Source organism: Pithys albifrons, chromosome 9, assembly GCF_047495875.1.
Source record: "Pithys albifrons albifrons isolate INPA30051 chromosome 9, PitAlb_v1, whole genome shotgun sequence".
NCBI classification, from domain to species: Eukaryota; Metazoa; Chordata; class Aves; order Passeriformes; family Thamnophilidae; genus Pithys; species Pithys albifrons.
Genome location: NC_092466.1, coordinates 30,011,490 through 30,155,668, shown reverse-complemented (window position 1 = coordinate 30,155,668; position 144,179 = coordinate 30,011,490). Strand labels below are relative to the sequence as shown.

General features: G+C 39.6%; 1 protein-coding gene across 8 annotated transcripts; it reads left to right on the top strand.

The window, feature by feature from the left end:
* The first annotated feature begins 50,374 nt into the window (after positions 1-50,374).
* CCSER2 (coiled-coil serine rich protein 2) lies at positions 50,375-117,013 on the top strand. 8 transcript variants are annotated; one of them, XM_071563150.1, is made up of 13 exons: positions 50,375-50,485; positions 51,112-51,296; positions 62,953-64,429; positions 65,326-65,525; positions 81,314-81,404; positions 84,388-84,550; positions 85,157-85,352; positions 91,777-91,860; positions 93,891-93,977; positions 95,149-95,247; positions 103,301-103,385; positions 107,872-107,911; positions 111,795-111,957. In XM_071563150.1, exons 3-13 carry the CDS (start codon positions 62,992-62,994, stop codon positions 111,856-111,858), a joined length of 2,547 nt encoding a protein of 848 aa, XP_071419251.1. In that variant the 5' UTR covers positions 50,375-50,485; positions 51,112-51,296; positions 62,953-62,991; the 3' UTR covers positions 111,859-111,957. The 8 variants fall into 8 exon arrangements, with proteins under 8 accessions (XP_071419251.1, XP_071419249.1, XP_071419252.1 ...); XM_071563148.1 differs by having other exon boundaries at positions 65,323-65,525; XM_071563151.1 differs by lacking the exon at positions 107,872-107,911 and having other exon boundaries at positions 111,795-111,978.
* Positions 117,014-144,179: the final 27,166 nt, after the last annotated feature.

The window sequence follows — 144,179 nt, the reverse complement described above, 5'->3', positions numbered from 1 at the left end:
AATCATCAATATATATCGGCGTTTAAATACACAAATGCAAAATGTTTGAACTCTACATGCTTTTAAGGTCCTCTGACAGATGTCTTCTATCTGATTAAAATCTGGTTAGGCTTTTGCTGCTGATGCTGTTTTATTTCATAAAAAGAGAAAAAGCCTTTCTCCTCGATGTCTTCCCCAGGCTTTTGCTTCCATGGGCAACTGGGAATGAAAGCTGAGGTGGCATATTAGATGTTAGCTGCTCAAAACAGGGGAAGACAAGTCACATCTGGTTCTTTTTTGGTCACATTTCCTTTGAGCCCTGTCTCTTACTCTTCCATTTACCTATTTGCTCTATGTGTTCCTATCCAAATTAATTTCATTTCATACCTATCACTGGAAGATCTTACACTGATTTGTTTGTGCTTTGGGCAGGCCCTGGGGCTGGCTCGTGGGAATACCTGGCCTCCTGACCATGGTTTCCTGCCATGCTATTTGTGAAGACATGTCCCCATGGAGAAATTTAGTGCAGTACTGGGTGTTCCAGTTTTCTCCCTATTCCTAATTTTGTCTCTGCTGTTAACACAGTTTATCATTTTGGGCAGGTGTGTCTTTGTTCTGCCCTTTCCATTCAGTGGGAAATATAATAATTTTACCTTCCTTCTAAACTCCATGTGAGGAAGATTAAAGAAAGCTGAGAAATATTTGCAAACCCTGACGCAAAAACCACAAACTGTTGTAGGTGTCAGAAATTAAAACAACTAAATGATCATCTGGAAATAATAGCAATAGTTTCACAGGTAATTTAGAATGACAATTAAGTTGTAGTAGCATGGTTGAGACTGCTACTAATATTTCTATATTAAAATGTAAATTTCTGAACCATAGGTAGAGAGGTTACACTGTGGTTTGACACCTTGTTCTGCCCTTGACATTTTTGCCATCAAACCTATCCTGATAAAACAATTGATGACTCCCTGTGTGGTGACATTACCTCTATTTCTGTCCTTTGATAATGGACAGCATGTGAGAGGTGGTGTATCAACTTCTTCATTGTATTGTAATGTATACAGTTCCTTCACCCCAGATCAGGTCTCTGCCTTTGACCTTGAGAGCTCTGAGGCAGCGTTTCCCTGCTGCTTTTGGCAGGAGGTGATACAGTCAGACTTGGCTTTAACACTCTGCATCACCCCCATGGGATGTGAAGACAGACAAGCAGCAATGAGGGTTTGACAGATGGATGGACAAGCCCCAGATGTAAGTGGCCTGAACCAAGCAGTTTCCCTGGAGCAGAGGGCCCAAGCTTTGGTGGCTCTGGGTGGTCTGCAGGGTGAGTCCAGTAATAGGACTCCTCCCTGTTTTCTGGAGAGACTGCTTTTGTATTTAACACACATTTAGAGAACTGTAGCAGTAAATAAAGACTGTGATCACATCACTGTGCCAGCTTGAATGACTTTTTTTTGCTCTGTGACATGTGCTTTTTCTCAGTGACATCCTTGCCCCTCTCCCAAGCCCATGGACAGGGCTGTTCCTGGCCCTGCAGTATGAACTCTTCTAGTGGGATTATTTGCACCTGGATCATTGTTTTAGCTTCCAGCACAGCTTTACAAGCATCTTCTGTGTGTAGGAGGGGGACACACAGTGTATTGATAGGACTGTGGGAGATGGGGGCAATGTCAGGTATGGACTTACCTGAAGTCAGAATTTCACCAGACATAGAGGTGACTCCTCATGAGGGGAAGCTCCTGTGAGACAGAGTGATGGCCGGAGGGAAACCCTTTTTATGTGGGGAATCTCTTTGAACTCAAGCAGATTTTTAAACTAAAATAGAAGAGCATGTAGGCTTTTTGGCAGTACTGCTGTGACCAATTTGTTGCTTTCCCCTGTAGCCCATCATTCAAAAGGTTTAAGCCTAGATTCTTGCCTCACCTGCTGTGTCTTTATTTTTTAGGAAGAAGATTTCCTCCTTGCAGGGCTTCTGCTATCTGAAGGACAAAATACCAGTCAGCATGACTCTTGTGCTTCTCTCTCACAGGTAAGAGAAAAGAGAGAACTTTTATTAATGGAAATTTAATATGAATTATGTGATAATGCAGCTTGATAAATGGGTGTATTTATAATGCTTTGAAGGATTATAAATCCCTGGCCATGCTAGGGATGATAGGTGCAAGAATAAATTTAGTAGAATGAAATAATAATACTTCCAGTTTAAACAGGGATCTCAGCCCTATCCAGTTGTCCCTAAGAAAATTCATAGTATGCAACATCTAATTCTGTTAAGGAGTTTGAGGAGGAATTTCTCACACCTGTATCTCCAACCCCAGAGCCTTTGCTCTTTTCTCCACTGAGGGAAAAAGTTCCACTCTTTAGACAGGAATGAGAACTTGCACACTTAGTGATGCCACTTGTTTCACAGAATGGACAGAAATGAGAGCTCAGGTTTCCTGTCTCCCTCATGAATTAGTCTCAAGATTCAAATATGTGATTATGCAGCTCCTCCTACACTGAGGTCAACTGTTCACTGTTTGCAGACCGTGACCCTCTTGTCCTTTCTGCATTGCTAAACGGAGCAGGGTGTGGTGAGGATTTAGCTGGGACCCAGAGCTGTGAAGGAGCTGTTCTGTGGGGAGGCACAAGTGGGAAAAGCTGAGTCACTGACCTGCCTTCCAGAAGAGAGAAGATCAAGTAGGAGGCAAGACTGTTTTCTTGAGACTGCCATTTACAAATAGATAGATGTGTTCTGAAATGAATGACAGTCAATTAATGAGCTCCTGCCTGTGGTTTGCCTCAGGATGTTTATCAGTGTTATCTGAGATGGATTGGTGGACAGATTTGTACAGCACAGCTTGATGCTGAGTCCATTAGGTTTTCATCATTTATTCTCTCTATTGATTCACTGCTGCTGCTCAGAAGTGAGATGGTGGCCACTCTCCCAAATATACATATAGTTTCTCAATTTACTGATCTCCACTGAAGTCCTAAATTTCTTTGCTATGTTTCCAAACACATGGTCAGCTCTTAGATTTTCTTTTCTGACATCAGATAAGGAACCTGATCACAAGTAATATCCCTATTTTGGACATGCCTGAGGGCAGGTCATACCTTAAATTCAGGCCTTAGGTTCCCAACCCTTCATTCTTTCTTTATTCACTTCCTTCTCACTGCACAGGAGAGGAATAGTTGAGTGTTTTCTAGAGTTCACAGAGCTCCCAGTGAGGAGGTGAAAGGCATTAATTTAGCTCAGGACAACCTAATGAGCCAGTTTTGCTAATAGGGGGAGATGCAGATGGATGAGTACTTGTCCTCAGTAATAATAGCTGACAAAAGCAGCTGTTTTGTTGGTTTTTTTAACACCATTACATTTATGTTTTGATAGTACTATGAAGAACTATGACAAAATAATCTCTCTAAAAGAATGCAAGTTGATAAAAAGATAAATCCACAGGTTCAAGCATTGATTTGCAAGGTGAATTACAGTATCATTAAAAAATCAATATACTGTAGAAACTGCCACAGACCAGTAGTTTAACATCACTCTGAACAGTTAACAGCATTTCTTAAGCATCCACTCTATTCAAACAGCAGACAAAATTCCTCTGTGTCAGGGGTTAAATTACAGGGCATCTCACTTTCCTGATCTCTGGAAATGGAATATGGAGCTTTTCAACTCTAGGTAACTTTAGGATCTATCTATACAATTGAGAGTTATGACTGTTCTCTGTGAAAAGGTTTAAGTCCTGTTCTCTGGGTGAGAGATCTCTCTCTCTGTTCTTCTCCAGATGCACCTCTCCCTACAATCAGGCTTTGGTACTTTTGGTAATGATAGCATACAAATGCCTTGCCATCAGTCAGACTGCGCAGAACCTGCTGCCACACAGGGAAAGAGGGCACGAGGAGGTTATTGCAGACTGGGTGGAAATCTTTCTTACCTTGAGAGATCTGAAAAGATCACCTTGTATGAAGATTTTAAATAGTTTTGAAAGCAGTTTTTAAATAGTGAGGCTATGCAGTCTCATTGCATTGAGTGACTAAAAGCTAAGCAAGCACACTTCTTACACTCTGTGTGGTGCTGAAACCACTCTACAGAAAGGTTTTCTCTTGACAGCATGGGAGAAGAATAGTCACTGTCTTATTGCATCTGATGCCATTGTATTTGTCATGTCCTTCTTTGTGGTGTTTGCTCTGGGGGTGGACACAGGATATCTATCTGCAGAGCTGCCAATCAATCACTTTCATCAATATTCACTTAATTTTTAGAGTAGGGGACGATCACACTGTGCCAGGAGATAAGGGCAAGTCAGTGAGTTAGACAGCTTGTTGTGTTTTGCTGTTATCTCTCTATCAGTGCTGTTCTGAGACCCACACACAAAGCCTCTGGGGTGTTCACTCTTCTTTCTGCTGGATACCAAGCTGACAGTTTTGTAGAGAAACTAATCCTTCCCAGTCCCACTTAATAGGCCTTAACGTTCCTGATCACTCTCAACTGGTGTTCACCCACAGCCCCTGCCCACGGACCAGGGGCTCTATTTAGTCTGTGCTGCAGAAATGCTGATCTCTGGCTCGGTCATGGTTGTGCCTGGCTGGGGATGGTGCTGCTCCAGGACTGTGGGCTGGTTTGGTCAAGGACTTTCTTCACCACCACGAAGTTGTGTAATGTGAGCTGCTACCTCCAGTTTGCTTTGCCCAGGTACTGCGGGGTGGGGCACTGCCTGGTAAGGCATCTGTCCTGCTAGCCCTGTTTCTCTGCCTGTCTCCCTCCTGTCCCTTAGGGAATGCTGGCCCCTGCTGTGTCCTGGTCATAGCTGAACAGCAAGCTGGGGCAATTCTTAGTGCTGGGAGTCAAGTTTTTACAAAAGAGAGGGCTGGAAAGAAATGTTTCTCTAATAGTAAAATGTAAATATGTGGGTGAAGTTAAACATTTGGATGACTCCCTGCTGCTCCCAAGCTGTTCCAAGCTGAGGATGCATGTAGCTATTGAAGCAACCTGGCTTCTATCACCCAAGCAACTGCTCTGTGATCTTTTAACTCAAGTAAAAGTACCTCATGCAATGGTGGAAGAGGTGCTTGTGTTTCAAGAGGTGTAGGTTGTGGGAGTTGAGATCCTCATGCCACATTTTCATGCTAAAGCTGGCATGTGTCATTTGGATTTCTGCATTTCACACGGTGGATTTTGTGCTGCCTGCAAGACCTGTCAGGCACAACCAGGTCTGCAAATTAAGTGTCTTCTGTGTTTACAGTCAACCAGACACTGCCTAGGAGCACTGCACACACCTTTGGAGAGCGGTTGACATGGAGCCTGGAAAGATGAAGCTCTGTAAGGTATTCAGTGTACCCACATGTCTCAGCAGTTTTGGTTCACTTTTGGTCGGACTTCTGATAGGTCAAGAAGTAGACTGTGCTCCTGAGAATTCAGAGTTTCTCATTGCTGCTTGCTATCTGGCAGACTGCTGGGTCCCAGTCTGACATTGAAGGAAAAATAAAGGAATTTTACAATTCTTAAAATGAGGCAAGAAAACAAAAATATGTTGATCAACTATCACAACTACAACTGTGCTGGCTCCCTTTCAGCTCAGACACGGGAAAGGTGTCTGTGTTATTGTGTGGAAGTAGCTGGAGACACCTATCTTGAATCTGTCTTTACTACTAATTCCTGAAAGTGTTTCTGTTCACAGAGCATCCCTGCATATGCCTTGTGAGCCAGCCCAGCAGGTGTGTGAATGCAGCTTGTTTCCCCTGCCACCAAAACTTGGCACACACACAGAGCGGGCAGTGAGAACTGATCTGGAGTCTGCCTCTTGCCCTTTGTGTGTTAGAGTTTCCTGTCAGGGGAAATAAATAACAGGCAGAAGAGATGCAGACAGGGGCAATGACCTTGGCAGGCTGTTTTCCCAATAGGCCTGGAGGCAGCCTTTTGGTCTTAGACACTCACCATTTCCAGTGAGATCAACAGTGAAAACTAACAGTAAGGAGTTCCACCAGCAGATGCAAAGTAGCAGTAAAATTTGATATTCAACTTGCCAGATTACATGAGCTGAAAGTAATTTTGCAGCAACTGTGCACAAACTCAGCAGGCAGTGGTCCTGGAGGTGAAATTGAATTACTTGATAAATGCTCAGCAAGTCTCTATCTGCCTTTTATTTTTAGAGAATCTTACTCCTAAATTGCCTTCCTCTGTTGGCTGTAGGTTTCTTATTTTGGATGTGTGCTTTGTAATTGGGAGTAAAGGGCCAGAGTCCTGGCCCTTAACTGAAGGCAGATGCCCCTTTAGGTTGTTGCCATTGAAATTTTTTCAAGTGGAATAGTGTTCCTGCATGGAGCTATTCAGTATTGTTTGGAAGGGAGGTAACACTGCCACATGTCAGCTGTGAGTGCACTAACACCTCTGAATAGAGACCTGACTATAAAGTTAATTTTTCCTTTCTTTTACTTTTATGCTTGTTCAGACTGGTTCAGGATTTCTTCTATAAGCTTTTAGTTGTTCTTTGGAGAAAAATGTTTTGAACACGTAAATGTCAGTCACACATACCTACAGTTCAATTGCCATGGATATAGATTATTTTGCCTTCATCCTTCATGAGACCTAGTGTCATGTGGCCCATTTCAATCATCCCAAGCAATCAAATTCAATTAATCAGTAAAATATTGTATAATTATTCATTGTGGTTTATAATTAATGATAAATGTTTGAAAGAAGCTCCCATGAAGCCTGTGGTGAGGAATGTTGCAGAGGAAGAGCAGTTCAGGGTGGATGTGCTGGGTGGAGAGCACAGCCTTGCCAAAGCCCCACTGTGTGGAGGTGGGAGCAAGCCCCTGGAATCAGAAATGTTTTATTTACTGTGCCATGCTGTGCATCACACTTGGGATTTTGCTGGGTTTTTTTCAGTTTTGTTTGGTTTTTTTGTTTGTTTGGTTTTTTAGAAGCAAGTCTTCTTAGCTAAAGGTGAGCAGAGAGGCTGCCAGAGCAATGCAGTCTGTATAGTTCTATCCACAACACTTGGTTCAGTTTCTGGTTTGGTGCTTTTGGTATGTCCTGTCTATCTGATAGCCTTCCATTTACTCCACTGGCCACTGGTTTTTCTAGACTCAGCCTGTTGAAAAGTGAAGGAGATTAAAAGGGAAGACTTGTAATTTTGTCCCTTCAGAGCCTGGCAGCCACCTGGCTCACCCCTCTTTAGAGCTGAAATGGTGCCCTTAGCTCTGAGCACTAACTTCCTTTCCCCACTGACAGCATTATGCCCATTTGTTAAAATCTTGGGGCCAAGAGGTACCAGAGGGCCTAGATGGGTACCTGCTCTCTGCCAACCCCCAGCCCTTTCGCAGTCAGCCAGGGCTGGTGCCAGGTGGTTTAACAGCAGCACAGTGTGGATACAGGGAAATGGGCTGGGCTTGCTTTTACTGCTGAGCTTGAATGGGCAGGGATTACTGGCGGGCACTTGGGAAGGGGCAGGGACAGATCTATTTTGCTGGGTCAGTCTTGTGTTCCTCTTCCTGTAGGATGGATGGACAGCAAAGCACTTCAAAGTGCCTCCCTGGGTGGCAGTGCAGCTGCCTCGGGGAATGGGATACCCAAATACTGCCCAACAGGCCACAGAAATGAGTATTGGTATGTCTAAGTCTCACTTCTGTGAAGCTTCCATTTAACTCCAGTTGGACATTGAGGACTGAGACGTTGAAGGCACAGATACTGAGCAGGGTCAGCAGTCACAGGAAAACAGCAAAGAGCTTTTTGAGATATTCCACTGGTAGCATCCTGTTGCTCTACCAAGCACAAAGCTTTCCTAAGCTCTGCTGTCCCAATTTTTTCAATTCACTTTGTCAGCTTGGTTTCAGGCAGAGTAGAGAGAGAACAGATTGGGCCTTTTTGAATTCCTCAAACTTTGTAGTTGGAGATTCACTGAGGAAATGCATACCTGAGCCACTGGCATTGCCCATTACCTACAACTCCTCCCTCCCTTTGCTGGTAGCTCATCCACACAGAGTGATTGCCCTGGGGCCCTCTTCCTCCCTGTTTGGGGTTCATGGCAGCCCAATGGCAGTTCCCACTCCCTACTTTGAGCAGACCTCCATGGTGGTTTCAGCTCCAGCAATACATTTATGAATAAAAAAGCCAAAGTGCAAGTTAGAGATGGGTTTCATTCTCCAGCATATGCTGCAACTAATTTGCTGAACTTCTCTCTCATTTGGGTGAGGAAGGAATCTGCCCTGAGCAATGCTGTGTCCCCAAATCCATGTGGTAGCTGGCAGTGCATTCCACCTGCCTGCCCTGGGCTCCTTGCTCTGTGCTCACAAGTGAGTTGGAGAGAAACATGGTGTGTTTGTAGCCAATCTGTGAGCTTGGAGGGATGTGCTGTGTCTGATGATCCCTTATGAATTATTTGCCTGGCACTAATAGGAGCATAACAGGCATGAATGAATAAATGTGCCCTCTCCAGTAAAAATTTGGTTCCTTAATGGAGATGCTAAGGCAGTCATCCATCCTTTTCAATGTTTAAAATAAAAACTGCCTGCTTGCTAGCTGTGATTTATTGTTTTCACTTGGGTCCTGCAAATGGAGTGGATTCAGAAGGTTAAGCCCAGATGAGCTCATGCTGTTCAGCTGGATGATATTAGGAGTTAATCCTTTTGCGTGGTTCCATATTTTGTAATACCTCTCAAGCCTGATGATTGCAGCTGTATTTTAAAAGCTTTTTTTTAAGATAATCTGGTGGAAACATCAAGTTGGTAGAAATAAAAAATATTGTCTTTTTTCCTTAGAAAAGACACAGTGTTTGTTTCCATGTTTAAACTTTTCTTTGAACTGGCTTGCAAAACTAATTTAAGATTAACTACAACCTTCCAGTGATGACTTGTAAAGTTCAAATCTATGATAGAAATGCAACTGGTAGTGTTTCCCACAAATGCTGCAAGTAATTAAAGGTCTCCTTTACAATTTTAATAACCTGCTTGTTTCTTGGCTTCTCAATAACTCTTTTGTTCCCTGTGGTTTTTCTTTGTTTTGTGTTGCTGGTACTTGAAATGGCTGGTTTCTGGGATCCCATGAACTGCTAGGTGTTTTAAATAGCTCATCAACCAGGTAATTTTATAGCCTTCTGGATATGAGATAATTACATAAATGTTTAACAAATCTCCCCTGTAGACTGAAACTCGAAGTGTGTGCTTGTTTGACCCAGGGGTCCCAGCAGGGTTTATTTGTTTGATTCCTGTGCTAACAGAATGTTTTGGGGATTTGCTGCTTATGTGAAATCCTCATACCAGGTCTCTGAGCCATCTACCAAACAGCTGATCCACTCATCCAGGTTAACCTTCTTGTTTCCATCTGTGTCCCAGGGCTCAGAGGATGGAAAGTGGATTGCAAATAACAGACTTGCTCTCTTTGAAGAATTGTGAGAACACTGCAATGCCCCAAGTGTTTGCAACATGCCTCTGAGCTAAATATCAATTAAAGTAAGCTTACTTTTGAAAGAAAGCCAGGTTATTGCTAACACTGGCTTTCTTTTGAATTCTCATGAGTTCTATTTACAGCTTCTGTGCGAAGAGGAAGAAAAAGAAGTTCATATGTTTGCAAAGAAACATGATCTGAGGAAATCCTAATAACTTGAAAATCACAAAGCAGAGTAAAGGGTTTAGTAAGGTAAGCGCGTCTGAGTTTAAAAACAAAAGCCTCTAGAATGGCTGTGGTTTCGAAAGCTGGCCTTGGTGTGGTCTAGGGCCAAGGAGACCTAGTAAGGAGCTCTTTCTAATAGTATTTAGTATATCAGCTGTTACTCTAAGCTCCTTGTGGACATATGCTCTATGTGAAGAAATGAACTCTTCAGTCACAAGGCAAGGGGGCTATTTGCAAGATCTCTATGATCCGCAAGTCAATCAAACAATTCTAAGGGCCTGACTTTCAATTTAGAAATCGTTAGGTTTGCCAGTGCCAAAAATGAAACAAAAAGTACCAGAAATGGTGTTTGTAAGGGGAGTAAGTGATGGAGGAGAAACAGATTGGAGGAGGAAAAATCACACTATTCTTCTGACATTCATGCTTTTCAACTGGCATCTTTTTCACATGCTTCCTCAATTCTTTTTCCAGTCCTTCCTCTGCTCTCCTTCTCTGCTTCTCACTTGCTTAGCTTCAAATACACATTGCTAGAAAACATTTTTCCTACTTTTTATCAGCAGAAATGTTTAGAAGAGATTAGAGTTTAAGGCACTCCTGTTCTAGGCTGGAATTTATGTTACTAAAATAGATTAACAGAATGGAAATTTGGCCAAGATATAATATTGGCTTTTCTGCTATTAGAGAATAGTTGGTACTAAAGTTTATGAATCTGATTCAACTGGGCCAGGTGGGAGGTAATGAGACTTTTGACTTACTGTTTGGTTGGAATAGTTCTCAAGGTTTAATCTTTCAGTTTGTGCTCTCTTGTATAGGCTAAAAAGCTTCCTAATTGAGGCTGAACTAAGACTTGAAAAATATTTTAGTTCTCTGCTGTTGCTCTGAATGACCTTTGGCAAATCTGATCTTGGTGTGTCTGTTCAAGAGAAACAGTTCACCTGTTCCAGGAGGGGAAGAGGTAAGTCATCAATGCTTTCAGTGCCTGGGACTCTCAGAGGAATGAGAAGCACACCAAGGCCTACAGAGACCACTGGACTTCTAGGGGGTAGACTGGAAACCCTGTCCTTTTTACTCCATAATATGAATGGTTTGTGAATTGGTTTAAATCAGCGTGGCCGAAGTCTGCTTAGTTTTCATATGAGCTGAGCCTTTACAGACTAAGCTCTGTCAGGTGCTTGTCACTGATATTATGTGTGGTAGTACCAGCCAGGATGTTTTAGCAGGCTCTTTTGTGGAGTAGCTGCAGTCAGCACCCTACCATGCAGCTCACCAGCTTGTCCTTCGTGTCTCCTACCATAGCTTTGCCCCAGTGCTATGGTGAAAATTGCTCAGCGAGGGTAGCATCCACTCCATAACCTGTGAAGTTGCAATGCTGTGCTGGCAGGATGAGCAGCCAGAACCTAGTCCCCCAGCACTGTGCACCTAGCTGGTGGTCCTGTAGAAGCCTCTAGGAAGTATGAAATGTGTAGCTGAAAGGTCCCTGCTGTTGTACTTTCAGTCAAAGTCAGAGCTCCAGGAGGTACTGCTGCCTGCTGAGCACTCAGCACATCAGCTCTTTACATCAGGCTTCAAACACGCTCAGAAGGATGGAGGAGCTCTACAGAGATGTGGGAGGTGCCTTCTCATCCCTTGGGCTTCAGGTAATGCACCTGGAAATGAAATGCATCACATTTAAGAGGAGAGAAACACATCTGGAAAAGGAAGCAGAACTTTCTGCCTCCCTGATTTTTAGAAATGTGTTTGTTATTAAACAGGAGGAGATTTTCACTGAAAGATTTAGTGCAAAAGTGCCTCAGAAAACTGTGCCAGGGGAAGGTGTAGGTAATGAAGTTTTTTCAGCTCATGCTGGCTACATATGTAGACTTTGTTCTGCTCTGAGATGTGGATTCTCCTCTGAAATACTCCCAAAAGGGAATAAAGAAATAAACTTGGACAATAAAACACTTTTGTAGTACTGAGAGTTCAGGTATAGGCCATGTATTTTTGAAAAGTTCATAAAACAAGAGTGATACAAAGCTTCAGAGCTGTAAGTCTGACTTCAACCACCATGGATTTTGGTTGCAGGAGCAGCTGATTGTTCCTGGGGGGCATCAGGCAGAGCATCACCAGCTGGGCAAGGGAGTGGATTGTCCCGCTCTGCTCTGCACTGGGGTGGCCTCACCTGCAATATTGTGTGCAGTTTTGGGCACTGCAATATAAGAAAGATATTAAGCCATTAGAGAGTGTCCAAAGGAGGGGCAACGAGGATGGTGAAGGGCCTAGAGGGGGAGTTGTGTGAGGAGTGGCTGCAGCCACTTGGGCTGTTTAGCCTGGAGAAGAAGAGATTGAGAGACCTCATTGCAGGGGAAAGAGAGGGGGCAGGCACTGACCTCTGCTCTGTGATGACCAATGACAGGACCTGAGGGAATGGCCTGAAATTGAGTCAGAAGGAGGTTTAGGTTGGATTTTAGAAAGAGGTTCTTCATCCACAGAGTGGTTGGGCACCAGAACAGGCTTCCCTAGAGTTCAAGAAGTGTTTGGACAATGTTCTCAGGTACATGCTGGACTCTTGGGGTAGTTTTGTGCAGTACCAGGAGTTGGATTTGGTTCCTTGAAGGTCTCTTCCAGCTCATGATATTCCATGATCTATGACCTTAATTGAATAATGGTTTCCTCAAAGAGAATTATGCTCCTCTAATTTGCTGAACTTCAAGCACACCATCAAAACAGTGGATAAAGGCATACTTTGCTTGTGATCCCAAAAATCCCCTATTGCCAAACCCACTCTTAAGAGTTTATTAAAATGCTAAGCTATTATGGATTAAAGCAATGTCCTAGTTTACATGCAAGTTTAAAGACAAGATGATAAAAAGCTTTTCAGTTAAATTTCACCACAAAGATGCATTACCTATGGCATAGCTCAAGATTTTGTGAAGACCCAGGTTAAATTACACAATATGCAAGGAACAGAATGTTTTGAGGCTGAGATGGAAATGATAGGAACTTCAAGGAACTTTCAGATTTCAGTGCTTTCCAATGGCAAATTAAATACAGAATTAATAAATGCTAAGTCAAGCCAATGGAAAGAAGGAATTAATTTAAACCATGCAAGAGCGCTGAAGAGTTGTCAATGGATTAACAAGTGGCTTGGGGAAAAAGGCTGGAATGTTGCTGTGTATTGCTCAGCAAACTGAGTGACAGGCCAAAAAAGACAAGTGACCAGCATATATGGGACAGAAAACAAGACTGGGTGTGTGGCAGGTCATGGGAGAGCTCCTACCTGATGCCATGTTTGGTCCTCACCAACCTGGTAGGTGCATTAGGAAATGGAGATGACTTGCATGTTTATCACTGAGTACACAGTGCTTTTTGGTATTGCAATTTCCCCAGCATGCTTGAATTGTATGTCACATCCTGGCCTGGGGCAGGCTTGGGAATGCACACATACACTTGAGAACCATGCTTGACTGTCATTATGTGATGTGAGTGTCCAACAGCTTAGCTGCTTTTTGTATGTCTGCACAGCCTTTTCCTGAAACAGGAAAGTGAATGCAAGAAGGGAGGTCTGCCTTTACCTTCCCCAGCTCATGCCAGAGATGGTAATTTCAAGGGGCAAGAAGACACTTCTGCAGGATCAGCTGCCAGGCCCAGCAGTGAGGTTGCTCTGGAGCCCTGGATCAGGAGCTGAGCCTGATAAATGTGTTGCTTTGCTTGATCAGTGACTCTCATGAGTCAAGCCAGTCATCCTTGCAGTCTAAAGGGAGAGGTAAAGTCTAGGATAGAGGACAATTGCTCGGAGTTGCCTTAGATTGTATTTTTGTGATACATTAAAGCCTGCTGGATTAGGGGTAATGACTGGGTCTGCTCATAGTCAGCTAGGGATGGTGGTGACTGTTCCTGTCACCCGATGGCAAGACCTGGAGCAGGTGTACCGTGTTGAAGCACCTTGTGTGCCAGCCAGCTGTGTCCTGAACCTGACTGTAGCCAAAGAACAGCCCACTCTCCAGGGGAGGCAGAGCAGTGGCCTCCAGGAGAGCAGCCTGGGCTGGGAATCACTGTGCAAGGCAGGGCACTGCCCTAAGGAAAGTGCTTCACTGGTGCCAAGGAGAGCCTGCGGGAGTGGGGAGGTGCTCCCTGCCTGCTCACTGAGCAGCTGTGGCTCCTGCCAAAGTAGGTGCAGTTCATGGCAAGAAATCTTCATAGATAATAGCTACTGAAAAATGTCTCACTTTAAGGTTTCACTGTAGAAAGGGAGAAGGGAAGATGAGGTTATATGTGATTCACATACATTTCTTCTTGAGTAGGAGGAGGGAGCAGAGAAATGCCTCAAGCTTTCACCATTCCTTCCAGGTGACTAAGCAGCAATTTTATTTTTAACAAAAGCTAATGCTAGGAAAGTGAACAGAGCCAATAGTACATCTGTGAGTGCCTGTGTCACTTCCTGCATTGTGAAAATCTGCTTAGGCTGTGGGAGATGCATTGCTTTGTGTTGTATTGATTTTTCTCCTTCGGGTTGAGTGTGCCTGTGAGCTTTCTCCCCTGTGACAGATTAGGTCATTGCTGCTGAAGGTTACTGATGGTTTTTCAGCATCTTTTTCCTTACTGGAGGTTGGGATTTTGGCTTCCCTGTCTGTGCTTGTTTTGGCCAGCAGAGGGTACTAAATGAAAGGTTAATGTAGGAAAAAGTTTTTTTCAGCTGTCAGTCTGGGCTTAAAGTTGAGGATAAAAGCTGTTCTTCTGGTAACAAAAAGGCCTGTAACAGATGAAATCCAATTAGAAATGCTGATATCCTCAAATTGCCTTTCAATACAAATTTGCTTTTGTTTATGACTAAAATATTGCAATTTAAATCTTGCCAGTTATGCAAATGACAGCTGGTTTTATTCAATATTCAGTTAGCAGTGTATATCATTGATGGCAACTTTTGTAGAAATTAATAAGTGCTAATAATTAGTCTTTTTGTAAAAACAAATCCACAAAAACAGTCATGAAGTGATTTCATTCTTTCTTCAAAGTAATTTTTTAATGTATATTTAAAGGTAGCACTTGAAAGCATCGATCTAAAGTGTTTATGCTATAAGATTAACATGGAGTTTTCACTCACTATTTTTATCCTCTTGCCACTTCACTTCATCTTATGTCACAGCTGGTGTAATCAGTCTTTCATTGCCAGATATTGTCTGTCGTGCATTGGGAGTGGCACCTGACTCCCTTACTCTACCTCTTTCCAGGCAAGCTGTTTGCCAAGCTTGGACGCAGATCACGCTCTGCCTTTTCCAGCTGATTGCTGCCTTTTCCTGCAAGCTCTAAGCATGGCCTCACTGTGCTAGTCCCTGTTTCAACAGGTCCCTGGCTGGGAGGAGAAGCAGAATAATGCTGCTGAGCTTGTGGGGCTGCAGAGGCTCTCCCCACTCCTGTTACATGGAGGGTATCTCACATTTGGGTCACTTCCTGGAGCAGGCTGTGACCTGTGCCAGCTTCTTCTAGCAGAGAACTCTCCCCTCGTCTGCTGTCCCAGACCTGGTATGATATTTATGCAGTTTGTTACAGAGATTATGCACCGTCCCTGATGGCAAACTTGTGTGGGTCCAGAGGTGTTGACAGAGTCCCTGTTGGCTGTCCCTGAGAAAAACCTGTGCCACTGGAGCTGTGTTCCCTCTGCATGCCCTTGCTGTGCATGCCCAAGGCAGCAGCCATCCTGGGTGGCTTCTAGAACATAGAATCATAGAATGCATTGGGTTGGAAAAGACCTCTGAGATCATCAAGTCCAACCCTTGGTCCAGCTCCAGTCCCTTTACCAGATCATGGCACTCAGTGCCATGTCCAATCAGTTTAAAAACCTCCAGGGATGGGGAATTCACCACCTCTCTGGGCTGGCCATACCAATGGCTGATTACTCTTTCTGGAAAGAATTTTTTTTCTGCTCTCCAACTTCAATTTCCCCTGGCAGAGCTTGAGCCCATGCCCCCTTGTCCTATTGCTGAGTGCCTGGGAGAAGAGACCAACCCCCACCTGGCTAGAACTTCCCTTCAGGTAGTTCTAGACAGTGCTGAGGTCACCTCTGAGCCTCCTCTTCTCCAGGCTAAACACCCCCAGCTCCCTCAGCCTCTCCCCACAACACCTGTGCTCCAGTCCCTTCACCAGCCTTGTTGCTCTTCTCAAAATCTCCAACCTTGTGACACCGAGGACTGAGCACAGGGATGCAGACAACAAATATCCCCATTTTGGCTCATTCAGTAATATCCCCATGGATTTTTGGTTTTTTCCCCTCTCTGCGAAGCAAAGGTTAATATGTAAATATTTCAGTGCAAAGTTGTCACTTGCATTCATATTTTTAAGAAAATACGTCATTGCCATTTTGTTAACTTCTCCAGTCTAAACTTGTGTTCCCACCTTAGAGCAACTGTATGTGGAAGAGTGAAACACAACTGTTGCCAGGAAAAAATAGGACTTTCGAAATATATTGTTGGAAAAACAGGTTAGGAAGAAATAACAGTGGCATTTTTCAGCTTGAATTCTAATATATTCTATATGTTACATCTGGGAAATACTTTTTCATTGAGCATTAGAATGGTATTTTGTGGGTATATTTCTTATACAAATGCATTTATTCTTTTGTCTCCCGTCTTTGTATGTCTAATGCTAATATGAATAGCAAAACTGACAACCAAGCATTTATCAGAAAATGCAAGTTGAGGTTGAAATCAACTGGGATTTTGATGCAGAATTGAGGTTCAAAGCCCAGATGGACCCTGTCACTTGTTATATGACTGGGGATACCACCTCCTTTTTGCATGTTATTTGTCAAAGAAATCCTGTCTATAGCATATGGAGCATGTTAAATCATGGATGTGTGTAGGCAACCACAGAAATGTAGCAGAGTGGGGTGGAACAACCACAAGCATTGCAGGCATTTGCTGAGCCTCAGTACTCTGTGCCTTTCACCCTTTAAGCTGCAACCAAATGTGGAAAGCTACAACCCTTAAGGAATTGGTTTCAAAAAGTGATGAGGATGTGAAAGAGGTGTTATGATGGAAGCTGGAACTCAGCCTTGACAATGTGAAACATGCATCTGGTAATATAAAATGGGAAAGAATGTTCTTCAGAAACCTCCCCATAATCTCCACCTGCTTCTCCAATTTCTGCCTGCTCTGCCCTTTACCGCTGCGATGTGGCTGCTGGCTGTCCTTGCTGGCTGAAGACCCTTTCCTCCCAGCCTGGCCATGGGGCTCTGTTTTTTCCCCTAGTAATTCTCCTCATACTGCTAAAAGTCTTTTGGCCTCTTGGCCTCTGCAGACCTCAAGCACACCCTCTTCATCCTTGTGAGCCAGCCAGTTGCCTTCCACATCCCTCCCTATGCTCACTGTCCCCAAATGTGTGCTTTGCTATCTGTGATGCTGTCACTGTCTATCCCTTTGTCTGCCCTTCTGCAAAGCATCCTAGAAGGTTTTTCTCCAATGTTATGAGAGACTGCTGGCAAGATCCCAGGAGTTTTCATCCTGTTTCCTTCCACTACAACTTGGCTGCAGGAAGTCTTGCCTGTAAAGCCACAGGTAACCACTGTCTTTATGCCCACACTTCAGCACTCTTCTCCTCCTGTGATCCCTTCCCAGTCCTCCTGGCACCATCTCAGTGTCCACTTTTGGACAGCTTTTGAGCTTTTTCTTTCTGACTGCTGCAGGCACCATGTCCTGCTGTGACAGGTGATATCCATTGTGTAGATATCATCTAGATCCCTGTTCATGTCCTTATGCCCAAAATGGGTCTTTGTTTCACAAGCTGACCTTGAATGAAAACAGTGAAGTCTACAGGTCTTCCTTTCCATACACAGTAAAACTCCCACTCAGCTTGTAACCCTTTCACATCTCTTACTGCAGTGTGTTCCTCTCTATCCTTCAAAAACCTTCCTGTATCCTCAAGTCTGTTTTGAATTTCCCATCTTTCACCCGCTCTGTTCCAGCCCATGGGTTATTATTGATCTCTTCTTTGACTGCTTTCACAGTCTAGTACCTCTGATGCCTGGGCAGTGAGATGTCAAAATTTGCTTCTGACTGGCTCAAAACTTTCACCAGCCCTTTGGCTACAAAGATCTTATGTCTGATTTCAGGAAAAAAAATTTCTTGAATTCCTCTGGGCTTTCCATAACAAATATTCGCAAAATATCTATTAAAAAAAAACTCCATGTGAATTTCCATCTTGGTCTCTTCCAAACTGTCCTCTGTCTCAACTACAAATGAAGAGGCTTAAGAGTTAGACAGTGCTGATGGTGTGCTGAGTTCATTTTCTGTTCCAATAACCAGTGCTGTTTTATTGGGTTTGCACTCCTGTGCTTCCCTCTGCCGTTTATATCTTGTTTTGTACCAGATGTAGGCCTCTGGTAGAGAGAGATGCTTCATGTTTTCTCTCTATATTGTACCTCCTTCTATCTGACAGAAAACACAAGAGTACTGCACAAAATGTACCCCACTACTGTTTATAACTGAGCATCTAAACAAAAACTAGATAAGTTTACCATATAAATCTCCACCTCCATAACTGTCTTTGTTTGATTGCAGCTTAATGTCCCCAGTGTGAGTTGGGAAGATTATCTACACTGCCTGGGATAGAACAAACCTCCTCTGTTTGAAGGGTGAGTTAAAAACGTTTAAAGTAAAAATGGAGCGCTGGCTTTAGGAAACAGCACCTTGGTGCTACATTCTGGCTCTGAGAACAGAGATGTTCAGCTGGTGTATAAACCCATTTGCAGAGCTGGGGCCCTGAGTCCCTGAGTGATACTTAGGTATCACTTAATGGTACTGCTGTATTATATACTAAGCTGTGACATACTCCTTACTGACATTACCTTCTTGTACTGTTTTCCAGATTATGTCTTGCATTTCCTAGATTTATTTGCCTCTTTGAGTGGTTTCTGTAGAGATCTCAGTACAACTCAAATCTTTAAGTGCCTATGAGGAGCTTCAATAACTTCTAAACCTGTTTTTTTCTCAGTTATTTGCACTAAGTGTTCACCACTGCTCTTAAATGCTCAGCATGCTAAGCATGTCAGATGGATTCTTCTAATTCCTAGATTTTTCAAAGCCTTGCATAGCACTTAAGCCTCACAATTTTCTCTAAGATCAGTAAGAGTTTTATGTCTACAATTCCATGTAGTGCCCTGAAAGAAAAACTGTAGCTATTCTTAACCACTTCAACAATATTTTTTCTACCTTTGATTCTTGGGAGCAGATGTGGGTTAATTCAACCATAAACTAAGCTTGCAGTAGGTGATTATGAATATTATTTATTCAGGATTAATAAGGCTAGTGAAAAGGACTCCTTTCTGTACTGTGACAGAAGTTGCTTGTGTAGCTGTGCCTTCAGGACACAGCAACATAAAGCCAGGCATACAGTCTGCCATAAATCTTAACAGCTGTGCCATTTATTCTCATGTGCAGTGTAAAACAGCTACATACAGAATAAAGATCCATTGTAAAGCACTCTAAGGGCCATGGTGTGTGCCTCGTGGGTCAGCAAAGTTCAGCTCCCAACACTGGGGCCTTTCATGTGCCAGGAGCACAGGAGGCAGTGACATTGTATAGTGCCACATAATCACAGACAGCCCCGTAACTGATACTGCTGCTCCAGTCTTGTTTTTTCAGTTTGGGATAGACTTTACAGCCAGTCTGGTGTCTGAGGAGGAGGAGCTGAAGCATGAAGCAGCCCTGTCCTGCTCCCATTAGAATCAATCAAAGCGGTGGCAAAGACAACTGTGGGTGAGTTTTGCCTCAGTCGTGATTGCAAATCCTCATGTGAAAAAAGGAAATGGAGCTGCTTGGTGTGGCGAGATCCACAAAGCATCTATTCCATGCACTGCAGAACATTTCTCAGCCTCTTAAAGGGCTTTACAGTGGTGATTAGTGATTATAAGTGCAGTGTATCGAGGCAGAGCGCTTGCTCTAAGCAGGTGCTCACGCCTGCAGGAGTGCCAGGTCTGAAGGAGAGACTTCACCCATTAAGACTTGTTGGAGAGTACAAACCCATTTAGCCAGCTGTCAAGGCCTCTGGTTACTTTCAATTCCCATCTGGGCAGGATTTGAAACAGTGACATAAGGGTAAAAAGCTTGCTATCCTGTTACAAATCTCCTGAAACTCCTGTTTCACCAGCTCTCCTTACTGGTTGAGCTCTCTCTGTAACAGTACCTTCACATCCTGGCTGGATGGGGAGGGCTCACAGCTCTGCCCTTATAATTCAGGCAGCTTTATGATTAAATTACAGTTCCAGACAATCAGTAGTGTTTCTAAAAATGCCTGACTGTCTTGAACATCCAGGCAGGGATTAGCCTAGAGGCATCTTTTAGTCTTAATTGGATAATTGCCCAGTGCTGTAAAGGCAGCTAAGAATGTGTCCCCACCTCATTTTTCATATTATTTGCATGTATTTGGGTAACATAATTAGTAAAATGTTCTAAGTAGCTGTTGATGCTAATTACAAGGCTACATCTGGAAATACTTGTAACATCTATTTCTGCTATGATTTTTCAATTTGAAAAACATTATCAGATTTTAAAGCAATAAATTTCAGTGCAGAGAAGAGAATGCATGCACAGCCCCTTGGGATTTTTCTATTAAAAGAAGCTTTCATAGATCGTTCCTCAACTTTTGATTGCAAGGCATTATTAAATACTCTGAAATAGTGTTAATTCAGCAGATAGCAGAAAGCAAGCTCCCCTTCCCCATATTTTAATTTTTCTCATGTAGAATTCCTCATCTTAGAAGTATTTTTGTATAATTAGGATACCCTTATTCCTGTGTTGAAGCTGTAGTGTCACGTGCACTGCAGACTCTGTCCTCTTAAAGTAGTACTTAAGATCCCAGTTCATATATGCAATAAAATCCCATCGCAGTGCATGCTGTTAAACAGCTCCCTTCATTAAGAAGAAATTGCAATTACTCCCTGATAGTTGCTTCTACATTTTACTTCCTTTCTGTACATCTCACTAGGAGACTCAGACAATTCAGACAAATTTGGGTGTCCAATAAACTGTCTGAGTTCCACTTACAAAAACTGAAAAGTAATTTCTGAGAGACATGGGAGATGACTGTGTAAATGATATTTAGAAAATGTTTTCCTTATGTCTGAAAAGATCTTATTTAACATAAATTAAAGGACAGTTCTGGGCACTACCTCTTTTGCAGATGAAATATTTTGCTTATTTCTTTTTAACGAGCTAGTGTTAGAAGTAATGTTTTGCTTTTTTATTTTGTTGGTGTTTTTTAATCTTTTTTCTCTTTTTTTCTTATATCATCAATGTCAATACTGAGATAAGTGGGTCAGATTCCCTTATTTGAGACCTCAGCAGAGACTCTCAGCATGAACAAAAGAGGAAGCTATAGAAGTTCTGGTGGTTCAGTGTCCGGTCTATGTGGTTGGGGGCTTTTCAATTAGGAAACAATTGCTTTCCCCTGAAGGAACAGTACAGGATTTTTACAGGGGTTAACCCCCCACAGGTCTGTATTTAGCTGAAAGATAAGAGTCAGCAGCTTCTATTTATGCCATGCAGCTGCTGAAATGAGCACATTGCTGGCTGGAGGCATCACCACAGCTGTTTTAAGTAGCTTATTGAATCTGAAGCCTTGCTGTTTGCTATTGCACTTTTATTTCTTTGCAAAACATGGACAAAACCCCCATGTTTGTTCTCACAGAATAAATACCTGTCCCACTCTCTTTCTTCAGGAAAAAAATTTGATTGCTTCTGAAAAGCAATGCAAGAAGTTAAATAATAAACAGTAGACTTCTCCCAGTTTTCCAGAGCCTGGTCAAGGCACCCACCATGTATACAGGGAGAGGTCAAGCCTTATTCTCTGCCTTCAGGGTAGAGAGACTGTACTCAGACACTGTGACTTTATACAGCTCCTCACACCACAGTGTGCTTCCCCAGCATCACCCAGGACTCCTCCCAGATGAGCCCTGGGCTCCAAGGGTGCTCAGTAAGAGACAGCACCAAGAGCAGATGGATGAGAAGGTGCTGTAGCTGAGGTCTGATTCCAGCAGCCAGCACTGCCCACTAGGAATGCACCCCTTTTCCCCTCAGGGAGAGCTAACTCCATATATTAGCGTAAGATTGTTGACTTTTTTCTTTTTTTTTTGATGGCTCCCTCTTATTGATGTAATAGTGGGTGGAAGACTTGGGAAGAGCAGGGAAAATCCCTGAGCTGCATCTCAGGCACTGAGCAGTTCTGAGCCCAGCTTTGGACTGGTGGGGTGGGAGATACAAGAGGGAGGGGTAGAGCTCAGCACACTGAACTGCTGCTGTTGTTCACTGCCTTGGTGGATACACAGAGTGGAGCAGATGCTGAGACAGCCAAGCTGGTCCCAATTTGTACTAACTGGGCCAAATCTGGATTAAGACCAGGTTTGTAAACACAACTGCAAAGCACGAAGGTTTTACAGGGCAGCCTCTTTTCCTGGCTCCTTTCCCTATGTGGAGCCCCAAGAATTGGGATCTCTCATGCTGGTTTTCTACAGTCTTTGATATATGTGAATAAAATGCTGCAGTGCTGGTCAGTGCCTCATAGTCATGTTAGAAAAAGGGAACAAGAGATTACAATTCTCTATAAAAATCAAAAGAATAATTAAATCTTGTGCTGCTGAGGCAATCTATAAGTAAAAATGTAGACACTTACCTGGACTTTACTTTTGTTTTAAAATGTGTAATCATTAAGTACAGCATATTGGTTTGTTAAATGATGTTATTATAGATATCTATGTACAATGTGAATTCAAATCAAAACAACTTACTACTAAGGAAACAGAAAAAAAGTAGTTCCTGTATGAGCTTGGGAAAAAAGCTAGCTTTTATTTTAATTTTAGATATGGACCTGAAAACATCATAACACTTAAACTGAATAGAATATATAATGAGTAATTGCATTCACACTGTAACTATCTAAAATTGCAGAATCATTTAAATATCTTTCTAGAGAAGAGCACTCCATTCCTTTGTGGAAATAGGGTTTTGACAATAGCAATATTTTAATGAAAGCCTTTACTGAGAATTGAAATTAATTACTGAACTGCATAAAAGGACTTAAATGATGGAATTATTACAGTAGAAAATTTGTAATGTTAATTTAAATCTAAATTGACTAGGGTAAAAAACTCCCCAAACTTCAGTTGCTGCTTCAATGGGAATCTCCCATTGCCTTCAGGAGGTATGGGTAGGGCTTGTGATGGTAGCAGAGCAGTAAGGAATGACTGAAAAAACACAAGCAATGATGGAGTATATCACTGTGTAGGTCTCAGTGAGCAGGTTTCCTGAAAGTCATGTGGGAATGGGCTCCACATGTACTGCACAGCGCAAGTTTCCTGGCCCAAGGGGTACATGAGGCAGCTGTGTTTGCCTCTCCACTGAGCCCCAAAAAGAATTGGTGTTAATCACCAAGGTGGAAAGAAGGTTGACTGGAAGTCTGTACACCAGCAGGTAGAGCTCCTATAAATCACAGGCTTTAACAGTGTCAGGATAGTGTTGGATTAGCCAGGGACCTGACAAGTGCTAAGCTGTACTGGGGCCACCTTGGCCTGACCCCAGGGCTTCCCCAGCCCCTGTGGGGCAAAACTATCACACATCTGCAGCAAGTGCCACATGCCCATAGAGTAAATTCTCTAGGAAATGTAGCCCAGGTTGCTTCCCCGCTGCTGCAGGTGCAGTCTCTGTCTCAGGACATGCACATAAGAGTGCCTTTGTGCTCTAATGTGATCTGAGTGTCAAGGATTTATCCATCCCAACATCCCCTTGTACACAAAACCCACCACAGTGCCAGGTTATTGATGCAGCTTATCTGATATTGAGGAAAATTCTGTCCTCGAGGTGCTTGTGATCAGACTAGAAAGGAGTGACTCATCCAGAAACCTCTGAAACCTGCACATTCCACCAGTACCTCAGCAGATACACCAGAAAGCCAACAGGAGAAGAGTATTTCTTCAACAGCTCTGCATGGCAGTAGTCTCATGGTTGTAAGGCAGTCCATAAAAATGTCCTACACATGTTCCAGCTGCTTGAGATCCAGATGGTCATTTAAGACTGCTCTGAAGACTCCCTGTGTGCAGGGGGAAAGGGCTTGAATGCAGTGGGAAGCATTAATCTCACTTCTGTAGGTACTGCCGTGAGAAAGCTTATGAGCTGGTAAGAAACAGGGCTGGGATAGGTAAATGCACATACCAATAGGAGCATGTGGCACTTTGACATAAAACTTTTTTTAATCACCTAATTATGCTGTTCATTTACTATTTCTGGGCCAGAACCTACATCATCTACCTCAGGCTATTATACAGCTTGAGACACTTATAAAAGGAACAAAATGGCTATTCTGAATAGAAAAACCTCCTAAACTATAATTACAGCATCGCTGTTGAGATTTGGCAATTTAGCTACAAATGTCACTGCAGTAACTCCAGAGCAGATGCACAGCATGCTCTGTTCAATGTGCTAACTGCTGAAACTTGTTTTTTCCTTTTCTCTTTGAATTTTTTCTACCCTTTTGTTTAAGCTGGATTTGGGGTTTGGGTATTCTCAAGCAACTGCCATGAACTGCCATACATCTAGGCAGGATTAACCCTGGAATGTATTCACTGTGCTGTGGACAGCCAGGCTTCAACAGTGCTATGGAGAAATAGGTTTGTAGCCTGGGTTGAAGTAGCACTAATGCTCTGTGCTCCTCCAGAGCTGCACAGTGCCCTTGGGAAGTGACCTTTGGGAGGCTGAGTATCTTCACAGGATAATGGGATATTCAATACACACGAAGCTCTTGAGGTTACTGGGCAGCAACCTGCACTCCTTGCACTTTCTTTATATGGAAACTTCAGCATCCTCTCTGTATTATTCCTGAACGTGGTATCTCAGAAAGGAAAGGCCCCTATAGCAAATGAAGAAAGAAATATGTATAAGGCTTTGAAGTGGCCAGGGTTAGGCTTCTAGCACAAGAATCCTGTTTCTGTGCTGGCTTGGAAGCTGCCGGACTAATAACAAATGACTAAGACAAAAAAAATACCCTTTTGGGGCAGGCCAAGTCCCTGGAGGGATGGCTGTGTCCTTGCCTTTTCACAGGCTGCCTTATGAGCACTCTTATTTGAGACCACAATGATTTTAAGATGCCACAGGATAAAGGCTTTGCAGAAATGACTGTTATTGCTGTTCTGATTGTTCTTATTACTGTGATATTTATGATGCTGGTAAGAGCCCAAAGCCCAAGAGATTAACCCATTGATCCAAGTTTAGGTAGCTTCTCGAATTTTCAAGCTATTTACAAATAACAGGGAAAAGTCAGAGAGAAAAGGAGAAATTGGATCAGGCAGTGGTTGTGCTGAATGTATTCCCACCTGCAGCTGGGAGAGCTGTCAAAGGCTGAAGTGGGGGGCAGGGAAGCCTTTGATTAATTTTACATCTAGGTCCTATAGCTCTTGTCCCTTGTATTAAACAAGGAAAATTATGTAGCGTTTGCAAGTTAAACTTCTATATCTCTTATGTGGCAAACTTGTTTATTGATGCAGAATTTGCTGGATGCCCTTACACAGGTCCATTTCAGTCTTAGGAGCACATTAAAATCAATTTTAGATACCTATCTGCAGTGCTCAGATACCAGGAAAATTCCTCTTGGATCCCTTGGGATCTAGCTCCCTCATTCTGCAGAGTCATCCTGTGATGCATCTTTCTGCTGTATCACTGCAGACAAATCAATTCCCTGCCCTGTTCAGTTAACCTATCAGGCTCTTATACCAGTGCTTCCCTGGCACATGGAGAAGCTTTCCCTGCTCTTTGGACAGCCCAAAAGGAGCGCTCTGCTGAGAGGATGTTCCAATGGTGAACAATGCACAGGCAGCACAGCAGAGCTGGTTGCAGGGACACAGCATGTAGAATCAGTCTTTGCACACATGTGAAAAATTGTTGTCCCATGAAAGTTAAAAGACCATCCCTTCAAAAATGAGACCAAATGAGGTTGGCTGCTGCATCACCTATGCTGACAATCTCTACTGATTGCTGCCAGTTGACTGATGTGCACTAGGGGTACTCCAATAAGGAGTGCTGTTGTTTTAAATGTTGTAAATGCCAGTGTGAGAGAGAGAAACAGGTCTTTACACCAGGATAAGAGAGATCAGGTGCTGGCCCAACATTTCTTCAGGAATGATAACTGTAGATTTTCTACTGCTTGTCATCTTCTCACCTACACCTCCCTGACTCTGAGGGTGGGAGAGAAGGTTTGAACTTAGACTTTCTGCTCACTACAGGTGTGTTTACATGCAATAAAGAATTTTACCCATTGAGAATTTGACTTTGTAGACTTAAACTCTGTTTTCACATGCATAAGCAAATTACTACTGTAAATAATACTTTAGAATAATAATAATTCCATAAACATTCATTGCTGTGGCCTAGAAAGAAAAGGCTAAGCTCTGTTTGCACTTTAATATGCAACTATGGTAATTGAAAAGTGTGAAAATAAAGAGTCTTACTGGAATTGACATTGTGGGAAACATCAGGAATGTTCCTGAAGCTGATGGGAGGTAAAAGCTTTTGCAGTATAAGTGCACCCCTGGGTTTGCTTGAAAAATGTTTGTCCATGCTTATACTGGAAGTAATAGCTAACACTTTGCAGCTCTGTAGCATGCTAATAGTGCTTCCTTTGCAAGGTGGTTATACATCAAACTCTCTGGCAATTAGCGGGACAAGAATTGAAACAGGTTTCCTTAGTTTGCAGGAGAGTTTTCCTGATCTACATCTTTGGGTTTACAAGGGATTTCATAACGTGTTCGTAGGTCTATTCCACTACGTTTTGTTTTCACAGGCTTCTTTGAAAATTGTAGCTTGGTGGCTTTAGGTAAAACATTAGAGTAACTCCTGTTATTGCCATTCTAAGACCATGAGGACAGACCCTGAAAGCTATTTCTGTTCTGCTTGGCAGCTTGAAACAATATATCATGCAAATCCCAGCCTGCAGACTGCATTGAAATTGGCCTGTTTTGTCACTGGTGCCAGAATACTTGCTGAAAGCCACATGAAGCTTTTCCTCAAGAGTGACTGAGTTGGATTTACTCCATCCTATATGGCATTGCTGTCAAGTATCCCATTGACTGAAAAGTGTTTAGTGATTACAAGCTTCAAGTTAGTAAAGGAATGCAAGGAATTTAATTTAGTATTGACTTATCTGCCAAGGTAAAGCAGAAATTTAGCATGACCATAGATGCATTGCTGTTGATAAACAAGGGACCATAATATGTGTAATAAGAGCAGTTACGGTGAAATAACTCAATATTTTTCAAAACTAAAATATGGAGGAGAAACCACACCTTGCTGCAAAGCACTTATGCTAATTCTTGTTGATGAAAAGTTATTAATGATTTCAGATACTTTGCTTAATCTTAGGTAAAGATAAACATTGGAAGAAACTCTAAGCATTCTACAAAATTACTCTACTTAATTTTGTTTTCTAATGTTATTTCTGTTACTGTAGCTATTGATACAAACCCATATTGGGTTTGTGTGTCATGGTTTTGGTTGGGAGGGGTGTTACAGGGCTGACTTCTGTAAGAAGTTACGGGAAGCTTCTCCCATGTCCAATGGAGCCAATGGAGCCCTTTGTTCTTCATGCTCCAGAAGGAAATATCTAGACCTGGAAATTAAATACGAGTTTCTTGCTAAAATCTAGCAGTACAAATTTGATCAGAAAATGTCTCACATGCTGAGGCAAAATTTCTTTAGCCATTCCTTTGGGAAACAATAGGAGGGATTTGTCTAGGGTGAATTTTGCTGAACTTGGAAAACTAGAAGCATCTCTTCTCACTCTTGAGCTGCACATAAAGTAAGCACAACTGCATTTCAGCCAAAAGAATGTAACAATTTAATTAAACCTCCCTGTCAGCCACTGGTATAATTACAGGCCAATTCAGAGCAGCCAATCTTGAGAGTTCAGATCTTTCTGCCTGAATAACTAGGCTGTGTGTGTCACACAACACCCTCATGAGGAAAGAGAGTATTACCATAAAGGTCTTGTGGGGCTGATCAAAGCAGACTTTTTCTGCCACTGCTGATATGCACAAGTAAGCAACTTCCATGCAGCTCTGCTGCTCCATTATTCAGACACCTGGGTTCTGCTGTGAGTTAATGGATAAGGATTAGTATTTGCCAGGCTAAATTTTCCCAGTTTATCAATCACTTTCCCAGTTCAGGTTGACTCCTTGCTCCACTATGGCTGCTGTAGAGTTTAACAGTAAAGTATTACTTAGAGGCAAAAATGTAAAAGCATCATTTTGAAGGGTTTCTTTGCCATCCTTCTGGCAGGCGAGTGCATGGCTTAGGTTGAGGAAACCTGTTGCCAAGAGCTCCCCCATTGCTGGCTGCTGATAACATGCCAGTTCAAAATAATGGGGATGAGCAGACCAGTCTGACCTTCCATGTGAGTGCAGCCTCCTGCACTGTAGTCAAGTACCAAATACTCAAGTATTAAATACAATTGTTTCTGGCAATTTTTAATTAATTTGCTTAGTTCCTGAGCTTTTTCCCCCATATGTCTTAACCAAAGTAACAACAGGTTGAGCATAAAAGCAAGAAGGAAGGCAGGAAGGGGAAAAATGTAAGGCATTACAGTATATTGAATATGCACAGTTGGGGGTAGGGGGTGGAGAGAAATATAGCAAATCTACTCTCCCTCAAAAGAGTAGACCTGTGAAAACTGTTTTTAAATCAGATGCAATGTTAGTAATCTAACTGCTGTTGTCCTCTTTATCCTGCAAAATGCTCCTGTCTATGGTAGAATGAGCTGGAATAGGTAGTTAAATCCTCTTTAAATAAGCAGCAGTTTCTAAATTGTTATTGAGCTTAACACATGGCACGTGGACCTTCCATGGCTCTCCTGCCTGGAAGGCATCTTTGGTAGGATAAAATGAACTATTGCACCAGTGTTCCAGGACATTGGCTGCTCTGTGAGGTCTCCAAACATCACTTTGGAGTAGTTGCCAGGATCACATCTGTTACCTGTTGAGGTGATGCTCAAATGCTTCTGATCTAAACCAGGTGTCAAAGTCAGCAGAATCTAATCTGTAATGTATGAACTCTGACTGGAGCTTAAAATTTGGTGTTTAAATGGACTGCATCTGTCTGGTGCCCTTTACCTTTCTCCTTCACAAAAGACCATCAATTCTCACCTGAAGAACTGTGCCTGTGCTTTTGGATTTTGTGTTTAGCTTTGTAGGCTGTCAAAGGTTCTCATGGGAATGACCTTACAAACCCTTCAGTAATAAAATTCTGCAGAAAATCACAGCAAAACCCAGAATAACTGCTCCATTTACATTCCAGCACAAGGAGCAGCACTTGTGACTCCTGGCTTGTGTGCTGTGGTGAATTCTTTTGATTCTGAGCAGTGAAATTGCCGAGTACACGTACAGCAAGGCAGATGGGATTGATTCATTAGAGTTCAGTAGGTTATCATTACTGTAAGAGTGGTAATGGCATATATTCTAATTAGAAAAAAGACTCAGTGGTTAAGGTAAATGAAAGGCTAGAGCTGATTTGACCCCAATCAGTACAAATGAGGATGCAGTGCTCCATCATGCCGACAGCACCAATAGCATCAGGGTTCAAAAGCCATCTGTTCCTTCCAGCCTTTCAGAGAAATGTGCTCAAGGGTGTTTCTAGGACTGTGGGGTTTCAAACTTCAGTCTGTTCACAGAAATAGGAGTGAGCTGGGCTGCTGGAAGCCAACCACTTTAATTCTCACTTAGGTCATTGTAATGTTTGGGGAAATTTTAGCATGCTGGCAGAATGGGTGTCAAGGTGATGCCAACCTGCTGCCCATGTCTGGCCTGGGAGCTGCAGATTGTATGTTGCAATACGAACTCCATCTTCTGGGCAGTGTGACTTTAGGGACATCCGTGGGTTTGCAAATCATGGTGCAAAGAGCTAACAAGTAATCAGCTTCCTGAGTGCTGTTTATACATATTCTAAGATCCTTATATAGCTCAAATGAAACTAAAATTGAACTTATCTTGTTGAAAGAATCATTACTACTAAAACACATCCAAGCATGTTTCCCAGTACTGTGATGGAATTCAGGCTGTTATCTAGCAATTGCTACCTATAAGCTTCTTTTTTTTTATATTAAAACCAGTCAAATATAGGGAATTACCTTAGTAGGACACAGAGATTTGCATAACTGCAAATGTGGGCCAGGAAGCTCAGAATTGCCATAAATGTGTTAGCTGGAAACTTCAGCTAAGCATTATTTCATATTCACTTGTAAGTAATAGAACTAACAGTTCTTTCAGATGAATGCAACAGTTTTCATTTCTCAAACTAACGATTGGTTTGGGTGGTCTTAGTCTTGAAAATGTATTAACATATTAGCTTCCCCTTTGGTCTCATATTTCTGGTCATTTTTGAAAGTCAAAGGACTAAAATATGGTGTTTAAGACATTTAAAAGGAGATGATGAGACTTTGAAGCATAATTTCAAGAGAATGGAAAAGGGAATGGAGGCTTTTCACATCAACTACAGCAAATACAGAAAGGGTGAAGGAATGTCTTAACAGCTGGATAAATAATAGAATGGGTTCCCAACAAATCTGAAAAAAACAGGGGTTTCAAAGTTGTGCTCCTCCCCATATTCAGCCCCTTCACAGCTTTCAGGGGGCAGTGCACTCTGGTTCTAATGATCTCTTAGCAAACACGAGAGTAGCCTGGTGATTTTTGTGCCGGGCTGTGGGAGGACATGAAATCAGGGACATGATGAAGAACTGTCAACAGGTATTCACAGCTGGAGTCCTGAAAATATGAAAGCAAGGATTAAAATGTGTTACAGTCTCACAGAAGCTTTTGCAAATCAAACTTGGAATGTATAACTTTTATGAAAATGTGCAACTGGCAGTCAAGGTCTTCATGATAATCACAGTTAAGGAAGACTTTGTCAAACAGTCCAAATGTGGAAGAGAATTTCTTGGGTAATGTATCATATGTATTAGCAGAATATTAATTATCACTAATAGAATATTACTAATTAGACCTTATATGTTAGTAAAAGAATATCATAATAGAGAATAAGAATAAATATTTAATAATAAGAATATCATATTTAATTCTTTAAAACATGACAAGAGGCTCCCCAGGGCAGTGGTCACAGCACCAAGACAGAGCTCAAGGAGCATCTGGATGATCCTCTCAGGCACAGGGTGGGACTCTCGGGGTCAGGAATTGGGGTTGATGATCTTTTCAGGTCCCTTCTCCTTCAGCAGATTCTGTAACTTTGTAATTCTTGCTCTTTTATAGCTCAGGAAACCTAACAGAAATAGAAACAAGTAAAAATACAACTAATACTTCATTAAAGCAGCAACAAGGTCCAAAATATAAACTGAGCAATATTTGCTTATTCTGTGCAAGAGAAACCTCTCGCTGGTACAGTATTTGTGTGGTTTTGATTCCAAAAATAGGGAAATAACCTTGGAGTAAGGTTTCCATATTAAAGCAGCTTTCTTCAGTTGATAAACATTGGCAAAGAGTTTTATGACAAACGCAGCTTTAAAATGTAATAATACACAGCAATGCATAACATAGGCAAGTTCAAAGTACATTGTAAAAACAGTTTAGGAAGACAGAGAATTCTCTTCTTCTCCCCCCCCCCCCCCTTTATTATTTTCTTCCTATTAATTCTACACTCCTTATCAATTTATTCCTAAAAGAATTAGCTAAAGTGGAGTTCAGATTCCCTCCCCCACTTAGTGCAGTTCTTTAAATTCATGGATTGCTGATGTTTAACTTTTTTTGGTAGAGAGTTCTCTCTTCCTCAGTCAATTATTTTTCACATCCTTGGACCCTGCCCTGCCTAGGCAGCTGTACAGGAACTCTTAAGCATCCACAAATGGTGCTAAAGTGGAACCTGGATACCTTCCAGTGAGGAAAAAAAAATTAAATTGAACTAGTTCTGTTTACCACAGCTGTATCCAAGGTCAAAATGCTCAAGGGAAGGGATGTTTCAGTCACAGCCACAGTTTATAAAGTATTAGAGTTAAATAGTACAATCGTATGCTTGGTAACTGTTTAAATTCTGCTGGCTTACAGTGATGTGGAGGACTGAAAGTTTGGTGGGGCAGTGGCAGATTTCCCCTTGGCTTCTTTACCTCACTTCTGACTTCACTTCTGTTGTGTGCTCTAATGAAATAAAATTACAAAGTCACTGCCTGCTATGGTAGTTTATGTTTTAGATCATATTTTACTTTTTATTCATTGACAGCTTCATAATACTAATAAACAGGGCCTTGAACACTGGGGAATTAATGTATCAACCACACCACCTCTGTGAAATGGGACAAGATATCTGTATTTCCAATAGACATTCTAATGTTGAACACTTCCATTTCTGGGTGAGCAGCTTGGCCACCTTGGTCTAAGGGCTTCCTGGGTGCAAACCACTCCCATGTTCCTGTCACTTCCATTGTTTCTATGGGGATTCCAGGCACTTGTGGAAGATGTATCTGCTGTCTAAAGTTGATCATCCAGAAATGTAGAATGTTTTTGAAGGTTTGACTTTGCGGCTTACTCAAGTTCATATGACAATTTTATGGCAGAAAGAGGATGCAAAATTCTGGACCCCAACTCTGGCTTTAGTTCGGATGCACCACAAATTTTAATGTAGAAAAAGGGGTTTTGTTCAGAGTGAGGAGAAATGTAACTAAATAGGAGCATTCTGCATGCTGCTGGGCCGCAACTTGTTAATGGAGTATTATGTTGACACAACACTGTTTATCTAGGATAGAAATCACCATATCACATAACTGGAGGTGTGACCTGCACTGCAGGGAGTTTCGTTCTGAATACTTCTGCTCTGAGATGAAGAATCAGAGCTTTAGCCTTACTTTTATTATTTCTTGAACTTGGGGCTTGACAAGAGTCTGTCAACCTTTCTGTTCTCTTGGGAGCATTAAAGTCACACATGAAAGGGAACCACAGATTAATTACTGTTTTCTGCAAGCTCTCTTTAATGGCTACTGTAAAGTGTAGAAGCACTGATTTACAAAGTTTCAGGATTGTGTTTCATAGACCCTTTTGTTGTGGTTGCTTTTTGATCATGAACTCCACCTTGGTATTCCACCAGTGGATTTGAACACATTGGGAGTAACTTTATTGGCAGTTAAACATGTGCTTATGCAATTTCCATGCATTCAAAATGGAAGGGAGGGCAGGATCAAGGCAGGGAGAAAAATTCTGTTGCTTTAGAAAGCAAGAGTGATTTAGCACCTTGCTGGATGAACAGAACAACAAAAAAGCTCAGTTTCAGAGGTTTTCTGATCAGATGAAAAGATTGTGGTACAGATGTTTACAAATAGAATTGAATAGTAGAAACTGTGTGGAAGAAGAATTCACTTAAAGGGACTACCTGTTAAATTACAACTAATTAATTAAATAGGTCTTCAACAGCAGATGTCACTGAAGCCTTGAGATTTAAGAGAGGATTTCAGAAGGCAGAGGAACTGAAATAAATGAGCTTTGGTTTTACTTCAACCTTGAACATACTTAGCATGTACATGACTTTCATTACTCTAAGATTCTCATCTCTAGAAGATGCAACAAATTGGCATTTTTTATTGCACTCATTACTGCTATATTCAACCCCAGCTTCATTAATTTATGCCTGTGTTTAATTTTTTCTCGTTAAAATTGCCTTTCACTTGTAAAGCTCAACTTTATCAGCAATAATGGGTGTAGGAGGCATTCAGATAAAGATTATTCATATTATCATTCAGTCTTCAGCCCCTGATAAGACTTAGCATGATCCATGGAGCCCTCAGAAAGGAATATGCTGTTGTAGCATTTTTGATGCAGCCAGTGAACTACCAGCAGTGGTGTTTACATCTGTTCAGAGATCCTGGTGACAAACGATGCTTAAGATGCCTCCTGCCCTGACAGAGACTGAGATCAGTGTAGAAACTGTGTTGTTTGCAGGCCCTGGGGCAAACGGGCTGTCTGGCTGAGCTGTGAGCCCGTCTGGATGCCCCTCTGTCCCGGTGTGGGCCAGCTGGAGGCTGTGGCTCCGCAGGCTCAGACGCCTCTGTTTGCAGCCTCCCGACTGTGTCTCGGAGCTTGGCTGTCCCAGTGACCTCAATCACAGCAGACCCAGATCTTCCCTTGCCGAGACAGGGCTGAGGGAAAGGGTGTTGGCAGAGAACCCAGAGAAGGAGTGTCCTGAATAAAGATAGGGGAGATTAGTCTGCGTGTTGTATGAGCTGCGCAGTTGTCCCACTTTTTCAGGTCTTCTTAATAATGCTGCTTAAAATGGAAGGAAGCTTAATATCTGTACTTGCAGCAGCCCTGTTTGGTACAGCCAAAGACAAGGAAGTTGTGCCTAAGCAGTCAGACTGATTTTTCTGTGCCACATTTTAACCTTAGATTCAGCTTGTTTCATCATCCTGTATTAATGCAATGCAAATGTACTTCAATTTTCTAATGAGAAATTGACCCAGCCTACCTGACTGCTCTGAAACAAAGTGAGTGGACAGTCACAATCAATTAGGGCAGTGTGGATAAGCCCAAAAAATCCATATGGATGCAGTTACAAAGCATCTCTATCTGGTTATGTATCTTAGAGGCTTACATTTTTAAACAGCTTTTGATCAGGGTGTCAGACACTGGGTTAACCGAGCTGAAACTTGCATGGAGGAAGCTTAGGAGAATGAATCTACTACACTTCATTTTGTGTCCTGTTGAGATGATTTGCATAAGAGAAATTAGATAACGGTGCAAATGTCACATGCTTTCCTGTTAAAATATATAATTTCAAAAACTTTTTTTTTCTGTTTTCATCTGCTTTTTGTTAAGCTGCTGAAAAAAAATCAGTTTCCCCAGCTCTTCTGTATAGCTTCCTCTTCTAAAATGTCTGAAAGCATCAATATTCATAACAGTAATTCATTCCTGATGTGGAAAGATAATCTGGAGCAAGGTCAGACAAATGCCTTGCATTAAAATCCTAACCTTAGAGCGTAAGAATTGCAATGAGATAGTCTGAACTTCCAGGTAAATATGCTGGATTTAGGCAGGATGAAGAGGAAAGAAAAAGACCAACAGAGCCACACAGATCCCATTCTCCCATGTGAGCACAGTGGGATGTGGGACAAGACTTACCATGTCCTGGGACATGTTTGCCATCATATGGTTGAGCAGATCTCCCCTTCTCTCTCCCTTTTCTCACTTCCTCATGTGGCAGGTTGGCTCTGGCTTTGCAGATAATCATAGACACAGTGCTTTCTTGCCCAATGTAACACAGGGAAGGCTGAGCTATGCTCAGCTAACATGGATGAATAATGAATACTGTGCTGGGGATGTTCAAGCTCAATCCCTACGCACTCTGTAAATCATTGAAAGAGTCAGTAATGCTCCTGCTTTATTGTAAAGATTCACCAAATGGCACTCTTGATGATTCACCTTAGAAATTTCAGGGCTGCTCTGCTTTGCAAGAGAAACTCTTTCTGCATCAAGCTGACAAGATTTCCTGGCACACACATAGGCATACCTTTTGTTTTGGATTGCAAATAATGAAATCTGTAGTTACAATTACTTGCTGGTGAACAGTCACAGGTTGAGAAGACTTTCAATTCTTAGCTGTGCTCTCCAGGGACCACTGGGAATACTCCTAGACAGACTCCACATAAACAAACAAGCAAAGAAATATGTTATTTGTCCTGTATTATTATCATAGGTCCTATAAGACATTGTTGAAGAGTCTCACCCTCTCAATTTTAGCTATTTAATTGCTTCAGCTCTAAATTGCTCTGATGGAAAGAGTACTCTTAGGCATGGAAGAAAATGGGATGGCATACTGATCCTGACAAACTATTTAAATGTGTCTGTGGAGTAAAGTACAACTTATGTAAAGAAATCAGAGCCAAAGAAGAGGCAATAGGTCATTCTGACAGTAGAATTACTAAGGGGAATAAACACACATCACAGGTTATACCATAGTCATTATATAGGACAGAAATAAAAAAAATCTTAATTCTGTTAAGAGTACATGATGATAAGTAAGTAAAGACTGGAGCCCAATTTATGTACCCAGAGGAGGGGATGCACATTCATATATTGGAGTTCCCTGAATAATGGATGCTCAGCCATTTAACCAGAGAATTTCTCCAAAACATTTTCATATGCCATGCATATTAACTTGTGGTAACTGTGGCAGCCACCGAGGAAGGAGCATCCAAATATAATCTTTTCCTTTGCTGTTATTACTCTGCATCTGTTTTAGGCAAAAGGCAATTTCAACAAATTGTTGATGTTTTTCAAATAAACAAAATAAACAATAAACAAAACGGAGTAGTAAATGAAACACACTTTAAAATATGTAGTTATAACTGAGAAAGTACATTTCAGAGCTGATCTGAGGGCTGTTATGTCCAGCTGCGACAGCTGTGCTATAAAGAAGGATTGTACCAAATTGCCAGTTGCCAAGCAGAGGAGCCATGATGGCCAGGAGAGCAACAGGGACTTTTATGTTTGTTTGGAGACTCGCCTCATTTCCCGGCACTGCAGAACACTTCTCCAAAGCAAGGATGTTTTGCCTGTCCTAAATTTAATCTGGTGGAAAAAAATCTTTTAGATTATAGCTATGTCCTTTACTGACCCTCAGCTCTTACCAGTAGGTCTTGGTGCCAATATCTTAATTTTTCATTTTATGCTGCTTGCTTTAACAATGTGTTCTTTGGCAGACAGCCATGTCTACAGCACTCTGCTATTAAAATGTCTGCTCTATGCTGCAGCTGTCCATTTACTTTATGAACTGATCAGGCAGTTGAACGTAATTTAAGAGAATAGGCATAAGTCATAGTTGAAGGCACAAAGTATCAGCTGGTTTGCTGTATGCAGGTCTGCCCTTTAGAGATTTTTGAGCCTAACTTGTCATACTACATGTTTATTTTTTAATTAGCGCATAATGTGAAAAGAAGGACTTGACATGCTGCACATAGTGGGTGAGTAAAACCAATTCTGCCCTTGTGGAAATACTCTTGGTACCAGCAGCACTCAGGAGTGACACAATTGTCAGAGTGAACATCGAGCATAATGCTTTCCCTACTTAAAAGTTATTACAGGTCTAGAGGGCAAAGTAATTTGCATTTGTAATGGCACTAACTTTAACATTTAAATAAAGGTGGTCAACTCTTAGGAGACATTCACATACTAGAACTAAACTGCAAGCTGCATTTCTAAGTGAAAGACATTTCATGAGATGTCCTGTTTGCCTCTAACAATGGTTGGTGAGAGATGGTGGGGAGGGGGCTCAGCAGAGGAAGGGAAACAAAACCAGCTACTGATACAACCCCAGCGCCTGGGTTGACATCATGTCTGGTAAACAAGGAATGAATGGGACCAGAAATTAATGGCACATAATTGATGTGCTGGCAGTTAGAACTAACTGGCAGGCAGGGCAATGGGGGCATGACTCTGCTCCTCATGTTTTTTGAAGTGATTAAAAAGTGTGGGAACTTACTGGCGAAAGGCTGGGAGGATGGAAGGAATTTTACTGTCATCTCTGCCATCTTTACTATGCCTGGGATTTGGAGAAGCACACCTGCTTTCCCCACACCCTCCTCAAAATTGCATAATTACTGGGCCTGATCCAGGGATATATATTGATTAGATAAGCCAGAGATAAGGAATATTGAGATTGTGGTCTCATCTCCACCAGCAAACAGAACCCGGGAAGACATTTTTTTTCTTCTCTGCCTTATTTTTCTTTTCTCATCTCTTGCTTTAAAAAACTGAGCATTAGCAAGACATGAGTTACTCGTGAGTCTCAGTATTTCCATAAGCTGCTGGCCTGAAAAGCAGCTAAAAGCAATGCCTGAAATGGCTCAGCAATGGTATATATTTGCCAAGTCTCTGAGTAGCCTGGGACTGAGTGCTTAAATTCATTCCTCTAAGAACAGGCTGCCAAAGTTATCATATTTAAAAATATATATTATATTTATTTTTATAGCTATAAATAGTTGTAAAATGGAGGGAGGAAAATGAATCATGAAAATAAACATTAAGATATGGATCTAGTTTTTATTCCTAAAGTTAAGTACAAACAAGAAAGCATCACAACATGTAATAATGATGATTTTTGTCCTCTCAGTAAGAAAAGAAACATCTTTGTAGACAGAAGGTCTCCAGAATATTCCTTTCTTCTTATTCTTTCTCTTGGTTTATTTGTAAGCTAAACAATACAGAATTTACTATGCTATTTAAAATACAGCCTCCTGCTACTGAATGCATTTTGAAATGGAAATGTATTCTGACTTGTATATATTATTTTACAGAACCAAGTGTTGCAGAGCAAATATAAAAACCATTCTCACTAATTTGGTTTTATTCCTTCTGTTTACTATCCACATGGATGAACTTTTACTGCTAGCTCCATTCCCCCTTGGCAGTGACCAAAGACCATCTAATTCAGAGCTTTAAACATATTATTAGCTTTTAAATGAGTAAATTTCTTATGAAATTACATGCTCTACAAAGACAGAGGTAATGGATAATAGGATCTTTATCTCAAAGGAGCCATGAAGGGAACATAGTGAGATTTAATTCACAGTCACCAACTGGGTCACATCTCAGTGCAGGCAATGTATTATTTCTGACAGACAATATGGTCTGAGGGCTATTAAAAGAGCAACACAGTAAGTTTTAGTCCCAGCCCAGTCTTCTGAGATCAAACTGCCAGCGAAAACTGGTATTCTCAGTGCTTATCAGCATTTCAGTCTTGTGACATGTTCCTTTTTTCTCTAGGCTTGAATGCTATGTTAGTATTTTGGCAAAAAGGCCATAGACTAATTAGACATGGATCCTGAGGTGTCTTTTCCTCCGAGGAGGATTTCTTAGCTTAGAAGACAGATATGTTGGTAGTGCAATATATATTCCCTAAAGCTGTTTCAAAGTCATGTAGAAATACAGGATTATGATTTGCAGGTTCCTTAATCTGGTATCTTTATCATCATAGCGTTCTGAATTTGTAAGAAGTCCAAAGCATCCTCTGTTGAATTATTAATAATGCAAAGATCTGAAGAGATCCATCAATATATCTGTGGGTTGGTTTTCTTCCAAATTAACTTTTATTGCAAGAGTTAACAGTTGTCATCAGCTGTGGACCCCTTTAGCAAGACTTGGTGAATGCAAGCTGGAATTAACATACAACATCTTGGTGAAGAAAACAGGCAGCTGAGTGATTTTTATAATCCCTAACAGTAGTGAGAGATTAGGTGTATTTTCTTTTTAAATAAAGACTTTTTGAGGATGCTGGAGTGATTGTGCCTTCCAATATACCCTTAACTAAAATTCTAACGTTTAAAATTTATTTATGAGGGTATATTATTTTAAGCAATAATTCTGTACTTTCGTTGTCCCTAAGCCAAAAGCTTTTGAGGAAATGTTTGCATATCCATCATGCCCTACAGAAAATTTGTGTTTAGAAATGAGTTCCTTGAAATTATATTTGAAAATCAAATATTTGAAATAAAGCTGATGCTGAATGTATAATTGTATGTGGAGGAGCAGGACAGAACTAGAAGTGTCACAGGACTGCAGATCCTTTTTTGAGCTTTTTTATGAAGGCAGTAACCTTGGTTACTGATGTACTAACATTGCCAGGTAAGCATTTCTGCTTCTAAAACTACAATGGACTTCCAGGATTCATGAAATAGCATTTTTTCATCCAGTGACAAAAGGAGATTCATATAAATGCTGATTTAGGAAGCAGATCTAAGGACCATCATGTTTTTATTCGACACATACATTTTATTTCACTCAATGATTATGCAAAACGTATATTTAGCTAAGTACTTAAAATTGGCCTCAGGTGTAACATTTTACAGATGGTGCTTGTGTCTCCCCAGTGATGCCCTTGTTTCTCTCTCTCACCAGGGCAATTTCACATCAGGAATTAAAAGCATCATGAAGTGAGTGAGAAGTAGGGGCTTCCACCCATCCAGGGAAAAATGACAGGCCTATTTTTTTTAACTTATCTCTTCAATATTTCATGAGACCTGATCTTCTCTTACTAAGATCTTCTCTTGCTAATCTTACTTCTGATTTGGAAAACTGGTTTTTGTCTCATTTAGTAATTTTCTGATTCCCCTTCCTCCTATTCTCTTATTCCCCTGTGTTTTCTCCCATCTTTGGACCACTCTGGGTTATCTGCATCTAGAGAGATAATGCTTAATATGCTTTTCTGCTGCTGCTTCTATGCTTTCCACACACAAAAGCCTTTCACTGGGACTGTTAGAGCAGCACAGCTCCAGGGATAACTAATGCTCATTTCTCTTAGCTAGAGCCTGTAATACTGCTCATGATTTAAATGCATCAGCAGCACATGTTACTATTTTCTTAGTATTGAAATACTTTAAATGCAAACTGTCACATTACCTCTGCCAGAATGAAGGGTGCAGTTATTTAATTGGGTGATTATACTTGCAAAGAATTCTGTCTTAAAGAAAATTAACATTAATTTTTTTTTGTTGCATCTAATTTCTCTCTTGTGAACTATTTTGGAATCAGTAAGAGAATTTCAGCAGCTGAATCTTCATATCAATGAAGGTTGTCATCTTGGCAGATTTTCAGAGGCTTAATAAGGTATCTCTCTTATAATAAAAATGGCTCCAAACCCCTTTTCCCTCTGGACACCGGAGTCCATCTTGAGCTAGTTATGATTAGAAGTCCTAGCTCTAAAAGGAGAACTCTTTCTTGTGCTCATCAGAAAGCACTTCAGGGAAAATTATGTTCCCTGCAGAGGTGTGTGCCACGGTGTTTCACTCACACAGCAGCAGTCATGAGTCTCAGTAGGAATTAAATACTCTAAACATAAAACAATACATGTCACTGCATGCATTGGAAAGGCCTTAGTTCAGATAGTACCATTCTCACTTTGGTAAGTTATTTATTCAAAACATTCCCCTTTCACCAAGATCCTTCTTTCCCCACACATACTGTACTCAAACCCAGAAGCTTATATTACTGATTTAATAGCAGTTAATATATTACTGAGACATTATATTACTGATTTAATTCTCTAAAATATTTGTCCTCACTTTTTCTTGCAACTTAGAATCATGTTGTCAGATTACCATGCTGTTCTTGGAAAAAGGATGGCCATGAATTATAAAAATGTAGCATAAAAAGAAAAATAAATTAACAGACATCTAAAACATGTTTGCAATCAAATAAACAATTTAAAATTATATTAAACGGAAGAAAACCTGGCATTCCCTAAGAGTTTGTCCACTGCGCACTTATCTGTGCATTCTGTGTAGGCTTATAAGTTTCTGTGTCCTTATCTAATAATACTTTAATTATGATTATGTCCATCATTGCAATTTGAGTTAGTTCTGCAATTCAACTGCATTCTCTGCTTCCTTGTGTTGGCCTATTTTGCACCACTGGGACTTTCAGAATCTCAAATTGAACCATCAATGTTTAGGTAAATATCCACAAATATTTCTTCTGTTTACTCACACTTATTACTGTTAAAACTTTCTTACAGTCAGTGTATCAGATTCTATTACCTTTCCCTACACCGCTTTTTTGTGGGTCAGTTCCATAAGGGCACTGCATTTTTCAGTCCTAAACATACAGGTCTGACATGGATGAGTGGTGGATTCCAGCTCTGTCTCTACCACCAGCTTGATCCTGCCAGCTTTTTGTACTTCACTTGATTTAAAAGTGATTAGAGGCAGCCTTAACTCTAAAAACCTCTCTGGAAGATTTTTGAGCAGCCATGGGAATCTGGAGAGCTCCCACCTAACTGGAAGCTGGCGAAGGTTGTCCTGATTTTCAAGTCTCAATTGAGCCAGTCAGTCTCACTTAAGTGCTTGGTAAAATTATGGAGAAGATTATTCTGGGAGGTATTGAAAAACACCTGAAAGACAACTCAGTCACTGGTGATGGCCAGCCTGGTTTCATGAGAGAAAATCCTTGCTTTCAAACCTAATTTCCTTTTATGACAAGGTAAAGCTGATCAGGGGAAGCCAGTTGATGTAATCTTTCTGGGTTCCACTAAAGCTTTTGGTATTGTCTCTCACAGGACCCTTCTGGGAAAATTGTCCAGCTGGATAAACACATCATGTGGTGCGTGAGCAACTGACTCATGGGTCAAGCACAGAAGGTAATAGTGAATGGGGTGACATCAGACTGGTGACCTGTCACTAGTTGGGTTCTGCAGGGCTCCATCGTGGGCTCTGTGCTCTACATCTTCATAAATGACTTGGATGCAGGACTGGAAGGGACAGTGAGTGAGTTCCCAGACAACACAGAATAGGAAGGAGCTGTTGACTCTCTCAAAGGCAGGGAGGCCCTGCAAAGAGACCTTGATAAATTAGAGGGCCGGGCAATCACCAACCATATGGAGTTCAACAAAGGAATGTGCTGGATTCTGCACCTGGGACAGGGCAACCCTAGATGTACAGACAGGCTGGGAATGAGATGCTGGAAAGCAGCGGCAGGATAGTGAGACTGAAAGAGCAGCAGTTTTTCTCATGATTTTGCATGTAACTTTTTGTCTGCCAGCATTTTCTATTTCCCAATGTAGATTGAAAACACATTTTTAGCCACTAAAATGCCAGAGTCATGCTGTTTAGAATTTGTCCTTGAGCCTTTTGACACCCATGGAAAGCATTGTTATTTATTGCACACATTTCTGAAATAGTTCTGTCTCTCTCCAACTTGCTGCTATCTACAGATACCAATTACTAACTCAGAGGAAAACACCTTCCACACCTCCTAGTTTAAAAGCACAGCAGAACTCTTACTAGACAAAGCAGTGATTGAATCTCTGGTGCCAGTATTTCAGGAAACTGTCAGAATCTCTTGGGACAATGTCTTCAGAAGTCCATATATCAGAGGCAGGCCCTGGCTTGTAATAATTAAACTTCTATTTAGTCTTTGTGAGAATCCAGCTTTCTTACTTGACAGGAAAGCAAGTACTTAGAACTATTGAAACTGAATTATGTTTGACCTTTAAAGTAGTTTCCAGAAAGGTTCAGTGTTAAGGGAGGACTCTTGAGACAGACTGATGACTTGTCCCCCAGCCTGTGCTAAGCTGGGCTACCCAACCCCACGAGGAGGAGCGTGGTAAATTTTACCTGCAACAGCCCGTGATTGCTGTTTTGCAATCAACTAATTGCCCACTACTACTCTCCAGATGATTACCAATACCTAGAATAATTTTGTTTATATGTGTGTATATACATACATACATATATACATATATATGTATATCAAGGTATATGTAGAAGTTGCATTTTATAGAAATATGTTTTTTGCATACGCATACATAGTGTGCGTACAAACACTGCTAACCTGAGTAACTACAGATAATAAAATAGGAGTGATGGAGTAAGTGAAAAAGAGGAAAAAATCCTTATAAAACATTTTTTTGAGTTAGTATGTTGTGATTCTTCCAAGCTATTATGATTTTGGGCATATAATGTTACTGTCCTTGATGTTCCTGTGGAGCTCAGAAACAGTGTTACTCAGTTAATTATTTCTTGGTCACATACATAATTTTGGGTAAGGCCAGCTCATTTCTCACTGCACATGTTGCTGCCATGTGCCCAGAGGAAAAGTGTCTTTTAATCTGCATCTTTGAGTTCTTTGTTTTTCACTGACATTTAATACTGCAAATGTAATGGAATTTCAGCTTTCATTTTTTTATCTTCTGATGCTTTGACATGTTCAGACAAGAAAGATTAGGGTCAAATACATACATGGAATAAAATCATTTTTAATGTCCTGACTGGTGTTTTGAAACCGCTGTTTGCTGTTGGAACAGTCTGCTTGTATTTTTCTTTAAGTCCTTAAGTTAATTGAAACTGATTAGTTGCATATTAAAAAAATAGCATGATTGAAGGAGTATTCACAAAAACAATATCACTTTGAGTCAATTCCTTTCTGCAGTCTGCTTCGCCTATGAAACAAGACTTGGAAAATATATTATTCCTCTTAAAATATATTCACGTTTCATCTGAGCAAGTGGTGAGTATTCCCTGTGCCAGCTTCTGGGAACTGGAATCCTGCAGAAGGTACAACTGCTCCATAAGCTAACTGCTCAGCCAAGGACTGTCCTGTGGTGCAGAGGCAGCAGGGACTCCTGAGTGGGCTGAGAGATGAGCCAAGCTCAGGGAGGTGGAATGTGGTCTGCATCTATTAGGCAAGAGAATGAGCTGTGACTGTGCCTCTCCAGGAGGATTTGTAGCCTCATCATTTCAGGTTGCTGTGGCCAAAATCCCTGTGAAGTACAGCTACAGTGCGGGATCTGTTTCCTTACCTGTGGCCTTTGTTACCTGCACAAAAAAGTAGGTATTTAAGTTGATCAGAGGACAATTTTAATTATTAATGACTCCTGTCTGCAGTTTCTTAAACTGAAAGAGGGCAGGTTTAGGTCAGATATAAGAAAGAATTTCTTTACTGTGACAATAATGAGGCATTGGAACAGGCTGCCCAGAGAATGTTCCGTCCCTGGAAGTGTTCAAGGCCAGGCTGGATGGGGCTTCGAGTAACATGGTCTAGTGGAAGGGGTCTCTTCCCATGGCAGGAGGTTGGAATGAGTTGATCTTTAAGGTCCCTTACAACCCAAATCATTCTGTGATACCACTCTATGTTTCTCATATAGTCTCTCGCCATATTACAGAATATCTGCCATTGGTAAAAACAGTATCTAAGGAAATAAAACTATAGCTCATGAAGGCAACTCCTTAAATCTCTAAAGCAAAATAACAAATGTTACAATGAAACAGATGAGGAAATAATGCAGGAATTTTATTTCAAGAGTTCTGAGAGAACATGGTATGATCAAATTATTAGAACTGGTGGAATGACTGGGTGTTGTAGCAGAGGGTAACACTGAGTTTGCCAACAATCCCACTGGTGTCTCAGCTGTCTGTCAGTCCAAGGCACAGCCTCATCAGTGAGGGCTATAAAGAACAACTTCACTCTGTACATCCCATTTAACTGTGTGCTAACAGCATGTGGGATTCTTCGGCCGCGACACCTTCCAGGTGTCTTCAGCTTTCTAAATATTTTTTGAACAAGACTCAAAAGACTGATGTTTAGTTCTTCACTTCTAACTGTGAGTGATGCAGACAATCTTCCCTGTGGATAAATGTTAACATGAATGCTGTACGTTCAGCAGTCAAATGAAAAAAAACACATAAAGGTGATGCTCTAAGTGTATGCATTCTTTTCCTTGAGGCTTTTTTCCCTTCTACATTTTATTTCTAAATATGTATAGCTCTATTGCTGCATTATCCACTGTGCTGTGTGCAGATTATAAGTAGGTTATGACTTCTGCAAATCTCAGGATTAAAAACGGTAATGATATTGTAAAATGGAGGACACTGGCTATACAAACAAAAAAGATTTCATTTCCTCTTCATTAAACATTTTAAGGATTGTAGTATTTAAATTGTTATTAAATAATGAAATTAGCAAAACCACAAATTACCCACATCAGTCAGGTTAGGATTAGCATTGATTTAAAATTAGATCCTTTATAACAATGTTTACCTAAAGATAAACCATACAATCCCAAATATATTTTCATGTTTTTTACTGAATTCTGCTGGGATTTTTTAATTCATCAACTTTTCTCATTTTGTTAAATTTGGAGGGCATTATTAGTAACATAAGTATGTTATTGTTTCTGTTGTGTAACTGAATGACTTCACAAATAAAAACCTACAAACACATTAGTGAAATTCCCTTAGCAATGTCACTAGGAAAAGGTTATTTACTGAACTCAACCTTTCAGTTTTAAAATGCAATAAATTTTTTTATCTAAATTTTATGATTTAGAACATTTTCTAATTGTACAAAAGGAAATAATTTCCATAGCTGTAAATCAGGCTGAAAGAAGAGATTTTACTTATATTTCAGTATTCTCAAAAATCCCACTAAATTATAGAAATGTTAGATATTCGTATTTGCATTCCTTTGGCGTTTCCACCTTTGTAAATACAAAGTAAGAGGCAATGAAAAATAAAAAGAAACTTTACCAGACTTAAATGAAATATATAATACACTAATTTGTTTTAAGAGTTAGAGACCAAGAAGCAGTATCTTCTTTAAAAATAAATGAAAGACAGCACATTCAGATTTTAGAAATGTGCACCATGATTTTAATTATTGCCTAGAAAAGCTTTCCTGTGTTTGTAAAGGTGGTGTGTATGGTTGGAAAGTGGCCACTGAGGATGCAGAGGGAAAAAAATGACTGTGTTTGAGAACTAGCTTTAACTAGACTTCTTAAATGGTTTAACTACTCTGTTTACATAATTTAGATCTAAGTAGGTCTAAATTATTTAGACTAATGTAGCATTTTTGAAACATCATCTGAACTGGTCCAGGCTCTTCCTACTCCAGCACCACTGAAAAATAAAAGCAGTTTAGGCCTGCATAAATCCACTGTTTTTCCCAGCATGAGAAGGGTCAGAAGACTCAGTTCATCATTCACTCACCAAACCCATAAATGTAGCAACATTGTCTTTGCACATCCAAGGCAGGCATCTGAGCCAATTATTTAAATACCAAAGCACCTGTCAACTGGCAATGAACCATTCTTCATTTAAATAGTACCCTCTTTATATATTATCTAAATATTTAGAAAGTAGTACATAGTATTATGAGCTGAAAAGATATCAAATATTCAAGTACTTAATTTGGATTCTTGTTCAAGGCTAAGAAAAATAAAGGACTTAGTCTTAAATGTGACAAGGTAAATGTGTATTTCAGCAGAATGAGTCTGAGCTCATCCCTATATTTTCCCATATGTACACCAAAAAATGATGCACTGATGGGGAAACCACTATAAAGACCTCAACTTGCACCAAGCAGAATTTCCTACTAATTATTTTATTCTTACACAATTATTTATTGTAGGATGGTACAAAGTTTAGTTACCCATGGACACTATGCATGGAATTAATTCATATACACATGTATGAGCACACTCATGTAAGTATTTGTGCATGTGACATTTAGCCCATTATTTTCCTTTTTTATTATCTCAGCAAAAAAGTTCATCAACTTGAAATATTGATTTTAGTACATAATTGTAAGGTAGTACAAAAATTAAATTATCTGCATAGTTTAAAAAGTACAAGAAATTGAAAACTAAAACAGTAAGTCTGGCAACAGTGCCTCTTCAGTGTCAAAATAAAACTTGGAAAATATAGAGGATGTGTTCCTTAATGAAAGAATTATTAAGAGACACAGAGTAAAAAGACAGCTGATGGTTCAGGTTTTGATACCTGTTGATGAATAAATTTGACAGAATCATGAGGCATTTTGAAATTAACAATTTCAACCCCTAACCATCCAGCTGCATGCAGTCATATAATAAATCAAAAGTCACCTAGACCCCCAAGAAGCACAAGATCTCTTCACTCCAACCTCCTTCTTCTTTTGAATGTTTGTGAGTTAGCAAGGATCCATGCTACAGTATTTTTTAAAAGTAAAATGCCCACAATGAATAAGTTACTACTTCTACGTGAGAAAAAAGTGTCACCTGACTGCTTAGCCCTCTTGAACTAGAAAGAATTCAAACAGAGAAAATATAGTTCCTGTGTCAGAGAACATAAAATCAGAGTATAAGTAGAACATGCTTGAATGCAGTAACAGAAAGTGGACACACCAAGTAAAAGTGAAATTATTGTGAACAGATTAGTTGGCAGCAGTCACTGCATATGAGCTACCGATTTTCTTTTTATGGACACCATGGAAAAGAGGATTTTTATGACGCAGTGTAAGGAAGAAAACTGTCCTTGCTTTGCAGATGATTTTAAGTCAAGCAGATTAACTCAGCATCATCATAATCCAGGGGAGGAGAAATATCCAGTTCAGATTTTGTACAGTGTAGAACTCTGTTAGAGGGCCAAGTTTGAACAAACCTTTCCTTTCCCACTAGAGTGGAGTCCTTGGCCTGCAGACCACTGGGGCTGGAAGAATATTTGTGTGAACATCACTGACTGCACACCCAGCTCTCCTCTGGGTGTTGGTGTTACTCACTGCTCTGACTCCAGGTTTTGGTGGCAGCACAATTCCAGCTCAGTGAGTGAAGGGGATAATGAGCTTCTAGTCCATCTCCCAGTGTAATATGAGGTCCATTTAAATCAATTTAATATAAAATCAATGCAAGGTGAAGGTATCAAGCTGAAGACATCAAATATTAAACTGGCAAGAAAAGATACTGTACTAACAGTCTGCAGTCTGTCAGTAGGAGGGTTAACACTATCTTTTGAGTCAGAAGCTGGAGTTGTGTATGTAATGCCTCCCTTTTTTGAAGCTATTTTTTGAAAACTATGAATTCTTCTTCAAGACTGGATCTTAATCTAAAGAACCTATATAAACATGAAAATCTGTTAAATGGCTAAACAGATAATGGAGGTTCTCAAATCTGGCCTAAAATATCCCTAGGTGTTTTCTTCTTTTATATATGTACTTTTAGAGTTCTGTGTCATAATTATTTCCAGGTAATAAAAGTATGAGCTGGGGTTTGAAAATGTGGTTATTCCACCTGTTCCAGGTCAGCACACACAGCTTATGTGCCTCCTTTGTGCTGGTTATGTGTTCCCAGCTCCCTGATCTTTGTTCCCTGATCTTGTTCACTGTGCCCTTGGGTACCTGCCTTACAGATGCACCACAGAAGCTCCTCAATTGCTTCGTGAGCTGATGCTGCAAGTGTTGTCATTGAAGAAATACCTACCAGTGCCTACAGAAAGGCAGTGGGAAATTTAAGACTCTCTTAGTGAGTCTGTAATATCCTTTCCCCCTCTCAGTGAGTCTATAATATAATTTGTTTTACTTTTGGGAAGGAAACAGAGAAGAAAGTTGGTTGGAGGAAATTTCAGTGGGAACAGTGAAGTCGTTTTGATGAACAAAGTAGGGAAAAATCAAATCTATGCTAATGCAGTTGATGCTCAGAAGCTGAGAATGACTGCAAGAAAGGATGATTGTGTGGTTAAAGCACTGATGCCTGACTGAGGAAATCTGAGTTAATTTCCTGGCTTTGCTATCTCTTTAGCTTTGAGCAAGAGATTTAATCTCTCTGGTTGCCCTCTTTCTTTTTTCCTTCCTGTACCACAGGGGAGTCATTATGCTTGAGACTGTTCTAAGAATAAATGCATTAATGTGGCTGGTACATTTAAGTTTAGGCAAAAAGACATCTAAAAGCTTCACTTCTTGTTCCTTGTTTTGGTTTGTTTTTTTGTTTTTTTTTTTTGAAAAGGCCTTTCTGCTGCCTATGAGGCAAATGTACTGGCGTCTTCATGCCCTGTGTCTGGAAAGATGAGGAGGCACTTGCAGTGTCTGGGCTGACATCTGGCCAATTTCTAGAGAAGAGGCTGTGGTGAACGATGCTTATCAATTACAGGGTGTTGGTTTTTGTCCTACACAAATGTACCTTGAAGCCACTGCTCAGCTTCCTCCCTCTGGGAAGCCTAGAGAAACAGGCAGACAAAGACTTAGAAAAATTTTTGGGAAAAAAGCTTTGGAGAGAAAAGAAACTTCGAAACCCTGAAGTTGATGCACGAATGCTGAAATGCTGTGACAACACAAACATGAAGGTCCCAAAGCAGGGGAGATGTAGAAACACAAGCCCCAGGGCAGAGCACTGAGGTGTAAATAGTGAATCAGTGAAACAATCCTGATCCATCTCATGTAACCACCTGCAAGGAACTTCCTGAACCTTCTATCAGTGCCTTCTGATTCCTGGCATAGGCAGAAAATTGCAGGAAATTAAACTCTCTGTTCAATCTGTGAGCACCAGCATGGAGAATGCCTGGCCTTCCGTGGTTGACTGCAAGAGTCCATCAGGATTTTTATGTAGCTGAGTCATCTGTGAGGCCTTTCCCCTGCAGTGCTCCCTGCTGCAGTGTGGGCACCAGGGCCAGGGCAGTGATCCTGCCCCTGTACCGGGCATTGGTGAGGGTGCACCTCTGGTACTGAGTTCACTTTTGCCTCCCACCCTTCAAAAAGGCATTGAGGTCTTGGAGCAAGTCTGGTGAAGGACAAGGTAGCATGTGAAAGGTTTAAAAATGAGTTTTGTAGGCAAGGGCTGGGAAAGCTGGGTTTGTTTAGTCTCAAGGAGGTTGCAGTGAGGGGGGACACTCTCTGCTACTGTGCCTGCGTTGGGACGAGAGGACATGGCCTCAAGCTGAGACGGAGAGATCAAGGTTAGTATGGGGAACAAAAATTTCACTGTTCGGATGGTCGGGCATTAGAATAGTTGCTCAGGGATGGGGGGGAATCACCATCCCTGGAGGTTTCTCAGAATAGTCTGAGTTGGAAGGAACCCACAAAAATCACCGAATCCAACTGTTACACGAACGGCCCGTGCAGGGGTCACACCCACACCCGGCGTCCGTGGCACGGGCTCCGGCCGTGGCGCTGGTGATGCGGCCCAGCGGTTCCAGCGGCGGTTCGGGGCGCACGGCTGCGATTCCGAGACCGCCAAGGTCCCTCCTGACAACCTTGACCATTCGATGGCTGTGTGCCGCGGGGGCACAGCCGGGCCGAGCCAAGCCGAGCCAAGCCGAGCCGAGCCGAGCCGAGCCGAGCCGAGCAGGGATCGGGATCGGGATCGGGATCGGGATTGGGGCCGGGCGGGCCGAGGGGGGCACAGCCGGGCCGGGTGGAGCCGAGCTGGGATCGGGGCCGGGTGGGCCGAGAGGGCACGGCCGGGCGGGCCAAGGGGCACAGCCATGCCCAGCCAACCCGGGACCGGGGCCGGGCGGGCCGAAGACAGGGCGGGGCGGCCGCACTGACGTCAGGGCGGGCCGAGGTGGCGGCTGCGTGTTCCCGCCTCCCTCCGCCCTCCCTGCGCGGGCCGGGAGGGGCCGGCGGCGGTACCGGGGCAGCACCGGGGCGGCCCTGCCCGAGGAGGCGGCAGCGGTGCGGCGGTGAGTGCGGGGCTGCCCCCGGACGCTTAGCGGGGGCTCTGCCCGCTCCCCACGCCGCCGTCGGACCGGGGATGCTGCGGCAGCGGCGGCCGCGGGGGGCTGGGGAAGGGCGGGCGGGGCGGCTTCCTGCGCGTCCTCCCCTGCGCGTTCCCAATTCCCTCTCTGCGCGCCCTTTCCAGCGCGCCCCCGTTCCCCTCCTGTGCGCCCCCGAGTGCCCCCTGCGCGCCCCCGAGGCCGCAGCCCAGCCCGGGCCGCGGGATGTCACGCCGGGCCCGGAGCGCCCGCGGTGCCGGCGCTGCGGAGGTTTGCGCGTCCTTCGCTTCCCCGTGCTCGGGGACGCGGACCCGCGGGAGCAGCTTCTGCGAGCCCCGCCGCGAAGGGCGGGCAGCCTGAGGTTGTGTGTGTCGAGGTTTTGCGTCTCCGAAAAGGGGAGGGAGCAAAAGCACCCAGTGTGTGGTTGTTCAAAGACAGCAGTTTAAAACAATAAAATAGTAACGGTGAAAAAACCCCAACAATAATAATGGTGGAGTATCTACTTTAGCTCTTGAGGTTTATACTGAGGGGGTGTTGTGTACGTTGTGGTGATTTCACTTTAATGACACCGACACTCTGCTTTCGTCACCCAGAGCCTGCTGTTCACATCGCGTTCTGTCAAATGTACTTTGGCACACAATGAAACGTAGGCAACCTCAGCCTTTAACTCTGAGCTGGAGGAGGTCGAGCTGTTTTACTTCAGTTAAAGAAAGCAAAACTGCATGGGAACTTTATGCTGTAGCAGAGCGTTAGTGTCCAGGCCAGACAACAAATTAAGGTAAGGATTGTCGATCTGGTTCTCCATCTGGTGCCCCATGTAAAGGTGTTAACCACTTTTCAAGGGATTTGGTTCAACTTGCAGGGTCTGTACTTTAGGTTTTTTAGCGGGTTTGTTTTTGGTATCTCTGGGCTTTGAGCCTCAGTTTGATGCAAGACAGAATTTTTTGTTACAAAGGTACTAAAAGTGAAATAAAGTGGGATCAAAGGTCTCATTTTGTTACATTTTTATAATGGAGAAGCACTTTACATATTCTCTGAAACTTACAAAATTTCCTGTGTGGGGAAACGAAAAATACAAAACTCTTCATCAGGGTAGTAAATATTTACCTTGCTTGGTGATACCGAATGAAATTTACTAGATGTTTTCTAGTGTCTGATGATCACATAACCCTAAATTCTGTGGGCCCATTTTGCACTAAATGCCTCCAAGCTGAAGAGGTGATTGCCTAACAAATGGAACATTTGAAACAACCACCTACCTAAATGCCAAAGTTTAGTGTGAATATACAACTTAGAGTAGAAAAATTGTTTTAAAGATGAAGTTTAATTTTCTCTCATGGATAGTACTTTTCATTATAGAAATATCAATTTTGGGGCTCCAAAAACTATTCATTATTGTCTTCTTATTGTAAAGCTGTTGAAACAGTAGAAATGTTTCAGGTATACTTTGATATTTTTGACCACCATAATGCCTAGTGTTTTTGAACTGAAGTAATAATTTCTTGTATGTGAATTTAGGAAAAAATGATTAGTAATGTTTCAATTAACATAATGATCTCATTTAATGTATTGTTATACTAATGAGTAATCCTGTTTAATGGAACTGTTCATGTAAAAGCTTATTGGAGTAAAATCCATTACTTTTGGACCTGATCATCCTTTAAGAGGGATTGGTTATTTGGAATAAACCAGTTAGTAAGAAGTGTTGGCACGAGCTCTCTAGATAAAAAGCCATCATGCCATCAATCTTCAGATGAACACTGCTTGGCTGAAATTGTTAGAAAGTGTGGGTCTCTCAAAATGGGGGAGAATCGAAGCAATAAAAGGTAGCCTGCTAGTGCAGTTGTTGTGGTATTGTCTTTCAGTCACTATTTAGAAGTGTAAACAGCAGTACTATCTTCTTAATTAGAAGCTTTCAGGCAGGGTTAACTTCCATGCCAACAGGGATACTAAGGAGATCAAAATACTAATGGTCCTTTTGATAATTAGGTTTAAAACCCTGTATTGTGTTTCAATTGGAGCAATAAAAAAAAGCTTATGTAGATCTCTGGGTACCTCAACTCATGTATGTTACAGTAAAATCCCAACAGTGTTAATTATCCCAAAGTTGAAGTTTATTTAGTCAGGATAGGTCTTTGCATTTCTTCATAGCTCCAGGACACATACTCTCAAGCTCACTCTTAATCTCCTATCAAATAGGTGCCTTTTGGAAGACATTCTGACAATGTTGTTTCCTCCTTGATCAAAGGTAGCTGCGTTTGCAGAGATCTGGACTTTGCTCTCGAGCTCTTCTCTCTTCTGAAAGGAGGATCCAGCTGCAGCTGTTCTGCTGATAATTTCCTAAAGTAATTGAAAGAAGCAAGTCTTCTCAGGGTGGGAGTGCTTAAGCCTAGTCACATGGGGAACTGATGTTGCAAGTCCTCAGTAAAATGCTTTTTTCACTGCAGGTTGTTGGGTTTTTCAGGAGCACTTTGTGCTGAGGTCCTGCTCTGCAGAGTGCATTTTAATGGCCTCGAGTGAAGAAGTGTGGGCACTGTTGGCAAGGTTCTCACTGCAGGGAGGCTTGGCTTCTTAGCCAGAGCAAATGGCTGATAAGGATTTACTTTGATGAAGTGGTTGAACACATATAGATCAGGAATAAGCCTTAAATTGCAAATAATTTATTCCCTGAAGCAAAAGAAATTCTGTGCTTTTAGGCTAATCACCCCAGATGGCTTGTGACACACACAGCACAAGGGAAGCATCTAGGGAGAACTGAATATCCTGGCTTCTCCTGACTCAGTAATGCCATGTGTATTGTAAGCTGGAGACTCAGGAATCAATTCTAGATATGTACTTTCTCAGTACAATGTGGATACAAAACCAACTCATGTTCTTTTTAAAGTTTTCTTAAAGATAGGCTTCACTTAAATGCATTTTTTCTAATCTTATAAGTTAAAATTATTACATGTCCATGTTGATATGTATTTTTGATAAGCTGGAGGGTGCTATGGCTTTTTTCATCTCAGTAAGGGCAAGATTGCTTAGGTGGCAACGTAGCAAGCCAAAGCTGCTGCTGTTTGTCCTCTCCTCAAGTCTCCTGCTGTTGTCTTTCAATCTGCGCTGCATTGTCCATCAGTAAAAAGGAAAAAAACCATCCTTTTCATCATGAAAGCTTTCTGAAATGGTAATGTATAAAAATAAAGCTCTACAATGACTAAATTTGAGATCTTCATTAAACAAACAAATTATATCTATCACCTTCCTGTAAATTCAAGTAAAATATAAGCATAGATGACTAACTCTGAAACTGATCCTGTGGAGAAACTGTCACTGGTAACTGAAGTTTCAAGCGTCGCTTTCTTGGAGAATCTTTCTTTTCCTTTTTGTTGTAAACCTGTGAGGATATAACAAGTATCTGTGTCTTCTGCATTGTGGGAAACTGACCTTGGTAGGTGCATTCCAGTATAGCTGTGTATCAGAAAATTGGTAGGAAAACATAAAATACAGAGGGCTGCCAGTCTGTGGGTAAAAACAAATTGGTGTTTGTTATGCCACGTTGTTTGGTACTCAAATATTTTTAGAGAGTTTGGTTTTGAGATTGGGAACTGATATATAGCAGTGGAATTGTAGCTGTTTGTGTCCAGCCCTGATGAAATGAAATTCAATAGCAAGAAAGTGATACTTTGAACATGTGGTTCAAAAATAACCAAGTTTCAACTGAAAGCTGTAATACCCCAGTATTTTTGGTTAAGGGTGGATGTTAAAGAGAAGTTAAACTTCACTTCAAATATTATAGGATCTTCTTGAAAGCACATGGGTGTGAAACAAACTTATGTTTGGTAGCAAGGAGAGCAGAAATCAGCAGCCCTTTCTTGTAATGTAGGGAGTTTACAAGTAGTTTTATTAGTTTTCCTTGGGAATCTGTGCAACACAATGAAATAACCTTTAGAAAAATTACTAGTAGGGCTTTGGTACTCCTTGCTTAAGAGAGTCATGAATGGAAAAAGTTTGGGGGCTTGAGGATGGGTTACACAAGATAGTGGACAAGGGATCTGTGGGGGATTTCTAAACAAGCTGCATCAAATTCAAGAAATCCTATGAACTGAAAGCAGCTGAAGGTTGAGGAAGTCGGTCTTTGCCCGGATCATCCTCTCCAGGATAATCCACCACAGGATTTTTGTATTCCTCATCTTTAAAATAATATTGACTGACAAAGCTGTATGGAGAATGGAATCTTGACATTGAAGATCCAAACTCAGAGAAATACCATGATTTGTATAATATTTCCAGCTCATACAGGATTCACTGTCTGTCTTTCATGATAGTATCATTAAAGATTTTCTTTGTTAGTCCTTTTTCTAGTATTTTTTTTTAATCTAGCAGTGACTGACTTAAAAGTATGGGGTTTTTTAAGATGTGTAGCTATGTGTTCCCATGTTCTTGTCTCAAGATTGTGATCTTATGTAAAAAACTAAGCTATGTTGAAATAGCATTGTCAGTATGTAGAAAAGGAAGTCTCAGAACTATTTTCTTCTATCTTCCTTCTGGTTCACCTTGTCTAATTTTGTTCAATTATTACCTGTAAACCTCTTCAGTCTTACTGAAGATATCTCAGGACCAGTGAGTCTATGAATTACATGCAATCTTCTCCAATTATTCTGCTTGTCATTCAGCTTAGCCTATACCTAAAATTCTTAGACAGCAGGAGAAAGAATGATCATGTGTGGCTGGAGGGCGCAAAAAGCTTATGTATCGGTGGAAAACACAGTCTCCTTGCAGGTTTAAGCTAATGGAAATTCTTAATCTTTAAAAACCCACATAGATAAACTGTTCAGCAGCAGTTCAGACAGGAAATACCGTTTGTGTCATTAGTCATTATTTAATCACTGCAAAATACATATTGAAAAACTATCTGTTTGTATCACTGTAAGATGGTTCTAGCTCAGAGCATCTCAATGTTTTTCCATGGACAAGATGCATCAGTTGAATAAACAAACTAGAGGGGTAAAATGGACAAGATGACAGTCTAGAAGGGATATTTCCAGTTAAAATCAGTTGTATCTCAAGTTTCACTTGACTTTCAGCCTGCTTATTCTTACCAGCAAGAAAATCTTGCTCCAGGTACATAAGTAGTAGAAAATGGTAACTCGAAGCTGACTGAGTTTGGTACTGAATCAATGGTGAAGTCTTTCTAAGGAAACTTTAAGGTGGGAAAGGTGTGTTTGAATCATTTGGTGACAGTGGATAGTGCTGAGGAAAAAGGGATGCTCCTCTATTTTATGTAAAATATTTGCCTGAGAACAGCAGGTGATTCCTGCTGGTTTGCAGTATGACATTGCTTTTGGGGCAGATTTGATCTTTCTGGAATTATTCTTACAAGGCAGATTAAATTGCCAACATGAAACGCTATTGCTGAAGGACTAACACCATCAGCAAAAGCAGAGGCCTGTTTCGGCTGGCAGTTGCTTTGATGCTGACACAATCACAAATTTTTTCAAAGGAGAGATTGAGACCTGCCATTTCACTTGTAGAAAGCTTTAATTCTAGTCTGCAATTGGTGTTTGGGATTTTTCTGTCAATCTTAACCACAAGATAAAATTTAATTTGTCTTTATGAGATAAACAGCAATGTCACCTTTAAAACTGCTCCGAAGGGTGGCTTTCTGACTGCTTTCTGCCTTCTTAGTCATGTAAGAATACTAAAAATCAGGGCAAATTTGCCTGTTAGAGAAACAGAAAGAGGACTGATGGGAGGGAGCAGTTTTTCCAATATGTGTATGCACACAGGCATATACACAATTATGGTTTATCTTGCCACAGAAATCTTGCCAAATACAAGGAAGTGTCAAGACAGCAGAGGAGAGGAGCCTAGATATGCATGTGCTTTATAGTATACTTGTTTGAGGGTTTTTTTTGGGGGGGTGAGGTGGAGTGGGGTTGGGAGATTGTTGTGAGAAATGCTTGAGTAAGAGTATTTTTTGCTTCTTTGTGGCTGATGGACTTTGGGTTGCAGGGCATTAGGTCTGTCAGGAAGGCAGATACTGTCTGTCTTCTCTTACTTTTTTTTCCCCCCTTTCTGTTTATTATCCTTGGAAATTTTGTAACAATTTAAAGTGTCATCAAAGAGTTGAAGCAAATAAAGGCTCTTTGTGTCTCCAGCAAAGATGTTGAGAACAATGCATCTTTTGCAGTTTAAGAGCTTTTAAGCAACCCTACTAAGGAAGCTTGACTTGCTCACTAGGTTGAATCTCTTGAATTGATTCAGTTCACAGAAGGCTGTTTGCTGGGTAAACATAACAAACGAAGTAATCCACATAATTTCCTTCCTTGCAGCGTCAGTGTTTCTGCACTGGAGCTGGATACCTTGTCATGGCTCTGTCAATTGGTGGCTAGTGGTTCTGATAGATTACAATGTATCCCACCTGCCTCTTACAACTGCTTGAGCCCAGCACAGCCAATGTTGTGCTCGGCCAGCTGTGCCTGTGTCCTTGGGATTTGCAGTGGCAGCTGCACTGTGTGCTGGGCCGTGTGTTTTGGAGCTGGCAGTGCAGGGAGAGTTGCCTTTGCTAGTCCAGGTTTAACAAGGTCTTTTGAAGAAGAGAATTGATGACTTCAAAGAGAATGCATCAGAAGAATAGCAGCTTCAGAGCAGAGCTGTGCCTCTCCAATGCTTTATTGCAGTTGCTGGCTGACCTCTGTCCCTGAGAACAGTTAGGCAGAAAAAATGTCATTCACTTCACGTCTACTTATGAATGAACTTTAATAATCTCACATTTATGAGGAATGTCAAAGTACTCTTTCAAGTCTCTTTCTTCCTTTTTGCAGACCCTGATATTCTATTTTACTGGGAGTAATATAACCCTACCCCCAGGTGTCATCTTGCATCTTCTTTTCTTTGTGCTGAAGCTACTTCTTGCTGCAGCTGGCGAAGCATTTGGGTCTTGACTGCTATGTTGCAGATAAAATTTATATGACATTTTTCCATAAAATCTTAAAGAGTTTATGATAACTCATATCCTGTTTCGTTTCAACCTTTTGTTAATGCCTGATGTAAAGATTTGGAGTTTCAAATGTTGAGTCTCTATTTTTCTAATATGCAAAGTATAAATGGACAAATGATTACAAAGCACGCAGGTCTGGGTAGAGAACACTTAGCCCTTTTTTGCTTCCTTGACTCAGGGTAAAGAGCATTAATGGCAGGGTGAATTGAGTGTGGCCCTGAGGGATGTGAATGGAGTTTTTTATTCTGGAAGTATTTTGGTAGCTTTCTTCTACAAAACAGAGCTGCATTTCCCTATTTCTTTTTTTTTCCAGTAAGTGCTTGTGTCGTCTTGCCTTACAAAGCATTAAGAAACCGTGTTCTGATAAATAACAACAATGCCTTTAAAGATATCAAGGGAGTCACATTTTTTGCTGTATTGACTAAAGATATTGTTCAGTGTTAGAAATACAGAAACCTCAATCTCTTTATGATGTATTTCTTTTCTTTCTTCTCCCTTTATCTCTATTCATTATCATGTTCTGCTCATGTTCCTTGTCCTGGTGCATTCTGACTGACCGTGAGCAAAATTCAGCACAGGAGCAGCTTGAATAACTGGTTTGCTTGGTGTTTGATAGATCAACCCTTACAAATGGGTAGAACATCATAAGCTTGAGGGAGAAAGAATAAAAAAGGACTTGCCTCTAAGCTGTCCTGAGATCTAAAAATGGAATCGCACAACTCCAGACACAGAAGAACAAGGTGGTTTCAGAGATACAGAACAATAAGCACTAAATGTCCTGGAATTTCTTGCCATGTTTCATGACTATGGTACCTTCAGGAGGCAGACTGTCTAGGAAGCTGGTGTTAATCACTGCAGTTTTGGACATAGGGAAAGGAGAGAGACTTAAATTCAGGGTTGCCTTCATAAAGCATTGGGTATTGATTCCAGAAGAGAGGTGTTTTGGAGAAACTGAAGACAGGAGAAGGAAAGCAGGGTTGGAGGATTTTTCTGCAGAGCTGATAAATCTTACTGGATCTTGGAGACTTTTGTGACTGAACTGAAACAAGTCTGTGTAGGGTAAACAACATAAAATATGTTGTAAATACTCAAAGTTCAGTCTTGGAGCCACTAGAATTTCTAGTTGCATTCTGATTCAATGTGATTCATACAGCATGCACAGTTTCTTCAGGACTCATGATGTTCAATTCCCCAGTGCTTGTCCTGCTCAGAGCAGGTGTTTGCTGACCAGGTATCCTGCCAGTTTGTTCATTCTCCTAAGCTCCCCTGGTTCTCTTAAAGCTGAAAACTGACTTGCAGCCTTGCTATGCATCTTGCAGTGTTCTTAAGTACGTGATAAAGAAGCCTTTTGCTGCTTCATTTTTGCCTTACAACATTCAATACCTCCCTTCACTGATGGAAATATGATATATTGACGTAACTGACCTAATGCATTTTTAATTACATTTTTAAGAAAAGTAAGCTTAAGTTTCACCACAAATCAGTGGTGAAAAGACAGATCTTCATACTATGTGTCTTGAATAGAAAAAACAAATAAACAGAAGCTGTGGTGTTAAAACTCAGAGGTGTAGAGAGAAGTGGTTTTGTAAGTCATGCACAGGACAGAGTTGACATGCACATGCACTTCAGTTCTGGTACTGTTGGCATAGAAATAGGTCTGCAGAATGGAACCGGTCTCGCTTGTCACCGGTGTGTCAGGTATGTCTCATCCAGCAGCCAGGTATTCCACTGCTGTGACAATAGGAGGGGAATTGGGTCTCACTGATGGTAATCTGGAACTTGGAAATGCTGTTAGCTTTCTGATGACATGGATCACAGGAATCACAGTATTTTAAGGAGCCCAAACTTTGAAGTGTATGAACCTTGAGCTGTGTTCTGCTGTAATAATCATTCCTCAATGTACAGGGTGCAGTCTCAGATGCAAACCGGAACTTAGCTGGGAAGTAAATATATAGGAAACTGCCTTCCTGGGGATGGTGAAACAAACTACAAACAAAGTAAGTCAATGTTGTGCTTTTGAGATGAAAGTAATGTTGGAGGATTTTGTCAAGGTGTAAATAATCCTATAGAGAAAGTACAAAGGAGAGTGAAAATGAATATCCTCTTGCTTATCACCAGGATCTTGAATATCCTTAAAGGTAAGGATGTAGCAGCTTTTCAGTTAATTCAGATTATACTTCAGAGAGGGTCTGTGAGTTTTAATTCCTTTTCCCTGGGTCATTATGTAAGGCTAGGCTCTTTATAATTAGCTTAATTCCCGATTAGGCTTGAGTGCATGAGATAATATATTTCCTGAAGCAAAGAATATAAAACTTGTTTGCCCAAATGTCTGTTTTAAAAAATCCATAGCTTGTTTAAGTGTAAAAATACTTTGAATTTCTTTATAATACAGCAGACTACAATTTAAATTGTATTGAACCTGAATTTTGTGGGCTGCAGAACTCATGCAACAACTTGCAGGTATTGTGATGCTTCATAAGGGAGTTTCTTTGTTAGAATAGTGTAATCTTTATCCAGAAACATATAGTAAGATTAAAGATATTTTAGAAAATTAAAAGTTTCCCATTTTCTGTAAAATATCTGCTGGACATGATGCTGTTAAATTTAGTGGTTTTTTGGTGGTGTTGTATTTCAACAAAACAAATGTAACCCAAATTTGAAAAGGTGGCACAGTAGTTACAGTTAAGTAGCTAATAAACTACAGACAAGTATTGTTTGTCTTTTAATTTAATTATCTGAAGTGTTTTTAGCAATCAGCACAGTTTTCTTGAAGGTAGTGTGCTGTCTTTGGCTAATCAAGGATAAAGGAGCGACCTCCCTTCCTAGAGAACTGAAAGGTCTCCTTTTCAAGTTTAATTTGCAGCACTTCTTGGAGGATTAAAGTAATCTAATTAAATGGCCTCATTTAAATTTTGCAGTTACCTAAGAGATGGTAGACAGATGTGAAAAGGGAATTATCCATAAAGCATGAAAGTTAAATTAGCAGCTTTCTAATTTAACTTTTTTAATTTGGGCAATTTCTTTATAAGACTTCTCTTTTCATTGGAGTTGGGTTATCTTCTGAGGGATCTGTAGAATGATGTTTGCTGGGAATGAATTCATTGGGACGTTAAAAGCCATTTTTTATTCTTGGAGGTTTTTTTTTTAAAAGGTGTACTGTATTGTCTTTACTATATATTGCTGACATAAAGTAAATATCTTTGATGTTGACATTTGCTATTAAAGCATGGTGATATTTTTCTTTGCAAGGTGTGCAGGTACACTGTAGGCAAGAAGTCTGACATTAGAAACCTAAATCCACATACAGGCAAGTGTCATACATGATAAATTAAATGTTCTGCTGTTTCTGAGGGGAAAATACTTATGTGTTTCTTTGTATACCTCGGTGAGGGTTCTGTCTCCGATGTGCAAGACTTAGTGGGGTATTTAAAAACTTGGGATTTGTGTATTTCAGAATGGAAATACACCTACCAGTCCTGGAATGTGGATTCTGATGTTTTCACAAGTTAAATCTCCTTCCAGAAGAATGCTCTGGGGCATCCTATTCACTGACAGGCCTCAGGGCACTTCAGATTGCATGAATTTCCTGCTGCTTTGATTTTATCTGAAGCGTTTCTTAGTGAGGCCTTGCAGCCTGGGGAGTGGCTCATTTTAGGATGATGCTTGCTGTGGTTACACAAGATACTTTTTGTACTTTGACTGAGTACAATGTTACTTGCTATGTGTTGGTTCTCATCATGATTGCCATGGTTTAAAAAAATTCTTTTTTTTTTTTTTCAGTCTGCCAGTCGTGTATAGGTCAGGGAACAGAAATATGGGTAATAGATTCAGGGAATAACACATGAATGAAGGAAATTGTCTCTTTACACGACTGTAAGAGCAGTGGATGGAACTGATAAAAAGATAAAATGCAGGCTACCACAACCAAGATATCCTTTTACAACTGTCTTGAAAAAAAAAACCCTCAAACCAGAAACCTGGTCTTGAATTTAACACAAGGGTAAAACTTGCCTTAAGATGCAACACTGAAGCTTGGAGACTTCTCATGGTGGTGTTGTCTGAATTGCAGGTCTTTAATAACAGAGTTTAGACAAGATTATATTTTATAGCCAAGCAAACCAGCGGACTAGTGCTGTACAAAAGGGCGATACAGGCAGGGTTAGTTATCCAAATCATGGGCTGGAAATGTACATGAGAGGGCATGAAACAAAAAGTGTATCAAAGCAATCAGATCGCAATTGTCAAGGCAATAGTTTTTGAGTCAGCAATATGTCTGTAAAGCAGAAATGGCTTCATAAAGTATTTGATATAAACCAGACAAAAATTACATGATTGCAAGTTGAGATATGACAAATCTTCAATTAAAGGCTGAAGTCAAGTTGCTGTATTCCAAATGAGGTGGGTGGGAGCCAAATTCAAGATAAAAGAGAATGCATGAATTCTACAATGATTTTTTATCTTGCACTTTTGTGGCTGGGGTTTTGTGTTACCATATCACTGCACAGAAGTAAAAGTTCTGCCAGGGGAAATTTAAGTTGGAAATCAGAAAATTCTTTACAGAGAGTGCTCAGGCATTGGAATGGGCTGCCCAGAGAGGGGGTGGATTCCCCATCCCTGGCGGTTTTTAAACTGAGCTTGGCCGTGGCACTGAGTGCCATGATCTGGTAAAGGGCCTGGAGTTGCACCAAGGGTTGGACTTGGTGATTTCGGAGGTGTTTTCCAACCCGATCGATTTTATGATTCTGAATACACTCACTAACACTGATCTAATGCAGCTGTTGCCCTGTACTTCAAGTCTTGTACATGAATGACACGATTTCCAAAACAGTTTTCAAACAGGGGAAAAAAATGGCTAGGACTGTTTATCTTGATTTGGGGATATCAGTAAGGTCTGGGGAAAAAAAATTGGTGAGAATGTATGATGAGGGATTATATTTCCCATATGTTATAATATAGACATTGGGGAAACAGAAAATAATCTCAAAAAATTAGCTTTGAGTCAGATTTTACATTATAATTTTTGCCAACCACAGGCTTGTGTTATGTTGATGCTTTTTTTTTAAATACTAAATCTCAAAGTTTGTAATTTAATAATTGTAGCACAGTTGAAAAGTTCTGTTTGCTGGTCAGAATGGGTAAATGGGAAAAAAAAACCCGCTAACCCCTTTTTATTTTATAGATTTCATAAAGAAGAAGAAAAAAAAGGCAGTTTATGTAGAAAGGGAATGTTTGGGGAGGGAGCTGTGATCTGAAGTAAATATTACTGCCAAATAACTTCTGATGGCAGATATTTCTCTGGAGTTCTCAAAATGTGTGTTGGGTTGCTTTTTATCCCCATTGTGTAGTTATGCACAGAAATGTGTGAAGCACACAGATGCAAATGTATATAAAGCTATGTTGTTTAATGTGTTCTTACTCTAGGTTTAATGTTCATTTTTCTTTTTTTTCTTAGATTCAAGCACTCTTTAAGGACCAATGTACCCAATAGCTCATGGAAGAAAAAACTCAAACCAGGACATCCTTGGTTTCCAGGCTACCGAAATATGGAACAAAAACTTTAGGGGGTGTTTTGCAGCCTATGCCCAACGGGACAGCTGTTAACTTGGCAGGGAATAATGGTGGCAAAAATTTCGGCAAGCACAATGGCACTGTCCGCATGTCTTCCTTCTCCTTCAACTGGAAAAAATCAAACACGTATCAACCACATGATCAAAATGGGAGAGAGGCCAACTCTAAACGTAACTGCAACGAAAAATTAATCGATTCTGAGAAGTATTCTCAATCTCAAGGAGCATTGGGCAATGATGAGCTCAGGGTGGGTTTGAACAATACTGGTTCAGTTGCGTCAAAAGCAGCAAAGCAAACCAATATGTTTGTATCTTCTACTGAGGAATTAAACCCAAAGTCTTTACCTGGACTCTCTAGTTCAGCTAAATTCACCAAAGGTACCCTGTCAGGAAGGACCTCATATTCTGGACTCAATGCTCCAAGATCAAATTTAAATGGATTTTATGGAAATAGGCCAGTGGTAGGTTTGCAGAGACCTCGAGCTAATTCCAGTGCCACAAGGACAAGTTCGGGAGAAAGCCTCGCACAATCTACAGACAATAGCAGGGCTTTTTCCTCTGAAAAAATGGTAAGATCACAAAGTTTCTCACATTCCATTCAGAATTCTTTCCTTCCCACTGCATCTCTAACCAGGTCACATTCCTTTAATAAAGCTGTGGATCTTACAAGGCCTTATCATAGTCAAAATCTGGCTGCCAGGACGTCTCAGAGGTCTGCTTTGCTGTCAAGAAATGCATGTCAGTTGGATGTACCCAATGGAAATGAACCGGTGAAGTATGGGTTTACCAGACCGTACTCTGGTGTGTCAGCTCCTTGTTCCAAGAAACCCCCACTGTCAAATGGATCTGGGTCAGCACCTTCCTTTGGATACAGATTAAGTCGTTCTTCTCTGCTGAAGCCCACCAGGCAGCGCTTTGCTGGAAATACCGCTGTGGATGGCAGCAAAAGTACCGCTCCTGACACACACATCGTGGAGAACTCTGACATTTCAACAAATATTAACAGGGCAGTTGAGAAAAACAGTATTATAGAGAGCAGTGCTCAAAGAACAGAATCTGATGAGGGCCTGCATGAAAGTCTGGGAAAACATGGGTCAAAAGTCATGTGTATGAGTGATGATGGAGATGAAATATCTATATCTTCGTTGTCGTCCTCTGAAAAGAATGATTTGAGTGAAGACTTCAGTGATGACTTCATAGATATAGAAGATGCCAACAGAACTATACAGATACAGCAGAAGGAGAGCTGCCTTCAGGAACTGGAGCATGGGAGTATAACGTCCATCGAGCCATTCACGTCTCTCAAGGAAAGTGGGGGATCTCGCTGTAATGCTGATGACTGGCTTGATATAAATGTGTCTGGTAAATACTTTTTTTATCTTCTGTTTGAAATTTTAAGTACTAAATCAAAATTCTGTAACGGTAGTTGAGTTTTTTAATATAATTGCCCATTGCTTTTGAATTATTCCAGAACAGGACTTGGCTCTGTGCTGGCATATTTGTTTTCTTATGGCTTTTCTGCAGAACAGTTCTTTGCCAAGCATTAGAGCTCTTTGGGATAAGAATGAAGGTTGCCTCCTTTAAACACATTTGTGATATGGTTGTGGGATTCCTTGTATCCTTGCTTTGCCATTCATTTTTCTGGGCTAGTGGTATTTTAAGAAAATTCCAACTCCTCCCTCCACCTCTGTAGGCAGAGAACAACTGTAACTGCTTCCAAGTTGTATAAGTAAGTGTAGGATGTCTAATTAAGTAAGCTAAATTATAAATAGCAATGTTACTGTTTTTTGTTTTACCTCATGCATGCTGTGTTAGCTCTTGAAAAATTAGCTGAAGACAGAGGATGTTTTTAAAAGCCACATATTTCAAGTCTTTGGGCTTCTCAGGATAGAAGCTCATTTTGAGATTATGTTGCAATTAAAAGACTAGATCCAAAGCATGTATTTTTGGACCCACCTTCTAATATGTTAAAGAGATACAGAATTCTAGAGAGTTGCTTTCACAGTGGGTGAATTAGGGCAGTGTATAAGGTTAGCAAAGATGTAGGTTGGAAGGATACTTATTGTAGCTACCAAACCAGCCTGAGGGGTTTTTTCTACCCTTTAGCATGAGGGAAACAGTACTGTAGAATACTTTCCTATATTCTGCTACAGTACAGTTTCAGAGAAGTTAACACACCAGTAATACATATTTTAGCATTTATTTTTTAATATTGGATTGTTTTTGGAATCTCAACTGTTCCTTTTTCCTTTAAGCAGTGGATGACAACAGTGAAAGCACAAAACATACCACTGAGAATGTCATTTCTTCAGAGATGAACTATAGAGCTGGATCCTCTTTCGAGCTTTCTCCTTCTGACAGCTCTGATGGCACATATATGTGGGATGAAGAAGGGTTGGAGCCTATAGGAAGTGTCCATCCATGTGGAAGTTACGACTCTTCAGAAATGAACAGCATAGTATGTATTTATATACATAACTTGGTTGTTCATAGTGTATAGTTTATAGTATATTGCTTACTAAGTATATTTTTAAAATATTGATGCATATTTTTAGTTGGTAATAGTTTCCTCTGTAATTGATAGTTTTTTGAAACTTTTTGTTTAGGAACTTCTGTTTCTGGACAGATGACCTTGATTAAACTGTTTGCATACATATTTTTTTTCCTTATTCTAAGGTCAGGACAAAACAGGTCAATCCTTATGCAATCTTATAGCAGTACTCACAAAGAGTAAAGGAATTAAATTTCTGCAAACTGTAGGTTAAATATCTCCTATCAATCTCTAAACATAGGAATGGAAAAGCAAGAAGATAATTATTGCCTCCCTGACTTTTTGCATTGTGTTGTTGCTGCACTATGTGCTTATAGGGAGGGCCCTTGTGAACTGAAGGTGATTTTTGATTTCTCAGTTTGTTCAGCCATTGGATCTTTCAGGTACATACCTGGCTGTAGCTCTACAGCAGGACTGTGTGCATGTCAAATGTGATACTCAACATGCATCACAGCTCTTTTCTTGTTGCTAAACTTAAAGCTGATCTGCAAGAAGCATCGTTTAGTCTGAGGAGTGGATGGAGAGTTGTTGTGTTGTGATCCTCCAGCTGAGGTCAGGGAGCCAACCTTGGAATTTCAGTCGGCTTGAGGAAAATGGTGTCCTGGTCATATTCCTTTATCTGCACAGTCTTCTGAATTAAGAACCTTGGATTTTATTAACATGGTACTAGCAATCACAGCATCTGACAAAACCAGTTTGGTGTAATCAATATGTAGTGCTTTGTGTGTTTCAGGGTGTTGGCTACTGTGTCTTAGACTTGGACAAGGTTTGTGGCACCTACTTAGACTTTGATTTGTAATTTTAGTAAGGTTCTTTGCTGTAGCTTCTGAAAATTTGAAATAGATATGTAATAATCTTCTTTATGTATAACTATGTAGGAATTCCTGATACATTTTTATCTCTTTTTGTTATTGTTTGCTCTGTTTTAAATTATGGTGTTGGGAATGTAGTACTTGAAAGAGTTTAGCAATAGTTATTAACATTTTTGTGGCAATTGTGGCCAGCTTGGAAAAGCTGTTTGAGACTTTTTTAGTATCAATTTTGTAGCTTTATTGGTGTTTATGGGGAAAAACCCCAAATTTAATGTAGGCTACTGCAAAACCAAACACTCTTATCCCCAGACACGGGCCTGTGTGTTTCAGGAAAAGAGGAAAGTTTTTAAACTTTGTCCTTGTTAAGTTTTAAGTATGGGTATTTAACAAATAAAAGGAAGACACTTCCTTTGCCCTGCTTTTGGACTATATATCTGGGTTTTGGTACATGTGACCTCCGTGCATTAGTTTGTGCATGTGTAAGAATTGATACTGAATCTACGTGCTGATGACAAGCTGTTGTAAGCCATGTGGAGCAGAGGTACATTAGAAGCCTTTGATGTTGTTGTTCACTATTTTAGTTTATTTCTTTCTTTATTGAAATTAAGTATCTTTCAGAGAGAGCTTAAAAATGAAAGAATGAATTTGCTAGGCTTTGAGGAGGTGGAAAAAGGAGGAGGTTGTCAGGTTTGATGTTGAAGCTAGAGAGTCATGTGTTTCCACATGTTTTCTACCCATTTTGATTTTTATCCTGTTAGTGCTTTTCCAGAAGATCAGTGCTCACTGTACTGTAAACTTTTATCTAAATGAGAAAAAACATCAATAATACTTATTTTATTTTTACAAGGCAGAAATGTATTTTCAGTCAGCTTGGAATTTGAGTGGGAAAATGCAGCTCTGAAGTGTTACATTGCCTTTTGGTGATGTTTTTTGGTGCCTTTTTTTTCCCTGTGATTTTTGGTTTCTGTAAAAATCATGATATATTTGATTTTTTAGCTTAAACATTAAACAATTATCTTTTGTAATCTGAAGATGCAGATGAATTTCTGATGCAGTTATTAATTATTTCTAAAGAACTATGTCCTTGGTAGGTTACTGTAAGCTTTTTGTTCCATGTTTTTCCTTTTCTTTGCAAGCAAGGAGTATAAAAACAGGTTAGAAAAAAAAGGGAAGGCATTGAGAATAATTATTGTGATTAGTCAACACATCTGATGTTTTGATTGCTAGGAGATACGTGATCAAATGATGCAGTTTCTATCTGGTGTGGTGAGGTAAAAGCAGTTCATATCTGTGTGTCAAAATCCAGTTGATGAGAGTCAGATTTAAGAATTTGGAGTGCTTGAGCTTGTGCCAGCAGGACTGTCCCTTGGATTTACTATTTCCAGGGCAATCTCCAAAGCAGATAGCTGGTTCTGGAGTTTCTGTGGCATCAGGCTGGGGGGGAGTGGAAGCAAGAGCAGCAATTCAGGGAACTGGATGGTGAGTAATTGGTCATGTGGAGTGTGTAATTCGCCTTTTTTTTTTTTTGTCATTTCCATCCTGCTGTTGTATGGTGAGTCCTTTACGCTGTATCAAATGCTAAATGCTTTTCCTAGACTTTTCCATAGATGGCAGTGTAGCTCCTATCGGGTGAGCTCAGATGAGGAGTGTTTGCACCATCTATGAAAAGGCAACTTCTGCAAAAGGGGTTTTAACTGGGCTGCTGGACTGACAACCAGCACAGACAGGCAGTGGAAGGAGCTTGCTGGCCCCTCAAGCTTATTGTTCCTTTTTTGCAAGAAGAAAAGCAGATCTTTGCTATTCTCAGTGCATCTTGGTTTTAAGGACACAGTGGGGAAAGAACAAAGTAAATTTGGCCTCTTTTAGGACGGTCTTCCTATTCTTCACTAACTGAGTGAACGGCTATGGAGAAAATGTGCAATCCAGTATTATAGGCTTGAAAATTATGCAAATCTAAATAAGACCATAGGGTGATGCCATGGGGACTTACAGCTTGGTAGGAAATGTGTGAGTTTTTCTGAGGATAAAAACATTTTTATTATTTCCAATTATGTAACAGAAAATAACTTATTCCACTATCCCTACTGTAATTCCATTTCCAGTTTTGAAGGCAACATATCAGTTGGTTAACTTTCTTAGTGCTGGACTCCTTTCAAATGTCTAAGCATTGATTTTTTTGGTATTCCTTGTACTCTTTTCATAAACTGATCTTTGCTGCTCAGCACCAAATCACTGCTGCTATTTTTGCTCAGCTCTGTGTGAGAAGACTGATGATGAGCAGAGCAGTTGATGGCTCTGTAAATTAGCAACATAAACAATATTTATCTGTATGTACTCTCACTTGATGTTTTGCTTTTTGCTCCTGTCCTGTGTTTCAGAACTGACTGTAACACCCAACTGCTTCACTGTTGTGTGGCAGAAAGATGCTCAACAATGGGAGGTACAAGTTCTGCCCTGATTTGTTTGTGGGTTTTTTGTTTGATTTGCTTTTTGTTTTGTTAATACAGGCTTTCATCAATTTTGTTGCTACCTAACTTTAGGTCAGGAACCAAGGTAAGGGTTGTAATTAAAATGTCTCTTTATTTCACAGCCACTGAATGAATAGTTGTAAGTGAAGCTTACATCACACTTAAAAACAAAAAAAGCCTTGAAAAAAAAATAAGGAGTTACATGGCAGAAAGAAGAGTTAAAAGAAACACCAAGCAACAAATCTTAATGGGGATTTACACATTTGCTGTGTCTGTAAGTTTGAATTGTGGTCATGACTGTAATGACTGTAAACAAAAACTTTCTGAAACCAATAATTTTGAGTTCTTAGTTCCTATAGATGAATTCTTTCACTGAAGGAGGAGACAGTACTTTGCTGCCAGTGCCTGTTCAGTTGGCATTCCCTCAGTAGATGTCTGGTAGTTGCACATCTGCAGGACTGTGTCTGATTTCTACTGTGATCCTGCAAATAGCTGCTTAGGACAGAAGTCATTTTACTTTGAAGTGCAGGAAACAGATTGTTTTTTTTCTGTTTCTTGGAATGGGGGCTTGGACTGCAGTCTGGTATATCAGCATGGCTGGTTGTCTGTTTTCCAAAGTTTTGCTCTGGGAATGCTGTTCCCCTTATGTGTAAGCAACATGGCCCAAAACGTCATCATGCACTGGAGTCTCAGGGCTCCTTTGCTGAACCTCTCCTGGTGTAGTGAGATTTGAGCTGTTCTGTTTTCTCCTGTCCATTGCATTAAGTGGACACATGAGAAACAGAAACTTTAATGTGTGTTTGTTCAGGATGAAGTTCTGTATATTTGTGGAAAGTCCTTATTTAGATTTAGAGTAGGATAAACAATAGAGCTGTTATTGTTCTGAGGTATGTGCTTATTTCTAAACTATTTTAGTGCTTAACAGTCTGCAAGAAGTAAAAATTTAAACTGAAAATATTCCACTTATTCTGACTTCTTCCTTTAATATTCTTTAGAGAACAAGTTTTTGTGGTGTGATTTGGGTTTTTTTATTTTCTCTTAAAGCAATTTCATTTGGGCAAATAGGTTTAGACAGGAAACTTTCATGAGTGTTCCCTGTAGTATCAGATCATATCAAGACCCTGTCTTAGAAAAAAGCAAAAGAGGTGGAGTCCTCTGCCCCCTTTTTGTAGTAGGCTCCAGTGAAATTATGAATTTTAGTGGTAATGTTAATTCTTATTAAATTAAATAAAGCCAGTATTTTGGGTATATGCAGAGTGAGCATCAGTGTAATTATAAGGGCATAGGATTACAGAATAATAATTGAAATCTGGCTTGAAGAGACAGATGGGGTTTAACTGCTTTGCTGAGAATTTAATTGCTCTTGGGATGAAATCGGGATCTCATTGGAATGAATCTGTTTTGACACATGGCCAGAATTTCAGCTGGAGTATAAAATACTTATATTTTCTCTCCTTCTGGGCCATTTTTGAAATCTTGTGAAAAATTTTTTTTTGTTTTATTATATTTTTCCCTTTTGTGATTGGAACTTGGGAAAGGGTACTTCTGATTTAGTGTTTCAGACTGGTCAAAATGCTTTCTGGTTCCTGAAGCACTGGTACTGAGACTGAAATATGCTCTACTTCTTAGAGAAAGAAGAAATTATTTGCTACAATAAAATTGTTTATTTCAGTCACTAATTTCTCTCTGTAATTTAGTTATTTACAAATAATTTAGTGTTAGTTACCTTATTTTTTTTTTAATGATTCACTTCTCAAAATGGCTTTCTAAAAAGCTTTAAATTACCCCTTTGGTTTCTCAAATGAGTAATTTATTACATGAATTCAGACTTGTAACATTTGTAGTTCTAATACATTTATTTCCTTGGAGTGAAGTCTTCTAGGTATTGTCTTCTATCCATCTTCCTTTCTTCAGCTGAACTTTCTCTTCATAATGTCAGTGCCAAATCCCTAGTTCTTGCTTATGACAAACCAGGCTTTCTAAATACTGGGCTGTTGGGTTAGGGTCATAGTAAAAAATTCATCTAAGCATAACAGAATATAAAAGTGTGGAATAGACCAGTTATTCAGATCTATAAGGATTGTTTTTAAAGTAGTATTTGGGACATTTTTATCACTGTTTGTGATCCCATAGAGATTGCCACCTCAGATAAGATATCCCTTGCCCAGTGTAGATATTAATATGATAGAAGTGCTGAAGTTATTTTGGAAACAATGCAATGCTGATTCCAAACAGGGTTAATACAGAGTCTCCACACTGTGCTAGTAGCACTATAGAACAGCCATTAGAAGCTTTTTCAGCACCATTTTTTTCTGAATTAGAAATAATGTTTATGGACTTGAACACAATTTAAGTGGTATACTGAAAATGAGTTGCATTGTTGAAAATTTTTCAGGAGAAGTAGTGGCTGATTTCTTGAGGCATTCAGTAGAATATTCAGAAGATCTTGTGCTTCATTTGCATTCATTTAACAGGGTGTAGTGAAACTAAGTTTGTATCTTTTCTCAATACAGTCTGTTTTCCTATAACTTTCTGAAAGAGCAGTTGTGAAATGAATCCTTTGACTGCAAGCTACTTACAAGAAGCACACATAAAATAAGCAGTTTTCATCAATGAGCTAGTTGAAATTTGATTTTTTTCTGCTTTTTATCTTGCAAAGAGCAATAAGTCTTTTTCAAAGCAGAGAACAGCATTAAAACCCCCAAATTTTATAACAGTGTACTGGGATGCAGGGTGCTGACTAGTTGCATTTCCTCCATTCTTAGAATACATGTCTTCTGGCTAGCAAAAGGTTAATGCAGAGAATTAATTGCATTTTGTGCTCCCAGGATGCTTCCTAAAAGTAATTCATGTGCTTCAATTGGACACTTCCTTAGGAAGGGTCTGAATTTGTTCTGTGCCTGAAAGCAGAGGATGATTTCACCTCAGTCAGTGCCACTTTGACTAAAATTCATTATGAAATTAATAAAAATACAGTTCTAATTTTGTTTGTAGTGAGATTATTTTTAATTTATTTTTTCTTGCTAGTGAATTTGGTACAGTGAGAACTGGTGACACTACTGGATGCTCAGCACATTAGTGAGGGTGTGAGGTTGAAAGGAAGGACAAGACATTGTTCTTGTGGTGTAACTATTTAATTAAGTATCATTTTTCTTGCCTTAGGGAATCTTGTTATACCTATATTGGAGTAATTTGGATTTTGCAGTAACTGTTGTCTTTTTGGCACCTGAAGTTGCTGTGTGAAAAGTTGGTAGGACATCAGAGGTTTTAGTCTTTATTGCTGCTGCCAGGTTTATCTGGCCATTCTTGTTACAGAACTGGACCACAGAGGAGGAAACTGGGCAATCTCTCCCTGTAGGTGAGTGAATGGCTATCAGGATTCATTAATTAGGATTCATCAGAGTAATGGGACTGACTGTGAGAATGCAGTGCCTGTGTAGGGGGAGGTAATTTTATCTACCTGTTACCTAGAAAGCATTCAAGCAAACCAGTGGTAAAGGTGCTTCAGAAATCACCTCATGCAGGCCTGGAGGTGTGGATGGGCAGGAATGGAATTCTCAGGGGCAACAGGGTCTGACTGGGTGTGGAGACTCTGCAGTGCACAAAATATCTGTGATCCTGCCAGGAAGTGACTAAGAGCAAACCCAAAGGGTGTCAGATACTTGGCAATTTGTGTTGTACCTCCTGCAAGGTTTCCCTCCACGCCCAGCATACCAGAGAACATGTTTTATGGATAGAGCTGTGTAACACACAGCATCACTAATGTGGAGAGGTAGTGTGGAGGTCTGTGTTTTCTGCTTTATTATTTGTGCTCATCACCAAAGAGTTCTGTCCTGTAGGACAGATTGAATATTTCATTGGTCCTTCACACTCCTTAACCTGAAAACCTGACTTTTGGGTTAGGCAAATGTGTTTCTTGGCAAGAGGTATCCACAGTCACACAGCAAGTCTTCAGTGGGATTTTAGCTTTCACTGATGCATTCTAGAAAATGGCAAACACCATGTCTGAATTTTTACTTGTAATATTGAAGGATTCCTTGGAAATACATAATCTGGTAGGCTGCCATTTCTGTTTAGGATATCCATGTGAAAAAGCTTCCTCTTACTTAGTTTTCTAAAACTTACCAAGTGGTCAAAGTTACTGCTCAGATACGTAGTGATTCTGGGATTGAACTCCACACATGTTAGCCCTGAAGGGTGTTTTCCACTGGCATGCAGCTTATCAGAAGCTTCTGCAGTTGATAATCTCTGTTTAAGCTCATAAATTCCTGTCCAAGTTTAACACTTTTTTGTCCTAATATCTTAATGCCATGCTCCAGAATATGATGAAGTTATTCTGACTTCATAGTTTTCATTAGGCCAATATAATTGTTCTCCTTTTTCCAATATTACAAGTATAGAAGTCTGTGACTTTTTTTTTCATATTCTTGGTTTTTAAGAATCTTTGGCTTGCCTAAAAATTTATATTTGGCAGACCATTAGACTGCTTGTGTCTGATTTCAAAGCCTCAAAAGTCAGTGCCACCTTTTTGAATTTAGTCTTCGTTGTGAACAGATAATATTGGTGAATATTCTAAATTATTGGGAAAGCATCTCTGAATAATATGTCAACAGTTAAACTTTTGGTAGAAAACTTTGCAGCTGCTTTGAAAAACTCAGTCTGTATTGTTGCTTGTCATACAGATCTAAAAGAATGAACTGGTTTCAGTGTGTTTTCTTAGGAAGGCTCCTCAGCCCTTTCTTTGGCTGAGTTTGATGGCAGGAAATTAGAGACTGATTTCAGAGTACTGCCTTGAAAGGGAAAATAGCCACCATCTCATCCACCCTCCCAGCTTCTGCTCGAGTCTTGAACATCAGAATTTAACAGCAAAGGGAGGTAGTGAAGCACTGAATTACTTAATGAGCTGGCTCTTCTGTCTGTGTCTTGTGTGATGGAGCTGTCCCTGCTGTCAAGCATTATTAAGAGGTTATATGACTGTGTTACTCTGCACAAACCTCTTGTGATGCTGGTTTGAGATTTCAGATGTTTGTGAACAATCTTCTATGGCAAATTACCTTTTTCCCTTTGGGATGGGAAGGCCTTTGAGAGCTGCTTCGTTCAGAACTGACACAGTAAATCTTCTCATGCTGTTTCTGCTGGTAAAACCAAGTAAGGCAACCTCACTTATACTCACGTTTTTTTGTGGTAGCTGCTGCTGAGACTTTTTGGATTTGTGTGGTGAAGAGGCAGAGAGAGCAACTGCTGCTGGGTTGCTTGGTAAAATATGAGAATAAATAATGGTAGAAGTTAGCACTGGTTTTATTTCATAACCTTGTAAACAACGTTTCCTGTGTATGAGTCGGTAACTGCATATTAAGGGTTACATTTTAATGTGAGTTCATGCTATTCCTTTCCAATTTTTTTCTTTATTCCATCAAGTAGCATCATTTTTCAATGACAGAAGGACTTCAGTTTTATTCTAGTGTACTTCATCTAACTGTATTGCTGAATTTTTAAGTCTTACATGTTGTTTTCCTTACTCCTAGAACTCTTCAAGACAGTGAGCAGGTGCTCAGATAACAGTAATCTTCAAGTTGGAGTATTTTTCATAGTTATCTGTCTAGTATAAACAAGAAAGCATTTTTAAAGTTGTATAAAACAGAGACATACATCTAACCCACTTAAATGGTTTTCTGAACATTTTAGAAATACGTTGATTAAAAACACCTGGGCTGACACACAGTTTCACTCTTCCTGTTTACCTAAATTGTGTCCTGTTAAGTTATAGGAGCATTGCTGTTGAACTTTTCTGTATTATTTTCTGTTGTGAGGCATCAGAAATTTAGGGGAGTGTCTTATACATGTTGAGGTGAGTTCTTTTGCAGTGCACAAAGCTTTGGTACCTCTGAGTACCATTTCAGTCTGAGTGCCTCCCCAGTTCTAAAAATATGGGTTTTTCCTGTTTTCTGAACACTTGACGTTGCATTCAGGCCATGTTTATACCAGCTGCAGTCTGATACCACCTTATAACTCTAATTGTCACCTTACTGAGACTGGAAATTCAACAAAGCACTATTTTCCCACATGTGAGGTGGGTCTGAGCATTTGAGTGTTTTGGGTTCTTGGCTCACACTGTCAGAATGTATCAGGATAAGGTGGTGAGAATAACTTCTGCAGAGTTCAGTGAGTCACAGGGTGATTCCTGTGTTGTCAGCAGTTCATTTAGAGATGGGGCAAAATAGAATCACTCCAAAATAGCTAGGAGGTATTTGAGGATTGTTTTGGTTTTAAATAGAAACAAGTATATTAAGCTGACTGTAATAACAGACCACATTAATGCTCTGTAATGATGCCGAAGGGGTTTTTGATTTTGATTTTCTTTTTAGAAGTACTTGTAGCTGTAGCAAAGTAGATTTGTAGTATGCTAATATTTCTGGCAGCCTAAGTTCATTGTTTATACATCCTAACCCCTACCACAGATCAGTAGCTCAAATTCTCTTAGTTATTTAGTTTCTCTCCAAGGTAAGAGCTAAATGCTATCAGAAGGCCCACAGAACGAAACATAAACACAGGTCAGAGTGTCCCAGAAGTCAACACTGGAAGAACTCCAAAAGCCCGAGGAAGAAGAGCTGATGAAGACAGAGGGTCTTAACGACCCCAGCCCCAGTTCCTGGGGGGTGGAACAGGGGTGGAACCGGGGCTGGACTGAGATATCTGTAAAGTAATGATTGAAGGGATCATATTATAAAAGCCATGGAAACTAGAACTGGGGAGCACATGCATGTCATCATGTATTCCTGTGGGCCTTCAGCCTGTTATTAAAGGACTTTTTATCTTACCCTATACTAACGTGGCTCAGGGTCCTGGTTTGTGGGGATTCTCTCACGGCACTAGTAACATGTTGCATTCAGGTTAGTCTAAAAGTCTCTCAAGGGTAGACTTAAAACTTACTGCAAAAGGAAATTTAACTGAGGTTTTTGTAGCAGCTTGTGCCCAAAATCTTCTGCATTTTGAGGTTATTGTTTGGTTCCTTTCTCTGCTGGGACTTATTTGAAGCCTTCTTATTTTCCCCTAAGCCAAACCTTTCTCTTCTGATACAAGCGCTAGTCAGTGAAGCAAGAATCATTGATGATTATTTCTGCCAGTTAAGAGTAGCAATTGCATATTGCTTTATAGTGTAAAATGCTGCATTGTTGGATAGGTAAACTCTAAAAGCAATACTGATTTCTGGTATTGGTGGAGTTATTGTGCAAACAGACTGAAAGCAGTGAGTAGGAGGACCTGCTTTTTGCCTCTGCTGCTCCCCACTGCTGTTGGCTTTCTATTATTGTGCTTGATAGTAAATAGGAAATTCTCTACTTAAAAGCATCTTCCTGTCAAAAAAACCCTGAGAAAACATTCTTAAATTGTGCTGGAATTGTGCAGAAAGATGGTTAAAATGCTTTCCCCTGTTCAGTTTTCCTTGTGGGCTCCTTCCTGGAGGCTAGGTGGCAGTCAAGGAATGCTGCTTGTGGTGCAGCTTGGGCTCTGTGTTTGGAAGTGCTGCTGTTTATGAATTAGTGCAGTCTCAACAGAGTGGTTAATGTTTTTGGTTTTCATCTTTCTTCTTTGTTGTGCTGTTGAACTTCAGATTTCTTATACACCTGATTTTATCAAAAAAAATAAAAGAGCAGCAACCATAACTCCTTAAGATACAATGGGTAATAACTTCAGCTAATAGTTAATTCCTATATACTTGCAGTAAGCCTAGGTAGAACTTGCAATGCCTCTATAAAAATATTTTCAAGAGTAATGAGTCTTTATTGACAGTTAAACATAAAACGTTTTTGATTTTCCAAACAAAGTTCTTGTTACATGTGTTGTCACAGCAACCTTCAGTTACAGACCATGGACAAAAGTACTAAATGCTTGTTTGAATGTTTGGCTACACAGTTTAAAGTAACTCCCTTGCTACCCTGTTTTTGGAATCCTGTGGAGTTCTACCTTTTCTCTTCCCTGGATGGTTCTTTCTGTTCTAAGAACTTTGTTTACAGTGGGTTTTTCTCTTCAGCTCTATAGTCCAGTATGTGCTTTCCACTGTTTACATCTTCTGTCTCTGTTTTCTGCCTTCACTTAACAGTTCTGTTCCGTTCTTATATAACATCGCCTTTTTGAACACTTGTATTGAATTCCTGTTTCTTTATTTATCTTTATCTCTGTCTGAGATGTTGCCAAATGCTGAAAATAGCATCGAAAAAGACCCTGGAGTTCTCCCTCTTTTCTTCTGTCAGCCTTGCATTGTGTTTGACTCTGGCAGTTATCCTTTAGCTGCCCTTCAGATGACTGATTTACCCGGTCTCTTTAGTGTTTGTTTTCAAAAGCTACTTCCATTTTTCATTCTTCAAGTACCTGAAATGATGCTTTGTCAGTTTTTGTGCTACTCTCAAATGCTTTATTTCTCTTGAGTGTTTTGGCCAGATTCTTCTGCAGTTGGTTCTCTCCTTTTACTGCTGCTTATCTTCTGCTGTGGACATTTTCATTGTCATTGGAAGCAAGACCCAAGTCACTAAATCAGAAGGAAAAGCAATTAGGTATTTACTTTTAACAGCCTATTTCTTAAAGGTAGAACAAATAAGTGAGGTCTGAGATCATGAGTTGTAGAAACAGGGAAAAATACTGCTCCTAATATTCACCACCAGTTCATGGTTCAAGCAAAATATCATAACTTGGCACTGGTAGTTTTAACTCAGGTTCTCCTAAATTCTGTAAACACTGTGAAATTATTTCTTTGAGGGCTGTTTATCTGAAATTGCTTTGTATTTTTGCACTAACCTAAATTCCTGACTTCTCTTTTTTCCGTAATTACAATATAATGTGCATAGTGTTGTAAACCTTCACTGCTCCACATTTTTTATGTTTAATGGAGAGAAAATGTAAATGTGTATCTCTTCTAACTTGGGCACTTTATGCTTTATTTTTGGTTGTGTTAATACCTTAAAATACTTAGTTTGAGAAATAGGAAAGGTGAGAATCAGGCCTCTTGCATAGGCTGTTAAGCTAAATTGAACTCAAATTGGTGGACTGAAAAATGCTGCTCTGTGGTAGAAAAGAAAACTTGTGTGCAGGTTGCAAGAGTAATTTATAGAAGCTGAACTTTATGACAAGAGTATTTTGCTACTCCAGTTTATTATGGTTGACATTAATTTACATTGAATTTCAAGTTGTTCAGCAAAATACCTGCTCTACAGTACCCCAGTCTTCAAAACATTGGTCTTAACTTAGTATTGTTGTGCCTCTTGAGGCAGAGATACTGCACTCCAAGCATCCAAGAAATTGGGGTAAAACCCCCAGAATGTTGTGGGTGAGCTGTTGTTATGTTTTTGATGAACCTGGGCAAGACACAGCACCTCAGGACAGTCACTACAGGAAGAATTTGCAGCACATGGAAGTGAACTTGCTGAAGTAGTGTAATTTCACACATGTGGTGTGCCTTATTCTTGCTGCTTTTAGTCTTTTTCCACCTCCCTGTGCAATATGAGGGTTTCCTGCCATTGAGGTTCTCAGTTTACTCAGTTTCTGTACCAGTACTCACAGATGGACTGTTTCTCTCCTAAAGTTTCCTTGTTCTGTTACAGGAAGCAAGCAAAGCACTCCTGCCTGTGGTCAGTGGAAAAGTTTTGTGGACAGAGAGCTTGGGAACAGCAGTGTCGTTTGACTTGGGATTTGGCAGTCCCAAACTTAATCTCTTCCTAGCTTGTACCACCTTGCAAGTCTAATGCTACATCAGCCTTGTGGAAAACATACCTTTTTTAATATGCATTATTCTTTTCAGCTATGCAAATAAAATGGGATTCTTCTTTTTCTGTAACTTGTAATAATTGCTGAAACACGTGGAGTTGGAGCTGATGCACTTTTAAAGAATTTTTTTATTTCCTGTTCTGTTTGAGCTCATTGCCCAGAGTCACTTCAGGATGCTAATTGCTGTTAAGCACATATTTATTAACTGTGTTGCTGCCAATGAATTAACTGCAGTTCCTTATGCAGTAGAAAGAATAACAATGGAAGTCTCTAAATATAGGGGGGTTTATGTACTAATGGGCTGATGAAACCTGCTCTTTATCTTATGGCTATTTCAAGATGACATCTAGCTTTGTATCATGTTTCCCAAGTCACCAGCACTGGGAAATGCTCAGAGTACATTGTCCAGTGATTACAAAGGCTTGGTATTCGCAGTTGTGTTTTCCAGCATGGAGTTTCCTTTCCTGGAGTTTCCTCAGTGTGGTGAGGAATGTATAATTACAGAACATAATGAAATGTGCTGTTGACAGAAAAGTATGCTTGGAATCTCAAATGCTGTCCTTCTCTGACACCAGTAGAGTTCCAAAGTTTGATACAAAGATAGTAAAGTGGATTATCTAGGTTTATTGGTTAACACTCTGATATACTATGTTTTGTCTTGTGCATTTTTAAATGTGCTGGCAAAGGTTTTTTACTTTCTTATGTGTTTGTGGCCACGGTTTCCATTTAATTTGTCATGCTCATTAAATTGTGCAGTAGAAGAAAATAATCCTTGTTCATACTAATTTTGAAGATCAAAGCATGACATAGAAACAATTTATCAGCTAACAAACCAAAGCTGCCTCTCAAACACGCAGAATTGTTTAAAAAATATGGGTTAGTTAAAAATCTGTTAGTTCCTGGAGAAACATAAATAAAAGGAAACAAAAAGAAGCAAATTTATACAGGCAGTTTGTTCTCCCAGATATCAAATCCATGTTTCTTTTAAATGGCTTCCATTTCTTTATGAAGCTTTTCCATAGTTGGATTTATTATTCACAATTCTTTGATATGTAGGTTTTCCTATTTTTCCTGTAAATACCTAGATACTGTGTGGAAACAAAACAATTCCAGTAGGACTTTGAAATATAACAGAAACAGGTGGGTCTGTCTCAATGTTTTATATTACTCTTGCTTTACAAAGTACATATTAACTATTTTCATCTCACACTCTCTCTTACGTTAATAAATAGCTTGCCCTGCAGAAATGCAGAATGTTTAATGTTCTGTGTCACAAAACTCCCCCAAAAATCTTAAAATATACTTATCTCCTGTCACCATTTATAATAAAATACAGCAGTCCTTTGTGAGCGTTGTAGGAAGGCTGCTGAAGAACAGCTGGAACAACAGTTCAGACAAATGCCTGTTAATGTTCTTCCTTTTCACCCATGTGTCTGCGACAAAGCAAATCTACAAATGATAGCCTGCAAAAGGATCGCTTTTCAAGGGAATATTGTTTTGTGGTGTGGTCATAGCCTGTATTGAGTTAAGTACTTAATGGTAATGTTATGAGAAATAATTATAAAGACTTGTTTGACTTGGTATCTGGTAAATTTTTCAATATTGCTCCCATAAATCACCATTAGGTGTAGCTGGAAAACCTAAGAAAAATCTGCATTTCTGCTATTAGAAAAAAGGCAAGATGTCAAGTGTTCAAATCTGATCTTGGGTCTTAAAGCTGTGGCTTTTACTTGTGAGATCAAGTGTTAGAGCTCTATATCCATTAGCAGTTTCCTCAGACCTACTTTGTGTTATAATCACTTGGTATTAGGAAGTTTATTTTTCTTTGAATAATGAAGTAAAACATTGTCTGCATTCTCTGGTCAAGTGCTGCCCTTGGCTGCTGTGGCTTTTCAGCAGCTTCTGACTGTGCCATGAACTGGGGCTCCACAGCCTTTATCTTGGGATTTTCCTGCTGTCTGTGGTGTTAGAGGAAGAGACTTTAGTCTGTCTTTTTAACACTGACTGGACTTACCCACACTACAGTCCTTTTTCTTTACTACACCTCACTGACTACATTGAATATATATAATTTCATTTAGTACTAACTCTTGGTTGCATTTTTCTCATGCTGTTAGCACACCCAGTCCTTATAGCAATAGCTTTATAAGAGCCACCATGTCAAAGACAAAAGGAAGCAGAGTTTGATGCTTATAATAGCATATTTGGAGTTTTACTGGCTCAAAAAGTCAGGATAATGTAGGTTCCCTGCCCTTCCTTTCAGTGATGTTATGATAATGTGAGAGCTGAAATAAGGGGATTCAACAACATCTTTTCACAAAACTGTTTTTGAATTCTAAGTGAGAAAAGTAATTTCATTTTAAAATGCTTCCAAATGGGGAAAAGGCACAATATTAATGAATTGAGAAATATCTTGGTGTCAGGCAGAAAAGAATTTTAATCAGTCTTTGATTTATCTAGCGTGGTATCAGTGGGGTGTGATGATTGCTGTTTGCATAGATGGTCTCAAGTAAGGCTGATCTTTGTCTCTAAAGAGGAGGTTGCTGATAAGGTTTGATGTTTGTACAATACAAATGTAACAAAACATTGAAATAAACTTTTTATGACAGTAAGGTAAGTATCATAAAAGCAGTTGTATCTCACTTTTTCTTTTTTACAGGATATCTTGAATAATCTTGATTCATGTGATCTTGAAGATGATGATCTTATGCTTGATGTGGACCTGCCTGAGGACCCACCTCGTGACAAAGGTGAGTAAAACAGCCAAACAATTTTACTGTCAAAGTGCTTCATGGGCTTAAGAGATTTTTGAGTTACTTTGCTGTGGCTCTTGATTTAATAAGTGAATGGACTCTTCAAATTACGTTTTTGTTTTTTTTAAGTAACAACTGTTTCTTTTCTGAAATATAGGAAGGGTGATACTGCTGTTTCCCCAAACACAACTCTCTTATTTGAAGAATTTTAAAGTTAGAAATTTACTGCCATTTTAAGAAAAGTACAACCTTGTTTCATACTGGGGTTTTTTCTTTAAATTATTTCAGTAGAATCAATTTCAAAGTTTTAAGTTAGTCTTTCAGTCTCATGCTTCAGTTAGATTTAAAAATGTTGGGACAGCATTTTCTTTTTTAACTTTGGTGAATGGCAATGCAATTCTGTGAGAGAAATCTTTGCTTTCTACTACAAAATGTCAGTCTGTCCTTATGTATTGTATGCAATTCAGGGTAACAGAAGCCTTAAGTTTTAAGGTGTATTTTCTGAAGATGTCTTTTATGCACTCTTAGTTTCAGTGAGGGTGCTGGCAAAGTTTTCACACAGAGGATAGTGGTACCTGGATGCTACTGAAATAATACAAATCCAGAACAGAATGAAATTGGTAGAGGAAATTATGGCTACACTTTCTCAAATCCCACACAAGAAAACTTTAAGGGTTTTGGTTATTCCTGACCCAGTCATAGGAATTGTTGTTATCCTGTGAGTATGGGTAGTGGATTTACCTCCAAGTTCAGTGGAGGTCAGTAGGTCTTCAGATGAACAGAATGTGGAGCACTGTTGTGCCCTACCCTGTTTGAACAGGCACTGAGAGAAGGACTTTACTTGTTTTGTGGTAATGTTCAGCTGCCTGCTGAAATGAGGGGAAATTCAGGGGTTTTTGAGAGCACGTCTGAGTTCTAATGAAGACTCCTGCATGTATGTTAAATGTGAAGCCAGAATGACAGTAAATAAATACATAGTTTTGCGTCTACCACAAGGATGGTACATCATATTTTAACAGTGTGCACATATCAAGTGCAGTATTTAATCTTATAAATCTCAGAATGAGTTTTCCAAAGCACTTGTGTTAAAGGTGATGATTGACAACATTGCTACTATGCAACTTTTCAGCCCTGACAGGTATGAAATTTTTTTTTTTTTGCTTAATTTTCCAGAATGCGTAACAATGCAAGCCTAGGGCATATTCTTTCAATAAGGATAATTCTAATTCTATTGGGAAAAACTAAGAAACAATTTAAAAGGGTAGATTGATTTCTCATAAGTTTCCTTGTTTATGAAACATGCACTGCATTTGCATCAGTAATTCCATTACAAATTATTAATTTAACAACTGCTAGAAAGGCATGTGTTTTAAAGGTGAACGTTTGCCACAACAACATTAAGAGCTAATTACTGTTACTTTTGGCATTTTTTAGAGGTTGTGTTTCCTTATAAAATTAATGTGACATAATCTAGGAATCTCTGCTTCTTATTTTGAAATCACTGGATTTTTAGCAAAAGGGATCTGAAAAGAAGAAATCAAAAGCCACCTCCAGGCTTTCCCTTGTGTGAACTTGACCACCTGCAAAAGCAGAATTTGTTCTTGTTTAATATCCACATGTCTTTGCTCAGTGTCTCAATTTAGTTTTCCAAAGCTGAAAGTCATATTTACTTATAAATGAACTGAGGGCTTATTTTGTTGTTAATTTGCATGTGTTCTGAGCTGTAAAAGGATGTTGCTAAAGGGAAATTAATCTTCTGTTACTTCAGGTGAATAATGTTTATTTTCTAACATATTTTTTGGTTGTTGAGCTATGTGGTAAAAACTGAATTGTAGCTATGGGTATTTGTTATAATGATGTTTAAAAACACTTTTTGCCAACATTTGTTCCATAATTATGTGCGACCTCGCTGACATCAGCCTCTTAAGACTTTCCAGGTCCTCAGAAACTCTCCCAGTTTCACTTTGGAGTCTGGGATGCTGCTTGGCCACTATTTATAGAAACAGTTCTAGCTCAACAAGCATGCAGGGAGCGAGGAGGGCAGTGTTAAATCACAGGGTGAGACTGGGCTCCCTTCCCAGCCACACGCAGGCTGGGAGCTGAGCAGGAAGGAAGGCCTGTTTATGAGCGTCCTGTGCGCAACTTGTCTGAGTAGGCAGCAAATAAACAATGTGCTCTTGTGTGGAGTTGCTCCCAGCAAAGGACTGACAATGTGAGGAAAAACTCCTTGGGTAAGTGAAGCAGAAGGTGCGGTGGCAGAATAGCAGTTCCTGGCTGGTTTTGCTGTGTCTCACTGCCCCGTAGCCGGTGTTTTGGCTTTCTCTCTACTCCTTTGTAGGCTGTTTCCAGATTTATCATTTGTTCCCTTAAGAAGTTTGTGGAATCTCTGTTGCTTTGCAGAAGTTAATGTTTTGAAGAGACTGTTTGGTTTCTGTGTTTTAAATCTTGATGGTTGTCCAGGTGAATAAAGATTAAGTGTCTCTGAAGCTGAAAAAGAAACGAGGAATAGGGGGAGCTGTATCCATATCCCAAGTAATGAAACTAGTCTCTTTTGGAGTGCATACTCTTCTCTTTTTACAATGTTTTCTTTCTCTGTATGTCATCAGAACTATTTAAAGACCTGAAGATATGGTCTAAGAAAGACAGAAAACTGTTACTTCTGGATTTTTTTTCTTCCCTGTAGCTCTACCTCCTCCCAATGGTTTTGTGCTTGAACTGGCAGTAGTGTTAAGGCTGGATTCTGTAATTTCTGCTCCAGGTTACTTTTATGTTTGTAACAAGTTTACATGTTGGTGAAAATGTGACATCGTTATATGTCTGCTTTACACTTCTGAAATACATAGCTTTGTATGAATTAAAAAAACCCAAAGAAAACAAAACAGATTTTACACTGCATTTGTTACCAGCATGATTAAATATTTTATTTGTGAGGTCCTGGGAACAAATTTTATAATTTTTTTTAACTCTATGTTCTGTGTAGAGGAATGTGAAAATATGAGCCGTTATGATAGACAAGACAGAAATGCTAGACAACATCAGGAAGGATTCTGGAAAAGAACACCACAACAGCGATGGAATGCACAGGATCACTATCATCTTGGCCATACTGATCATTATGTCCATGGTAAAAACGATTTGAACAGGTAAAGGACTCTTCTTTATTCTCCCAAACAGTTACAATACTCATGAGAAATTCCTTTTGGCATTAAAGGGTCTCAAGTGATACTGAGGGCCATGACATTTTCAGAATAGTTTTATGTCTGAGTGGGAGCACCACTGAGGGTTATAGCAATTTCTTTACACAAATTAAGCATCTGTTTTTATTCCAAACACTTGTTACTTTTGTTGATGTGATATTACAAATTATTGATTAAAATACCTTATGTGTTCCATGGAAACCCATTACCATGTCTTAGTACTAGCATTTTAAAGTTTGGTCAGCTTGTTACTTTTAAATTTGTTGGTACATTAAATGTAATCCTGTAGTCCTTACAGGACTGAATGACAGTTTGTAGAAATCCTGATGAACAAACTGCTTTGAGGGTACTGTAGTTGTTAGTCTGTGAGAGGTCTCCACAAGTGTAAAGAAAAACTCCATTAAGTTAAATAGCATTGACATTTTCTGATGTATTTATTTTCTGCCACAGTGTGTAAGTATAGCCCATGTTACATAACATTCCCTTTTTGGTAAATGCTTTCTAACAGTACTTTGTCACTGCTGTGGTTTTATGTTTTGAATTTTTCTTTAGGGGATCAAACTACCTAGAATCTCCTGCTGGTCACTTGGAAGGCTATGGAGCACCCAAGTTCTGCCAGGCCCCTCGGCAGCTGGTGGGGTTACCCGAGAACACTGTGATGCTTGATGAGATGACCCTTCGGCACATGGTCCAGGACTGCACAGCTGTGAAAACGCAGCTGCTGAAGCTGAAGAGGTTATTGCACCAGGTGAGCCATTTAAATGGAGCAAAAGAGAAGAGCAACAAGGCTGGTGAAGGGACTAGAGCACAAGTCCTATGGGGAGAGGCTGAGGGAGCTGGGGGTGTTTAGCCTGGAGAAGAGGAGGCTCAGAGGTGACCTCATCACTATCTCTAACTACCTGAAGGGAAGTTCTAGCCAGGTGGGGGTTGATCTCTCCTCCCAGGCACTCAGCAATAGGACAAAGGGGCACGGGCTCAAGCTCTGCCAGGGGAAATTTAAGTTGGAGAGCAGAAAAAATTCTTTGCAGAGAGAGTAATCAGGCATTGGAATGGGCTGCCCAGAGAGCGGGTGGGTTCACCATCCCTGGAGGTTTTTAAACTGAGATTGGCCGTGGCACTGAGTGCCATGATCTGGTAAAGGGACTGGAGTTGGACCAAGGGTTGGACTTGATGATCTCGGAGTTCTTTTCCAACCCAATCAATTCTATGATTCTATTATTAAAGCAGTAAAGTATATTGGAGAGTGAGCCCAGATGGACTTATGTTCTTTTTGGCCTTATTAGGCTATTGGCATTTCATTTATACATTGAATTGCAGTTTTCAAGGCAGTGTGTCTTTCTAATTGTTATTTGAATTGCCCTTTTTTGGGTTTTTTTTCAGCACTTTACTCTCGGCAAAAATTATTAAATACTATTATTTTACTTCTCTGAGGAAATGGCAAATTAAAAAAGAAAATCAGTGGATGTGAAGACCAGCTTTTATTCAATAAGATCTGACAAAGCTGGGAGTTAAAAAAATATTAAAAAATATTGAAATTGATCCCATTGATCAAACTTCTATTTAGCAAGTCAATGCTAAGAGCTTTTTCTTAAGTCTTTGTTTTCCTTATTCTTTTCATCTTTTCTGTGTGTTTTGACAAGAAGCTTAGCAAATCCTTCTGGGTCATCTCTGTTGGAAATGTTCAAATTTAGCCTTCCTATTTTATAAAATTGTCATAAGCTTTTAAGGAGCTTTTTCATTTCACCTCAAATCCTGGCAAATTGTGGGAGTTGGTAAACTGCTAAATGACTCAGCAGAAGTATGACATTTCAGCTACAAAAATTCCTTTGTTACCATAAAAATAATGAATAGTCCATGAGACCTCCTTTAGAGGCATATACGGATTAGCTCTGGAAAGTATTTGTATGATGTTCTCTTTTAATAGTAGATTTTTTGCTGTTCTTTCCTAATAGGATAATGTAATCAAAGGAAGCTTGTGCCTTAAAAGTAAGACACAAAAACAAAACATAGGAAAACAAAAAGCAAATCAGCCTTGAGGCTGATTCAAGGGTATGACTGTGCCTTTTAGAAATGGGAGCATTTTCTTCCTGTGGCAACTGAGACGTATTTCTATGGATTTCTGGTTTTGTCAGTAGAAAATCAATTGTAACAAAAGTAATGTAGTGTCAGAGTGGGAAGGTGTGTTCTTAGGATCTGATGTCTGAGTGTTGGGCTGCATAAACTGTGCCCCCTACAGCCCCAAGCATGCAATTAACACACAGGTAGCAGGGAAATTTTATCCACAGAATGCCTGTAACACAAGGACAATTAAGCAACTTGATAGATGAAATGTGTGTCTATAGTTCATTGTGTAAAGCCATGCACATTATAGCCAAATACTGTGTGGCCCTGCAGAGTATCATCAAAAATCTTGATCTAGTTTGTAATAGCTACACCTTCCTAAAAGGCTGTAGAACAAAACCATGCGTGCAGAAGCTCAGATAAAGTTTTTTAAGAGAATGTAAATACACACAATGAAACAGTTACTCCTCATCAGTACATTTTTCAAAATTTGCTCCTTCTCTTGCCGAAAGCTTGATCTTCTCCCCCTCACTCCCTGTAACAGTGAGTTTAGTAACAACAGGTATTCTTCCTTCAGACTTTGTCATGCATATTTCTGTTTTCCTGACCTGACCTGGCCTGACATAACCCTGTTTTGACTCACTGCTTCCAAAACTCATCACTGGACTTCTGAATGTTTATTCTGCTCTCCTATGTATTATCCTGTCTTTTAATCAAACTGTATAAATAGTAACATAAATGTAAATTAGCTACAGAGAGGACAACTTTAGACCTTTGCTACTGTCATTTAATAAACAATTAGGGTAAAACTTGTATGAAATATTTTTTCATTACATTATAGTGTTAAATCCTTACTGTAAACATCAAGCGTCATACTAACAGGAATGAGTAGAAATATTGCAACTTTTTAAAATTCTTGTAAAGAGCAGAAATACAGTTTTTAAAACAACTAGTTGAACTTTAGTATTCTGAACTCTTAGCTAGGACTCGATCCCAGCCTGGGTCATATGAGATCTCTTCTGAAAAATATAAAAAGGCAAGGTACAAAGTCAGCTTCTTTCAAACTCCAACTCTAAGAAGGAAGCAGAAGTTCTTTCATTAGCTTCACCAATATTATCCATTTAAGTGTATGTCTTACCTTTCTCCAGTTATGACATTCAGCAGTAATATTTAATTTGGATAGGTAGAAATAGAGCTGTAGTCAGGACTTAGGCATGAGGTCTCACAGGAACAGTTATAGTAAAATAGGAAGAGTTAGTAATTAAATTCTGTTTTATACAATTATCTAATCAGCTGTAGTGTGACTTACTGAAGAGCACAGCATGTAATGAATGCATACCTAGCAGATTTCTAGGGAGACTTAATGTGCTGTGCTGCATTCATTGCTGTGACTGTAGCTCACATAACTGTATATAAATTACCCTGAGTATTAGGAGTACCATAGCTGCAGCAGTGTGGGCTTGGTGTTGCATTCCCAGTTCTGCTTGGAAAAATAAATAGTTATTTGAGTAATGTGGCCTTTCCTGAGCTCCACATGGCCAGGATGACAAATCCAGCAGTACATTGCTGTCTGCTTACTCCTCACATATTGCCAAACTCCTGTATCTTCAAGCAGTGAAATCAGGAATAGGACTCTCTCTCACGTAGAGTTTTTAAAAATTTTCACTGAGTTGGCAATAATGCTACACCAACCTATATGGAGTGAAAAATGTGGATTCTTCTTACGCTAAACACAGTTGTAATTATTTACAGGTAAATGTTTTCTGTTTAATCCTTAACTGGAGTGCTACCTTTGTATTATAAGAAGTGAATGCTTTGGAAGTCTACTTCTAGTAATAATTGATATGCAAATGTTAATGCCTCTTAAACATTGACTAAGGTACTTCATTTGCATGCTTAATAGTAAGTAAGTTTTCTTCTGATCTTAAAAGTTTTCTCCTCCTCAATTAATTTCATAAATGTGCTCTCTGGGTTGAGGCTACAGAGCTAATGTGTAAACACAATTTGAATTAAGGATGTTTCATTTCCAATGCCCTGGAGCCGTGGATCAAGGCAAGGATTGACCATCCTCTGTAATAACTTCCTGTCAAGACTGGCAGCAATCCCTTGCAACCACCCTGTATTATCTCAGATAAGCCCTGACTGCTGCTCCAAGGACTGAAACACAGAGCAGTTCACAGAAGTGTGAGATCAGTGAAGTTCTTTTTTCCTGCGGGAGGCAAGTTTTAGAAGAAGTGTTTCTTTTCAACTTACCTTTCATGAAAGGAAACAAAGTTCTATTTTTGAAGCACAGATCTTCATTGTAACTTGCAGATATGACTGGCCATTTGTAGGAAGAGGTGAGAAGGAAAAGGTGAACCATGTAGTGCAAAATTGTTAAATACATCAGTATGTTTTTGCTGAGGCTTTGGATTAGGGAGTCCCTTGTGTACCTTTGAAATGCATATTCATTGTGTTCTTTTCTTTTGCATCTGGTGAGATTTGTAAGAGAGATTTATCTTTGTGTATAAGAAAACCTGATGGTAAGGAAGAAACAGGCTTATGAAATAGAAAGATTAATCTCTGTGATGTGTTAAATTGTGTAAATTACCCCTACAATTATTACTATTTTTAATTAGCCACAAAATACTTCGGTGACTTAACTGTGCTGGAAAGAAACAGAACCAAAAGAAATCAACAAATAATAGGGAATCAAACTGAAAAATTTTAGATTTCAGTGGTTGGTTAACAGTTGTACTGTCACATAACAGCATTTGACAGTGGGCAATGGAAACTACAGACTCTGGTTTGTGATGATGCCTCAATGAAACTACACTTGAAGTGCCAAGGAGTCAGCAGGTGAACAGCACCCTCTGCTTGATGGACACTTAATGCATCTTGTATTTGCATCTTTCTGGAAATACCATTACTGAGGAGACTATTAAATTAATAATTCATACTGAAGGAAACTTTGAATTGAGAATTAAAGGCTAGACCTTGGTAAAATTTCTTAAACTTCAATAAACTTCAGAAACAGCAATAAGAAAAGGACTGTGAAATGATCAGTCACTGCCCTGTTACTTGACTGTTTCTTAAATGAGCATATTATTTTCTTGGATTAAGCATTACATGTGAATATAGATAGATAGATACACAGACAGATAGACAGACATGAATTTATATGAAGGTAAAATACTCTCTAACTGAAAGCTATCCCTACATAGCTCACTAAATGTGAAAGTCTGCATGGGAGCATCACTCCTCCATCAGTTTACATGCTGCAGGCCATGTACCCCAAGACAAGTTTCCTAGATTAAACCTAGCGTGTGTTTGAATGGGAGTCTTGAATTTCCACTGATAGTGTTAGAACTGGGTTTTTTTCAGTTGCCCTGTGTTCTTTACATGTGTATTGAGATAATTAAGGCAGCCATAAGGGAATTGATGCAAATGAGCTTGGTTCCTGCTTTGCCAGTGAATGTGTCAGGTATAGCACAGGGCTGATTTAAATCACCAGAGACTGTGACATACTAACCTTCTTTGCAATTAGGCCTTCATCTTGTGTTGTGGAGTGTTTTATTGCTCCACTTACATGCTTTTTAATGGTGATAAAAAGTATACTAGATAGAGCTTTTAAAAGCCATGCAAGATATTTTTGCTTGAAATAGTTGGTCTTGTTTTATGTTTTTCTTTTTCCATTCCCATAATTACTCCTTCACAATTGTAATTGTGACCATCTGTAGCTTTACTTCTGAGTATGTGTATTTGTTTGAATAGTTGCTTAAAATAAAATGTTGTTGAAATTTGTTAGTCATAGAATATACCTAAATATACAATATAAATATATAAAATATGAGCTAACAATCTATAATTAATTCTGGGGTTCTAATTGCTGCTCTTTTCCTCTAGCATTTAGAAATATTCTGAGCCAAGTAATGTTTGTGTTTTTATGGTATTATAGTGCAATTTATTTCAAAACATTCATCTAGTACTTGTTCATAATATCAAATGTAAACTGCTGCTTCATCAGCCTGTCACTTGCTGGTGATGGGCCCAGGACAAGCAGCTACTTGGGAATTTGGAATAGTGTGGTAATTCTTAGCATTTTTAAGTCTAGTGATGGCTGTACATATGTTGGATGCACATAATCTTGGACTATGGGAAAAAGTAAAAATGTCATTATTAAAAATTTCTCAATTTTATTTTTTTTAATCTAGAAAATTACCTTGATATTTCCCTACAGTTTAGTTTTGAATGTATGAGGAATATTTATTGTGGATTAAAAAGGGGGAAAAAAGGTACCTCAAGAACATCAGTGGGTCTGTTTTGTATTTTTCCTGTAGCTGATCTTCAGCATTTAAGCTGCAGTTTTTACTTTAAGGTACAAGTATTTTGTCTTTAAGAAGGTAAGAGGTGGAGGAGATGGAATCATGCACATGATGGCTTTGTGTGTTTGTGTTATGAGACTGTAAATGTGTCAGGACATAGCTGGGCAATCATCTTTTGGCACCTTGGGTTTTTTCTGTTCCTATTTGTTATGCTTAATTTCATAATTTGTGGCTGTCATGGTAGGGGAAAAAGTGGTTTTGTGTGGTTCCAGTTCTTACAGTTCATATTTAGTTTTCATGACTGTGAATTAATTTGTGTTCCTCTGCCCTGTACCAAATGTTGCATTTTACTTAAGAGTTTTTAAGTGAAATATTTTATCTGTGTATTTTGATACTCCTCGGACATATTTTTGAATGAATATTAAAGGAAATCAAACTGGTAACATTATACTGCATCACCATGTTTTCCTGATATAAAATTTTGACACAATGGCCAATTTTTACCAGATTTTTATGCAAAATCAATACACTTTGACAGAGCTGCAACTGTTCCTACGGATTTGTGAGGAGAGGAAGACTGTTCATGGCCCTTATTTATGTTTATGTCAGCACTGTACACATGCTGCACAACGGAGGCTCTCCTGTCAGGGATAAAAAAAGGGGAAATTAAATGTAGGAGAGGTAAGACATTGTAACAGGTGAGGGCAGAGAGCAGAGCTGATGGATCTCCATCCTTGAAAGTAAGTTTGCAGTGGAGCTGTTTCAGCAAGTAATTCAAGCTTGTATTCTTGTTTGGTTATCTGATAGAATGATGAAAATGTGTCGCTCCAGGACATCAACCTCTCAGTTCCATCAAGTCCAGAACCACAAGAACCTGAGTCAACTTTTAAGGTAAATGACACTGGTTACAGAATTAAGAGATATGAACCTGTTTATGTTTAAAAAACACACCAAAAGCTTGTGTGTCACTCTGTTGTACTGCTTGTTGCTTCTTTCTTCTGTTTAAGTGCAAACCTAGTGAATGTTGATACACTTCAGTTTGTCAGTTTTGTTAAAATAGAAGAGCTTGGTTGATCTTTTAAAATACAAACTTACAAATGGTAGCAGAGCATGAATAATCAAAATAACTTGTAGCAGTCATGTGGGAATTAATGGCTGTAGAGTAACTTTTCCCAAAAAACTTCTGCCTGCTTGCTAAGTGTTAGAATTTGAAAAGACCATTTTTGCTTTGAAGTGTAATCTTACCATATTACTCAATTACTTGCTCTATTTCACCACTTTCACTGGTGACTTTAGTTTAAAATATCTTTCACTTAAGTTCAGTTTTCCCCAAGATGGTGCAGGTATGGCAGACGTAACTAAAAAACATGAACCCCACAAAGTGAGTTTTGAGTTTGTTTTAGAATGGATATTTAAAGTCACAATGGATATTCCAAACAGAATCATCTTTTATGGTTACAGACTGGCAATGTTGTGCTTTCCATGGTGGTGAGGTTTTATAACATTGCCTGGCTCTTATTGTAAAGTCAGTATAGGAATATCACCAATTCTGTACTTATGGAGGGGAACAGTACTTACTGAAGATATAATGAAGGTATAAATGCTTCTTGGAGAGGAAGAACACTTAAAATCTAATTCCTGTTTGGGGATCATATGTCCAAATCGTGGTTTCAGGGCTTTAGAAGTTTTATCAAAGCTCTAGATCCATATGCATCATTCTTTAGCAACCCTGGTTTCTACACTGATAACATAGATAACCTGAAGGGAAGTTCTAGCCAAGTGGGGGTTGGTCTCTTCTCCCAGGCACTCAGCAATAGGACAAAGGGGCATGGGCTCAAGCTTTGCCAGGGGAAATTTAAGTTGGAAAGCAGAAAAAAATTCTTTCCAGAGAGAGTGCTCAGGCATTGGAATGGGCTGCCCAGAGAGGGGGTGGATTCCCCATCTCTGGAGGTTTTTAACCTGAGATTGGCCATGGCACTGGGTGCCATGATCTGGTAAAGGGACTGGAGTTGGACCAAGGGTTGGACTTGATGATCTCGGAAGTCTTTTCCAACCCAGTCAATTCTATGATTCTATGAAAATCCACAGGTTTTGTAACTTAAAAAAACAACTGTGAGATTTAACTGACATTTTGAATTGTCACTTCTTTTTTTGATACTGGCATATGGTTTGAAAAGTTGCACAACAAATGAGGTGGTGTCCTGAAGCAGTAACTATTAACATCTTTAGTGAAACTGAAATAGAAGAGACATGCTACTAAATGGAAGTATTCCCATTAATTTATGACCTAGTTATGATGGGCCAGTTATATATGATAACTATCATGGGATGAAAAACTGGTTTAAAAAAATTCACTCTTGCATATTTACCAATTATTTTAGTCTCTGAACCTTGCATAACTATAATGTCTTTGATTTTTAGTAGAATGTGTTCAAATCAGTTGTGTTATTTGCATTCAGTAAACACAGTTATACTCTGTTTCTATGCTGTTTTTCCTTGTTTATATCACTTAATGATTCTTAAACAGTGGTTCACTTAACCTTTAAGCTTCAATAACTTTTGTTGCTGCATAGACAGGAGTACAGGTAGTGTTTGATGACTATGGATGTTCATCTACATGATGTCAGTTGCTTGTACTACAGTTGAATTACTGTGTCAAAAATGCAGCTGATTTACTTACCCTGAAAATTTAGTGAGTGGTCAGCTCACTGTGGCCTCTTAAAGGCACTTCCACTCAAGTCTCTTTACTCTTCAGTCTGTAGTCCCAGAGCCCATCTCTCCATGGGAACAGGAGGAGGAAGCCTGAGCTGTGTTACTGCTGGCCCTCCATGCACATTTGATGTAGTATGTCCTGTAGGGGTGTGGGTTCAGACTGTGTAGTCCCTACAGAAAACCTCATGGTGCCCACTGTTCTATTGCAGATGGATGATCTGCTGAATGAGATCAGGCAGCTTAAAGATGAACTGAAGAAAAAGGATGAAACAATCAGCCAGTTAGAGCATCAGCTTGTAAGTATAATGCTAAAAGTTTAGCAAAATTCCAAGTGTGCACTGCTCTGTCATTATAACAAAGTAGGCTTGGGTTCTGTTTGGACCCACCTGGCTCTTGGGTCTGTAGAGATTCATTTACAGCAGTCTGATTCTACATGGTGCAGTGTGCTTTCAGCTGTGCATCTGGGATCTTCAATTCTGTAATTTAGTCATGATTTTATATGTATGGCACTAAGCGAAGATATTGATTGATTGATTGTTAAAAGTATTTAATTTCTAAATCAGTTTTGAACATAAAATTCTAGAAGCTGCTCAAAAATAACAAAGAGCAAAGATAAGACTATATTAAAAATACTTTAAAATTAACAAGTATTGAGCTTATAATTCTTGAAGCTTTTGTTGATTTTTTTTTTCCTCCTCCTCCTCTGTCTGTTATTTTAATAAAGAATTACACCATGGAATTTAAAGCTGAGCAAGGTAGTATTCTAAGTTGATTCTTCTTTTTGAAAAAGGAATACGAAAAAATAACATTTAGGAAGACACAAAGCCTCAAGCAAAAGTCACATGTGCCTTTTACCTTTTTGCTTTTGTTCTCAGTTTGGATTTTGCCATATAAATCTCTGCATTTAGTTCTGGTAAATTCATCTGCTGTGACAATTCTTGTAAAATAGCCCCACATGTTCAAGCCATTTCAGACTTCAGCAAGGTCTTACAGGTGGGGTAGATGAGATGTGAAGAGGTGCACAGCATGTTTATTTATCATAGCTGGAGACAACACTGTGTGGTGATAAACCCGAACAAAATGTTTAGCACGTGCTTTTGTACTCATGTGCATTGGAGCTGACCTGTCTTCATCCTCTCCCTGTCTACCTTGTGATCATTCCCGCTGAAACAAAAATGAAAGGTTAAAATTGGGCTTTCTGCTCTGCTGTTTAAACAACAGAATCCCAGATCTCTCTTTCCAAAGGTCAGCATTTATTCTGGATTGCTTGTAAATATACTTTGGGAAAAGCAGCAGTTGTGCAGCACTGCAAATATTCATTTCTACAGTTGGATCATATTGTGCTCGATAGTCAGATAATGCATGTTTGAACCCTGGGCCTTGACTGGACTTTTCAAGAGGCCTAGTTGGTTGATTTCTGACTGCTTCTTTTTTCTTTTTCTCTTTCTCTTTCTGGGGGTGATGAAGGCCACTAAATGTAACTGCCAGAAAGACAGTCAGAAACCTACAGGGGCGACGCGCTCGTGTGCTGATAAATTCACGCAAACCTCCTGGAGGAGGAGTTCTGTGAGTACCATGTGCCCCTCCTTCGTGTCCATTCCTTCCTGGTTACCACTTTCTGCAGTTCATTCCCTGCTTCTATTACTTTTGCTCTCACACAAGTTGGGCTTCTTTGAGGGATCATGTGCTGTCTGTGGGAGGGGTATCCTTCCTGCTGTGCATCCCTTGCATTCTTTTGCACCACTCTTATATAAGCATTTGTTAGAAACATTTCTTTTAAATTAAGTAATTAAATTTTAGAAGTCATCTCTTCAAATAATCACCCTTTGGACTATTTAAGTTACAGTCAGTCCAAGCTGTATATCTAGTCATACTTAAGATATTTTCTTTCATCCTGACTTCCTAGTCCTAGGTATTTCTCTGGTGTTTTTTCCTGGTCAGATTGTCATTGTTGATGTTCTCATGTTTGTTGCAGAAAAGCAACAGTGTATTCTGTTTAGTGCATAGATGTATAAGCCAAAGCTAATATTGTTTAATATTTCTTCTTATTATTATTATTTTGATATTTTAATAATTTGACTCATTAAAAATTATTGGGTGAAAATCACTTTGACAAAAGACATCTCCATTCCCATATGTTGTTGCATGGTTCACATTTACTTCCATTATATGAAACTTACATTCTTCATGGAACACTAATAAAATACTTCAGATGGGAAGGTACAACATATTTGATATTATGTAATAAGAAGAACTTACCTTTGAATCTAAAACAAAGCCTTTGTCAGTCACCAGCAAGTAGCATTTGGATCTTGAAGCTATTGCTCTAGGTAGAAAACCCGAGAGATTTTATTAAAAGGTTAAAAATGGATTTTATTTTTTTTGTTTCTTTGTTTTTACCCTATGATACAAAACTGTTGTGAAGACAAATCACCTCTGCTGTCCTTGTGAAATTATTCTTTTAAATATATAGATATAATAAATATATATTATAAATATATATGTTAGAGTAGAAACACCACCTCACTGTTCAACAGTTACTGGCAAACAGCTTTATTCAAGCTTTCCAACCTCCTCCTGTCTGATCAGAACCCACTGTAAAATGTTCATAACCTTAAGTAGCTTTTGGTTTGCTTCCACACCTCTGCTCCAGCATGTACCTGTCATGTCTTTGTTTATCCCATTGTTTCTTTTACTTTGGAGCTTTTGAGCTCTTGCATTTTATCCTTTTCCTCAGTTCTAATTTCATACATGTGATGTTCATTTGGTGTTATGGGTTAGTGGCTGTTGCTTCCATGTTCCTTTCTTTCTGTCTCATTTTTCACATAAATTCAGAAACAGATCAGTAGTTGTGCACAGTTAGTTGCTAATGACACAAGTTTTAGTTTGAGCAGCTTGTAGTATTAATTGATAAGGCAAAGATACTGGAGAATATGTGAAATTTGAGTTACTGTCTTAAGCAAAAGGAGCCACTCCACACAATTATCTGTTTTGGTCAGGTTGGTCAGTATATTTATTTTTAGTAGTTTTATTAAAAAGGTGCATTTTTTGGTCAGGGGGAAGTTTGGCTTAAGGGACAGTGTCTTTAAAAAAAATAAAAACCTGTTGTATTTATGGGTGGTTGTGTGGATATATATATATGGTACACATGTATTTGTAGGCATATGTTCATGAGATGCATGTTTTAGACATGTCATATTTTTATCTACATCCAAAATTTTTCATAAAAGGGATAAAGGACTTAAAAAAAGTCATGAAGTATTGACAAATTTCAAAATACACTGCTTCTCAGGAGCTTTTATTTGTAATTGATAGCTGGAAAGTTTTGGATAGAATGTGTTGGGTGTGTTTTCTGGGTTTTTTCATTGTCTTCAGTGGCATGTTGGTAAGTCACAAGCTTTCTGCAAGCCAACAGAACCTGATAGGGGCTCCTTAGTGTGGGATTTCTTCAAGGAGGACCACAGTCTGTTGTAGCCAAGTTTTGGTTCTAATGATCATCCCTCAGCTGTCTGGTCTAATGCTTCCTCTGCTAACATGCATTTAGATGCTTCCTTGCATGGCTTAATGGAAGAATAAATGTATGGAATCAGTTTTGATCTAGCACCCAGTGACCAAAAATGTCTCTTATAATGGAAAGGAGACACAATCAGCTCTCATGTTCTTGAGGTAAGAATACAATAAGCAGAAACAGAAAGACACTGAGTAAAATGTATTTTCACTAGTGAAAAAAATCAAAAACCCTCTTAAAGAAATTGTTTTGCTTTATTAACATTCCTAGTCAGTTTAATTTATTGATCTTGACCTGAGAGTGTAGACTAGGAGAAATCAGATTTATCGGTCCTAAATGTGGTATAAATCGTGCAATGTTCTTACTGTTTATGAAATTATGAAGTTTTTATATGAATTACTTTTTTAAAAAACCCAAGTTGTAATTGAAGTCTTGGCAATGAGAGAATAGCTCCTTTGAGACATACAAGCTTTTTGCTTCTTTAAGCTTGGTAATAGTTGTTAATGTTAATGAATATTTAACTATTTAATTTTTTCGTATTAATAGTGACCTGTGAGTCACTTTAAATTATTGTAGATATCAGGGAATTACTTTAGCTCAGTTATCAAAACTTTCAAGAGTAATAGGACTGTTTATAATTTCTGTGTATCCTATATATTCTATACAAATCAGAATTGATACAACGTGGTTACTTCTGAAGTGTAAATAGCAGTTGGGGAACACACCAATTTAGCATTTCAGGAAGTACTTCAAATGCTTACTGAGCAGTGTTTCATAAAGATAAGATGCTAGAATAAACTAGGAAAGAGTGAGAGTGGAAATCAGCTATTACAAGATTTCAGTTAGGAATTTAGGACCATATGAATTGCAGCAATTTGTTGCTATTCAACAGATTTCTGTTTAAATAATTAGTATTTCTTACCACTTCATGGTTCTGCCATTAAATAGACAAGTGAATATCATTAAACATACTCTTTTTTAAAAGTCATGTTCACATCTGTTTCTTTGTTACCAGATATTTTTAGAAAATGACCTGTTCTGATACAATTATAAATTTTATCTGATGGTACTCTCTTTAGGGACCAAAGTTTTTTAAAGTATTTTTAGGGTTTTTTAGTATTTAAACATAATTAGTGTATAAGTAGAAGCCATGTCACTTTAGGTTTATCTTTGTACCTTAGTGCTCATGTAATAAAACATAGTGGCTGAAAAGAAATTTATTTGGAAATTGGGCTTCTTACAAATTAATAGGTAGGTAGTTATCTCTTGCCTAACTACTGTGTCTGTGACATGGTATTTGTTGTGTCTGGTGTCCTGAAGGGATGCCCAAAACCTTGATTACTTCTAACTCTTTGTGCATTAGTTTTGGTTAACCATCCTCGGCAGAAAGGCTCGTACACGTGTCCTCTGGCAGAGGAAATCATGACATTCCTAAAGGACTTTTTGCAGCTCTCTTATACAGAATTCATTGTATTTGGTTTGTATCTGTCTTTTAATTGGAAGAAAACAGCTAACACCTGGAAGAAGATAATAATTACCTGAAGACATTAAAGTTCACAGACAGCTTGCAAGGAAGAAAAATGTGAACATCCATTACCACAACTGTCTTGCATTGTTTCTGTAATACTAAATACTTGCCTTTTTAAGACTTTGAGGGTGAAGGGGTTAAATGTCAAGTTTTTGTTGATAAATTATTTGGTTCCTTGAACTTGAAAGGCTGCTTGCAGATGCTGAGAAGTAAAAGACAAGTGGGCGAAATTGCAAAGCTCTGAATTTGATTGAAGATACCTGCAAAAGATTCTGACTCCTGAAGTCCACTTCTGTAGCATAACACAACTCCTCCTAGTTCATGGTTGCTTGTCCATTCCTTGCAACATTACATGGTGTGTACAGGAAAACCTGGGAATTTCCCCCTGGTATCAGAGCAGCACACAAAGATGAGAAAAAACTTTGCTTCATAAATGTGTGTACAAGTTCATTCTTGTCTCTAGTAAAATGACAACAGAACCAGTCAGTGTTCATAGGAAGATGCATGTTCTTGTTCTTTGCTGCATCTTTTTTTTCTCCTTTGGCCCTGAGGTGTTCTTTGCCTTCCATCTGAATTTCGTTCCAGTTTATCATTCCAAAGACTTTCACATAAATTGTTTTAATGAATCTTTGTGATATCTTGGCTGTCTTTGTGTACTTTTGTGTTTTAAGCCTTATTATCTCCTTCCACCTTAGCCTTAAACCTCTACAACTCTGAATTTAAACTTCCAGGTTTTGAAGCCTAGTCAATGTATTAGTCTTCACTTTGACATCCAGCCTTGGTTTCTCTTGTTGTCCAGTACTCTGCTGTTTGCTTGATGGTCCATTCTTACATTCCTTGTGAGACAGGAGCATGACTGGACTCGGTGGTCATGCTTGGCATCTGTATCTTGTGCTGTGACTGTGCATGACATGTAGGCACATACACAGAAGAGAGGTCCCTTGAACCCTTCACAAGCAATTCTTGTTGTTTTAGTGTAAATCAGCATGTAAGACTGGGTTGTTTTGGTTTTTTTTTCATCTGAATACTTTGAAAAAAACCTTGCATGTCAGAACTGCTTATTCATGATCTCTTTCTGGATGCTCACATCGTCTGCAAAGTGCTCAAAGGCTCCAGGTGTATGGATATAAATGGATCTTTGTACTTGTGGTTCTGCAGCAGCAAAGACTGTTTGAAGCAGTAGTAGTTTTGGATATTGGGATATCCTTGGGACAACAGCTGGACTATTTGGCTGTTGGGCTAAAATTGCTGTGTAGCAATAGCTTAGAAACTTCTCTTTCTCTTTGCTGGCAAAAGCAATTACTTTTGTTCATGTGATTGATTATTCTAAGGTTGAATTCTGCTCATAGCAATGGAAGACTCTGGCCTTAAAGTTTTCACAGGGGCATTTAGATAAAAAAAAAAAGAAAACAAGTTTTCTCAGTGCAGTTAGAGTCAAACTTCCTGAAGCTTGTAGCAACAATAGTACAACTCATCAGGATCTCTGAAGAACATTCATAATTTTTTCTGCTCTGTAGGCTGCTTTATTTCAGCTGCTCTTATTTTTCAACTCCTGAGTCACCTGATTTTTTAAAATTGTGATTCACTTCTCTTTGGGGATGCTTTTGCTGCTTCACAATTCCAGTAACTGGGAAATGAGAGGAATGGGGTTTCAGTGGCTGGATGCACATAGCAGCCAGGGGGAGGAACTGTTCTGACTCCTGTCCAGCATTAAAGTGGAACAAGTTGCTTCAGAACCCAGAGGAATCCTGTCAGATGTTATTTGGGTTTTTTTAATAGAAGCTGAGGTAAGTCGTGTCCTCATCTCTCAATTCTAGCTTGCCTTGCTTGTGAGTTTTTATAGACACTGTAAAAATCAAGCATAAAATAAATGGTGATTCAGGTTTTCCTTCATTCCTACCATTAGTAGGAAACTGCCCCATTACCTCTGTATTTTGAAAATGTACCATCATCGAGGATATGTGTTTATTAGTGTATTTCTTTTTCCCTCTTCTTTGGATTTCTTGGAAACCTCAGTAGATATTTGACTAATATAAGGAGATGAATGTGAGTTGTTGTTTAAAGAGGAAACCTTGTTGAATTTGTACAATAATTACTATTAAAAGAAAAGGAATCTTTTTATAAAGCAGGCTTATTTGCAGATACTTATATCTTAATGTGCTGTATCAATAGAATCAGTACATCTGTTATAATTTGTAAAAGCAGTGGAAGTTACAACGCTCAATAAATTCCCAGTGCTGTATTTCCTGGTCCTTACTTGGTTCAATTGATATTGATCTTGATTACCTTATTGATGTACAGTTGAACAGTCCTTGTTTGGTTTCTGTGTTGTTTGGGATTTTGTTTGTTTGTTTTACAAAAAAGCCCCAAACATTGGCATTTGTTTGACATGTGCCTCTATGGAGCAGTGTCAACTGTAGCATTTGGGAGAAGGGGATTCAGTTTAGCAGGCAGAAGACTTAAGGAACTTACTTGCACTTTCTTCATTTACTTTTCTAGTCAGAGTGATGATAAAATACCATGAAGGATTATTGAGCAGTGCTGTGCTTTGAAGTGCTAATAGGGATGCTTAGAAATTCCTGAAATGTATCAGGATACATAAATATTTCATTGCTTTTATAGCAGTATCATAGCTGTTATATAGCTCAGCTGGCTGCTGCTTGTCTTAATCTCCCCTTTCAGGAAGTGGAAGGGAGAGGATATAAAATTTTCACCTCCCTTCTTAACATGTTAAACATTTCAAAGAAGTCTGGAAAAAAGCCATTGCCAGCTCAGATAAGTCTGTGCAAAATCAGACTCATGCATAATGATAATGTGCTTTTTACCACGTGGAGATTCAGTTATGTTTAGAGAATGGAGAGAATTTTTTGTTACTGTTTCACCACCCTGACACAATTTAGGATGAAATGTGAAGAAGCATGAAAAATGCTGTGTTCTTTTGAAGAGGGTTGTGAAAATCCAAAGTTTTTGATAATTTTCTCATTAATCATTGATTGATTAATCTTGTTCCATGGAGTACCTCTGTATTTAATAACGATTCTGCTGATGCAACACATTACATTATTTTGTCATGTTGTGTGACTGAAACTAGTACTGTTTCAGCAATCTAAAAATAGTGATGTTAATGCTCACTGATGGAAGACTGTAAGATGATGTTAGGTAATCAATATCTCCATCTAGAGATAATCAGATGGAGGAACTTGTTTCATTTTTTTCCTTAAATTTTGCTCAAGTAATTGGTTTATCTCAGCTTCTGAAGAAGAAGAAAGCAGTCTTGTCAGGTTTTTTTTAATTTTATTTCCTGTTCTAGAGTAGGTGTTCTGGCTACCTGTTTCTAAAACTTGATTAAATGCATGTGCGAAGTTACATCTTAGCAGTACTGAAACTTGGAATAATGATTGATAAAACTGGCTTAGGATAACTGGAAGATCATGGAAGTGTTTACAGTTCTCCTGAGATAAATAAACGCAGAATATTTATTTATAGAAATAATATATTGTTTAACATTGTTTTAAAAGAAGCATGGGGATAAAATACTTTATTGTTTGTCCAGCCCTGGCAGTATAATCTGCAGTAGATATTCTAGGAGAGAAACTAGAGAGGAGGGGCAAACTGGGTTCCAGTTTCCTTTTCTGGAGGTGTTCTTTCAGGTATCTTAAGCCTCTTGGCTGAAAGAATAGCCACAACTAGTTGCAGTTGACCAGGAGGTAGCAATTGTCATTGTTAGTACCAGTGTTCCAGAACTGACAGTTTTCATCTGCTCAAATGGTCAAGGGGTTGTAAAGACTTAAACCTGTCCTGCTGAAATAGGAAATCAAGATGGTTATTTGAGAGGGAAGTTGCAGCTTGGGTATATTTTCCAAAGGTAAGGGTATGGATAAAAAGATACATTGCATAAAATGGCCTTTTCTTGTTCTGAGAATGCAGCAACCACAGTGTGTCACACTTGTGGTGATCTGAGACATCTCACAGGCAAACCCTGCACGCCATGGATGTGCACAGTTCTCTGATCCTTTAGCGGAAGACTCCAGCTCCAAGAGCAAAATGCAAGGAAAACAGTTCTCTGTCACCTCTCCTCTTCCATGTTCCATAATACTGTCAAAATAGGAGTGAAGTGCACTCTAAACCATCAGGACTTGCTAGAAGATTTGCTTCTATGTCTTAAAAATTTTTTGTTGTAAACTAAAGCTGACTAGTTTTCCAGTAGATTAGAACTAAGCAAGGTCCTGCTTGGTGAGGCATTTCTTAAATATTTTTGAAAGCTGTATAAATACAATTTTATCATGTATTTTTAGCATGAAAACTCAGCTCCTATACTCTTGCCCTAAAACCATCTTTGACAGAAATGCGTGTGTATATATTGAATAAAAATAGAGAGGCTTTTGTAAGATTTCTGACTAGTTTAGAAGATCATAATGTCTTTTTTCCTCTGGGCTTTGCAGCATTTGCTTTTACAAAGTAGAACAACTGGGAAATGTAATGATGCCTTTCTGGGGGAAAAATAATGGTGTGGCTTTTTGGTGTCTTGTTTTTCCCTGTTCTCTTTTTTTATTATACTTCTCCCCCTCTCTCTTTCTGCACAGGGTGGGTATTCTGCTCCCTCCTTCTCTCCCTGGCAGGGCTCATTCCAGGGCATCCCTCGGACTGTTCCACCGCACCGCAGACAGAGTGAGTCTGTCCCTCTCACTCATCTCCCTCACCGTGTTCCAGTAGAAACTTCCCCTTTGCACGCACTGTTCATCTCGTAGTATCCTCCTCTCCCAGGCAGATTTCCAGGCACACACGATAGTCTGTGGCTAACCAACATGCTTCCTTCAGCCAGTGTATCAGCAGCTCCAACTTACAGCTTTATAACAGTTATTAAACGCTGATAGACTTCAGCAGTTCTTCAGGCAAACCCGAGTAGGCCCTTGTTTCCAGTCTCGTCTTAACATAAGTCTTGCTTGCTGCATTTTCCCCATGTTCGTGGTTGTAGTGCTCTCCTGTCTGTGTGTGTGCTCCGTTTGCTCCTGTGTCTGCACGCCTGCATTCATTGATGTGTTTATGTAAATACCTCATGGTTGTACATAAAAATGGTGGTGAGAAACTGTCATTTTCATTGTCCCTCACAAGAAGTTTTAACTGTTCAGAATGGCTTCACTCAGACTAATTTTTTTTATTCCTCTCTCAGTATTTGTTGTAAAAAGGCTTCTAATACATTGAAGTGGCTGTTGCACAACTTGCATGATTTATTAACATTCCTTATGTGCTAGCTACAATGTGGGCTGATGTAAGATGCATTTGTTCTCTTGGCTTGGATCTGCAAAACAAAAGACAATTGCTGATTTTAAAACTGTATGCTTACGTAGACATAGAGAAATGGTAAGTCTTATTTTGTGCTTTGGTATTGCATTGTAAACAGATAAGTGTTTGAAGAAATATAACTACTTCATAACGCTAAAGTTATATTTTTAAGTGTACTGTAATTTGAGAATTACAGTGTTTGCCTAGCAAAGCCCAAGAGTGTATTTGGACAAGAAATAAAGGAAAAAATAAAGTTATGCAAACAAAGTAAGATTTTCAGGGCCAATGGAGATGTGAAAAGTAAGCTGCACCTTGGAAAATTAAGCCTAATTGTATTTCAGATTGCAATAATCCGTTTACTTAATTACAAGAATAAGAAAAACAACTTATATTTTGCAAACCATGTTTCAAATACTCTCTTGGCATTTTTGTGACAATGTTCATTTAAACAACTCATCAGGAATGCACAGTCTATTTCATGGGCTTTTCTCTGTGCAATAAGGGATGTTCTTCATTTTCATGTGGTGTTTAATGTGGGACTTTGTGTGTAATGAACGTAAAACCCCTGAAACTGATGATCCCATCCCCTGTTGTTGAGTGGAGGGCCAGCAGCAGCACAGCCTGGCTGATTTGCTATCCTATCAGCAGAGACTGAGTTTAAAGAGAGTGTTTTAGACCTGAGAAGCATATAAATGTTACGGGTTTGGGCCTTAGTGATTGGAGAGTCAGAACAGAGGATGGTGTCTGAGCTGCATGGTGTGAGCCCCTGATGTCACATCATTCATGGGACTGCTTGACTGAAGATGAAAACTTTGCTTATCTCTTACCAGTTCCCTGACCCCCCACCTCATTTCTCCACTAATGACAATGGCTTCTTATTCAGTATTCCATAGCAAAGTTTTATTACTAAAGCAGGTTGGATTTTTTAGAATGCATCTTATATATTCAATTCTGTGAATTACTAATAAAGGAAATAAAGTAGATGAAAGTGGGCCCTTAATTAGAAAAGTAAGTGTCCCTTAGTGGAGTGTTCCTAGCCTTTTTTCATCAAGTCTCAGGTTTAATCAAAAGATAAATACTGGAAATAAAAATACAGTATAAATTAGGAGGTTTATTGTACATCTTTAATGACTTTCTTGTAAAATCAATGATTTTTCACTGTGTGAAGAGTTCTATAAAGTAGAACATTACTAGAACTCCTACTAGTATCTGTCTTTCCCACTTGGTTTGGTGGTTTTAGATTGCAGGTTTTCGAGCTGCTCAGAAATGCCAAATGTGAGGTTTCCAGGTGAGTGCTGAGCTGGGAATCATGGCCAAGCACAGGAAAACAGCCTTAAACACTGAAAATGTTAGTGTTCTTTTGCACTAATACAGGGTAGGTGATGGGGACATGAAGTACCTCAGGTTTTGTCCAGTTGTGTTTTCTGTCTGGAGAACTTGGAATTCAAACACTTCTTTTGTAACTTCTGGATCCTGAACCTAAAATACCATCTGTGCCTGTGAATAGTGCAAGTTTCTTCACTCTGCTGTTGGCAGACACATAGATCACTTAAAAGCACTGTAGATTATAAGGGTATAAGTCTGTAAACTGTTCATGTGACAGTATATAAACAACTAAATATAATGTCACTGCTGCTGGACAGGACAGGTAATATATCCCTGCGAGGTAATGTTCCAACACTAGCACAGGCTTAGGGTTCTTCTGTCGTAGCACCAGTTACAATGTCAGCATAAACATCCTGCTGCACTTGCCCTGGGGACTGACCACATCACTGCACTTCAACACACTTGAGAATTGCATGCATTTTTTTCTGTTTTAATGACAATTTTTAATACTTTCACATTTATTAACTTCATGTTGTTTCACTAGCCTTGGAAACAATTCTGCACTTTGCATTTAATAGCACTTTGATAATAGTACTTTGATTTTGTCATTTTAGGAATAAAAACCATATAATTTTGTTCCCGCAACTCCCAGGCGTCTTGAACTAAACTCCTGTGCAATGGTCCTTTATTTTGTTCTTGGTTATAATATAAATTGTGATGAAATATCAAACTTTTTCAGCACAATTAAATTTTTTTCCATTTATATTCTGGAGTTTTAATGATGCAGCTCTAGAAATACAACCTTAGAATACACATTGATAAGGAACCAATCATGAGCTCAGATTGTAATACAAGAATATTGTACCAATTTCTCTAGGCCCTTGTCCCAAGTGCTTCTCCACACAGAATTGCTGATAAAACTGTTTTGTTAACTCAAGCACTGCAGTTTTTCACATCTCTGTTTCCTGTGGGCTTCATGGAAAATTATTTAGACTTGTTGTATGTAAGCATTACAAATAAAGGTAATATAAGCAGTTCTAGCAGGTGGCACAAAGCTTTTTATCACCAGGAAGAAAGCTACTGTATGCACAGTGACTAGAAATCAGGTCCAGGCTATGCTTTTTCATGCGTTTTCTTTTAAATAAGGGTATGTTGCTCAACACTGAAATGTTTCCAAGCCTTTATTAACCAATTCAGGTTTTCTGTAGGGTGTACAAAATGTGTAAGTAGAACAAAGGTGCTTCAGAGCATTTAGTGGGGAAGTTATATGACTCCTGTTGAGGAAGTGACAAATTATTAAAATTTTCTGGTATTACTGTATTTTCTTTATAATTATTTTTGCTCTGAGAGTTAAGTGTTCAGCTACATGAAGAAAATGTCTTTTAGATAAAACTCCCTTCTCCCAAATTGGGTACTACAAGAGAAATGTCTCTTATACCTAATGAAGGATATGTTTGCAAACAAAACTTAATTTTGCATATGGTCATATTTATCTTCCTGTTGTGCACATATGTCTGTAATTATGGATTAAATACCTGCCTTGATGTAGTTATACATTACTTTCAGAAAGACAGTCTTTCTAAGTTGGGATTTTCATATGTGGAAAAATATAATGCTATGTCATAGTACTGATTATTTTACTACCCTCATGCTGTGGTGAATGGTGTTTTAAAAGAAACATTAGGTTTGGTTTTTCTCATTCTTTGAAGTCCTCCTTACTACAGAACCCTATTTTACAATGTTGAACTGCTGATATAATATAGCTACTTAAAATGGAGTGGGGGACAAAAAAATCAAAATTAAGGTATTGACAAATGCTATAGATTTAAGATGTGAAATTTTGGCATTTTCCAGAGGTAGAAAATGAGAGCTTTCCAGTTCAGACTTTCAGCAGGGCTGTGTCTGCACAGGCCCCAATTGAAATGACAGCTTATCCTGTGCCATGGCAGTGAGATGAGATGAGTTGAAATGAGGGATGTCAGAACCGATGAGGAAATGAAAAAAATTATATAGCTGGGTTTGTATCCCTTCCTACCTGCCCCTCTCCAAAAAGAAACTGTGATAGTTGGGTGTCTCTTCCAACTCGTGAGTTGGTAGGAAGATGAGTTATTAACAGTATGAACAACAAGATCCAGGGATGTAATGCAGTTTTCTTATGACATTGTTCGTTGTTAGGTATCTAACATGTACATGCATGGATGTAAATATTTCTGATGTATACAGTTGTAATGGTACACACAAAGTCTAGACACAGTGTTTGGAGTGTAAGAGATTAACTGTGTTAAGAAACTTGAAGTTACAAGAGCAAAGGTATTCCATGCAGGTCTTGCTATAAATATTACTTGTACTGCATTACTTAAATACTATTGTTACCTTTGTTTCTTGAAGGAGGATAAAAAACTGAGTGGGGACGTGGTAATTGCAATTGAAATGGTGAAAAGTTGCAGTTCTGTCATGGCAATTGCTCATTGTTTTGTCTTGGTCCTCTGACATCATTGTCCTTGTCTTTTTCTTGTCTCTGCTTTCCCATTATGCCATTGGCAAGGAGTTGAGAAGTTAGTCCATTACTTCTGTGATAAAGCGTGGTACAGTACAACTTCAGATTTATTCCCGTCTCCTCCTCACGCATTTTCACTGTTGGGTTTTTTCTTTGCCCTATGCATGATGCATGTCTATGGGAGATGTGCATGCAGTTCTTGGATTTTTCATTGCATCACTTCCCTTGTTCCTCAAGATCCTGCAGGGAGAAAATGCCTTTATTTGATTCTACAGAGGTATTGCACAGGGAATTGAGGTGGAGATCAAAATAACCAAAGCTAAACTGAAAGGAATTTTCAAGTAATGATATTGAGTGATTACCACTCTCATGACCACATTGACTTAACTTCTTTATCAGTACAACCTGCTTGTTTCAGTTTTTCAGCAAAAAACTAATACAATCTCAGTAGTTTGGTAACTGAGCTGTAATTGTAATCCTCATCATGGATGTGATTTTTCTCTGGCAATGCAACAACCAGTTTTACTTGATAGAAATAATAGAAAAATCTCTTAAGCTAATGAGGTAGGGATTGTAATTGAGTCATTTTGATTAGTGCATCAATACTTGCAAGGCTTTGAAGCTCTTGCTGGTATAGAAATTCAGTTTCTTTGTGCAGAAAGGAGATGTGCACAAGGCATTTTGTTTAATCACAGAATATGTTGAGTTGGAAGGGACCCACAGGGAACGTCAAGTTCAACTCCTGGCCCTGCATAGGACCATCCCCAAAATGGGCCTGAGAGCATCATCCAAATGCTTCTTGAACTCTGTCTGGCTTGGTGCTGTGACCACTGCTCTGGGGAGCCTGTTCCAGTAATGTACTTTCAGTGTGGGGAAAACTGATTTTCTGGAGTTAAACTGTGTTTGACATGTTGCAGTCCAAATTTGCACACTAGGAGCATCCCAGAGGAATGCAGTTTTTTGTCTACCTGCACATTTTCTTTAGGGAACAAACCAAGAAGTGTAGTTAGCATGGCCATCTTTGTGTCTGTCCCATCCCAAAATGATTGCTGGAAATGTACTCAAGGCAACGCAGATGACAACCTTCTTTAAAGACTTCCATGAGATAAATTATTACCACTAGAAGGTAGAATGCTTCTTTATCTTCCGTTTCTCCTCCTTCTTGTGATAGAATTCACCAAGTACTAGTCCTTCAGCTGGCTTGGGTTTGGGGTTTTTTACTAGTAACATGGTCATAATTTCTGAGACTTCTTCAGTAAAAGGCAAAAAAAGGGTTTGTCTAAGGCAAAGTTGTGAGCTGTAGGAGACAGTAATGCAGCTGTCAGTGTGAGATACCTTGTGAACTGTTACTTGCATATTGTGCAAGTGGCTTTTTGCTGCTCTCAGTGTTAATGTGTGTAGCAATTTGAAGAAATTAAAATCTCTAGTGATAACTGGACAGACCTAGAGTAGAAATACAAAATTAGAAAACAGTATTTAAGACAGCTTTACAAAGATGATACCAGAGCTTTAGTGTCCTCATAATTTAGAGCATGTAGATGTTTTCTGCCTTTGGATTGCTAACTTTATGCAGATTAAGCTGCTTAGAACTTTTTAGGTTATGAAGGACTATGGGTAACCCATGTATTTCGCCATTTTTATATGTAAAATGCAAAACTGCCCAAAGGGCAGAGCTCAAATACTACCTAGTCTTTGTCAAAAGAACTTGAAATAGCATTATTGAAAGCTTGCTGCTTTGCTCTATTTCAGATATGTTTGTATTTAACTCAAGTTTCCATATAAATTTAGTTTCTTCCTTAACTTACACATTTTTTTCATTTTGTTGATTATTATAACTAGGATTATTTGATACAAAATTATAATTTGTAATGCTCAGATTAGATATTTGTGGTTTTGAAGACTGGCATTTAGAAACCCTTTCTAGGTGAGGGGTAAAATGTTTCTAATGATTATTTTTCTGTATTTGACACAATACTGTTTGCTATAAATGTTTTAATTTTTTACTTCAGGTAGATTTAGCAAATTTGATTTATTTGTTGAAGCATTTGTATGGGAATCAGGTATATATTGTATTAATTTCTGCATTCATTATTAGCAGTTTTGTGTTTGCAGGTGAGATCTCAAATCAGTAAATCATTTTGACTAACATCTGCCTGTCAGCTCCTAGGCTGGGTGGATAATAACTCCTGTAACCCATCACATAAACACTGGAAAATCAAAAAATATCTGGAGGATTAATTTTACTTAACTTGTACCTCTTTCAATATATGGAATTATTCCTTCTCTTTAGTACTGTCTTTAGGATTACGTGGTTAAGAAGGATTCATAAAGTTGAAGTAGTTTTGGGTCACATAAGGAATAATGTTTTGGAACTCGTTTGACACCATTTTGGAGGCTTCTTTGCTTTTTTTGTTTTTAGTCTTCTCCATGTTTCCAAAACAATTGTGTTCAGACAGTTCAGGGTATTTACACTTACATGTCTATCACTTGCTGGTGTAACTGGCCCAGCTTAGATTTTGCCTCTGCTTAGAGGTAGAACTGGTTTATTCTAAATGAAAAAACTGCTAGTAAATAAAAAACAGACGGAGAAACCTTGATTTTTCTCACATTACCATTAATTTTTTTTCTTGATAAGGAATTCTGAGCATTGAGTTTTCAGTAGGAATCCTGACAGGAAAAAAGATGAGAAGTTTAAAGCATCCTGAGATGAGTTATGACCCTAGAAGTCTAACAGGAGCCTGACATACACAGCTATCATTGCTTTCTTCCTGCTGACTCTGAGCTAAAAAGGCCAGACAAATAGCTGGTTTTCTCATTTGGAACTTGTGAGCAATTCAGGAGAGTGACTGAAGTGATGCTTTTAGTCAAATCTCTCAAACACAAACATCGCTTCTTTTTTATTGACTATTTCATTAGTAACCAGAATTAGACTGTTTACTGTCTACATGCAATCTGTCAATCATTAAGAATTCAAGTAGTTGAGTGATGACAAGTTTGTAGTAGTTCAGTTCCCCTCCTTTTAAAGAGAGCGAGAAAATGATGCAAACCTGCTAAAACTGTAGTTTAAGTTTTAATAGGTTTTGGGGTTTGCCATAAATTGCAGAATCTTTAACGCTTCCAGTATCTGTATCCAAGTTTCAGATCTAGGATGTGATCATGAACTTAGTGCACCCATTAATCTTTCAAGTCTTTTTACAGGGAAGAACAAAGAGAATAAAAATGACCCAGAAGAGGTACCGGCAGTTCTCTTGTCTGATGCATGTCTGATTAGATTGTATCTTCTGATCAAATGTAAAATCTTCATTCAATTATCTTTATCCCTTGTTTACCAGTGTAGTAGTATGTGATCTCTAGTTTCACATGTACTCCATTCCTTTACCAGCCCATTTGAAATCAATTCATGATAACACAGTTCTCTAAGCCTAGTCAGTAGCCTAATTACCACATACTAGGATCACATTTTCTGGCCTCAGTAAGGCAAGGAAAATGCCCTGTAAGTGTGCGTGGTCCAATAAGCACTTTTCCTACCTGTGCAGTAAAAGGGTTAGGATAGTTAACTTCACTATGCAGTGAGTAGAAATTAAAAGATGAATACAGCCTTATAGCCATGGTGTGGGTTTGAGCACTCCAGTGTGAATCGATCGGCACCAGCGTGCCATTCTTGCTCTGTCCTGCAGATGTAGGTGAAACCATCAGCCATGCCTTTTCCATGTTTCTTTTTTTACCTAATTGGTTTCTTTTTTGTCTTTGTGTTGTTGTTTATTTCGGTGCTGGTATATTTTTCCCTTTAAGTTACAAGTGCCATTTGTATGTGTCCCATGAACCATCCTGTTTTGCCCAAGTCAAAGTTTTGATTTAAAGAACCAGATGCACAGCCCTTGTCAAGCATCCAGTCAGCGCACGTTGGATTCAGAATGTTATCTCGTGTCTTCTTGGCCTAATATATTCTTGTATTATTTTCTCTTTGACAGCCTCAAGTACTACAGCCTTCCAGCAGCCTTCCCAATTCCACAGACCTCGCCCAGGGAAAACTAGTAAAAATGCCACATATCGAGGCCCGCAGTGAATATCTGAAACATGATCTGCATGAAAGTAGCAATCATCAGAAGCCAAATGCTGCAAATGTCTCTCTCCCAAATAGCCTGAATGATGTAAACTCTTTAAAGAGCCTGCAGTTAAACATAAAGGATGAAAATGCATCATATTTGGATGATTTGAAAAATAAAAACACTGAAGACCCTGGAGAGGTGACAAGTAATAAAGAAGGTGCATTGCCATCTCATTCCCGTTTTCAGACCTCTGCTCAAGCTGATGCTGGAGAGGTGCAGACTGAATTGTGTGTGAAAGGTCAACCCTCATTCACAAACCAGGCTTCTCAGCCAAAGACTTCAAGAATCGCAAAGCCCCCAAATGCTTTAGTGCCTCCTACAACGGCCGTTCTCATACGATCTGCAGATCATTCTGCTGCTGCCAAGGAACGTGAGCTTCTACCACCAAGTAGTTCGACTCAGCTGCAGCCAACATCTGGTCAGGATAACCTAAAGGGTAAACAGAGTCAGAAAGTGTCTAAGCTTCGCCCACCAACTATGTCCTTCGTTAGATCTAAGCAAGTGAGCAGTCAGAAATCCACACCAGTATCTCCAGAGCCTCAGAACACCTCTTTGAAGTCTAACATCCCAAAGCCACTGGTACAGAGAAAGGAAAATGTGCAAACACAGAGCACCAGTTTGCATTCTGGGGACAGCGTGCCCTCCAGTCGGCATTCCCGCCTCCCTAAACCAAAGACACATTGAGAACGTACCTACATCTCACCGAATGATGCCATACAAGAAACCACTTCCTGTGTCGAGACTGCCTTTGAGCCTGCTGGACGTACAGCCTGCAAATCCTGAGTCAATGTTCAGAATAGCATCTTTTTTTAGGGTTTGCACACTACATCCTGCTACATTCTGAGGCTGATGTTACGAGTTTCTCTTGAGAGTGTTTTATCTTCTCATAGGTCTGTAATAAAGATTGTATTGCAGTCTTAATAATTAAGCAAATACTGATGTCTGTGGTGACCACAAATGCCAGAATGCTGCACTATCTATTTCAGGATGGCAGAAGTTATTTCTTACCTCTGTTTCTTTATTAGACTAGACAATGAAATTGCTGTTCTGTTTAACTTCTTGGTTCTGAGTACTCGTTAGGTCAGAGTGGTGGAAAATGAGACTTATTAGCAGATGTTTTAATGGCCATAATTCTGACTCTGTATTCCAGAGGCCTATGCAAAAATCCTTGTACTTATCATTATCTCAAGACTGACATATTTAATGTTATTTAATCTGATGGGTTGGGTGGGTTGTGTTTTGTTTTGCTGTATCTGAAGTTGCTCTGTTCTTTATTTATCCCATTTTCACTGTTCACAGACATTAAGCAGATTTCACAGGGTGAAACAAATCTCCTCGCTTGACATCATCATTTGTTATAAGATCGTGGTATGTTTTTATTGTGTTGAATAGACACATTACCGGGTAGATTCTTGAAACGCAGTGCTAAGGATACTTGTGCAAAACCTTCCAATGGAGGCTCTTATGAATTGATAAGTAGGGAGCCTCTGGGAATAAGGGGTCCATAACACCTACGTTGAGGTTGCACAACGTGTATTTTAATTAATATTTTAAACTTTTATTGTATTACTTGTATTTATTGATTTCTGTTTAATATTGAAAGGCTCTGAAGTACCTGACTTGAAATTTTGCACAAACTTTGCCATATGTGTAAGAATTTGAAACTATTTTACAGAATAAAACTTGTATTAAAAATGCAATTATTTTTAAGAAAAGAAAAAAAAAATTAACCCCACTTACTTGCTTTGAGCAATCATATGATGTCCTAACCAGAGCTGGTACTCTTAAGAGTTTTTTCAGAGATGTGTATTTTGGTTTGGGTTTTTTTGTAATTTTTTTTTCTAATTTCAGAAGTAGTGCATAATAACTGGGAAGGAGCTTTTTGGGGAAATAAAGCAAAAAAAAAAATCAACATTTTTGTGCTCTCTCTAGGAGAAGTATTTTTTCTGAAAGTAGTCTGGAAATACATGCCCATCATGGTGCACTATGGGACCATGACACATGTCATGCGACTTAAATGTATGCATATCCAGTGAAGCTTTCCAGAAATTTGATGTTATGTCCCATCTACAATTCTCTCCTTCTTTTCCCATGACTCTTGGATGTTACTGGTTGGGTGTGGGTTTTTTCCTGTCCTTGAGTTGGTTTTAAAATCAGCGGGAGAAGGCTGTTGCAACAGCTTTGCTCAAAATCTGTTCCTGAAGAGCACATAATGTCAGTAAAGTGCAACATAGTGTTAGTTTGTTCTGGGCTTTGGCTGTAGGACATTGACATACTACAGTATTTTCTTTGAGAGAACTGAAGTGAATAGGTGTAGACATTTCATAAATAAGTTCAGTGATCAACCTCTATAACATAAGCCCTTTAACTAGGGGTATCCTGATGGAAACCTCATTTGGGTGAAGGAAAAAACCACTTGTCTCACCTGAGTTTTCAGTACATAGTTAATATTCAAGAAAGTTTTTGGATTTGTCACACTAATTTATTTTTAACTGACAATGAAGTGGAAAAATTGAAAGATTGGGGTGGAAAATGGGTAGGGGGGAGGTTCCATTTCAGAACTCTTTGTATTAATCTGAAACAAGGAACCTGCAGGACTTCCTGTGAACTGAGGCGAAGACAATGTAAGCAAGACATAACAAGGGTAATGTTAATTGTTACAGTTGGTATTGGATCAAAATAACTACAACTGGAAGTTGCAGTAACAACTATTGTGCTGGAATCATTTATTTCCTTGAAAAGCATTGAATTGGATGTCCTTTAGTGTAAGTATTTACTTTCAATTAGCAAATAAACCCAACTTTTTATATTCCCCAACACAAGCTCCTGGCAGCTAACTGTGTTTCTCAGGAGTTTAAAGACTGCTGAGAGAATAAGATTTCTGGTTTGTTTTCTGGTCCATGTAGATTTCTATGGAAGGTCATTTTAAGTTTACTTGTCTTGAAGAGAAGCTGATTTTACTGTTACTTGTGTATGATTTTGTGTAAAAATATGATTTTCATTTAATGGTATTAACAGAGATATTTCATTGTGAATTCTTTTGCTTCTTATTCTGGAGGTGTCGCCAGCCTGATTTAGTGATGTTAAAATTTTTATGTTTACATTAAAAGTATAGATATATTATCTATCTGCACCTTTACTGAAAATTTAGGAGAGATCATCGAAGCAAATTAAGCAAAGAAAATTGAGATGATCAAGGTTTTCATAAAAAAGATAGTTCCTAATTTTTCTTTCCAGAAGAAAAAAGTTATATTTATACAGGGGTGGGGATGTCTGTGTTAAAGGAATGTATGTAGATTATAGTATTTTTTTATAGCATTTCCCCATTTTGTTCTGACAGATTAGTGAGACATTGAGCTGGAGACAGCAGGATTTGATCATGGATGAGACAGATGCTAGCCTGAATTGTATTTGTGTTCAGCTGCTAACCTCGCATCCCTCTAAAGACAACTGCATGTTTTGGCTCTTCAGACTTTACAAGGGAAGGCTCTGTTGCATGTATAGTAAGTCCAGAGTATGAGCAAAGCCTGTCAGTAGATGGGCAGCTAGAAGAGTAGTGGTGAAGTTTGAAGCTTCACTTGGGTGAAAAACGAGGTTAGGGGGGCGATGGGTAAGAGGGCGCTGAGTGGAGCTTGTCAAATGGAATTAAGTATTTTCAGGTAACATATCTACCTTATGGAAGGTGCAGATATGCTATCAGTACTGGTGCAGTTATCCAAAATATATAGATTTAAGTATCTGATATCTTCAGGGTTTGTTTTTTTTGTTTATAAAACTGATGTATTGCCATTTTTTTGTTTTTGATTTCTCATTCTTTTGTGCAATATTCACAAAAGTATTAAACTACTGTTCAATATATGTGTACAGAGGCAATTACATGTTTTAACAAGTGAATAAACACAAAAGAAAAGAACAGAATTGCACTTTAAATGAGCTTTATTGCTTGGAGTTGTGCCTACAATAATCTAGATGCCTCCTGCTGTGTGGCTTTTGTTTGAAACCAATTTCCCCGGTAGTGTTGCTGTTTCCAAGGTATTTTCACATCACTTTCACAGAAGCGATATGCACTCTAGCATGTTTAAAAATATTCATATAGTGTATTGAGTTTTTGTTGTGCAATGACTTTAACTGTGGAATTTTAACACTGATGATGCAGCCAGATTATTATTACCTTCCCCTTCCCTGAAGCCAGCACTTCCTACTGCCAATCAAAGCCCATGGTTTAAACTTCCCTAGGACTAGCATAGCTCTGGAAGACTAATGGTCCCAGCATAAGTTTTTGTTTGAGAAAAGAAGTGCAATATTATCTCCTAGACTTTCTCAAAATAATCACAAAAGCCCTGAAAATCCAAAACTACACTGAATTTTGATTCAGTTCCAAAACAGCGGGTTCCTCAACTTTACATCTTGTAGCAGTGAGACTGGGCATAGCAAGTAGACTGCATCACTGATCAGTAAAAGTCATTTCATCCTTGATCTATATGCTGATTTGTTGTAACAGTGCTAGAAAACTGACTACCATTTGCGTGATTTCCTTTGTTTGCATGTCACAACCATATGCACATTCTAAAGTGTCATACTTGGGTAGGTTGCATGTTGGGGTGGGGGAAGTATTTCTGGAGTTGCACAGCACATAATCCTCTTAATATGGATGTTTTCTTGCTGTACAAATGGAAATCAGTCTTGAATTTGGTTCCGTAGCTATTCCTTATCTCGTTACAGAGGCTTTTTCTGAGCAGAGTGGATTTAATGCGTGATCCTGGTGGTCGGTCTCGGTATAGTCATCAGACAACTATGCTATCAAGGAAATTCAGTCACTGTTGTGGTGAAGCTGCTCACTGCCTACTTAATTGTAAAAGCACCACCATAAACCCGACATAATTCTGGTGTAACCAAATCCTAATTCAATAATTGCTAAAACAAGAGGTACTCTTACTATCTGCTTTGGTTTTGGTTTTTTAACCCAAGCCAGAGTAAATACTGTATATTGGAATTTGCTTGTAAAGTTGATTCAAAAACCTGTATGTAAAAATTCTCTCCTCAATGTTGCTCTAGTGAATAAAAGTCATAATTCTAATAAGTATCTCTTTCTCCTGACTCTTGTATGTTTTTTTCAGTCATTGTTCAGAATGTAGACAAAATTTGGGAAGAGGAGGAGAATATGCTGTGCTTAACAGTGTTTTTTCATGGAATTGTCTTTCTCCCGCAGGCTTTACACATTTTTAACATGAGACTTTTTATTTAAGACAAAAGAAAAGGAGGAAAAAAGAAAGACTAAGCATTTTAATGTATTGAGTCCAGATGAACATGGACTGATATAGCTAGTTCTTAAAAGTATGTTATGTCACATGTAGTGCACAGTTGAGAAGAGTTTTTCATTTTCCTTTCATATAATTTACTAGTTAAAAATATTATAATAAGAGATTATTTTGAGACAGCTATTTCCCCACAGAAGTCCAAATCAGTACACTTAATGCATACATGTAAGCTCCTAATTGTATGTCAGTATTTTGCCCATGGTTTGAATGGTTTACTGTTCCTGAAATGAAATCTGCTCTGTTAATTAATCTGACCTTTGTTTCAGTAGATGGAAGTTCAAGTTTGAAATTCCAATCAAAATATGGGGATTGGTAAAGGGAGGAAAACCCTGTAGTTTGAAGTAAGAACATTTTAAATGTGCTTTAGACAGACATTTGTAATCCTTAACCTGAGGTTTTATTTTGAGCTTCGAGATGACCTTGGAAAACTTTCACAGGTTTGGGGAGTTGAGAGAATTCCTACATAGGGTTTCCAAGTCCAAATAGATGTTTTTAGGTACCTTCCTCAGCTGAGGCTCAAAAAGCTAGTTAAATAGTGTAGATCCTCCTGCCTTATTCTGCTGGGCTCTTTGTTACTTGGTGGACAAGACTGTGTTACAGTGATGTCTGATCCTACCTGTGTGATCATCAGATGTTAAACTGCTGGTGCAATGACTATGTAAGTAATGTCCCTAAAAGCTGTAATTGACAGCCTCCCTGTCTTCCCTGCACTCCCTCATCCAGAGGCAAAGGCTTCCTGGCAGTGGTGAGCAATCTTCTGCTGACAGGACTGAGCGCAGTGGTCTCCTGGCACTGGATCAGATGTACTTTACTGCCATTGGGCAGCATGTTTCATGTGAGGAGGGAGCGATAGAGGGTGAGAAATTTCAGACTTCTGCAAGCCAGAATGAACACCCCGGCACCTTTCCTTGTACAGAGATGTTTTGGGGTTTTATGAGCATGACTGAATGCAGCTGAACCACAAGAAAAGTTAATATCAAAACACGTGTAACATCAACCAGATTTATGCATTTTGCTTTCCCTGGGTTATGATATTAGCTGCTGTTTCAAACAAGAATTGGCTTTTAGCACAGGGCACTAAACATAAATGCTACAGCTCTAAAAATTAATTACTCAAGTATTCAGTGCTAATCAGTCAATATGAAAGCTTAAAAGGTGGTTTTCTGTTAGGATTTCTAGTTTTCTCTGAAACTACAGGTGATAAGAGCTCTCTGGTCTAGTACAATACATGGAGTGCTTCTGCATGCTTGCTCCAAGTCCTCACTGAATACAGGGGGAGCTCTTAGTAACACTCTGAAGGCAGAAGTAATTGACCAGAAACTCTGTTTTAAGAATGATTTTGAATTTTGTTATGCCAAAGGAGAGCACAATGTGAAAACTTCTAAGCTGCTTAAAATGCTTCCAAACATCACAGCCTCTGAGAATCGCTTCAAATACTGAAAACATTTAATGACAGAGGTTGGCTTTTAAAGGCTACTACAGTGCAAGTCCCTGAAACAGCCCGAGATGGCAGGCATTTAAAAACAGTTGTAGACATGGGACACTACAACAGTTATTTATTTGCTTTTGTTTTGTTGTGTCTTTTTGTTTTGTTTCCTCAGAAAAAATCCGTAAAAATACAGCAATTTGGGAGAAATGTTTAGGTTTCAATGGAGCTTCACATTCGGACAGAATGTGATTCTCAACACTTCTCCAATCAAAAGAATTAGTTAGATTTTATTCTGAAGAGACCTGATAACATTGTTATCTTGGGTGCTACATTTAGAGAGGCACTCTTGAAAAACCATCCTGTGCAAATTTCCCTCACCTCCTTATGATCAGTAGTATAGAACAGCTTTTGTGTACACAGGGGTCAGTGTAGGGATGGTAAATACCTCTAATCCAGCTATATCACAAGTGTATGCATATGAAACCCATGATCCTTTAAAGACTTGGATCACTTGGTTTGATAGATTTCAGTGCTTAGTAATATAAAAGTCAGACTATTATTCCCACAATTCTTTACTCCATTTTAATTGCCACTCAGTATGACTAACTGTAGTAATTATCCTATGCTACCTTTAATCTCTCTGCCTTAGTTTCCTCATATACAAAAGGAGAATAATACCACTGTTAGCAAAGTCAAGACTTGCAAGATTCTGTGCTGACAGCATGAAAAAACTCCCTGGGGAAATGAATCCTCCCTTATTTTCTTGAACATTATATTAATCTTCCTGCATTTGCCTGCTCAGGAGTCTTTAAAAAAATACTGTAAGTAATCCCTTGCATAGTTGAAACTACTTTATTACTACAAGATCCAGTGAATTTCCATCTTACAAGGGTTCCACAGCAGTTATTTGCAGGGGTTCATTAAGTGTAAATGAGAGGGAATGGTTTCTCTATGTGAATTAAATGCAACACAGTGGACAAGTTCTCTGAAGACCTTTAAGGAAGTTCTTATGAAAATCTTTATCCCAAACAGTACACTGGCAGTCTTGTGGGGTAATAAGAACCTGTGTCATCTTCTGGGAGGATTCCTAAGGTGTACATCACACTTCTACAAACAAATTGGGTTTGTGGGATACTTGTCTTTAATTCCCCTAAACTTTGGCCAGATGATGGATTCTGTGTCACTCAGACTGCTATAGGCAACTCTGAGCTCAGTCCTGGGTTTTGGCCTCTCTCAAGTTCTGCTCTGTCATTTCTGTGGGTTGTTGCTGTGGTGTTTTCCCGTCCCACAGCAGAGAGCCCCTTGTGTGAGATGCTCTATCGCACAGGAGTAGGGAAGCAGTTATTGCTGCAAGACACACAGCAGAAGGTTGTCAGGCTGAGCTGATCTGCCAGCATCTGAACTTACGTTTCTAGAAAGTCTGATGTTCCAACCATATGCTTATAAGCTCTTTCAGATTTGGTATTAACGTGCAGGGAAGCCTAATGATACACAAGCTCTCTGCTAATAATTCTCCTGTGCGTTTTATCCTGGCATTCAAATTCTGACTTCAAAGGAATTAGTTAAGGTCTGTGTATGTGCATTATATTAACAGCTGTTGAACACTCTGTGTGTGGCATTTCTGGAACATTCAGGGCACTGAAAAATACTGTGTAATTTGTATTTATGTGTGAAAAATACGTATTTATTTTAAAATGTTTGTCTAATAAGACTTTTTTAGCTGCTTTGAGGGTGTTAATTTTATCAAGGTATTATCTTTGAGAGGTACTATTCTGTTATGTAATATTGTCTGATTTAATATGAATTCTTTTAAAGAAACAAAAGGCTCATGCAGGTTATTTTCAGTGTTGTATTACATTTCTTACATTGCTAACACAGAACACTACATCACCTGTGTTTTGTATGTTTTCTTGAGTCATATCCTTAGATGTCCTAGTGCAGGAACTAAGAAATTTGAGTAGGGGTGTTAGAAACACACTAATGGCCCCAGGAAAAATGTTACAGAAGGGCTTTTCAGCTGTTATTCTGAGTTGGAGTGTGGGGCTCTACATTGTGCTGAGTGCCCTAAGCTGAGTACGACTTGCACAGGCCTTAGCAATCACGTTTTAATCAGTGTCTGCAGGATAAATAATGAAGTCTAATATGTGCAATTTCTTAGTAAAGTACCTGGAGCTATATCGACAGAAAACAACGAGAATGAAGTTTATTATTTTAACTGTAAATGCATAGCAGGCAGGTGGATAAGAACGAGCAAGATGACATGCTTTGTCTAGGAAAAATCCCATGGAGAAACACTTGGATCTACTCCCCTTCCCACTTCAGGTCAGACCAAAAGCGAATCCATGTTTCCATCAGTTTGGGTAGCGAAAGCTCGGCGTTGCCGCCCTTCCTCCCCGGCTTGGGCGCAGGCTCAGCTGGAGCGGCTGCTGTGACAGCAGAGGGCAGTGCAGGGCAAGCAGCCGGACCCGGAGGCACAGCCAGCCCTTCCCCTCGCTGCCCGACACCTTCCCAACCGTAGGTGGGGCTGTGGCTTCTTGCCAGCACAGACCATCCATCTCCTGACCCTGTCCTCTTTGCCCTGAGGGGCCAGCCCCAAACTAAACAGTCCTGATTTATTTTCTGTGAGCAGGAGCGACGTTTCAGTGGAAAGAAGCAATGATCTGTTAGGAGGTGGAGGAGGTAAAACAGAGAGTGAAAACCTCAGCTGAAGAATCTGTGTAATTTGCACTGGGATAAATTAGTTGTTTTCCCTGCTCGGTCTCTGTGACAGCCTTGTTTTGATCCAGCCAGCTCTGTTTATCATTCAGCTCACTGATTGCTCAGGTTGGAAAACCACAAGGGATGTGGGGAGATAAAGACTAAATGCGCAAATGTGTTGGCAACTCCAAGCCCTTGTAGAAATCTTTTAACTGCAGAGAAAATCCTTCCTGCCTGGGAAGAGGTGGTTGTTTCACAATACTGACAGGATTTGTTTTCCTGTTGGTCACTTTCAGAAGATTACTCAAGGAGAACCTGTGTATTTACTTTCCTGTTTAATTGTATGTAAACTTTACTGTACGTAACACAGATAAAATAATCAGAAATCAGCATCACTATTTAGTCCTGTTTTCAGTGTCTTGTTTTATTTTTCAAATGAGCCTGATTGCTCGAGCATACTTCTGTTCCATCTTTAAAAAAATAGTGTATAGTAGGTAACACTTCCTCCTAAGACCTTTAGCAATGGAAGCCATCACTTGTTTTCTGCTTATGCTACCAGGTTTGACTTCCCAGCGGTGTTGGGTACCTCTTGATCTGTTAGGATTTGTTAGGATTTGCACTTTGGTGTGCAAAGGTTACAGCAGAGAGCTGCACTGAGCCTTCTGTTTTGCAGAGCAGGGAGTTTGTACATATGAGCATGTTTGAGAGGTTGGTTTAATTTGCTTACCACTGAGGATGCACTGAAATCTGGCAAGAATATTTAACATGGAATAAACTTGGAGTCAAAACTTAATTATTTGGATTTTATTCCTATGCCACATGAGGCCTGTTATGTTCATGTTAATTTAAAGAAAGTATTTCTATAAGTAGAGCAAGTATGAACTAAGATTAGAAGAACTTACAAATTACATATTGCTGTCCTGAATTAGGATAGATATAAGCAAGCAATTTTTCAGGGAATTGAATTGGTGATGTGTTAGGCCTCAGGCATTACATTGGGATTCGCTTGTTTGTTTGACTTGTAGCTCTTTGAAACCTTGGACTCAACCATTTTTTTTCCCCAGCAGTTCTATTTGAGTACACAAGGAAAAGATTTTTAATAACCCCTAAAATACAACTGTTAAAATGTCCCTTTAAATATTTAAGTAAATGGAGTATGTGTTAGCCAGTCCTAACGTTCTTATACAACATTTCCTTTATAGTGCTTAATTAGAAAATTTTTCTGGGCTCCTCTTCTCTGATGATGTTCTTATTTTAACTGATAGCAAACAAATCACTCTTAAATGACAGTTTATGTGAATTTTAACAGCAAGCAACCAGGACTTTACACCTTGCTTGTTAGCTGTATAGAAATACAACACAGTACTTAGTAAACATGCAGTTGCTAGATCTGTGTGATCTCAGGACAGGTGCTTTGCACCATTCTGTAGAATAATTAATCTTTTTAGATTGAATCCAGCAGAGGGAGGTTTTTAGTCTTTTTGGTTTGGTATTTTTGTTGGTTTGGGTTTGGTTTTGTTTTTTTGGGTTTTTTTATGTAGTGATGACTTTTTCTCCTGTGTTCCACAGATGCTTCAGTAAGAGTTATTGTTGGTACCTCCCACTTAAGACTGAAGAACAGAAGGTAGTGCTGACTTATGTCATTGTAAAAGGTTTGCCAGTAGCTGGTGTGGGTTGGAAGGATGCTGTGTTACTGAAGCTGTATGAGAAAGCTGTAACATGAAATCTCTTAAAATCTCTTGTAGGAAGGACTGGCCATGAAACCAGCAGGTTTACTGTGGAGCAGAATACAGTGCAGACTTACCTGAGACTGCAGTACCTTCAAGACCAGTAGCAGAACAGCTATGTTAATAACTCTGCCTGTCCAGCTAAATGATAATGCACAGTAGCTGAAAAAATGAATTAGATCAGGTAGGCACCATTTCATTACATCATGTTTGGGCATATATGTGCCTCTTGTTTCTCTCTGTTTCCTTTTTCCACCCTTACAAAATGAATCACAGCCAACAGGACTCTCAAAGCTCCTTTTTGAACTTCTAAAGGAAGCATATGGATGCAGGAGGTACCTTACCTGAATGAACAATGCTGTTAAAAGTTAACAGAAACTGAACTGGTTTCCATGGATTGCCCAAAGTACCAGGGCAAGAAAATGAAAACCATTTTGTTTTTCAAAACTGAGCAACATTTTTTATTTCATTCCCATTATTAAGAGAGGAAAAGTAATAGCCATTTAAAATTGCCAAGAAATCTTCTGTATCTTTCAAATCCAACACAAATCACACCCACATGTATTAACAAACGTCAGTAATCCTTTTCAAGAATCTGGATGGCCCAGCCCAGTCAGATGCTCCAGAGGCACCTTTTAGCTAAAAACCTCTGCACAGAGCATTGTATACCTTGAGACCACAGGCCTGTAGCAGCTCTTCCAGAAAGTCCAAACCAGCAAAATACCTCCTTACAGACCCTCAGACTGCTTACCAACTTAAGTGTCCTGACCAAAAGATGCTCCTTTTCCCTGTTTGGGTGCCAGCACTTTGAGCCAAGCAGACTGCTGAATGTCAGACTTGGAGGCAGACTTAGAATTTTCCATGGGGATGAAGCTGGAGAAAAATTTCTGACCTGGCATCAGCCACTGGAGCTTTAGTTGATTGAATTCTGCAAACAAGTGACCTACTCTATGCAGTATAGCTGATGGTGGGTGTCCTAAATTAGAAGGCAGAATGATTCCTCCCTAATGTGGGCATTCAGTGAACTTTGTATTTGTATGTAAATGCTTTTATATCATCTTATTTGGGCATGGAAAGGCCTCAGTTTTTTCCTTCTTGCCGGAACAATCTGCCACAGAATAAAATATGTGTTTGATTTCTCAGCTACAGTGAGCTTGCTCACTACCTTTCTGATAGCTTATTAACAAGTGTGGCTGTTAAACTTAGGGCTGCAGCTCCTTTCAGGTAGGTTCATGAGCAGTGGTGCTTTGCTAAAATCCAAAAAGATGTTATTCTTGGCACTGCTAAAGACATGGTGAAAGAACATCAAAGATCATTAACACATCTTTTGTAAACACTGTCTCTTACTAATCTCCCGTGCTTCTGCTTCTGGCTGAATAGAAGTTGCCTGCTGAGATTTCTACTTCAGCTGGTGCCCCTTTGGGGTCCTGTAAGTGTGAGACTCCTGAGCTGGTGCTCATTATTATTAATTAAGGAGCAGTTCTGTTCTTGGCAATCTGAGACACAGTTTGATAACTCAAATGCCAACTGTGCTGAGCTGATCAATGAGGTTCTGTCGCTTTCTAAAACCAGAAGCACTGGTTTATAATATAGTGACTTTTGGATTATTTTATTTGTAAGTTAATTGCTCTTTGATCAGCCATAAAAATCTTTGCCCTATGATTGTCCTTCTCTTTCCATTTGACTTATTTTGGAAGCAGGTGTGTAGTTTTTAATTGGTTTTTACTTCTTCTCAGCTCTGGGAGACAGATCTTCAATTTATTTATTGATCCATGTTCACAGCTCTGAATTATTCTTTTATCAGCCTTTATTGCTGGTTCTTTGCTTAAGCAGGAGGCTAACACCTTTTTTTTAATGAAAGAACTACTAGAAAACAGTAAGTAAAACAGCAACCAAGTGTTTTGAGCTGGTACTGAGCTGAGTTCCCATATTGTCTTTTCCAAAAGCCATACTCAGAAACAAGCACTGCTTGTATGAAGAAGCCAAGGGCGAGTCACTTCTGGAGCCAAGAACTGAAGGATCAGATCATAAATTCAGGCTGACTAAGCGTTTGCTGAAGTTCCTTTACCAGAAGGTCTTAATATCCTTCCTGATAGACTGTGGTGGCTTCTGTACACACTATTTATCATGCTGCAATTTGAGACCCATAAAGCTGCTACCTGAAGCTCATTTTGAACACTTGCAGAGCAGGATTTTCTCAACAGAACTGCAGCTGGACTGGATGCACTGTTCAGAGGGGACTGAGCACTGTTGGCTTGCTGTTTCAATCCATAATATTCCCTACCTTTTGCTTGGGGGTTGTTATTGCTGGAGGGTCTTGCAGTGTAGGGTGTGCATGTGCATGCTATAAAGAGGAGAATTAAATTAGTTGCATTGTTTCTGGTTTTTTGGATGCCTCACTATGTTTGATGTAGATTGAGCTTGTCTTCTCCATTCTTTTACAGTTAGAGGCTGTGCTGAGTCAGAGCACCTGCACCCACCAGGGCTATTCATTCCTCTTTGGGGCTCTGGGCCTGACCACCTGTAGTGAAGTGGCTGCTGGCCTGGAGATGGTGTGAGTTGCTGTCTGTTCCCATCCCAAGTACAACTGCTTCCAGGGTGCTGAGCTGCCCTCCATGTCTCTATTCTTGGCCAAGTCCACTTTAGACATCAATCATGGGTGAGTTTCAGGATGGGAAAAGCATCCTGATGGAAGTCAGGGTCATACATTAGTCACTTTAACTTTGTACCCAATCTTTTGGGGAGTTAGGAGAAGGTAATCTGAGAAGTGTGGGGTAGAGAATCAGCATGGACATTGCCCAGCCGGAAAGTTGCAAAGATTTTCCTTGCCATTAACAGTGCTTTAGCTTTGTGGGTGACCAGCTGTGCCAGCCTCTTGCTTGAATGGGAGGAGGAGGTGGCATACGGGAGATCTCCCCACTTACACCAGTAACTGCTTTACTGGGTTGAGTGCCCCAGGATGCTGCTGCCCTGCTGGAGACCAGCTGTGTTGGTGAACAGCACCTTGTGTCAGGGAGCAGCTCTGGCTGCACTGGGCCAAGCTGGGCCACTGCTGGTGTGAGCTGGTAATTAAAGTGCAGAGGAGAAGCAAAGTTGTGTAGCAATTAAAAGAGCTTGTAATTAAAGGAGACTGGGGAGGGAAATCAGCTGTAATCTGTCAGTCTGAGCTCTGTTTTGGTGGTGAAGATTTGCTCAGCAAAGTAGCTACTTTTCTTTTGTGGCTTCCATAGGTCAGAGCTCCACATGCTCCTGTGAATAGCCAGTGAGGATTTGCAGTTGCATTAGACATACTCTCCCTGTCTTACCAGAGGGAAAAACCTGACCTCATTAAGTATTTTAACTATCCCAGATATTTCATTTTACCTGTAAATATCTGAGATGCTACTGTAGTGATACAAGAACACATGCATTTGTAGAGGGAATCCTTGAAATAAATATGTGTATTTCCTTGACAATGAGAAAAGCCTGCTAAAATAATAATTAAAATAAACTCAGTAACATCTTCCCCTCATTGTAAACACTGCAATGCAGACCACTCAGAATGAGGAAGGTGCCATATCTGGTTGCCTCTCTATAGTCTGTCTTTTTCTCTGCTGTAAGACCTGTCTGACCTTCAATATGGAGAGTTCAGGTCTCACCTGCCTTATGCTTTTCAGCCCCTGTGCAGAATCTGAAATTATGGCTGCCTCATGGGCTTTTTATGAGTCTCATCTTAAAGCATATTTGGGGAGCTTCAAAGTCGAGCATAAGGAGCGTTGCAGAACCATTTCTACTGTTTTTTTTTCTCTACAGTCTGGCCAATGCTAGTAGCAATGTCATGTTATCCTTTCTCTTCTGTTGATCATCTTAAGTGTACCTGCCCTGAGAGAACTCCACCTGAGGCAGAGCCCAAGCCCCCTTTTTCACTGTTAGATTTTAGTGAGTGAGTAAATTGGAAGGAACCAGAAGAGGAAACCAGGCTGATCAGCCCTTGGAGAACAGAGTCATAGCAGAGACTGGGGGCCAGGATCTTGCAAGCACTTCTGGAAAGTGACTTTATATCTGCATAAGAACAGACAGATTAAATGGATTTAGAGGGATAGCAGTGAAGTGTGTGCAAGTGTATGCATGTGGGTTCTTAAAGGGGTATATAGACATGACACTGAATGGAGCTAAGGGTAAACTCATACAAGTATGTGAAAGGTGTTACCATCAAAGAGAAAAGGTTTTCTAAAATGACATAAGGCTGCTGACATTAAGAAAACTAGCAGGAACATCAAGCAAGATATTGACTTGACTGTGATTGGAATAATATGCCAAGTGAAATTCTCCTAGGAATACCAGTATCTACCTGTATCTTTAGCAAAAGCTTAACTGCCAGATGACAAGGTATTTTATGTTTGACCTCTACTGGTTGTCATTAGAAGTTTTATGCTGAAACCTGATAATATGCTAAGAAGCACATATACTTACTATCTTTTATTCCTTGGCCAAGTCCCTGAGTCAGAACTGGTGCCTATGGAATGGGCAAAGGCTGAAGAGAGTGCAGAACGTTGTCCTGTGTCTTCCAATATCTGCAGGAGCTGAGAACTAGGAGAAGCAGTTCATGGTTAGTCATTACCAGGGACAGACATTCCTGACCCTGCTCCTTGCTGACTCTTGCAGAAAAAGCTGTGCAATGGTAAATCTGGAGGGAGATCAAATACAGTTTACAAGTGCCCTACACCTTCCATTTTTTCATAAGTAGGCCACTTCACTGTAAAGGAAATTACTGTCATCTGATACCTGGAGAAGTGATGGAGAGACTCATCTCTTACCTGCAGCCTGTCAGCAGTGCTGAGCCAGGCTCACTTAATGAGGTACATCAGCAAATCCTCAGACTGCCTCTTCAACTGGTCTGCTCTGGTCACTGTGTGTGTTGTGCTGGCTGGTAATTGTGTGGGAGCAGGGTGTGATTTCTGTTTATTGCTGTTCAAACAGGGATTAACTTTAGTTGCACACTCTGTATTTAACAAAAAGGTGTGTAAACGGGTTCTGATTGGTGACTTCTGCACCAGCAGTGTTAGGGCAAAATGAGTGCTTTGTATATTTATTGAGGCAATGCTGCTGAGGCCTTAGCTCTCTAATTCTCCCCTCTTTGGCTGGGTTTCCTTTATGTGCACTCTGGGCAAAATTCTAGTACTGTACTTCTTTGGCTTGTATAACTTATGTCAACAGGCATGAGTTGGTTTCCTGTACTCAGTTAAATATGTAGTTTCATAGAGACAGTATTTGCATTGACCAGAAATTCTCCTTCTTTTTATAAAGCACAATTTTTTAAAATTTTTTTCTTTGTTGTGATAAAAGCATTGAAATAAAAAATCTTTTTGACACTACTTATTATGATCTATGTATGTCTGTTATAGGCACATGCTCTTTGTTGCACGGCTGGAAGAATGTGTTCCATCAGGTCTATTACTGTGTGTGGCATTAATAGTCTCTTCCTCTCCAGTCCGCTTCAATCAGTGGAGTAGCTTGAACTAGTTTTCCAGGAGCCCAGGCTTGTCACCATCAGCAGCTGATTACTGTCCCACAGACCTTCACTAAGATGGAAAGCTCACCATTTGATTCAGAAATGCAGATGTATTTTAAACTGTTGCTGTGCTACAGGTTTGTATTGTCTGTTATTTCTTAGAGTGGCTATTTGCTTTCACACACCTGTAACAAGCCTGCTGGCAAGGTTGACAGAAAAGCTCCATAGACTCTATCCCAGAACTTTTCTTTCATTGGAAAGGTCTGTCTGCTTCTACTCATGGTTGAACTATAGAAATCACTGTAAAAAGAAAAATACTCAGAGTTTTTCTGCTTTAAAATAACCAAGACATTTATGCCTAATTCTGCTTATTTTGGTGTTTTTCTTCCCTTCTTGCAACAGAGTCAAACAAATTCCCCACACTTGTAGGACTCATAGCTTGCGGGTTTGAATTGCTGTTGTGTTGAGAATCTTTACTGGGCTGCTCAGCAGGCCCTTGAACAACTGAGAGAGTAACCACCCATCTCAACAAGAATTGTCATGGTAGGGTCTCTGCTCTGAGCTTTCTGGGAACCTCCTTCTGTAACAACAACCTGAATTTGTCCTTCAATGCAAATTTTGCAAGTGTGTTCTGAGCATCCAGGAGTCTACATCAATCAGAAGAATTGATCTACAAATAGGTTAAGTAAATAATTGAGCTGTAGTGATCAGAGACAAATCTGGCTCCGAGGCAGTGAGAAGAAGAATGTGACTATTGCCTGGAAGTGAATAACACTCTCTATATCTGAGATAATGACCTTGTTGGAATGACATGTCACCTCTCTGGGATTTAATAAGTGTTATATTGGAAGGCAACCCTCCCTGCTCTTAACTGACCCTGAGAAACAGCACACAGAGTGGCCTTAGCCAAGAAATGTGTTGCAGGACTTGGAACTGTTGATTTGCTGCCAGAGATGTTTGGAGGATCCACTCAGCCATTGAGACTGCCTAGACAGTTTTACAGGCTGAGTGTCAAATTGCATGATGCAGTGGGCAAAAAGCCCAAATCAAACTGTCTTTGAAGAACAGAATGAACTGTCTGAATGCTGCTTTGGAAGCTTCAGTACTTTTTCCCACATCTGGGGAGCTTAGCAAAAGAATAGTGCCCTGTGTAATGAAGCATGAAGGGGGAGCTTCCAGACTCTTCCTCAAGATCTTTTTTGAGCTGCTCATTTTGTAACAACCAAACTTTGCTCATATATTCCTCCTGTCCCTTTTCCTACTCTACCTGCTCCCACATTGCTCAGCCTCCCCTTCTCCTGCCAGCTGCTGAATTGCAGAGAGATACCTGAACATTTAGCAAGCAGTTTACAAAGCCTTGTTAGGGACTTTAACTGCTCTCTTTCCTGCTGTTCCTAATGGAGTCAAGCAGTTAAATCCTGAACTTGAAAACCTTAAATGGTCAAAGGTAGTTAAATTCCAGGTATGTGGTGTTCTGGGATTGCCCCTGTGCACAGTAGGAGCAACTGTGACTGTGTGTTTAGTACACAAATTGCCTGTCTGCTGAGCCTTGCCTTAAGCCTCTGTGGTGACCATGTGTTAGCGTGGCCATCAGTCATTGTGCTGCTCCAAAGAGCAAACCTGCAGGACCAGCCTTGGTGAGATTGCTGTGGGAAGAGAAGGGTGACACACGTTTATCCAGGTGGACATGGTCCCAGCAAGTGCTTCTTGAGCAATCTTTGGTACTCACTTTTGAGAACAACTGAGTATGGACTTGCTTTCAGCTTGGTTTGCTAACTGAGAAGCATCTTAGCCAAAATATGAAGTGAACTGGAGAGACCTCAGCTACTGGATGAATGGCAGAGAGACTGCTTTGTGGTTTAAGCTGGAAAAGAACTTTTCTATTGGAAGAATATTTGCAGACTAAATCCATACCTCATTAGCATGGGGTAACTTGATTGCAGAAGCACTGGAATAAACTAATAAGAATTTATGTGAAAGAGTCAAGTAAGACTGATGAAATGAAGAATTTGTGTATTTAAGGTTTTTTATTTGTTAAGTGTTTTTGAAAATAATTGCCTTTAAATTTCACTATTCCCATGGAATTTCTCTCCAAGTTTTTAAAAAATAATAATGTTCTCTCACTCTCAGCCAGCTCCTGCTTTTAGCTGGCTGAAACTTATATTACCTTGTGATGTAGTTGCATTGAAGTTGTATTGAAAGAGTTAATAGATGTCCATTTCAGAGGCTGCTTTTGACATCTTAATTGCAATATAACCAATTTAAACCTGTGTGAGGTGTACTTATCAATGTAAAGTAATAAAAGCAGCCTGCAAAGTGCTACTAAATGTTTATGGGATTTTCCCTCTCATTGATATTATGAATCTTTTCAGTTTGTGTGTGATTCATCAGTGGTCAGTTCTGTACTGGCAGTTCAAATCTTGTGATTGACACTGTATGACCTTCTCATTTCTAAAAACTACTCACTGATTACCTTTTGGATTGTGACTACTCAGGTACTTCCAGTGATGTCTGTTTTTAATTTTGTTATTATTCTCAGTCCTGGAATGAAAAGAACAGCTAGAAGCTCGTTCCATCTCTCTTGGTGGGATATTTTTAGGTGTATACAGTTTGTTCTGTTCATGGACATCATCAATGGAATTAAATTATTATATCCTCTCAAAGACAGGGATATTTAGAGGGGGAGGATGCTGAAGCACTTTAGTTACTACCAGTAAATCAGACCCTTTCAGATATTTTATCAGTGGATTGCATTTTGTATTTCTTGCCATTTTGAAATCATAAAGAGAATTTTTATAAAGAATGATAAGATGGAAATAGCAGGGTTTTTTAGTCTTTCAATCATACACATTCTTGAAAGAAAAAATGTGTTGCTGCTGGTTTTAGATTTCAAAAGCTTGATTGTGGGTACAAACAGGGTAGAGTTTTAGTACTGTGTCATCATAATATACTGGAAGAAAGGGTTAAAAGGAGAAATGTTAGTTTTCAATATTCAGCTAATCACCCCTTAACAGCAAGCTGCTCTTGCATTCACAAGAAGAAATTGCTGTTCACCTCCATGGGGCTTGGAGCTGAGCATTCAACCTAATAAGAGTGCAGGGCTTTAGAACTCTGCCATTATCACTACATCACCCTGTGGAACTACTAGGTATACCTTACTCTGTGTGAGTTGTGTACATATGCTTCTCATTTGCCTCTGCTTTTTAGTCCTGGATTTGGTTCAAGGCACTGACTCTAATATAATTTAGTAGTTCTCCAGTCTGGGAAGTACCTGTTACTGTTGTAGTAGCTGAACCACGTCTCAAGGCTCACAGAATTATGAGATGCAGCTCTGAAATGGCTTCAGATGAGTCTACTTTCCCTTTTCCAGCTGTATTTCACCAGTCCTCAACCAGTGCTCTCTATTTTCCCTGAGTTTTGTTTCTGTAAACTAAATTGACCAAATTATGCTCAGAGATCCAGGCTTGCTGATTAGTTTTAGATTGTAAAAAGCTACCAACTGAATAAAAGCCTTAACAGCATTTTGGACCATTCCCCTTAGTTTAAATCTTAACTGTGGATTAGCAGCCTTAGAGGATTAGGACTGTGATACACTAAACTTGCCACCTTTTGATTACTGCCTTAAGTGATTAAGAACTGAGCCTGGGTCAGTAAGGAATCTGTTTTGCTGTATGAGACCTGGGTCCTTACACTGCTTTGATCTATGACCTGTGCCAATCCTTTAGTCAACAGTTATTGGCAATTTAAACCTGTTTTTCTCAGTTGCTGCCTAATGCATGATATCTCAGTCTTTAGCATTTATGCTGCTGTGATGAACATCCTTAATTCCAAGTTAATGAATCGATGTTAATGAGTACTTATTATCCACAGACACCCACACTCCTATGGAGAACAGTCGCTTAACATCCCAGTGGCCACATCAGACAAGGGAGTTCTGCTTGTCTATGGATTTTTGTGGGAAGCTTCCCAAAATATTCTCTTTCCTTGCATTGAGCTGACTCTTCAGCATTTCTTTTTTGTGACTTTTTGAAGCATCTTCCAGCTCACGTGTACTCTTAAAGCATATGGGCATCTGACACATTCTGTGCTTTGTGAGGTTCTTTTGGCTGTGAAATTCCTCTGTGCCTGAGGTTGGCTTTCTGACTGCCCCTGGTCTGATGGTTAGGGTGGGGAATGGCTGCAAGGGAATTCTGGGTTTGCTGGACCATGTGTGAGAGCTTAATGCTACTTTCATAGCTTCAGGACTGTGTAGGAGGTACTGCCAAAAGAGGGAAGAAATCTGCACCCAGAGCTATGTCTGAAGGATGAGAAAGAGTGCCCCAGGAAAACATGGCCTTGTGGGACTCAAGGTTTAGGTGCAATGTGAGACTGTGTGGAAGGGAGTGAACTTCCTCATAAACTTGTCTCATGACTGGCATGAAGGTTTAGTGCATGTCTTAACCTGTAGTGCTAAGATTGAGTGCTAACAGTGTTTCAAACATTTGCATCTCCTTGCTTTGGCAGTGAGTTCTTCCTGGAATAAGGGATCATTTTCCTCTGCAGAAACAACACCTTCTCCAACAATGTTACGCAAAAAATTTTGGGATGCCTGCTTATAAAAAGTAAATCTCTCTGGGTTTTATTTTGAAAGATTTTGGTTTGTGTGTTTTTCCAGCCTAATATCCTGAACTAGGCTTGAAGAATGAACATTCGTGATCCAGTCACACTGACTTGCAAAGAAAGAACTCTTGCCTACACCAATTTACCAGGTTTATAAAAAATAGAGCTGAGAAGCTTTTTCTCTCCTTACTGAGCTACATTAGCAACTATCAGAGTAATTCTGCAGGTTTTGCCCCATTTTCTGTACCCCCAGATCTTTGCAAATCAGCTTAGAGGAGACTTCAGAGATGCAAGGTTAAGATCTGCCTTGTAAGTGAAAGAAAGTGTGTAGTCAAAGGCTGTCTGAGTCTGTTCACTCTTTCTTGCCTTTTGGGGAAAGAGAACGAAGCTGAGCTCCAGCAGTGATGGAAATGAACACTTCTAAATGAGAGCCATTATGAACATAAGTGTTTAAAGGAAGGTGGACAGTGAGACTTGACTGACTACCTCTTATAGAGCACAATTTTGTAGGTTATTCAGAGTGTATTGATTGCCAAGAAGTAGTCTCCAAGCTGAGTGGATTTTTTCTTTCTTATTTTCAGGTTCATATTTATTATTGCAGTAATAAAGGTTGTGAGAGCAGTTAATACACATGTTAATCCATCAGAGTGAAGCCAGGAGGGGTCTTTTATTACTCTCCATGTCAGTGTGGCAGGGAGGCTGTTTCAAGCAGGGCATATCCATGTCTGTGTATTTTCTCAATGTTTAGTGCAGTTACGAATTTTCAAGTCACAATGTTTTTCTAGTGTAAGGTAAGTAATGTATTGTAACTATCTACTGATTAGACCTGAGGTTGTCTGATCTGCCAAGAGGACAAGGCCTTGCCTACACGAGCTATGGAAAAGAGATACATTAGAGGCAAGATGGTGGTGGGATGACAATTAAATCCTAAAGGTGGAAGTAGAAATGTGGAGTGTTTCCATCTATCTTGCTATGAACTCAACTGTGAGAAAACCATTTTGCAGTGTAATGGCAGGGAAAGTATACAAAGGACAGAACCAACACCTTCCTGGAGGTGTTTGATGACAGGATGAAAGGCATCAGAGACTAATTGCAACAAGAGAAATCCTCATTAGTTATTAGGAAAGAAAAACTGATCATGAGGGTGATGAAATACCAAAGTAGGTTACCCTGAGAGCAAGCTCAGCTGACTTCCCTGACCTTTAGAGGGCCTCACATTGAGGGCAGGCTGCACTAGAGGAGCTCTAGATTTCTCATGTACTTGCTTCTTCTATATATTTTTGCTTCTAACTTTCCCGTGACTGTTCTATACAATCCAACCACACATTGAGAGTTCCTGTGCCTTTTGAAGAATCAGTGTGAAAACCTCATTTGATGAAAAGCACTGATATATTTCATGAAGCCTGTTTATGCCTTCTAAGCAGTCCTGAGGGAACAGCCACTGCAGAGAGGGAGGCATGTTGCTAAGACTGGTCTAAGTATTTCAGTGGTGGTGCATTTTTTTTCTGATATAAATCCAAGTGCTCCTTGAAACCAGCAAGTAACAAGTCCTGTTGCATTTTTAGGCCCTACCAGCAAGAGACTACCTCCTCCCCACAGAGTTAAACACATCCCTGCCCTGCCTGTGCCTGGATCCCACTCCAAACTGCAAGTCCAGGAGAAGGGTGGTTTTTCTGATATTTGCAATACGCAATAAACCATGTCAGGACCATAATGGAAAACACACAAAAAGGAACTTGTGGTGTGGAAACAATCTCTCTAACATCCTGTCTGGATATCCTAAAGCTAACTTGGGCTGGCTGTGCCAAGCAGTGCAGGGTGGTGTGTGTTAGTTCACCATGCTGCTCCATAGCACCCCCTTGGACATTCCTATTTGCAAGTTAGTTTTACTGACTGTTTCCTTTGTTCCCACAGAGAAGGTAACATGGAAGCTGCCCCCTGAACAAAGCTCCTCAGGAGCAGATCAAAGACACACTCCTGAGGCTGGAAGGAGCTGTGCTGCATCTGAGTTAGAAAGCAGCAGGAGTTACGGTAAAGATGTGGAAACAAAACAAGCACTGATACAAACCATGAAAACCAGCCTAAATCAAGAAAACAAAAGGTGTATTAGTTGTGGATGAATTCTGGTCTGATGGAATTTCTTTTTGGACGAGCTGGTATGGGTGGGGCAATGAATCAGAAGGCAGAAGCCATAATTTTAATAGGGTTTCTATGTTGCTGATTGTGAATTTAAATCACAGAACACTTAATCACTGTCAGCTATAGAGGACTGTTGGTTTCCCGGCCATTAACAAAACGATACAATGTCCCAGACAGGAAATAAAACATCCCTTGGAAGTTGTCAGGTTGGTTCAAACGGCTGAGGCTGGTCTCCTGAGGGCTCCCTGCAGTTGTGCAATCACTGAGACTGGACCCGGTGGCCTCAGCTTGTAAATTAGCCGTGGAACAAGGGAGTTGGAGGACTGGCCCTGTCACTGTGTGCCTGGCAGGAACTGTGTGCCTCTGCCCACCTCTGCCTGCACACAGGGCTGACAGCAGGGGCAGAGCAGCCAAAAGCAACGTTCCCTGGGCTGTCATTCTTGTCTGCCAGCAAACACAGAGGAGCCAGAGCAGTCTGTTCCCAAATGCTGCGTCTGATGTTTTTCAGAATGTTTATTTACTTGTTTTGGCCTACAGAGCATAAAAAACAGTACTGTCTTCCAGAGACAAATGCATCTGTCCTGATTTCAGCTGGAATGGAGTTAATTCTTCTCAGTAGATGATACAGTTCCCTGTTTTGGACAATTTGTATTTTAGTCTATCAAACTGAATTTTTTTTTACTTTCCGGGGGAAGTGGAATGAGAAGCAAACATAAAACTTTAGCTGACACATTTTAACCACAGTTGCAGTTTATCATCAGGCAATGGTAAATAAATAGTTCTGTTAGTATGAGCCAGCAGGGTTGGGTGTGTAGTGCAGTGGTTTTCATCTGTTTTTCAGGTTTATCAGCCCTCAGTCATGCTCAGTGTTTTGGAATGCTGCTCAGTATTGTTATTGGGTTTTTTCCCATCCTTTTAATAATGACACTTAACATTGCTTGATGACAGCATTTGTCTTCAAGTATCCTGTGTTTGTCTCATCATTGTGCTGATAGGCTCGACCCATGTTTAGGAGCCTTCTGCTAATATTAATGACAGATTTCAGTTCTGTGGAACAGCTCTGGATGCTATTCCCAGCTCCATTTTGCTGAGATATGCTCCAATTGCTTCTGTAGCACTTGGAACCAGGACTCAGTAGAAAAGAAAAAGAGCAAGAAGGTGTGTGTACACATGTAGGTGTGAAGGCAGGCCAGAATTTGAGGACACCTGAAGTTGACATACATTATATTTGCAGAGTGAGTGTGGTCACGTTCTGCTTCCAAAGGTACCTGTTTTGCTGCCTTTTTGGGCCTTTGCTTCAGGGAGTGATGGGAGACAGAGTGATGGAACTTTTTACTTGAGAGGATGAATTTTAGTCTTAATTTTATCACTTAGCATAAGAATGACATGCAACTAATGGCAGTGATTGTGACACAGTCTTTCTGGGAATGAATAAATAATTAGCAGAAGTGTGTGGGCTGTGCCCCTGCAAAGTTCATTTGTATTTCAGACCAGAGTAGGAGCAAGTTCACAATTGTTTCCCTGTTAACAAAAGTTCCATGTCTTTTCTTGGCCCTTCCTCTACTGTGTTGCTGCAAATGTTCCCCTACTGGGGAAAAGAGAAACCTTGGACTTGTGCTTGCATTAAGGGTGATGTTTTTATATTTGCACTGACTTGTCTGCATGGAATTCTTTACTCCCTCTGCTCTAAAATGTCAACATTTCCCTTGCCTTGAAATACTTTCTTCTGCAGAGCATTTTGTAATGTTACGTAGAAGAATGCTATATAAAATAAATAACCTTATATTGCCTCAGTGTATTGGTTGTCTTGCAGCTCAGGCCAGGTTATGTTCTGGCTAGGAACAAAGCAATTACATGAGAATCTAGTGCTGGCTGTACAGTGCTATTTTTTATTATAGACAGAATAATAGGCTCAACCTTCTGCCAAGTGCCCTTTTTTTACCACACCCTTCTTACCTTCTTCTGTTTGTATAAGATTAGTGAAGTATAGAGAATGTTTAATTAAGTTTAATTGCATGACAGCTTAAAAGTGGGAAGGTAATTACTCATTTAATTATTGTGCTGCTTCGTGCTTTAAGTGTGTGTATAATTGCTCTTTTTATAAGGACACTCAACTTTGCAAGCTTGCATGAAATTATAACAGCCTCATACCTTTTGCTCCTTTTTGAAGTAAAACTAAGCAAGTAGCATCTGTCAAACAAGAGAAGTGCATTTTGTTACCCCAAGCAGTCTCCCTTTTCCATTCAATTTTGATGGTGTCATCCTCCCTCCATGACATTTCTGCACTGGGAAGTACTGTAACATTAATCACTTAACACATAACCTGTTTTCTTCTAAGTATTTTTCATTAACAGTTGTAGAACATGTTGAGAAGTTGGGATTGAAAACATGCCAGTGTAAATTATTATTTCCTATACTGTCTTTCTTAATTATTTCTACAGTGCCAATCCAATATATCATGGAATTTGGTTGTGTTAAACAGTCAAAGGTTAAGTGGCTCCTCGGAAGGAGTGCTGACAGAAGGAGACTTCCAACATGCCAAAGGGCTCTCAAAGGTATTTAAATAACTGCCCTTCTTTGCAACAGTTAATTTCTCTTCTGCCCTGACTAGTACTAGCAGTGAGACTGAGATACCGAGGTTTGGCCAATCCAATAATGCCTGGAGCAGCAGCTAACCATGATGCCCAAAAGATGATTTCCCTGTAGAAGTCACCAGAGTGGAGAGAGAAGCAGAGCAGTGAAGGAGAAAGCCAGCTATTCAAACACAATCACTTTTGTAATTGCAAGGGGACTCAGTCTGAGGTAGTTGCAAGCTCTAAGAGATTATTTTTTGTTTAAATAGCAAACAGTTAGATTACATGAAATCCCAGTGCCAAAGGTTCCTCCACAGCTATTAGGCAAGGAAAAGAGTTTCCTGAACTCTCTCAAGGTTACTGTCAAATTAATTTCTGTATTGATGAGTTCTCTTACCTTTCCCAAGTGAGTGGTAATAGAGGGGTATGTGTGTGGCAGGGGGTCATTATGGTGAGTTAGTGCTTTTCTTTGGTGACCCTGATATGACACAGCTGAATTAAGCCAGTGCCAGACATGTGTGATAAGTCCCTGCTGGAGAACCAAAGGGCTGTGAATGTCTCGACTGGGGCCTTTCTGCAGTCTGCAGCTCTCCTGGTTGCTGCCTGTGTGCCTGCAGGCACTTTTCCTCCTTTTGAGGGTAAGGTGGTGTAGAGTAGTGCAGGTCTGTCCCCTTGGTGTAGCTCAGAGCCCCTGTGGGATCTCTCTCCTGTGCAAGGGAGGTTATTCCTTGTCCCTGGTAGCAGCTTTCAGCCTTCCTTTCCTCTCAGTCTATATTCCTGCTACATCTCCACATGTCCTCCCATCCTTCGATACTGCCAGAACTTCTCCATCATTTCAGCAATCCTGCAGCTCAGGCTTTTGCATCTGAGTCAGTATATGAAGGAGGTGATTTGGCCTTTCAGTAACACTTTAGGAGCTGCTGCCATTCAGACCATGCACTTCCCATTGTGTATCCTATGGCTGTTATGGAAACTTCCATCAGCAGTAAGCACATTTATGCCATGAGCACTAGGGTAAGAAAATTTTAGTTAAAATACATAACACCCTTTCTTGCCTAGTCTTTTTACTACTATGAGTGGTGAAAAATACTTGCTGTTTCCACACAGGAAAACAAAGGTGACTTTTGGATATTTCAGCATTTTTTAGACACTGGAAAGACCCATGGTAACATATTGCCCAGTGATAAGTAACTCCTAGCAGTGGGTCTGCTGGGGGAGTGGGGAGATAGGCTTTAGAGGAAACAAAGTCTCTTTTCCTGGTCTGGAAAAGAGAGTGGGTAGTTGACATTAAAAATGGGATCGGGGAATAGGAAACTCCCAAACTCATCATGACTCATAGTGTGCTTATGACAGACAAGGAAACTACTGCTTTGCACAGGGCCATGCCAGCCTCTGGTGAGCTCCACAGCCTCTGGGAGTAGCATTCCTCATGTGGCAGCTCCATTTAGGCACCAGCTTCTGGCACCACAGGATATAGACAGTTCTCTGCTCCCTGCCAGTCAGCATCTCCCAGCTCTTGATGGGGCTGGAGAGAGCTGTTTTGGGCAATGCAGCAAGTGGCCTGTCCTCTCTAAGACAAGAGGCTTCTGAGCCTTGCAGCCTGAGCAGAACAGTAATGCCTAACACAGCATAATGTTTACAGCCCTAGTACTGCTGCATTATCCATGTTACACTTTTTTTAGGAGAAACTGTGAGGAGGAATAGACTAGAGCAGGACAGAGAAATTCAGCTGTGGGAAAATGAATTTTTTAATTTTGTCTTTAATTACCTGGAAAAAAAAGCACAGCCACAGAACATGCAGATGTGTGAGAGCAAGAGAAGTTGTGCTCAGCAAACAATGAGGCAATGATGTATTTTAGGCAGAACTGACTAAAATTCATTACATATGACTGTGTCACCATTAATGCTGAATTAACTTTATATGAAGACTGTTTGGGTAATAACAATCAGGTGATCAGGATTTTCTTAGCTGTCACCTGAACTTCGTTTGCTGATTTGGAAAACCAGCTAATGAAGGGCTGATTTCATTGGCTGTGTGGCCTGGGTGTTCAGAGTCTCTGAAAAGTTCTGTTGTGCTCTCTCCTGTATTTAAAAGAACTTTGTCTCTAAAGGTACAGCTGCTTATTTAAAAAGTATCTATGGGAAATGGCCATCACCTGATATGGTTGAATATGGCATTACTGCAAAAACAGTTACAGGTAAAGGACAGTAGCTGGAAATGTGCTTGGATGCTTTGCCTGAATGCTCAATTTAATTTGTTTAAACAAATGGGGCTAATTTTTTTCACAGGAAAAATAATTAAAATCTTTCTTAGTAGGTGTTTTGCAGATAATAGTACTGTGACAGTGTCAATAAAGTTAATAAAGATGTTATACTCTTGAGATGATTTTAGGTCAGAAATTGGCAATTGTGGTTTTAGATAAAATGTGGTAATCTTGAAGGTTTTTCTTCCCATACGTTTTTTATTTATTTTTGTTTAGTGTGAGAAACAAATCCTCACCTTATTCCAAGTAGCAACAGGTGGTTTGTTTGTGGTTTTTTGTTTTTCTTCAGGAATTGAAACATAACTGGTATTTCTAGCACTCCTCTGGAGGTATGTCCAATTATCTATGGGTCTAAAAGAGCATAAGAGACAGGATATATTTGACAGCAGGCTTACTTTCCCAGAGAATGGATTAGTCTTGCACAGTTATTTTTCAGAAGTGAATTAACTTTATAATTTCTATTCTTATTTTATTTCTTATTCTGAAAGATTTCAGGAGCACCTGAAGCTCTGAAATTTTCTGTTGAACAACTCTTCTGTATGAGGAGAATTACATAAGTCAAAGAAGTTGAAAACAAATCAATTTATACTACAATTTATTGGATACAGTAGCCTGGCAAAACTGAATGTGAAGAGCTATTAGCCTTCTCAGATGTTGGCAGCCTGAAGGATAAACATTGTTCCACTGTGGCCATTGGTGCTTGGCATCCAATTAAGTAAAGGTTTGTTAAACTGAGGTGGTGCTGACTTTGCCTTTATCTAGGAACAAAGTAGCTCTAGATCTCCTGAAGTAGCTTTTCTGCTTCTAGACTGGTCTGTGTGTTGTTTTGACCTCAAACCTATTTAGGCACATTACTTTGTCTTTAATGGCAGCAGTACAATCCTACTGGGCAAATTGTGGTTGTTTTCCAGACACTAAGAGTGTGTTTAGGAGTGCCCTGGGCTTCCAGGGTTCGTGTCTGTCAGGGTAGAGCGGATTTCCCCTTCCTGAGAAGGAAAAACTGCAAAGCAGGGAAAGAGGTTAGGAATCAGATCTCCCCAGCTGGCTTTGTGAGGGGACTAGTCAGGGAGAGGCTGCAGACACTGCTGTGCAGCATCAGCAGAGGAGGTGAGAGAAAAATGAGGGAAAGCAAGGTTTTCAAAGGGCAAGTACTTGCAAAGATTAAATGTTACAGAGCTTGATCTGCAGCTGGTACACAGCAAAATGCCAGGGTGATATTTCTGATGTGAATGTCTCTGCAGATTAACAGTAATTAAAGCTGATTTTAGCCTGCTTGGAGCTTTCTTTTCCCTCAATGTCCACATACTTAGCCATTGCTGTTAAGAATCAAGTGTATTAATACCATCTTAATTTTTTTGTTTCATATAAAAGCTCCCCCAGATTATGGACCAAGTCTCTACTGTGTAATCCCAACTTCTCCAGTGTGATACAATTCCTCTGTCTGTTATCATATGTAGTTTTACCTGCATCTCTGATTGATAATCCCATGTATTTATGATATGTCATGTTTAAACTTCCTCATACAAATCAATCCAAAGTTAATAACAATAGCTAGACTGGGAACATGAGTTGCAGACATGTTGGGTATCAAAATACTCCTTTGCTATAGACATAATTAGAAGCAGATTTTTTTCTGTTTTGTTGTTTGTTTGGGGTTTTGTTTTTCTTCCCTTCCCCTGCTTTCACCTCTTTTTCTTCTCCCAAGAGTATTTCCATTGAGGAAGAACACAGCAGTGTCTCAAAGATGCTCTTTTTATGCAGGATGGCTTGTACTTGGGAATATAGAATTCATACAGCTCCATGCTTGTTGTGTGTGTGTAGAATTGTGACTAGCCTGTATGGATCAGTTAATCTCCTTGACCTGGGCTGAGCGTGATCTGCATTTACCCTCGGCAGAGTATGAGAAAATAAGACTTTGCCACCCTGGACACAGCTTTCTGTCTTTTATGCAAGAAGCAATCACTAGGCCATTGCGTCAAAGACTAATTCTAGGAACAAGGATTGCAGTTTAAACCACTGTAGTAGCATAGTATTGAATATGTATATATTCTAGCACCATCTAGCAGTTTTACAAGGTAATGGGTATAATAATAAAAATTGCTTGATCAAAGTTCATGTATTCATGTATAATTTAGAAAGAAATCCCCACTGAGATATTTCATGACAAATCTTACTTACAAATGTAATCTTACTGTTAGACTAGGACATTTGGATCCCATTTATTTCCCATTCCTGCCAGTACAGGTGGCATTTGGAATCAAGCAGTTACAATCTGCATATGCAGCTCTACTGAGGAGCAAGGTCATTCCACCAAAGCATTTGTACTTCAGAGAGTATTGCTTTGGCCACTTTGGTGTTTTCTACATCAAATGTGAACACTGTGAACACATCAAATGAAAGAAAGGTGCTGTTCTGAGCCACAGCAGTGTGAAGCTGGAGTTCCAGTGACTCGGTCCCTTCAGGAGGTGCAGTCGAATCTTCCTGAATCCCTGTATCTCTAGTAAAGCTGTTGTGAGAGATGCAGTTTGATGACATACCTGGTCCAATGTGTACCTACCTGCTCCTTCCCCCTTCCCTCAGGGAATATTCTGCCCTATATGTGCAGTGGTGGTCGGTTCCAAGAGCAAAACTGGCAGGAAATCAACCTCGTAGAAACTCTGTTTCCCTGTGAAGAATGTCAGTGTGCTCAGCAGTCACGCTTTGTGTATCAGACCCATAACACTGTAATTATCTGGTGGTGGGAAGGATCATCATTGAATCGACTATGCAGTTTGGAGTCAAAAAAATAAGAAATGCACAAATCATTGCCCATGACATGAGATATGAAATGAGACCTGTGACAAATCAAAACCTGTGATTTTAATTTTTTTTACTGAGTATATAATACTCCTGGGATCCACCCTGTTCTCACTGCATGTAATAAAGTCAAGTAAAGGGCAGAGAGATAACTTAATAGTTGCTGGTATAAAAGGTTAGGATATAAATATTATAAATATTAGGTTGCAAGACAAGTCTGTGTAAAGCATAAGGTATGGCTGTCTTTTCCTTGGAGGCAAGAGATAAAAAATCTCAATCCCATGGTATCAGATTTAAAAAAAAAGAAAAAAGAAAAAAGCACCCAAACATTATCATAACTAATAAAACTAAATTCCTATTACCTTAAGACAAACAACCCAAAGCCAAAACCCCACAAAAATAGCAAGAGACTAAAACAATAAAACAAAGCCTAAACAGGCAAATTTTGGCATGTCTAAATCACAACTTCCTCAACTTATTTCCAAACCAGCAATTCAAGACCTCAGCAGTTGTCCTTCTGATGAGCCTTTAAATCACTAAGCCCTTATCAGCATGGAGTAGAATAACTCTTCTTCCAGCAGATTTATCCTGCCATTTCATTTGAATTCAGCAAAATCCATTAGCACAGTGTCACTTCCCCCAGAGTTCTTTCAGTTGTTCATTCTCCCTCTGTCTTACTGTGGGGAAGGCTTTGCTCTAGGGCAGTTCTCCATACACTGAACTGAATTGTTTTGTGGTTTGACCGTAACCTGTCATTTTCCCAAACACTGGGAGTGTATCCACAGGTTCTTATTTGTCAGGGTAAATCAGATAGCCCCTTCCCAAGGAAGAAAAACTTCAAAGTGGGTAGAGGGGTTAGGAAGGAGAGCTTGCTTTGTGGGGGACCAGTCAGGGAAAGTGCTGGGGCTCAGCACTCTGCTTTTAATGGTCATGTCTGTAATGTTGTCCTCATTCTTATAGGCTGATCCAAGAAAGCATATGATACAGGTACTGTGCTCTGATTAGGATTGTCTCCGGGCCATTTAACATGAGTATTAATAGGATTTTTGATTTGAAGGAAGCTATTAATTTACGTGTTTTATTGTATTTCCCCAAACAGTGCCTTGGATGAGTTTCAAAGCCCAGATGAGATACAGCAATGTGTGTGCTTTGACAAAAGACAGATATTAGGTAGAGGACACTAAGCTTATCTATGTATTTTTATCTTCCTTGCT

Coding starts and splice junctions, on each gene's coding strand:
- CCSER2 (XM_071563146.1), top strand. CDS start 62,992: ATGGAAGAAAAAACTCAAACCAGGACATCCTTGGTTTCCAGGCTACCG. Junction 84,551..85,156: donor GGTAAAAACGATTTGAACAG/GTAAAGGACTCT, acceptor ATTTTTCTTTAG/GGGATCAAACTACCTAGAAT. Junction 95,248..111,794: donor CCTCCTGGAGGAGGAGTTCT/GTGAGTACCATG, acceptor TCTCTTTGACAG/CCTCAAGTACTACAGCCTTC.